Source organism: Neolamprologus multifasciatus, chromosome 23 (assembly GCF_963576455.1).
Source record: "Neolamprologus multifasciatus chromosome 23, fNeoMul1.2, whole genome shotgun sequence".
Classification (NCBI taxonomy): domain Eukaryota; kingdom Metazoa; phylum Chordata; class Actinopteri; order Cichliformes; family Cichlidae; genus Neolamprologus; species Neolamprologus multifasciatus.
In genome coordinates, this window is record NC_140460.1 from 25,557,912 (window position 1) to 25,702,090 (window position 144,179).

At 42.6% G+C, this 144,179-nt stretch overlaps 1 protein-coding gene and 2 long non-coding RNA genes across 6 annotated transcripts; 1 reads left to right on the forward strand and 2 right to left on the reverse strand.

Annotated features, from left to right (window-relative positions):
- Positions 1–5,838: 5,838 nt before the first annotated feature.
- zeb2b (zinc finger E-box binding homeobox 2b) lies at positions 5,839–102,420 on the reverse strand. Of its 4 annotated transcripts, none has more exons than XM_085150125.1 (9): positions 102,292–102,420; positions 30,947–31,201; positions 24,376–24,444; positions 21,038–21,226; positions 19,424–19,638; positions 15,547–15,655; positions 12,503–14,505; positions 9,675–9,777; positions 5,839–8,052 (listed from the first exon to the last, which is right to left on the reverse strand). In XM_085150125.1, the coding sequence occupies exons 1-9, from the start codon at positions 102,362–102,364 to the stop codon at positions 7,478–7,480; spliced, it is 3,591 nt and encodes a 1,196-aa protein (XP_085006251.1). In that variant the 5' UTR covers positions 102,365–102,420; the 3' UTR covers positions 5,839–7,477. The 4 variants fall into 4 exon arrangements, with proteins under 4 accessions (XP_085006251.1, XP_085006249.1, XP_085006252.1 ...); XM_085150123.1 differs by having other exon boundaries at positions 9,597–9,777; XM_085150126.1 differs by having other exon boundaries at positions 30,947–31,198; positions 102,292–102,419.
- A 1,010-nt stretch (positions 102,421–103,430) lies between these two features.
- On the forward strand, positions 103,431–106,086 carry LOC146491682 (uncharacterized). The gene is made up of 3 exons (XR_014872194.1): positions 103,431–103,542; positions 103,631–103,974; positions 104,201–106,086. It is a non-coding gene; the product is annotated as an uncharacterized LOC146491682 (long non-coding RNA).
- Positions 106,087–106,780: 694 nt separating this feature from the next.
- On the reverse strand, positions 106,781–109,410 carry LOC146491683 (uncharacterized). Its single transcript, XR_014872195.1, has 2 exons — positions 108,916–109,410; positions 106,781–107,926 (listed from the first exon to the last, which is right to left on the reverse strand). It is a non-coding gene; the product is annotated as an uncharacterized LOC146491683 (long non-coding RNA).
- Positions 109,411–144,179: the final 34,769 nt, after the last annotated feature.

The window sequence follows — 144,179 nt, forward strand, 5'->3', positions numbered from 1 at the left end:
CAAGAAAGGAAGTTGAACCTGTTTACACGGATGCTAAACCTCTCAGTATCCTTTGCTTCACTTATTGGATTGGCTGGTCTTGTACAGCCTCCTCTTCTCCTCATCAAATGCAACGCTAGCACTGAGTCATATACTCTGAATATTTCAGGGACTAATCTGTTCTCCAGTGGAGCCCAGACTGACTTCAAAATGGAAAAAATGCCCCTCAAATCCTCTGTTGCAACCAAACCTCAAACCTATTTTCATTCACTGGCCTCCGACGTGTTCTGTCATGCTCTATCAGTCATATTTTGTGCATTAAAGCGTGATCTTTTTTTCCCTTACGACTTCATTTCGCTGTTGATGTTTCATGCTCTGGCTCCCTTTTTCCATAATGTAACCCCTCGGCTTCTTAAAGCACATGTATGCGCCGGTTTTGTATCTGGTGTATAAATAGAGTTGATTGACAATCACCTACGGTATTTGACAAATGACCTTTGTGTCTCTCTGAGGATGAGAAATGCAGGTAAAGGAGTGAAGATGATGAATAATACAAGACGGATGAGCATTTTTTAAATGCAAAACGAGTCGATTTTACTACTAAGTGTATCTGTGGAGGCAGCAGAGTAGCCCGAGGCAAAATGTACACTTAGCTTTGGTCTATACAAGGCCCAGCACTGAATCATCAGAGCTCAGCTGTCCAAAATACACCACCAATCTGGCCGAGGCATATGGCTGCATGACACTCGTATGAATTACTACTACATGCTTGTGTTGTTGTTTTTCCTCCCTTTTAAATGTTCTATGAGCCGGGTAGTGCTCCCACCACGGTTTTACATGAGAACAGACCAAAATCGCTGCCCCGATGCCCGAGCAGAGCGGCCAGACAGGTCTGCTTTTTCAGCTTCTCAACACCAGAGAGGGAGAGAGACATCCGATCAGGCTCAAGGTTTTCACAGATCAGTCTGAAAGATGTGAAAATGAATATTTGTTGGTGATAAAACTGCATTTAAAGCAGCAGACTACAAATTTGACATGATAACAATCGGCCATCTTCAGTGACTTATTTTGGGATTTTTAGGCTCTCTTCATAGTGCGTAACTCTGAAGGTCTTTCAATGGTTTTCTCTGCTTTTTTACTCATTTTCAGTCCAGTCCTGACCATCCTCGTGTGGATGGTTTTGTTTGTGTTTTGTTTGTTAAGCTATTTTTCACTGACCTATAATTCAAGCATAAGAAAGGCTGATGAACCAGTGTTGTGTGTGTCTACACATGACTGAAATATTAGCAAAGAACCAAGCAGGTACAATAAGGAAGATCTGTAATCACTGGGCTGCCTGCTTTTCTAGCTCTTTACATCTCATGGTATCAAACTCACTGCTGTAGTCCAGTCATCTTCATTCCCACCTTCTACATCCATGCTTTTTACTCTCTGTGGTTGGCATCCACGGTCACACCCCTACTACTGCATAATTTTAAGCCCTGAAACAATTGAAATGGGTAAGTTATTAAAAAACTCAAAACCTGTGCAGTTTTCACAAATTTGGGCTTCAGGTATAGAGATTAAAACTGTTTTCATAACCCTATATAAATGTGTTTATTTCTGCTGTAAAGTTGGACCTTTTAACATGGGAGTCTATGTGGAGAGACTCACTGTAGGAGCCAGCCTCTAGTGGCTCCTAGAGGGACTGCAGCTACTGGAATTATTTTCCTCTCTTATTTTTGATTTATTTGTTTTATGTATTTTTTTCTGTGTGATGTGCAGCTTAAAAATTTAAAAGGAGCAAATTTCAATTTTCTGTCAAAACATATTTATAGAAAACACACACACACAAACATACAGAAACACACAGACAGAAAAAAATCAATTCAGGGCACCATCATGCAGCTTGATTGCAATTAAAAGCTGTCCTCCTCTGGGCCCACGGCTAATAGTATGAGACAGTATTGATCAGTAAATGTAAGAGTAGACTGGATCAACATCAGTGTCAGTCAATATTTAAGAGTGACAGCAGGAATTCATACAGAAGGAAGAAAAGCGCAGGAGCTGGATGGCAGACACACTTCAGAAATCAGCGGATTCTAATGTAAACAGAAGTGGAAAACTCATCTTCTGTCTTTTGCACCTTTTCCCTGTTTTATTTTCCTTTACACCGTCTAATAAGTTGAAATCCTGTCATTTCTTTCCTCTGTTTCCAATTCACTCTCTGCCTCCTTTACTTTAGGGTTGCAGGAATGTTTCATCACTCCCATCTCGACCTTTGACCTTCCCCATTAGTGGCTTGTGAAGTCAGAGAGTGGTGAACGCAGTCTTGTATGTAAGTCTAATAGATGTAAAATGCAGAAGTAGAGGAAGGTTGAAAATTTCTCCCTTAATGATAGTGATATACTCCAGAGGATTCCCTCCTCACCCGCTCATTTTTCCGCATGCGTAATTGTCCAGGCGGTTCACGGCACATTATCAAATTCATCAGCTAATCATTTAAGACCCCCTCTTTTATCTGCAAGAAGGTGATGATCCGATGGCGTGCCGATCGATAGGAAAATCGGGATATGCAAAGCGCGTTCTGATGTTTGGCATCGCTCAACCTTTGGCGCTTTTATCTCTGCCTTTTGATGTTGCTTTTAATCTGCATAATGCCGCGTGAGTGGATGATAGAAGTGAGCGTCTCCTCCACTGGAGAGGACTCCTCCGATGGAGTCCACCTGTCAGGGCAGAGGGAAGTTTCGAAAAAAGAGATTCAGGAAATGAGGAGCTGATTTTTGGTTAGGGGAGAAAAAAAAATGTCAGAAAACAGTGGAAAAATGCAGGTCACGGGTTCAACATGAAACCTTCAGATGTCTTCTTCAGTCTCGCCACAAGTCCAAACCCAAGAAATCTTTAATGTCATGATAGAAAACAAACAAATGCTTACATCTGGCATCCTTGAACCATAGTTGCAGTGTTTGTTTTTGTTATATTTAATTATAATGTTGAATAGATACTTGCAAATGCTTTAATTTGAAATTGGTAGCTTTATTTTGAAAGGAGAAATTGAGTCAATTACTGTTTACAGATCTTTGTAATGTGCCTAAAAAGGTAAAGCCATTTCTTATGTTAGACACGAAATAACCTAGTTGGAAAATGGTAGCTCCACACATTAGATTTGGCAGATTTTTAAATGTAATTTTTTTAACACGAGATATCATTCCTGACGCAGTCCCAAAGGGATTTCCATCTCTCTTCCTGGATCAAACTAGGATCTTTCACTTGTTAGGTGACAAGGAAGACTACCCTGCAAAGAACCCCCGGCTAAAGAACCACATTAAGACAGTTAAAATTTGTTGGCAGCTCTGATTTGGACACACGAACTTGTACTTTAATTGTTTAAGCAGATTGCAGGATTGCTCAAGTTTTGACAATCAAGAACGTATGACTAATAGAAGATTATGTAATTTCACAACTTTTATATACTCACACACGTTCAAGAAGCTTTAAAAGAGCTTCTGATTAACCCCGTCCATTGTCTCCATTAAAAATAAATGCTGTCTTGTGCATACAAATAAATATTAAAGGAATAAGTCAGGTAAAGACACACGTTTCATCAAAGAAAAAGTTTAGTAAGTTACCAAAACAGCTGATCACTGTATAATAATGAGTTTACACTCAGTCAAAATGAAGTAGTGCATTTGGACTATTTATAAGTACTATTTTCAGTAGCAGATTAATACATATGTTATTCTGTAGGCAGTGAATTTCATTATTAGTCTTTTTTTGGTCTTTCTGTTGAATTTTATGTTTATCAGTTTGATAGGGTTTAAACCACGGGTGTCAAAAATAAGGCCTGGGGGCCAGAATCGGCCCAGCAAAGGCTTTGGAAAATGGGATGAATTATAAGTTTTTACTCTATTTTCTAAGGTTTTACAACTTTTATCTTCTTATAAACACTTCCTTCATGTCCATTCACACTACACCAAAGTAAACAATTAATAGATAAACAATTAAAAGGCAGAAAGTTCCTTTTTTTTCACTAGCTGTTATAAAAATGTTCGATTTTTAGAGATGTTTCACTGTAAAACATTACAAAAAATCGAGGTCACAGGTCCAATGTGATACTTTTAAATCTGAATGACATTTGTTGTTTAATGCTGGTAGAACAAAGACAGCAGAGAATTTTAGTCAACAGCTCCTACCATTTGATATTTGAAATAATCCTCACAAAACCATAAAAATCGCAGGTCCCAGGATCTCAGAGTCCAATGTGAAGCCTTTAAATGTCTTGGTTATTCTTCCCAAGTGTCAACACCCCAAATCTCTTAGGTTTAGTGTCAATATTAAGATAGTTGAACCCAACCTAAAGATGATACTTTCTTCCTTAAATGTACTTTCAGCAACTCCGATCAGCTCAAGGTGCTTTAATGTTATGTTGTCATACTTCAAAATAAAAATCACAAAAACGTTTCTTTACATTTAAAAGCGTCTTCTCTTTTTATCTAGTGTTATTTCATTGATTTTGACAGTTTTGTGAAGCCTTTAAAGTAATCTGGGAATGCAGTTGCATTTTCTTTTTGTTAATATTGGTTTTTAATTGAAAATCACATATAGAATATATAGAACTAACCTTTATTCCAAAAATGTGGGGAAACAGCAAAAGATGCCTTTAAATCACACATCTATTCTAGCTGAAAGCTATCTGTATATAGTAAAGAATATAGTTAAAGGCTCAATAAACACCATATTTTAATACTGTAATACAAAAACTTCAAAATGTGTTTTTATTTAAACTATTCGTGCTTTTTCAATAATCAGTGTTGATACTGAATGATACACACAGCATTTTTATTACTGTCATCACTGTAGCTTCTCAGCTGCTTCACTATAACAGGAGGAAGAGGGGGATTTATTATGAACTATTAAATACTATCATACAATCTCATACTTCAAAATGAGTTTTAAATAAAACCTTTAAGGATTTTAAATCCTTTAAATGTGTCTTTGAGTTTTCTTGTAGTAGCTTTTAATCAGTTATTAAGCGGAGGTGGTGTATTTATTTAGAATTATCAGGGATAAGTTGGATCGGTGCATGCTAGATCCTTCAGTTAGTCGGATCAATTCAGTGACACAACAAGCAGTTTATCAAAAATGTCATGCGTCAAAATAAAAGCTTCAAATATGCTTTAAAAACCTTTAAATGTGTCTTCGCCTTGTGTTTTCTTGCCTTAAACCAGCCTTTAAATAAGTAGTAGTCGAAGGTTTGCTCTGGTGTACATTTGGTCGTCCAATCAGTGGGAGCAACTCAGTGAAACAAAGCAAATCATTTTCATTCTTAAACTTGCTGACAGCTACATAAGTATGTTATCTGCTTTCAGCAATTTGCTCAAGATGCTTTAATTAAAATGTTAAAATGTCATTTGTTTCAAAAGAAAAGCTTGATGATTTTAGTATTTTTTAAAGGTTTTAAAAAGCTTCACTTTGTGTTTTCTTGTCTAAATTAATAATTTGTTTTATATGTACAGCATTTTTTAACCTGCAAAAGAACACTTCCAGAACAGCTGGACACAGCACATTTCAGCAAATTCAGTAAAAACAGGATGAGACTATTTTCATTGGCAGATTGATTCACATCTAGTTTCCCAGTGACTGGAATCAAAGTTTTAGTCATTTAATGTGATTTATTAAGAAACTAATATAGAATATTTTTGGCTTTATTGTTTAAAACTTGATTGGTCGTGGCATTTATGTTGTTTTCTCATCTTAAAATAGTGTAAATCAGCAGGAGGGCTGGGCTCAGTTGACTTTAATCCATCTGAAAAGAAAGACTTCATCGTGACGACGCCAAGCACACCTCACCGTTTGTGAACAAACACGAAGCCCCGAGGGTTTGGTACTCTGTAATTTGGCTACTTTTATTCGAGCAGGGTCATTTTCAAGAGAAATTACAAATTAAGAATTCAATAATACTTTTACAAAGACATTTCAGGAAAGATTCTTCTTCAGTCATGATATCATACATAGTATTTAACAGTCCCTCTTCATTTTTTTTAGCTTAAAAAAAGAAACAAAGATGAAGAAAGTGGAATTTTTCAGTCGAAAATACAGTGTTTTCACAATTGTATAAAAGTTCCCAAATTTGGAATTTTCCAGTAGCTGGAAAATAAAGGAAAAAAAATAAAAATAAAATAAGATTAAACTTCGCATTTCACAATGTTTCAAAACACAATAAATGCTCTCTTTACGTAAAATTTGCCCCTATGATCGACACCATGTTCCTTTTTACTAAAATATATCTATATATTGAAGAACTATAGTACTGTACACAACAGTATGAAATAAATAAAATTAGGAAATATAAAATGGGCCACATAAATAATGTTTTCTTTTCAACCTACAAATAAATGAAATGCAATTTGTTGTTTTCAAAAAAAAGAGGAAAAAATGGTTTGGTGTAATACTGACAAAGAAAAGAGGTGAGAAAACATTGCACAACAAAATGTAAACTAAGGAACTGCTGCCTATAATACTGACACGGGTGCTTCAAAGAACAACGGTGAACCATTTCATCAATACTGAAGCTGGTGAAAAAAAGTAACCTTCCTTTTACACAATACGAGGGTGGCACTTGCAGAAAACACACAGGTTAAAAGGTTTGCATATAAGGCTTCTTTTTTCTTATCAAAAACACCTTACAAAGGCTTCGTCCTTCTTTTTTTTTTTTTGACCCTCCCCAAAAGACAACATCTGTCCGTAAAACTGTATTTTCCCTTAAAATGAAGGTCTCTTTTTAAAAAAAAATAATAAAGAAACGAACAAAAAAATAAACAGGGGGGGAAAAAGCTCCTTCACACAGTCTTTGAATTTTAATTCCTTCATTTGATTCAAGAGGCCTAAAACAGTGTGGCTGGAGATGAAAACTAAAGACGACACCGTAGGTAGGTTGGTGATAACAAAGGTAATACCGAAGGACTGTAGTAGTGCAGATACTACTGCTCTTTTTCCAACACTGTATAAATATATACATAGGCAATACTTTTTATTATTTTTGTTCATGATTATAGAAGCGGAGTGCAATTTGTACAAGTCACTAGTTGTGCTATAAATACTATGGAACACAGGGGTTTTTATTTGAGGAGGTTAGCACCACACATATTTTTAGGCCTTAGTACTGTACATTTTTTGAAATGTATTCATTTATTCATTGTTCGGTTTGCATAATTCAGCTTATTTCACAAACCCAAGCCTCCCCCTTTCCCCTTCAATGCCTCCTTCTTCCTCCTCCTCCTCCTCTTCCGGATTGATATTTGAGTCCACGTTGAGGAGTCCGTCAAGCTTCCCGGAAGCTTCAGGCACGTGCACGTACAGCTTAAAACACGGCGTTTTAAACCGAGCAGGTAAGAATACTTGAACCGAAAAGAGAGAAACTTAAAAACTTTTTTTCTTTTCTTTTCTTTTGTTTTTTTTTCATTAGTTTTTCTTTTTTTAAACTTCTAAAGATGGGAAGCTTCTGAAGTGTCGCCGCCGATTACACGCCATCCTCCATCGCGTCCTCGTGATCCGATTTGGTTTCCGTTTTGCCGTCCAGCGAGCTATCGTCCATCGAGTGCTCTCCGTTCTCCTCCTCGTCCCTCAACGTGTCCGGGTCCGTGTCCATGCTCTTGCTCTCCTCCTCCTCCTCCTCAAACTCGTCGTCCCTCCGTCCGATCTTTGCGTACGTTCCATCCACTTCCTTTCGCCCTGCATCTCTGATCCCTCCGTTCACCACGTCATGCCTCAGGATAGCCTCTCGCTCCGCCAGCTCTGGGTAACCCTGAGGAGTCATGCCCTGCAAGTACGCCCTGCTCATGAGCAGCTCGGTGGGCTCCAGGTGGCCCTTCTCGCGGGCCTCCCTCTCTGCGGCCTCCCGCTCCTCGGCCTCCCGCTTGCAGTAGGAGTAGCGGTGGTTCATGTGCTGCGAGTATGAGCCCGAGTGCGAGAACCTCTTCCCGCACTTGTCGCATTGGTAAGGTTTCTCCCCCGAGTGCAGTCTGGAGTGCTCGATGAGATGGTGTTTGTGTTTGAAGGCTTTCTTGCAGATCTGGCACTGGTGCGGCCTCTTGCCTGCGGAGACACAAAGCAGAGAAAAAACGAAAGGGACGTGAGAGGCGTCCTGCAGCCACAGCAAATCAAACACACACACACACACACACACAAGTCAGAATCAAAGCAAAGTATTGAGGAAAAACTCTGATGAACTGGATGGCATGGAGTAAAAATGACATCACCGAGCATTAAATCCAACTTACGACTTTGGGCTATTTGTTTATTCAAATTGGGAGCACGATGAGAAAAGCGTGCTCGCATTCAGGGGCCTACATTATGGAAATTCCCCTCCTGTGGTTGAAGCATGAAGAAACTCAACCGCAACTACTTATTTTAGGCCCTGCGTGCCACACTGATGAATGCAACATAAATAAACTACTGCAAAAGCAAACAAACAGAGAAGGCGACAAAGGGGTAAACAAACCCGAGATGGGGCTGTGGGGCGGGGAAGGCTCCGAGGGGTAACCCTGCTCATCTCCAATTGCAATTCGAGTTCATGGCGAGGCCTGGGCCTATATTAGGTTTTGAGCTGGAGCTCCTTCCCTACCAAATATGACGGCACAGCTCAGATGCCAAGGCTCAAAGTGAGAAACCTGAGCTGTCCGAGAGTGCAGGGTGAGATAGTTTTATGACACGGGGCCATAAACTCTCTGGCTAAATGGCACTTTTTCCCCACACTCCTTCACCTAAAAGATACCTGGATTCTTTTTAAGAAGCTACAAAGAAGCCTCTAATTTTGGCATTTCCCTAACTGCTGCTCACCACGTGTGGAAATATGGCTTCCTGCCTCGCACAAATCACATGACTCCCCCCTCTGACAGCTCCGAAACTGCACTCCAGGTCCAACATCTGGCACGATATTGTTAAAAACACACAGCGACGCATCAGGAGTGGAGATAACGCATCCCCGCGCCCCACCCCATTTTTTCTCTTTTAAATAAAGAGGAGCTCTGACGGTGGAGCCTCCCTCCCTTTTATGTCCAACCAGATAACACGAAGGCTGCGTAAAGCACAGAGCGCTTCTCTACAGATAGTGGATAAAATAAATGATGCAACTTGGTGAAAGAGGATCTCTGTATAATAACTATAATGAAAGACTTGTTATCGGTGCTCTGAAGCTTCTAAGCACTACTCCGCTGATGTGATCTATCGTCAATAATAGGGCCGATAAAGGCATTAGGGGGCCTTTTGCTGGCTTTACATATCTAGGTGAATTGATGTGTGTCTTTAAAGATAGCAAAGTGGTTCATACAGGAAGACATGATTGGGAAATAAATGGTACAATCCTGCCTATACCTGCAAAATTACAGAAAAAGAACACACAAAGCCTTTACTCATTCGCTGGATATCAACCCTGTCAATGAAGAAGCAAGTTAGGTGTGGGTTTACATATATACAACTTAAGGGTTAAACAGAGAAGGAAAGAAGGAGGGAAAAGGGGGATAACATAAAAAAATATTTATATATTAAAATATATTCATACTGATAGGATTTGGCAACACAAACATTTAAAACATAAAAAAAGCATGGGGTTTAAAATAAGGGTCTAGAACAGTATATACCTGTGTGTTCATATTTGTGTCTTAGAAGGGAACTGCTCTTCTGGAATGTTTTGTCGCACAAGTCACACGCGTACATACCACTTTCGGTCTTCTTAATCTTCTTCCGCGACAGACAGGAGTCGGGGTCTGTCATGTCGTCCAGCCCTGACATGTAATCTGGTGTACCGTCGAGCAGGTCCCCCTAAAAAGAAAAAAAATCACAAACAAAAAAAGGGAGAAAGGATAACACAATAATGAATTTAGTGTGATGATGAGATGTTGTATATTATTTTAAAAGTGAGAAAACAGTGAGGTGGTCACTGTGTGTGTGGCAAATAACATGACTCTAGCTTAAGCTAGCTTTATGTAAATGTTTCTAATATCTGTTGTTGACATTATTCCACATGTAATCCCTTTAAATTTTCACTTAAATTATGCGTTCATGTTCTTAATGGGACTCAAACAAAAATTAATTTATTTATAGTTATGTTTAACCAGAAGACACCCTTTTCTGAAGTGTAAATTGCTAAGCTAACTGTAAATTAAGAGTAAATATTGAAATGCTACATATTGCTCAAAGAGCATTCGTGTTAAAATCTCAAAAGTTGTGAAAAAAATTTTTTTTAGCAAACACAATAAATATTTTCTGAGCTGCTGGGAGTTTTTGACCCTTTTACAAGGGTATTTACCTTAAGCCGCTGTAGCAAGGAAGCTAATATTTGTTAACCCAGTATCTGGTTTTAATGAAAAGTGGAGTTTATTTTATCTATAAAGCTATAAAACCTATAAGCTCTTTATAAGCAGTGTATATTTTTTTAAATGTGAAAAAAAGTTTATTAGTTGTTTATTTTTTTAGAATATGTATGTTAGAAATGCTAAAGTTTCTTTTTCCTGCTAACTTTGTCTTGCTAGTAAAACAACCTTGTACTAGTAGTTACATTTTCAAGCTATATAATCTTTTAAGGTGACAGTTAATTATAACTAAATTAAGGAAAAATAAGATGCCTGTGTTCACGTGCCGGTTTATTAACTCCTAATACTAATTTGAGAGAAAGCTAATGTTTACAATTTTAGTTGCAATTTCTTGACATTGATAGTTATATTTAGGTTTGCTATGATATATCTTGAATAATTGTATGAAGTTTGACAAAAAGTTAGCAGTTAGGTGTCATGCTAATTGGTATATTAACAGCTGTTTGTTAGCTAATTAGTATGCTTTGAGAGTGTCATTTAGCAAAACTACAATCACTTTGTAGCTCAATCTACGTTGGTGGAAAAGCTCATACTTGATACTTATATTATTTTAAATTACATTGATTTACATTATTAGCTGAATTTTGTGAGTTTAGGTCATAACTGCTCCATATTACATTAATATAAAGTTACTGATAGCATGCTAATTTCTAAACTAACTGTTAATTTTAAAGGAAAGTCCAGGAGATCAACGCAAAAAAAGAACAAGTTATTTAGTGGTGAATATCCTCTTTTCTTTAAACAATAGCTGCTGAAAGATCATAAAAATATCCACCCAGACACCATTTGTCCACATAGGATCATTACACTGAAGCGTTCCTCGCAAACAATCACACAACGCTACATGTTCTCATGCATTTTTGATTACCAGCACATACCGGCGTTTATTTCTTATAAAACTTTCAGCTCTGCAGTAATATCACCCATCTATAACTGACAGTCTCCTCATTATGAAACACCGCCATAATGGTGTATTCAGTGTGGTCTAATTTTGTACACGAGCGTTAATTCTGCACATTCCTTTAAAATTCTCTTTTATGATGAAGATTAGTCTTAAATATGAATTGATGGAGAACAATATTACAACATTAGAGGAGGCACAGTGAGCCATTCTTGACATTGCAAACTCATATAATGATTAAAATCAGAAGGTGCACCTTAATGGCCAATATTGAGCCACCGAAGCTTTCTTTAATGAATATGTGTGTGATAATGTGGGGACAGCACTGCACTGTGTTTTAAGAAGGGACCACTATCACTCTGCAATCAATTTGAACTAAACGCCTGTAGCTGTATTTTTAAAATCTAATTTAATAACTTAGAATAGGAAACATTATTAATACTTTTTTTCATCAAAATGGTTCCCTCTATGTTAAACAGCCTTCAGCATTCACTGGTAATGAACATGGAGACTGTGCATTATTAATCCACATGTAGAAGCTCATTTTGGCTTTGGCTCTCTTTAAAATGCAGCAAAGTTGCAATGGGAAATTTCAGAGAAGTGCACAGCTCCGGGGCTCACCTTTGTCATTTTTACAAAGGCCTTTCACCCATATTTAATAACAAAATATGTGAGTTCAGGCCAGCTCTGGAGGAGGACTGGAGTCGAGAGCATTAATGTACTCCAGCGGGTAAAATTTACTGTGCAGAGTGGTAACAATTAGAGCTTTAACGAGATTAAACTTTAGGGCCAATATGGGTCCTGTCATATATTTGAACCTGATGCTCTTTGATATTTTGTGCCAGTGTTTTTTTGAGGGTAAAAATTAAAACACCACTAACATTCATAAATCTGCAAATGAAACTCTGGTAGAAGGGCTGGAGGCTCATTAAGACGGGATGAGATAATCCAGTTAAAATGAAGTCAAGGAAGTAGAAGCAATCCTCAAAGCTTTTTCTTTTTCATCACTGAATGATATTACTGCTAAAACAGCTGAACACAGGCCGCACAGGCCCTCCTTTCCTCCCACTAATGATGGCTCACTTTTTCCACCCCGGGGTTGTGTCACAGCTGTTTATCTCCATCGCCTATGCCAGTTCAGTCTACCTCAGGTGAGCGTTTCACTCTCCTAACTCCTGAGTGGTTTTTTAATTAGTACAGAAATGAGTTCAGATCATTTCAGAGAATCTGAGTGAGCCTGGGGCTTTCACAAAACCACAGGTGGCTTATTTACCTGGAAACCTGGTTTCCGCTGGTACTTTCTCCTCTGCTGCATCTCGGCAAGGGTAGCTGCCCCTGCTGCATAAGTGTAGGCCATGTGTGGTAGGAAGCCCATTTGATCCATGCCCGGATAGGGCCTAAGACCTGGTATGCTGGCCTGCATCGGGGGCATGAATGTGGCGGGTGGGAAAGCGCTCTGAGGTGGAAGCGACGTGTACAAGGGTTTGGCCGCAAACGGGTTAATGCCGAAGATGGGGCTAGTGCTTTTTTCTAAGTTTCCATTGTTGGTAGAGCCTGAGAAATCCTTTTTGAGATAGGCCAAGTTCAAAGGCTCTTCGAAGTGCTCTCGGGGAGAAGGGATGCTGTTATGGTCAATGGTAATACTGTTGACTTTAGGTCTGCTTTTGACAGTCAGTGCATGCTTGGGTTCCTTCATGAGTCTCGGCAGAGACAGGTCCAGCGGCTCAGCCTGCAGGTCTTCTGAAGTCAAGCTGTTTGGAGTGTAGGAGCTGCTGTGAGAGTTTTTGGAAGAAGTGGAGGACAGATTTAGCGGGGAGGGGGTGTTGCTGCGGGAGTGGTCCAACTTTTCACCTGTGGGTTTGGTTTGGCTGCCGCTGAACTGGTGGTTTTTCAAATGTCTGAGCGAGTTGTCACAGTTGTTCACGTTGTTATGGAGCTCTGCTATGGAGGGTGATGTGATGCGGTCAGTAGGTTTGATTAGAGACAGTGGCGACCTAGCTGCCAAAGAGTCTTTTGGTGGAGTGTGGTGGTTATTTGTTCCGACAACCATATCCGTGTTGTTCCTGTGCTCTAGTGGTGGGGTCCTGGTAGTGCCGTACTCGTACATCTTTCGCTGCTCAAACCACTCCTTGACAAATTCCTGAGGAAGGCCGACTGCTATGGAAATCTTGAGCAGCTCCTCCGAGTTGGGCTCCATGTTCATGGCAGAGTATGCCTTCAACACAGACATGTGGTCCCTGTAAGGGTTAAGAGGCCCAGTGAGTACCTTGTCAGACAACACGGAGGAGGGTAAGTGAGTGTTCTTCTCCATGAATATCCCTGGTTTATTGGGCATCAAATTCTCACTGGGCTGCAGCACAGCTTTGATCTCCTCGTTCATTTTACACAGGTAGCGTTCGTGCTGATGCAAAGGTATTGGCCCGGGGAAGGTTTCTTTGCAGTATTGGCAAGCGTAAGGTGTAAACATGTTGTTTTCCTGCACCTTCTCATCCACACCTCCTTCAAGCATGTGGTTGGGTTTCTCTCGTTTGATATTGCTAATCTGTCTCTTTGAGTCTGTAGTCAAGCTCTGGAGGCAGGCTTTGGCTTCGTTCACTTTTTCTAATGTGTAGTCGATGATGCTTTTGGTGGCGCCGTTGTGATTGACAAGTGGAAGACCGACTTGAGCCGTTGTCAGCGCTTGTTTCTGCTCCTCTATCTGGGATCCCAGCTCCTTCATGTGGGCTTTGAGCTTGGAGAGCTCTTCTGGCTTGCAGTCCATTTTCTGCCTGCACACAGTGTTGTCCACGATCTGGAGAACCTTCTGTACTTCGCTCAGGTTATTCCCCAGTGGACCCGGGTAGCTCAGGAGCTGCGCTTCAAGTCCGGCCATCCCAAGATGCTGCAAGGGGCTCTGGGCCGAGTTGTGGTGGATCCCAAGTGGGCTGTTTCCCCCCACTCCTCCATTCATGAAAGGCCCAGGAGCGGCAAATCCATGAGAAGCCATCATCAGCTTGTAGTCGAAGTCCAGCGGCTCCGTCTTGATGTTCAGGTGGTTGTTGTGCTCGGCGAGGCTGAGTGGCTTGCCGTTCTCAAGCTTTTGCCGCAGCTGGGTGATGGCAGTGTTAGTGGGGGAGGTGGAGGCAGAGGTGGGGGAGGAGCCTGTCTTCATGTTGCTGCGCATCCTGCCATTGACTGCAATCAAGCCAATACACTTTTTGCTGCTGATGTGGGAACTGTAGGAGCCCGAGTGAGAGAAGCGCTTCTTGCAGTTGGGGCACTCATAAGGTTTTTCACCTGAAACAAGAAATATAGATGGTTAGCCAAGACCAGTAAACAACCAATTGGCTCAAAGGGGGGGTCATGCAATTTTGCTTTTTCTCTCATATTATTTTACGGTCTATACTTTACAATATAAAACGCCTTGAGGTGGCTGTTGCTGTGAACCGGTGCTATATAAATAAAACAGAATTGAAATTAACTGAATTGTGCCAAGATGTGCAATATGCGCCAGAGCCGGTAATCTGCCAGTGTAGTGTCTGTGTTTTTTCTGCCAAACTGAATTGGTTTAGAGATCTTTGCTCTTTTTTTGTACTTACATGTTTTGAGTGAAAGTAAACCGTTCTTTAACATTTATTAGCTTTAACGTTTTCTGCTCAGCTCAGTGAGCACACAAAGACACTAAAGACAAAGGCATGGAAACCTCACTGACTACTTTTGTTTTGGACATTTTAAGCATGTTCAAACAAGTGTGATGGACATCAAATTATTTTTATTTGATTTTATTTGTAGGAAAAAAGGCTCTCATCCAATAAACTGTAGGAATTAATTGAAAAACAAATTCCTTAAGAGTGGTTGGGGCACTGTTAAGAAAATGTAAAAGTTATTTCATTCTTCATGTTTTGCTTTGAACCTAAAGTCAATGTAATCTGAAAAAAACTGCATTAAAAATAAATTTAATTATATAAAATAATAAATTAGAGTTGAGCAATAGGGCTTCCTAGGTAAGGATACTATTTGTTTCATGCTTGTATAACCAGAATAACAGCTCCACAGTACATGAAGTTTTGAAGTAAGTTTAATGTACACATTTGACCTCTGCAACAAAATACTCCTCTTTTAAGGCTGATAAAAAGGAAAGTTTGCGACAAGTAAACAAATAAATTCAATTCAATTTAAAAGCTTCACACACATAAGCAAATATTGCACACCCCGAGGACTTCAGTGTCCATTAACAGCCGACGAGTGTCCAAAATAAACCAAAAGGAATATCTGTGGATCCTTAAATCACCGTTATGAATATTCAAAGAGCAGGGCAGCGTTCTTCCTGCAACTCACCGCTATGAATCCGGAGGTGTTCCTTCAGATGGTGCTTGTATTTGAAGGCCTTGCCGCACTCGGTGCATTTGAACTTGCGGTTGCCGGCCGCTTGGTTGAGCAGTTGGTGCTGTGAGAGAGAAAAAAAAGAGCGAGAGAGAGAGAAAGAGATTTTAAAAAAAGAAAAATGTACAAACATGGAGGGGGTAAGAGTTCAGTTCACGCTACAAGCCAAATGGCTCCTGTCGCAAACGAAGCATCTTGGCTTTCTACTCCCACCTCCGTTGAGCAACTACAGGCAGCGGCGGCGATAACAGAGAGAATCACATACCTTTTAATTTCCTGGCTGCACAGCCAAAGGAGGCCTGCCTTTAGAATTTGGCAGCCGAGAAAATAGAATAAATGAAAAGAGTCTTTTTTTAGAGCGTTTCTCCTTCATTAGAGGTGCCGATGTGATCTACTTTTCATTAATTTGGGGTCTAATCAGTCCAAAATGTATTCAGAATCATCTGTGAGCTCTCCCTCGCCCAGCATACCTGTATTCACACCATCTGAATTGCACTTTTTTTTTCTTTCCTCCCCTCTGCAAATGTGTTGCAGTAATTAGGTCCCCCCCCCCAAAAAAAACCCCCTCAAATGTCTCTTTAATAATCTTGGGATAAAGAAGCCAGCACATGGGCCCGGCCTTGATTTTGCTGTTCAACAAAAAAAAAAGGTAAACATCAATTGCAATCCATCACATTTGCAATTCAAACAGAGCCTTCCTCTCTTTAAAAAAAGGGAAAGAAAAATCAAAATATAATAATACTCAGCAACAACAACACAGGGTGTGTAAACCTGGCTCGTCACTCACAAAACAATTAATTCCAAGTGGGAGGTAGGGATGTTAAATGGTTAGTAAATATGGATAAAAGAAAAAAAGAAAGAGAGACACATTTTCTCTGAGCTTGCTAGGGGGAAAAGCAGAGCGACTCCCTCCTCCCAGTTCAGCCTTGACAAATGCTGGGGTGTGTGCTGACTCTACCCACATTCCTGGGGAGACAGATGGTGGCGCGCAGGACACTGGGAGGACTGGGAGGAATTGTTCAAACAGCCCCAACCTTCAAAGATCAAGCAGGGAGAGTCGAGGCCCCGCCAAGCGCCGGAGAGGGACCCCACCGCTCGTATGTTGCTGAGTTGCATAAACAAACAGCAACAGCTGCTTCGCTACCTCCGCCCCCACCTCCATCGCCACCGCCACCACCTTCCTCTTACTTTCCCCTCCCTGAGGACCCCTGCCCGGTAAAGTTTAGTCTCGCCACCACTGCTAATAAGACACAATTGCTCCGCGCTCGTAATTGTGAATGGCACTGGCGAAAACGCTCCGTCTCTCCTTCATGGCTTGTTGTCTGTGTGAATGCCACCACTGCTGTTTGTGGGCGGGGGCCCGACTGGATTGGACTGGATGTTTGCATATGTATAACCTCTAATTAGTCATATTTCAGCTAATTGCTTAAGAGGAGGAGGAGTATTAACGCTTGTAAACATAGCAGACAGAACGGAGCAGCACATGTTTACCTATCAGAACATTACTCTTTATGTTAATCTGACTGCGGCTCGGCTTGTTGTTAATTGCCAAATGTACATCTAATATAAGCAAACAGTGGAGTTTGTCAGTGTCGATAATTAGAGGACAGGCTTAAAAAAACAAGAGCGCCACCTAGGGAAAGGAATCAAAATGAGTAAGACATCACCTCAATCTCATCTGGAGGATTAGCACTTAAACAATCCAGCTCATTTACAAATCAAGATAACCGGCTTTGTAGAAGGAGCCACGGTGCTTGAATAGGAGTCTTTGGCCATTGACTGGACTCCGGAGGAGAGCAGCAACAGCATTGTAATATGAGGATTGGGACAGCGGCTCAGTCGGCCGGCCCATCTGCTCACGTTTACACCCAGCTGGTAGATCAGGTGAAAGTGCTGGCTGCTGACATCTGATCAAATCAGCCACAGTCTGAGCCTGTCATCCTCGCTTCAGAGAGCACAACACAACACCCACGACCTGGGACTGAACACCGCAAAGCATCAGAGTACATGATATCATCTGTTATTGGCTGAATGGCTCAGTTCTTTTTTTATAACTCTACTTGCATTACAAGGTTTTTCTAGCAGAGGAAGTCCAAGAGAAAATTGGACACCAAGACGTGACAGATTATTTTTCTCCAAACGGGGCTGACCCATTTGAGCTGTAGTTTTTCTGTATGTAAAAGAAAAAGTCTAACATTTTATAATAGACATTGGTAATAAACGATAAATTGGTAGTTAACTGACCTTTGTATCTCACCAGGACCAATTCATTTTTGATTTTTCACTTAGTTTGGCAGGTAAGCACATTACATTCATTTTGGACGCCCTACATTAGTCTAGTTATTATTACAATCCGCCAAGTTATTACTGCTATTAGTAAAATGTTTAACTGAGTTTCTTACTGAGACCCATAAATAATCTGATTACTGGCATGTCTACAATAACCATTGCAACACAGATTTACAACAGTTTTTCTACTTTTAACAAACCACGAAATGACAATATTATTTGCTACTTAATAGTTTGTGTTTATAGATGGTTAAACATCATTTCCTGTCTTATTGTTTGGTTTTGTTTGTAGTCTAGGTTCACATTAGGCTGGAGAAGGCTGTTCAAATCAGGGTGAGCTAAGAAAAGGAGGAAAGTGATGGTAACATTTATTAATCATTAATAGCTTGTTATATAATCAGAATGTAACTATTACAGAATTGTATTATTTATGTAGTTAAAAATAATAAATTAACAAATTTTAACAAATTATTAGCCAATGATTTCAGGGTGTCTGAGTGAAAAAAATGTCTGTTCTTTTTTTTTTTTTTTTTTTTACAAAAGGCCAAACAGCTGCCTGCTGGAGGTCTCTTCCTGAGAAAAAGGGAGTTCCTTGTACCCACTTTCATCAAGTGATTGTTCATAGGTGGATCAATGGATTGCTGGCTTTAGTGTCATTAACTTATAATACAATACAGTTTGGCATGACTGTTGCATGGCGCTGTTTACATGTCTACATAAGTGGATTCTTTACATTTAGAGGTTAAGTCACAGTCTTTAATAAAGCAAAAATTCTTCAATTATAATTATCCTCCGAAGCAAAAACACCAACTTCATCTACTTTGAAATTTACTGCTCCGGTTTTAGCTTACTGAGAACTTATAATTATCCCCAAATGTGCAAAAACTCTGAAAGCGTGCAATTTTTTTTTGCCACAATCTATCTCAGCGCACATCTTCAACTAAAAGCTGACAAGCGAGTTAAACACCCGTAACTGCTGGATGCGTTTTCACCTCACAGAACTTTAAGGTGATTCATGCTAACTGCCAGCGGATTCACATTATATTTCAGACGTACAGGATATAAATCGTGGGAGAAAAAAATTAAAGTATACACAGATGTTTATGCAGTGCATGAAATTAGAAGTGGAGGGGGGTGGAGTTTGATGGAGTGCTACGACTGCGGGCTGCACCAGAAGAACATTAAAGGCCAGGAGTGAAGTGAAGTTAAGGAGCTGATAAAAATTTCCAAATTGGAAATTAACACAATCATTCGATCGTGAACACGAGACTGGAAAATCATATCAGGGAGGGCCATCAAAAAACCATTTAGGGCCTCAATTAAAGTTATTACCATTAAAGGATCTGCATCTTCAAAATGCCATGAAAAATTAATAATGATTGCCAATCAGAAAAAATGATCTCCCTTCTCTGAGGAATCGGGGCACATTAGAAATGAAATGAAACAGGGGACAGACAGAGGAGGAGAAGGAAGGAGGGGAAACAGGAAGAAGGGGATGGGATGAGGAAGAAGAAGGAGAAAAAAGAAAGAATATCCCCCTCACCTGATCCCTCGCAGGCTTGTGTGTCGCCATATGCCGCTCAAGCTGAGTGCGGTAAGCAAACGTGTAGTTGCACAGGGGGCAGGCGAAGTTCTCCTCGTTCTTCTCATGGCGGTACTTGATGTGCTCCTTTAGCGATGTCAAACGCTTGTAGCCCCGGTCGCAGTAGGGGCAGGTCAACAGTTGGGCGAAGGCATCTGGCGTTCCAGGTGGCAGGTCTGCACAGGAGACAGCGGGAGGAGGAGAAGGAGGGAGGAGGAAGGGGAAGGGAAAGCGGGCCAAAAGGTCAGCGAATCAATGGCAACTAACGGGCGGGCTGCCCAGAGTGGTATGGGAGTTATCTCTGCAATCTGCTCCACATGAGAGTCACAGTGTCAGGCTGGCATCCGCTGCACTACGACCTCCTCCCGACTCACACACAGCACTCCCACTCGTTCTCACTTTCCTCCACATAGTTACAAACACGTACACGGTACTGGACGCACACACTATTCCACAGATAGTCCGAATTTCTTTAAACAGCCCTCATTTTCTATCCCCCCCACACCTAACCACCACCGCTGGCACGTTCATCGTGTCTGCAGCGTGAATCACAATCCCGCTCAAATTCAAGCCCCCCTCTTCCAATTCTTTCCCTCCGGGGAGCTTCGGAGGTGTGCTATCTGATTTCAAGCCCCTGCCCAGCTGTTGCTTAAGACTGTAGGTAAACACCCAGGCATCCGGCGAATCTGTGGGACCAACAGCTGCCCGGTCGTGTCAGCGAGGAGACTTTTTCTCCCCCTTTCTTTTCTTTTTTTTTTTTTTTAACATTTGCCAGGACATTAGCTGAGCAAGCACCCTCAGTTACAGCAGCAGTTATGCTATAAGAGTAGGCACATTTAAAGCTGGATATCCTTTAAAATGGTCTGGAGTAATAGGAAAGGTTTTTAAATGCATCAGTTTAAAGAACGTTTTAAGACATTGTTCAAGTTTAAAGGTTATTGTGGGTGTCTTTCTGCAAAGAACATCCACCAAGCTGCTGGCAACACATCTAGAGTTAAGAGCAGGGTTTGGGTTAGGTTTTGTCTACTTTGACAACCTTGAACTGAAAAACTATGATGCCAAAACAAATGCATGAGGCTTAATTTGAAAGATATCATATTCTCCTTCCTGAAAATATGCCTGTTTAGCCCTGTGAGGTCTAACCCTAAACCTACTTATGTTTTAGAGAAAAAAAACTTTAATAGATTTGATGGTTGCCATCTAGAAGGATCCTTTTTGGTATCCCATGATTGTGAACATTTGGAAGAACAATTAAAAAATCATAATGACAAATTCTGATAGGTTAGGGTTCAGGTTGGGTCAGCGCCAATGACCACAATGACTTAGATTTTACTTTCTTTTAACACGTGGCTAAAAATAACCCTAATCCTGACTCTGAGAGGTTAAACCTACCTGCAACTCTTCCTTAACAAAGGGACCCATAGATAGGTTATCAAAATTAGGTCAAAATTAGCATCAATTCCCATTATTTTCTGAGTCATAGCTGTTCTGGGTTACATCTTGTCTTGTTTCCTTCCTCTCACCCTAATCTTTCGACCCAGATCCTTCCTACAAACCCTTGGACAGGACCCGTACCGTTCTCCTCCGGTCCAGTGGCTTCCGGTGTGCCCAGGCGGGACAGCTCCTCGGGGGCTTCCGGGTAGATGATGGCGGTGTCGCCCCGCTGCAGGTACTCGGCGATGCTCACCACGTGGCTGTCGCTGTCATCCAGCTTCCGCTTGGCAAAGAAGTCCTCCAACTCTGAAGTGCAATCGACGCTCTTGACTGAAGTGATGGAGAGGAAGAAAGAGAGATGGAGATTGTGAAGGAGGAGACTGAGGACAGGAGGGTGGGGGGGAGGCGAGAGGAATAAATTGGATTCCCTTTGTCCCCAGAGAAATGTCTTACAGGAGGATATTGGGAACATCTTGGTGGAAATGTGATGAGGATAGCCACCCTAAAACATTACGGCTGTGCTTTGGGGAGAATGCATCTAAATTACTGGGCTTGCTTGTCACGCCATGTCGGCTAAAACAAGAACTGTAACTTAATCCGAACAAAAGTCGGGAGATAAAGGTGCTACCATGAGCCTTGAAAAAAAACTTCACTGACCTAATTTACTCAAATAATTTAAAAAAAAAAGAGCCTCATATACACACATACAGACAAGCCTGGCTTAATCAGCAACAGAGCCACGTTTCTCAGTATCGACTTTCACATATAAGGTCAATCAAGAGGCTGTGGCTTTTGTTGATTCTGTGTTGAACAGATTACCAGGGCCAAACCACAAAAAGAGAAGAAAAAAAAGGGAAAGAAAGAGCGAGAGAGGAGAGAGAATGTGGGGGGTGGGGGCGGGGGGGGGGGCATGCTTTGCCATAGCTGAGCTGAATGAATCTTAAGCCAACCAAAGTGCTGAGGCCACACAATGCGTTTTCTCAAATTATTTCCCAGTCCCTTCTCTTCAGGGAAACTCTTAAGCTGCAGCGTGGAGATAGCTGCCTCCTAAACAACAAACCGGAGCAAAAAGAAAATCAGCAGCCTTCATTAGTCAAGGGGATGGCCGACTTTCAAAACATCACACGTACGCGCGCACAGACACGCACACATACTGTTTACAACCTGGAGAGATCCTGGAGGATGTTTGGCGACCAAAAATTAAAAAAAAAAAAAAATCCTCACAAAACAAAAACAACCAAGTGACGTCTCATCAGACTTCACCCCCGTTAATTAGGCTTTTAGACTGCGAGCCAAGGTGAGGTTTAAAGAGCGATTTGTTAGACCGTGATGACTTTGCAGGCCAATTTGCGAAAGGTCAAGGTAGTAGATATTTGGATGTCAAAAATGGCACCGAAATGTCATCGGTGCCAATGGATCGCTTTTGATAACCGTGATGGCATAATTCTCAGTCTTCTCATTAGATGATTCTTTGTGGCTTTGGAGGAAGTGCTAAGCTAATTGTGATGATTGACTGATGATTGACTGGGTGCGGCTCAGTGCAAGCAGTTCCTGGACTTAAAGCTGAAAAGCTTCAGGGTAATGAAACATGGTTTACTTTAACATTCATCTGATGCAAGCGACCAAGCTTCTATCATCAGGAATAATAAAATGAGGACATAGTCTGGATGAAAAAACATACATGCAAAGTGTTTCTTTAAGGAGAAAACGACCAGCTTTCTTTCCAACGGACGAGGAAATCACCTGGATCAAAGTGTGCTTTGGCATCGGGGGACGTGATCAAACTGTTCATGTCTTTAAATGAAATCACATGTGATCTAGTGGCGGGGAGCTTCCACAGCGGTGCCACAGTATTGTTTCCAAAAGTCCTTTAAATGGAAAACATTTGCTGGGCTTGAATTTTCAGAACATGAACAGAGGGAGAGGAGAAAAGAACGCGAAAAGGAAAACAGCAGCAGAAAGTAACGGTAATTAAAGCTGAAGGGAGGATTTTGATTCAGGGCTGCATGGCGTTCTGCGGGGTGAGTTCGGTTTACCATAACGGCGTCCGAGGCCAATTGTCAGGGTGGCCAGGATGATATCATGGAAGGGAGGGTATGTGGCGACAAATCAGCTTTGGTGGCTTAATGAAAAATGGCAGATCGTGTTCGACTCCACCAGAAGAAACACTTAGCTAACTGGGAAAGCTGAAAGTAGCATGTGTAATCAATGGTTATTAAAATCAAAATCACTTCAGCTGCCTATAAACATACATGGGATTGCCTCAGTGATCACTGAGTCAGCAGAGGAAGATTTCCTTTTAATTACAGCGCGCAGTTTGTGGATATGTTTGCTTTGTTCTGTTCAGGAACTCCTCCAGGGACTGCAAAAAGCTAAAAAGGCCTGTATTAACTTATTAACATTCACCAGGCCACCAACAACCCATTTAGGTTTGATTTTTCTTTTATCCACATGTTAATTAGGCAAATTTTCACAAATTGGAAACCCATAACTCTAGCTCTAGATCAGTTGGCAGTGACCTTGTAGATCTTAAGAGATTCGGGTTCTGTGGTTTAGTGGTTATAACTATTACAACCTTTTATGTTACAGCCAACTTTAGTCTAGTTTTAAACACAGTTTTGACTTGGAATTATTCATTTTGACCCCATCAGTCTTCAGCAGGTTATCAATAAACCGTTAAGGTTAGAATTACAAACTTGTGACCCTTCAAATTAATCAAATGTGTCACATACATTTTGGCATTACAGTTCTTCTTTTTTGAGATTATCCAACTGAGTATCCAAAACAGGCAGAAGTGCCATCAAAGGGCTGGACATTAGCTGAAATCTAACCCTACTAAAACAAGCCACATTCAACCTGATGGCACATCAAAGACTTTCTAACCTCTTAACATCCACCAGGTCACCAGCAACGCATCTAGCTAAGAAGGAGGGATTTGTTTAGTTTCAGTCACTTACTAAAATAGTCAATTTTTCATAAACTAGAAACTACAAACATATGCTTAGCCTAACCCTAGATCAGTAGTCGGTAGTTTGGGGTCTTTAAAACGTACAACTTTAGCTGAGTTTGAACCCAGTGTTGGGCGTGAAATGGTCATGTTGAACAGTTCACTTTCAGTTTGAGAAGCTCTTAACATCTACGAGGTCCTACAAGTTGCAGTTGAGCTGCTGGAAGTAAGTTTTTAACCTCTTAACATGACCTGCTAGATGTAAAGACAGTAAAAAACAGTAAGAGAAAGAAAACTAAAATATCCGCTCCTTGACGGTAGAGAACCCTTACCCTATATTTCGGAGTTAAAAACAAAGGACTTCCATTATTATGTTTATTTGTTCCAATAGGTTAGAGTACTAGTCATCAACGATAGGGCTGTCAGACCTTAAAGACTTGCAGACTGACAAAGAAACATGCACGTAAGGCACCAGACAAGAATGGCTTAATATGAAAGGTTTGACACACATACAGCAAATATCTGAACTCACCTGTACCGTTTCCAACTGTCTGCAAAGTGGTATCAGGCCCCAGGGTGTCAAAATCATCTTTTATTTCATCTGCACAAAAACAGAAGAAGAAGAAAAAGCAGAGAAGGGAGGGTGAGTACCTCGATGTACCATGCACGCTGACAAACGCTGACAATGAGGCCTTTAAGAAGAAGGTATGGCGAAACCAATAAAGGCACCGCTGTGCATCGCAGTGCACCGCGGCTTTATTCAGCATGCTTAATGAATGCTATCATCTGAGCCAGACAGAGACTTATTTACCTTTAACGTGACAACAAGCGGCGGGGGAGGCGAAGAAAGCTTCAATCGCCAAACAGAGCGATTAAATACAACACGGAACACATCCACCTGAGCAATCATAGAGCTCCAGCCAACACGCAGGCTGAGCTTATTACTCCCCGGCTGTGACGCCGCTGCAATCCGCTGCATGCAGGATCACGCTTGTTTTTTATCATATGTCATTTTGGTGGATGCTTTTATCCAAAGCAGCTTGGAGTATTGTGAGCGCGCACATTTTTGTGATTCACCACAAGCCCTGGCAGAGACTTAGTAGTGCCTTGCTGCGAAACTAAAAGGAATACAACCCTTAACCACAAATTAAGAGTTTTAGTTGCACAAACATTTCTCCCGGGCAGAAATAACCTCATTGGTTGGGGTAAACCTCAGGTGGGTGGAGTCAGAAAATAAATAAATTAATGTTTTCTGGTGAGGTATGAAGCCCGACAATACAGAAAAACATGTAAAACAGGCGGAAACTATTATTTCAAAGCCTCGCACACACGATACTGAAGGGGAAAGTGCATTTTTAACCAAAAAAAAAAGGACACATTTGATCTGCCCTATTTACCACTTTTCCAGGCCTTACAGGCCTTTGAATATTCCTTCTTCTGCAGCAACCTATCTGGATTGAAAGCCTTTCATATTACCCTTTTACTTGAAAGTTATCAAGCAATATTCCTCAGTCTCTGGCTAGATTTTAGGCTCTAAGAATCTGTGGCTTTCTTTTTTTGGCTCCACCTACTCAAGCCTGACCTCAGCTATTCAGATTATTCCTTCATCTGAAAGAAACCCTTCCTCAGAGAAATGTTGGTTTAAGCAGGACAAGTTCTTACTGCCAATCAGGATAATGGCTCCCGGTCTGTGCAGACGGGGAGATATTGCCCTGGCACAGGTGAGGCGACAGTAAATAAAGGGTGGATTGACAAGCTCATAAACAAACCCTCTTTTCCACCTCCACCTCACGGTCGACAGGAGGACACAGACTTGACAATCAGCTTAAGAAGTCCCTGGTCCCTCCTTCCTGCCTCGTCAGTAAAAATTAAATCAAGGTGCTTCCGAGAACATGAGGCCTTTGTCTTAAAATAAAAAAACAAGAACAAAAAACCTGCATTGTCTTCTTTTCACGCATCTGTTCTTGCTCTGCTGCTCCTGCAAGGAGGTTACAAGCATTGCATTGTGAGCATTTTTTATTTTTTTTTCCCAGATGACAGCAGGATCCGATGTATCGGACTATCCCTTGGCTATTAAACCAGGATGAGCGCCTACATAAGAGCAACCTGGCTGAGATAATACAGGAAAGGTGGTGGGTGTGTTGTTGATAATAATGTTATCCTGCTTACATTGCTTTGCACAAAAGCCAGAAGCAAAAAGAGTTTTTATTTGGAGTTGGAAACAATGGGCTTGATCGTTGTGGAATGCTTTCTAAGGCTCGCAATTCGGGTTTGCTTGAAATTAGAGATTTGGCTTCTGCGGTGAAATGATAAATACCCCTGTCAATGGCTTCAGAGAATAATGACAGACTCTTCTGCAGGGGTATGTCCTAGTTTAACTTTCCCCATGCTGTACATTTGATTGCACGTCTGCCAAACAGCATCAAAACCACAGTCGCACTATGGGAAAATAAATGGGTTTTAAAGAACATAAATTAAAGCTATGACAAAACAAAACAGATAAAAAAAAATACCTCCACCACAGATTAAAATATACCCACAAGTATCAGATATCAGAATGTAGAAAAGCCTCCCGTCCACCCCGTCTACCCTTTTGTGCTTAAAACTCCCTCACATTTCTGTGTCCTCGTAGGCACCGTGTTTGCGTTGGGTAATCAAAATTGACTGCATACTTTTAGTCTGACGCAAGGGGATGACCAGTGGGATTTACTGGCCCTTCACTCTCCCCTATTTACCTTGGAGAACTTTTGTTATCTGTGGTCTGAAGGGAGGGACGGCTGCTTCCAGTAGGAGGTAGACTAACACCACATACACCTCTCTGCTATGGCCTCTGGGACACTTAAATACATAGATCCATGCCAGTGCTGAGCTACTTTCAAATGGGACAAAGTGCCATTGCAGTGAGTGACAGTGGCTCATTGCTCTTTTTAACTTTTTCTGTTTACATATCGCACAACCCTCTCTCAGATAGACTCAAATTAGTTCCCTTGTTTTAAAACTGGTACTAAATAGAATAAAAAGGCATTACACTCAATGTAATGCCTTTTTATTCTATTTAGTGATATATTTATAACAATTTAATCATTATGTTAAGTTGTGCTTTTTTCCCCGACATGACAGGGATCAGTAATAACTGTTACTCCATGTTGTTGTCTAGATATTTTGTTTGTTAATCCACATTTTTAGCTTGCAATTCAAAGTGACTGCTAGCCATACTGTTAAATAAAGAATTTCCAACTTTATTTCCAACCAAAATTTGCAATTTTAGTTCACTGTTTTAAGTGTATATCCAAAGAAACTATGGGCCAAACTGGACTAAAACCATGAAAATATCTTTAAGTCTCTTAGCTATTTCAAACAGTTATCTATATTTCTAATACCCTGGCAGCTTTAAAAAATTAATTTCTCTATTCATAATTTTAAGTCCTTATTTCAATTGTTATTTATACTTTTACTAAAAAAAATCACTGTCTGTAAATTCTTAATTTTAGCTACCTATTTCAACTGTTGTCCATAATTTAAGCTAACTGTTAGCTATATTGTTAGCTATATCATTAGCAAAGCTAATAAGCTAGCCAGTTCAATTAGTTCAATTTAGTTTGTAAAATAAACTGTATTTTCTCCTTTTTCATATTAGCCGGGCTGGGCACAGAATATAGAAACACGCCCTTGGCAATGGATGGGAATTATGATTAGGAATCATTGGCTGGGAATTGCTGCCTTAAACCAATAAAAACGTCCAACATTAGTGTTATTAGCTTCTGTTTAGAGAAGAATTCTTAGAAAAGTGAGTTTATCCTTGAAAGGGAGCTTAAAAATGTTACATTATGAAAACAAAAACTGCAAGTAATGTCAGGAAAGCAAAAGAAGAGAGGCATCTGATTTCTGCTGGATCCACTTATACCACAAATATGTGCCTATTCTTGGTCATGGAAAGCGTCTTGGATGAAAGTGTCCGCTAAATGGTGGAAAAGTGTGTTTTGTTAGCAGTAAATCACTGAAGACCTGAGGCGGTAAGGTACACACCTCCTTGAAGAGTGATGTTGAGGTTTGAGAGCCGACTCTGGACTCAGGAGGAGTCCAGACTACCTTTGGCCCGACTGTAATTCCACCTATTTTCATAGCAGCTCAGATGCTGTTTATTTTGAAAACATTCCTGTTTTTATGGCCGGTCACCGCAGTCACAGGCGCTTTAAAGTTCTGCCTTTGTGCATTTAGCCTCATTTATCCTGAATCTGTCATGTTTGAGTCAAGCGCCTAATAGTTCTGAATCTCGGAAACAAAACAAAAGTGGCAGGATTAAAGGTTTTAGAAGGCTAATGCAAAATTGGATATTTTTAGACTTGTCAATGGCAGATACTCTGTTCCATCGCTTCGAAATTGAGCATTTAGCAGCCAAAGAACACAGTGTTTTCCTCTGAATTTTATTCTTGGCAGGATGGATAGGCATCTAAAACGCTATGGGAAAGTCCTGGACTGCAGTAGGTGTTTAAATGACAAATTAATAACTGCACAACTCGATAGATGTGCAAAGAAAACAAGAACCACTGTTTGATCGAAAACAGAAGGCCAAATTTGGCTAAAAAATAATTTTTTTCATTTTGTTTTGTTTGCAAACAACACAAACATGAAGCAAACAGCGCTGCTGTCAGAAATCCCACTGCCCCCCCACCGACGGCTGGGAGAAGGGGTTTAAAAAGGGCAACGGGGGGAAGACAGGTGATTTATTTGAAAACGCCTGTCAGTGATAATGATGTCATGCTTTCCAGCACATCGTGTCCAGCCTCACTGTGGGATTAAGGAATGTCAAGGACAATGCCAGACACAAGACTCTGATTGTGCGGTGGAAAAGGACGAGGCTCTGCGATAAACTTTTTCTTTCTTACATGCTGTAGTTGTGTCTGGGAGAGTCACCTCGGCTGTTTTTGCCCCGTACAGTTTCTATTTGGCTCGAATATTCCCAACCCTTCCCAGGACCTTCATTCAATCACGCTTCCAAGACCTGTGCAAAAACTCTCGATAGGGGAGTGACGACCAAATCAGTCCGAGTCCGAGGAGGGAGGGTGCTAACTTATCTCAGGCCTGAGTTATGTGCTGAGGTATCACTGTAGACACTTAGGCACCGCGGATGTTAAAAAAAAAAAAGAAAAGAAGAAAAAGGCAGGCTGGGAAACACAGCACCCGCAAGATTGGGAAAGAGACTCCCAAACGCTCTAATGAACTTGACTTGCTCTCCGAAATATGTCAGACGCTTTATCACACAAGAAGCATATTATCTGGGAATTGCAACATAGTTGAATTACAGACATTATGGCACCGCAGGTCTTTATCAAATAAACAATTACCGTGTGCAATGACAGCTTGTTTATCCTTTATCTTGATTTATTTACCAAACTGTCTTTTCTTTCTTCCACCTCTTAAGGAGGCAATATGAACGGTTATTTAGGAGAAGTGAAAGTTGATACCCGCTAAGTTCCCCCTCCCCCCCTTATCCCTAATAAATGTGCAATTTTCCCCCATATTAAAATTTAAGACTGCTGAATGTTCCCCCGTTTTTCGGCACTGTGCACAGCTAGTTCATTAGCAGAAATGAATAGCAAAGCCCAGCTCATTTAAATGGGCTGTCTTACATGACTTCTCGCCATACTCTGTTCCTGTCACATGCTTCCAAGAATCATTGACTCTTATTATACATGTAAATGGCTATCATAAAAATAAAAATTTCATTTAAGATTGTTAATGACTTTTTGCAGCAGTCTGGCTTCCTTTAATGATTATACCCTGCCCCCTAATTAAAAGTATTTATCTTTCAAGCATCTGTGACTGGGGCCCCTGCAGAAGGAGTTGCTCAAACAAAAGACAATAAGTCAGTCAAGTTGGGGTAGGTATCACCTGCCTGGGATTAGGCAGCTTGTTAGGGGCGAGACGAATTAAGCAGCATCAGTCACTGCTGGACGTTGCTGAAACACCATAAAAACACGCTAAGATTTCATTTCCTGCAGCTCACAGGCTTCTTCCCCACCCCACCTCCTCCTTATACATTACTGTAAATATTTTTTTGTTGTTTGGCTTTTCTCTAAGCGTGAACCAAATGGTCTCTGCCGCTCACAGAGAAACTGTTTATCATGTCTGTCTGCTGAGGGAGCGTCATCGGGGCTTCACCGTCAGACCTGGCTCAAGCATTGTTTGCAAAACGCTCCGTGGCGTTTGTTTAAGTCTGCTCGGGCACCAGATGGGTGGGGTTTACAGCATAAGATGATACCACAAGTGGCAGGATGAGCACACATTCACTATAGAGTATCCAAGAGTGAGCTTAGTGGTAGTTTTTCTGACTGACAGCTCACCTGAACCCCACACATCTGGTGAGAAAAGCCAAGAGTTCTTATGGTTCTAAATCTTCCCAACCCCAACCCTAACTCTAAACCTAAAAAAATCTAAAATCTAATTTTTGCTTTATTAAGTCTTGGCAATCAGGGTACAAAGAAAATAACCATCCTAATTGACCAAAATCAACCAAACTTAACATTTCTTCTTAAAAAAGCCCAAAACATAGGCCAAGGGTAGGGTAGGTGTTAGTGTTACCGCCTATAAGAACTTAAACCGCAAAGGGTTAAAAAAAAAAAACATGAATGTTTGCATGATTTAAAATATATTCTTCTATCATCTTCTGATATTTCTAATAGTGCAGGTCACGTTTCTCAAATAGTGGATATCCGAGTTTGGAATAAACACCCCCATATGTTTTCTTTGTCATTTCAGGCAACAGATTGCTGCCTGTTTAGGAACCTCAGTGGGCAGATCCACAACTGTTCTAGTCAACAAAACCTAGACTGAAAGCCAAGCAGAATTTAATTAGGAAATCATCAATTTGCCTTTTTGCCAGCTTTACAAGCTCAAGAAAAATCCAGCACAGAGTTACTTTGGGAAGTCACAGAGCTTATCCGCGATCACGACATCAAGCTGATGCCATTCTACACATCTGACAACTGCCAAGGCTCATTTGAAAGTGTCCCATTAAGGTTGCCTGTGCAAGCTACTTTGCAACCCAACTATTACCAAACTCCTACAGTTGACATGAGTGAATTTACTTGTTCTACACTCACCAGTACCGTCCACGGAGGCACTCAGCATGTCATTGTCGGGCCAAATGTGCTCCACGCCGCTGTCCCTCATCTCGTCGTCATCGTCGTCCTTGTTCAGCAGGCCGTGTCCCTCGATACGTGGCGAGACCTCAGGGTTGGTGAGGCTGGCCGGGCTGCCGGTTCCGTTGATCAGAGGGTCTTCCTCAGACACTGGCAGCTTGTCTTCCTCCTCCGTCTCTGATCCGGTCTCCACCACATTCTCGTAGTTGAGAGCTGTGACACAAAGGAAGAACAAATTTGGTCAGTACAGGAAAGCACGGTGGAGAAATAATGCAGTTCTCTACAACTTCTTGTGGATAGATGAATCTGACGAGGGATTTCAACCAGTTTTGGAAAACTGAGGTCTATCCGCAGATTAAAAGGATAACCCCACATCACTGCTCAATGCAAGGCGTAGGCCCCTTTTTCTTTTGGTGGGTTACACCCCAATTACAGCATCCACGGCTGGAATTTGTGACTAAACCACAGCGGTGGGCAGACAGCTGTCGAGGAGATACGAGCCAAAATAGCCACTAATTTTCAGCCGTGCTCACATGCCTTGGATGCCAACGAGCTGCACCTTTCAGGATGGCTCTGCTCCGGAGCATACCGCTCACATTTGAGATGCTCCACATAGCACGTACAATATTACAACTGTTGTTGCTATGCATACAAAAGGCTTAACCTATAGTGATTTAGATTATTCACTGCATGTAGCCCTCGGATGTCTTCACATTTGCATTGCCAGTGAACCATGAACATTAATATAAATGTTTCCTAACATATTAAAATATAAAAGCATGGCAGCGCCTTAAGGCACATACACACACACACGCATTCAAAACTCCAACAGCAGGGCTCGCCCAGTTCCACAACACCCAGGTCCCAGACATATGCCTGCATTTCTTAAAATAGACGGCCTGTAAATAAGGGCTGTGAACTCAATCAAAGGTGGCTCTCGTGCAAATTAGTCACCACCATCGGCTGGTTCTCAGCGAGTACGCGCCACGGCGTAAATCACTGCAGAAAAGGGACGTCAGAGGACTTATTGGAGCAGTGCAGATGGATGGCATCACATGGGGACACACCTCATTGGCAGCTTGTGCAAAAATGTTCTGTGGTGAGAGCCAATCATGGGAGGGCCCAGAGTCTGAGCCACCGAAGTGAAGAGGTGGAGGCTTTCGTTGAATTTATGTTTCCGAGTCATAAAATAAGCCTTAGCGAGCCCACAAGTCAGCAGAGCTTCGGTGAAAATCAATAGATTTATATCTTGTTTGTGGAAAATATGCAGAACTCCTCACATTGTGACCCTGCGAGGAATCAACAAGCTTAATTAAGGCGGTTTTATGCCAAAGTTATAGCTACAAGTGTCCCTGCCTCTTGAACTCTCTGAGAATCAGGAGTGCCAACCAGATGAAGTTCATGCACGGCATTTCTGAAAACGTTATACATATCAAAAGATAAGCCTCCCCACATCTCCTTCTGACACGTCTCTGTGCGATTGACTGGTCTGCACTTGCCTTCAGCGAACAACTGCACAACAGGTGCAAATTAAAATGAAAACAGGGCTTTCAAACGTGGGAGGGGAGGCAGTTGGGGGTGGTGGGCAGGGGTGGCAGGCAGGCAGAAAGTGGGGGAGGAGATGAGGAGGAGGACGAGGAGGAGGGTGGGAGTGCGGTGACCTGCCTCGAATACCAATCGACGGAGGAAACAAAACCTTTTCAAGAGGTGTGATCACAAGGGTTTAGGCAAGTTCAGACTCAGTAATGCTCCTTGGGGACGACAAAAAAGGCAACCGAGGCAGGAGACCCACGAGTGGAGAGAGACGTTAGGAGTTCCTGGGTGGTCCACATCCACCTTGGTACAATATATTGTGCTTTTATTTGAAAGGTTGGATTGAAAGAGAGCCGTCTCTACCTGTCAAACGTCTAGACGTCTGAATGAGATGAAAGTTTGCCAGACTTAGAAATCTCTTAACTTAAAAATTGTTGGAATTCACCTCTCTGCGCCCCTTCACCCCTGAAGTTTTGAACTTTCCTCAGCAATGTCCCATCAGCTCTGTATCCCCCTCCTCCCCAGCTTGCCGAGGAGGGGGCAGCAGCACAGGATTGGTAGAACAAAAGGCCAAGAGGCTTGGGAAGCTATCAACCCGTTGCTGTGAACCTGATCTCTGGATGCAGATTCAATGACGGCCGGGCAGGGGCCGGCTGAATGAAATTATCTAAGGCTGGACAGGTTTTAAAGGGCCTATTCTTCCCTAATAAAAGGAGCTAGGGAGCTTCTTTTTGTTTAGCAACACATCCACCACAGCAATGCACACCGTTCTGACTTCCCACATAAGGAATGAGGGAGCGGAGCAAACTTTTCAGGGCAGGACTGAGAACACCGGACCTCAAAGTAAAGCAAAAAAAAAAGCAAAAAAAGAAAGAGAGAGGAGCTTTCTTTTTATTTTTGACACCAGTTTATGTCTCCTGCTGCTTTTTCTTATCTCTCGTGACGTCTTGTCCTCAAGTTTCTGAACAAATTTAAACACGGGGGCGTTGAACTGTCTCCGTGGATGCAATCTTCCCCGAACGTCAGCTGTCTCCTCCGCATTCAACGTATACCTCCAAGAAGGCAAAATGACAGTGGGGTGCTCGTCAAGTCAAACGCGCAGTATTAACGTCAAGAAAGCTGCCATTGTTTAGGTGCCACTGCTGACAAGAGCCTCTCCCTCTCCGAGCATGAAGCATCTATTGGTATTGTGTCAAGCAACAAAGTAATTCTAACCTACTAATATTTCGCAGGCAGTTATTTCATCCCCCTCCCCGAACCTCACTCTTAATCAGTCTTTTGTGTTGCAGAGGAGAGCGAAAGACAAAGAAAAGATAGTGTTTACTTCTCCAGTGCCTCTCCTCTCCTCTCCCTTTCTTACCTTAAGTGTCATCCTTGACAAAAGCAATTACGAACGACGTTTCGCAAACTGTTGCCGCTACCTGTTTGCTTTCTTCTACTCCTCTTAAGGTAAATTAGGGGGGGGGGGGGTCTTCGACTTGCGTTTTTGTTGATAATTAAAGTGACATGTGTAGCAGCGCAATTCTTGTTTAATATCAGGTTTTAAGCTATCTGACATAACCCTTTCACAGTCCCAGCATTATTCTGTCACTCACAAAAAAAGTACAGAGTGAGGACTAATATTGATTAGTACGGCTGGAAGCATCAGCAATGACAGCCTGAGAAAAAAATCAAGAGTGCAGAGGGACAAAGTCTTATTAAAATCTCATCATTTCTTTGATAAAGTCAGGGAGGAAGAAAAAAAAAACAATGGCGCAGGCAATTCTTCAGCTGTGACAGTTGCACTCTGCAGACACAGAGAAGCCAGTGGAATTAATTTAGTCCAACTCTAACATGATTGTATTTACAAAGCTTCAGGTTTGACAGGGAACGAGTAGCTCCAGTGATCAAAACACGCTTTTAATGTTGGAATCACAATCGACTCCTGCACACAAAAAAGAAAGATAACAGTTGTCAGGCCACATGCTGCGTTCAAAGATGCCCAAAGTCACTTGGAGGAATAGGCAGCTACCAACTTGCGTCTTTGATGTTGACCGCATGCATCTGTTTGTCGGAAAACTTTTGCATATATGATAAGTCTGTACAAGCCGAGCGTGCTTGACGCGGAATAAAAAGTCAAAAAAGGAGCTTACGTTCAGATCCGTTGGGCCTTTGATACCAAAGTTTGCTTTTAAAACATCTGACGAAACCTGATTAAACTCTGTGAGGTCTAAGTAATCACTGGTTATGACCAAAACCCTAAATCTAGGCTATTAGAATATCTTTTTTTGTTGTTGCTATTTTTCTGGCAATCAGGATACCAAAACAAAAAGGATCATTCTAACTGATATGCATCAAAAAGTCTTTTTTTTCCTTGTCTCCTAAACTAAATGTTTAACATAGAAAAGTGGTTTGGGCTCCTTAAATAATAGAAATCAGGTTGTAGCGACACATTAACTCTTTGATGACTTAGACTTTGGGCTGGAAATTGACTTTTTTGGTAAAATGTGAACAACTTTTATTGTATGTCAGATGGACATTCTTTTAAATCATTAAATTATTTTCTAATTTAATAAAAGCAAAAAATGAGATATGATTGTCTACAAGGTTGCAAATAGGTTGAGAGCTGTAGTTTGGGTCATTAGTCCTTAAATCTAACTCTTAAAATCATGCAAACCCATATCTGTGCCTCATTTTAAGCATCAAAACTTGTTTCCGCTTCCTTAAATATCGGATATCTGATTATAGCATCAAGTTAAATGAAGCTGGGTTACAACAAATCAAGAACATTTCTCTTCAATGCCCAAGTACACTAGGTCACTCTATGCCATAAAATCCACCCTCCTATGCTCTAAAGCCCGAGTTCAGAGGTGTTCCACTTGCGTTCTGCCAAGAAAAACCACTTCACAATGCTAACAGGTATAATCACATTTATTTAACAATCCCAAAGTAGTCATCAGGTGCCCAGAGGAGGCTGCGCTAAAAGCCCTTCCTGCTGGAGTCTCCGAGCCAGAGAGGAAAAAGAGCTCTTACTGTTCGGCAGGCCAACGGTGGAGGTGATCGCTGCGGGGAGAATGACTAACACCCACGTTCGCGCTCTCACGCTAACCCCGGCTGACTTTTTAGTCAAGTGTCGAGGCTTAGCTCCAGGTGACACGCTCGGCCTCCTACGCCGATAATGAGCCAGGACATTCTCCCTATTGGACGATAACTGCTCGCGCTCGCTCCCTGTCTCATGAATGTGAGCCAAGCGGATCACCTGGATGGCTGGGAGGGAGATGGGGAAGCAGGGGCGCTCTGTTAGTCAGAGTGTGTCCGTGTTTGTGTGTGTGTGGGAGGGCATTAAGGTGGAAGCGAGGTCGCTGCCTTGTGGCTACGGCCAGCGGTAGTGGATTCTCGCGATGACCTTTTGTCTGCCATTGTTCCTGTCTGCAACAGTTTAAGCACTTCCTCGGGTAAGTCTTACTCTTGTCTGATGGAAAGCTCACACCTACAGCGAAGACGGTTAAATCTTATTTTATACATATCCTTAGACAGACTTTATGGCATTTTTTCTGAAATAAAACTCAAACTGGGCTAACAGCGCTCCTTAAAGAGGAACTATTTTATAGATTATTTCACCTTTGTGTTCAAAACAAGAATACACCCTCCTTCAGTCACTAAACCAGAGCCACCCCAACCCAAATCAGGCCAGACAAAAGGATAGCAGACATGTTTGGATATTTTGTGCTATCTTGTCTCAGTATAATGGTGTGATCGAGCACAAGGGGCAAATCAGGGCCAAGTCGGTGAAAGGACGGTGGCAGAGGGCAAACAAAAGCTCTGAAAGGAGACAGAGAGGGAGAGTGAGGGGTGAGGGCTGGAGAGAGGGGAGGGAGAGACGATGAATGGTGAAAACTCAGTGAAGTGTAAACGCAACCTGGGAGTGTTTGTGTGTGTGCGTCTGTCTGGGCACTGCATGTGTGCGTCTATAGAGAGGGGGAGGTGTGCTGCTGCAAAGTGAAGTAAGTGACGGATATAAGTTGCTGGGGACGACGTTTAAGAGCTAATTTTGAGTCAGATTTATGAGCAAATAGCAGTAAAAGAAGTCACTGTCGAAGCTTAGTAAGTTAAAGAAAGTCTAACTGTGGACATCCAGAGTGAGGCAAACAAAATAAACTCCAAACACTGTGACGTGATGAGAGTTTTGACGGAATTTAAATCAGTCTGCTTGCAAGAGAGTGAAAAGTAAGTAATACTGCACTGTTTTCATGCCAAGAAAAGCCTCCCAGCATGAGCGTTTTTTCAGGAAATTTGCTCCGACTAATGTGTCTGATAAGTCTTGTTGACCAGATGTCACTAAAGCATTGCAAAAAGGACCGATTGCGGGGTTCAAATGAGGCAATCGTAGCCCTTTTTTCTTTCGTGTTTGCAGTCATTTAACTTTAATGCGACAGCACTGTAGCACGATAGCGTAGGTTGCCCTGAAACTAAACGACGCCCATAACTCGATTGTGCATAATTAAGCTGAGATTACAGAAGGATTTTTACACGGAGACACATAAGGGGGTAAAGAGGCCACCAAATGGCAGATTTTCTTCCTCTGTTAGAGACTACCAAAGAAAAAACTCGCAGCATCGATATTTGTGGCGTCTTCCGACCCATTGGACTGCGTCGAATCGCTGCTGGGTTTTGTCCACGAGGAGCCCCTCGCAGCAGCCCTGACTCTAATTCAATTAAAGCGCCATTTATTTGCAGAGGAGGCCCGAGCAACAGGCTGGGGAGGGCGAGGGAGGCACAGAAAGCTTCAAGGTTTGCTCAACAGCTCAGAGGTCCCACCTTTGCCGGGTCCTGCATGGATTCACCATCTGTGCCCACCCCGCCCCTTCCTCCTCCTCCCCCTCCTCCCCCAGTTCACACATGTTCCTGCCTCCAACAAATGTTCGAAGAAGTAAACCTCCCGTCCTTCCCCCCACCGCCTGCCTCCTCTTCGTCACACAAGCCAAAGAAGAAGAATAAAAAAGACACACAAAAGCTTCCCCTGGCTGCCCTCAGGACTCCCAGGCCAGGAGAGTGGGAGGGAGGATTCAGAGAAGAAGAACAGAGGAGGGAAAGGTTGGGAGGCAAAGGGGAAGGATGAGGAGAAGGGGGAGGTGGTGATGGAATATATATATATCCATACATATATAAAATGTTTTCTCGGCACAGGTGAGCTTCCCCTTCGTCTCCTCACGTTACCCTGACACTCGTCAAGCAACGGGAAGAAGGGGGAAAAAACGGTTAAAATTAGAAAATTTAATTTATTTGATAATTTCCCAGAATAATTAGAGTTAATATGGGTTAATTAATATGCAAATCTCTCAGCAGATGTTCAGCAGCGAGGCTGCGCACGGCTGAGGAAAAACAGCCCCCTTCTACTTTCTCCTGCCTGGTTTTGGCTGTCAGTTATTGGGCCGTAATTACTGTAACTAACCAAACACACACACACACACACACACACACAGAAGGGGTGTGTGTGTGTTTGCTGGGTGAACTGCTTCCAGTTTTGGAGTCGTCACAGGCAAAGCAGGGCTTCTTACACACATAAAGGGAGACCATCGCTAATTTCCCCTCCACTATAAAGGCCCTTTTTAATGCTCGGAGCTGAATGAATGCAGCAAGTGCTTTAAACTATTTGAAATTTGCGGGGCTTTTTCTGTGCGTGCGCGTATTAATGTGAATTGTAAAGAAGAAGAAGAAGAAGAAGAAGAAGCATCAGTGCAGGCAGCGACAAGAGCACCTGCGGGTTAATATGAAGAAGGAAACACAGCTAATAAAACAGATGTGTGGAGTCGCTGCGAGCATAATAAAGAGACGGACATGTTTACACGCGTGTCTGCAGCTGAGCCGAAACACAATGATCGCACGTGGATTCAAACCAGAGTATGGACAAGTACCAGGGCCACGCTAGGGAAGGAGGACTTTCAGTGTTACTGCCGTAAGAAACAAAAAGGAAACAAATCAGAAGATGTGATGTTATTCCCACATTTGAACTTTTAGTCCATCATTATTTTACGTACTTTTTAAAAACATTTTGTGGATGAGTTGATCATGTCCTCTTCTTTTCATCTTTATTCTTCGAAGTTTCCATCGTTTTTTATTTACTCTACATTTCTGCTGTCTTCTCTCCATCATTTGTAGTCTTGTTATTAAAACTTTTATTTACTTTTTCACGTTTTCTCGACACGCTCATCACATCTTCTACTTTTCATCTTTGTTCTCAGCATTTCTCCTTTATGTTAAAAGTTTTAACTACATCTTCCAACATTTTGACTTTATTGTACAGTTTCAGTCTTGATATTTTAACTTATACTTCATTTTTTTTAAGATGTTAATTTTACCCTCTGCTCAACTTTTTGACTTTATTCTCAAACGTATTTTAAGTTTGTTCTTAAAAATTTAACTGTATTTTTTAACATTTTGATTTTAATCTACTTTCCAACTTTCTTCTCCTATCTTTCTTCTGAAGTTTTGATTTAATTTTCCTACATTTGTGATTTTATTCTTGATATTTCAACTAGAATCTTGAAAATTACGGTAATTTCTTTATTTAGGCTTAATTATACTATATAATGGTGTCATTTTCTTTCTGACTTTGTTCTTGATATTACACCCGTACTCACATTGTCGTCATTCTCTGTAACATCATTATATTTAAGCATTCAGAATTTATTCTCAAAATTTTAACTTTACTCCCAATATTAAGATTTTGAATCTTTATATGTTAAACTTTGTCAACAAGTCAGCTTTGCAAAATTGTTGGTTTTATTGGGAAACATTTTTGAATTTACTCTTAATAATTTAACTGTATTCTAAACATTAACTTCAATTCAAACTGATTTCTCTACATTTTGTTTCCACTTTACTTCTGATTTTATTTATTTCTCCTACTTTTCAACTTTATTCTTGACACCTCTCAACTTTAATCAAAAAATTATAGCTAGTTATAATTAATATTTCAATCTATTTCTTGAACTTTATTCTCATTAAAATGAAAAATAAAATAACTAAATTCCCCCTACACGTTTTTTAAAATTATTAACAGGAACTATGTCGTGCTTCCTAATATGGAAACACTTGCACTGAATATAATGCTGGATTTTTTCCTTTTTTTTGACACAAATATCTGCACACTTTTTACATAACTTAACAACTTGCTAATCAGAACTTGAAGAAAAGTGCCATCTATTCCTACATGTTAACAGTGTAAAAACATGCTGTTTCAATTTGAACATCTCTGAATTCTGTGCTGACTTTAATTGAGCTCCGACGGCTGACAGTAGAGTGGCTGGGTCTTTTTAAAAACAACTTATTGATCAGCTTACCAAAACAATAATCAGGAGATTGTTTGGTAATGAAAATAATCACCAGTTGCAGGTCCAGACTGAATACGTCTCCCTCTCTCTCTCTCTCCTCCTTGTTTGTATTCTTGTGGGAGGAGGAGAGAGTTACCTTTAATAGAAAGATTTAATTCATGAATTCTTCCCTGGGGAGGGAGGAAGAATATAAGAGCCTATCTCGGGGTGCTTGCCAGGGTTCTCCTGTGGTCAGCTCTCTCCAATAATAATGTGTTTCTGATAGCAGCTGTGTGTGTGTGTGTGTGTGTGTGTGTGTATGTGTGTGTGTGTGTGTGTGTATGCATGCCACAAGCTGAGACTGTTATCTAAATCGTTCCTCTTTCTCTCTCTATCTCTCTCTCTCCCCACTCCTCCTCCTCCTGCCCAGTCTCAAAGGGACACTGTGGCTCAATGCCATGAGTCCACGCCCCACAAAAAACACACACACACACACACACACGCACACACACACACACACCTTTGCACAGCCGCAACATGCATTTATAAAAATAGCGTTTTTAAATATAGACAAACATGATAGCACACACTCAGGTGGAGGAATCTGCTGACGGAGCCTTGGATCAAGTTGGAGGTGGGGGTAACAAATTGATAGAGGCAGCCTTCTGTTATCAGGTCTCCCTGTTTAAACCTGACTTCATCAAATGTGTGTGTGTGTGTGTGTGAGCCCCAGGAGAGCTGGTGTGGCCTTGCAGTACTTTGTGCACAGTGCCACCATGATAACACATCTGCTTTGGGTTCATCTGTTTATGAATCACTCTTATCTGCCCTGCAAGTGTGTGTGTGCGTGTGCTTGTGTATGTGTGTACATTTGCGTTCCTGTGTACCCAAGTGTGTGTTTCTTTGTAGGCTCGTGTTATTGTGAGCATTTACACGGGAGGAAAACAGCGAGACGAGGAGGAAGGTGGCGTTTTATCAAGTAGCAAACACACCTGAATCCGTTACAGGCCATATTTGCATTTTTATGATAATACAGGCCAAAAGGGCGGCAAAGGGTAGCATTCAGTACGGTATGAGGCATTAAAGTGGCATTTAAGGTGCTTTCTTTGATTTGCGAATTTAGCAGGAATACTCAACAGGTTTGAAGCTAGCTAACCTCCTTGATCAATAAGATTCCAGGAATCCCTTAAGAGTGAGAAAAAGTAAAATACGCAACTGCTTAAATATCAGTGGGATTGTTGCTTCTAGAATGTCAAAACAGACTGAAGGCAGTATTCTAGAATGTTGCTATGGTCACAGGCAAACAATTTAGACTGGTAATGGAACATTCCGCCCATTAAAGTGAAAGTTTTTTTTCCAAGAAATTGCTAAATAATTTGAAAAATGCGATAAATCTTAATCGCACATTACATACTCAAGTCAGTCATTTTAACGTTCGAAGAGTATTTCTATGACAAACTGGTGCTGCAATAGGGGGAATTTGGGGAATTTGGTCTCCATTATGTAAGTAGAGATACATTTTTAAGAATGAAAGGAAGAAATCTCCCAGTAATAAAACTTAAAATGAATACACTTTGAAAGAAAATAGCCATTTTTCTCTGGAAACAACTATTTACAGGTCAAAATGTAAGGAAACAGGAAACTTGCTTTGCAGCTTTTCTGAAGCTCTATGTTCATATACAAATAGGCTCATATCTCAAGCCTTCATAAAAATCTGTAAACCCTGAAACAGCGGTGTTAAAAACACTCCTCCATGGCTCTAATACGCAGTGACCTTCAGTGCAGGCAGAGACATTACAAACAACAGGAAACAGGGATGAAACAGCCTCCTCACAACACCCCGGGCTGCCACCACGTGACCCGTCGCCTCCTGTCAGGACAGGTGCTGTGACACCTTTCCTCACACCTAAGAGGAAACCCTTTCCCTAGCAGCACGGAAAGCCAAAAAAAAAAAAAAAACCCCAGCAATTCCTCATCTCTGACGGCTCCCACGTGCCTCAGTTTAATAAAAAAGAATCTATAAAAATAAATTACTCGCACTAAGTATATGCAAATTCAAATGTAAGCAATCATTGCAAAATTAATTTTGCCAGAACTGATTAAAAGCTTTAATAAATCTATATACAGTATTGCGCCAATCTGATATTGTAAATTTATTACGCTCCCTGTAAGATTAATTAGAAAGCGACGGTAACATATTGCACTGCCAGGCCAGATTACTGTACTTTTTTGTTAATAATAGTTAAGCAGAACCTGAGCTGTAATTACCGGCTAACGGGAGCTTTTTGATGCTGATTTCCTTCACCGTGAGGAAGGAGAATGGGGATGTGGTGAAAGGAAACAAAAATGAAAGCGTCTATTTCGGAGGAATTAATCACGAGGCTTGAAGTTCATCTTTTAATATTGCTAAAAATTCCAAAAGCTGGAAAGCTGGAGGACTTCATTTTGTGGAAGAAGTCGTTTAGTCTGCGAGTTGAGCAATTGTTGCAAAGGTTAGCGGTTGCAGACCTAGTTGGGCAACACTTTGGGGGTTTGAAAAAGAAAAAAAATGTTGCAAAAAAAAAAAAAAAGCAGTAAAACATCAGTCTGGTTCATTCTGCTTGCATAAAAGTGTCTGAAGTAATCTCTCCACCCCCTCCAACCCTTTGACAACCAGCCACCTCGCTGCTGCTAGAGACACATCACCGTGGTTACTCCTTTCACCTTTCTCCTCAGACGACAAAACTGTCGCCCTGGCCAGATAGCAGCAAGGGGAAAAAAAACACAACACACACACACACACTAACACAACAACCGGTTTGATCTGGCCAAGGTTGTTTTGCATTCTTGTCCACAGCGATGGGGCCATGGCCGCGTTTATCTCAGCAAAACAGCACCTGAGAGCAAAAGCGAGCACTTCTCAGTCCTCAAAAGCGGCAGTGGCGGCAGAAAGAGAGAGAAAACGCTCCTGTGAAATATTTCTTTGAGCAGAGTGGGACCTTGCGCAGCCATAAAACTCTGCCAATCAGCAGCTGTTTAAAGGTCGATCTATGTGTGTGTCTGTGTGTCTGTGTGTATGAGGGTGTGTGTGGAATGAACAGGGAGCTCAGATGGACTAAAGAGATCAGACAGGATGAACCGGGAGGGTGGGGGGTCCAGGTGAGGGGCCACCACGTTAAAGGGAGGAGGAGGTTTGAATCTGCTTCTTCTTCTGTGGTTGAAGCCAATCTGGGGGCCTGGGGCCTCATTCACATGGTAATGAGAGTGTAAAATCACATCTGTTACCCCCTCACACACACACACACACACACACACACACACACACACACACACACACACACACACACACACACACTGAAGCTCTTTGTCACCTGAATAGCATCCCCACCAGGTATCAAATAAGGACCAGGAAATGGGGAAGTGTGTGTGTACATGTGTGTGCGTGTGTGTCTGTGTGTAACGTTCCCAGCGGGCAAACTGGGCTCACCCCACACACACACACACACACACATAGAAGAGGTGGCCTGGACCCTTGCAGAGAGGGAAAGCCCTCTGGAGAAAGGCAACTCTCTCTGACACTGTTACCAACTTCCCAATTAGCTACTAGCCAGCCACAGGGAGGAGAGAAAAGAGGAGGTGGATGAGGAGGGGGGGCGTATTAGGGTTTGGGCTGACAGGGGGCACAGCTTATTGTCACAGCAACTACCTGAGCGTCCACAACCATCTCCTAGGGGCTCTTTTGTGAGGTGATTTCAGTTAAATCTCAGCAGCATTCGGTGCCAAATATCTGGCTTGGTAGCATTAGAGGTGCCTCTGTAACCCAAAGGTCACGTGATGATCCCCTACAGCTTGTCTGCTAGCACCTTATGATATAATAAGCTGCCCTTAAGCATGACAAAGACCTACAAAATCATAATTAGGAATGATAAAAGCTGGTTAAATGGGACCTATTGTGCTTTTTCTTATCTGGTTTCTCACACTGCTGAGATCATGCCAGGTTACCCGTCTTACTTCCAGGCTAAATAAACACATAAAAGTGCTCTAAATATGCTGTTTCTAACAGTTTTCTCTCCTCTTGGAACTTTATGACATCAGAGAAATCATATAACCCTAGTATGGTCATCTGACAGAAGCCCCATCCACCTGCTTCCGATCGGCAGCCAGTTAAAATAAAGTTGCCTTCTGGGGGGAGGAGCCATAAAGGCTTGTTTTGATTTGTAAATCATGCAAAGCATGCTAATAGCCCAGGAATAAAAAAACAAAACAAAACACACAAAGCTTGAACTTGAGGTGAAAAAAATGCTTATAAATATACATTTACAGCCTTCCTCAATTGATTTTAGCTCTTATTTTGATTTCCAGTTGAATGAGACGTTGCACACCTTCATATGCGCAGATCTGTGTGTGTGTGTTAGATGGTGCCAGCGGCAAGGTACGCCAGGTGTAAGACAGTAGCTAGATGACACAACTTAACCTCTCTCTCGATCTCGGTAAACGGCGCAAACAGGCAGCGCTGAAGTCGGAGGGCCCCAGAGCCCATGACTTACACATGACGTGGGTGGGTGTAAACAGGAGCAGATCGAGGCATTTCGTTTCCTTTCTTCCCTCTTGCCAGATGCTTTTTTTTCATGTTGTACCTGTCTTTCTTATCTAGCTGCAGGAGGGCGAAAGCTACACTTTTAATTACATGGTGGGAGTAGAGGGTGGAAGCAGGCGGTAGCAGTGGAGGGATGGAGGGAAGGAAAAGGAGGGAGGGGTGTTTGTGTGTGTGTGTGTGTGTGTGAATACCTTGGGCTCTTTTCAAAACACCTTAATAAGGGAGCTCAGACGTTAACGGCAAAGTTCAAAACAGCAACAGCCTCGATGTGCACAGGTGAAAGCCATTTATTTGATTAGCTTAGCAGTTAACAGCAAAATTAACACCTTTTCTGACTCCTCAAAGCAACACCAAACTATATTTTGTGGACACAGATGCGCAAAAAAACCCTGCAAGATAATTGGCTAAAAACCCAAGAAAGACAACATCTAAGAAAGTTATAATATTTCTAAATATTTTAGGTATTAGGCTGTACTTCTAACCCTACCATTAATCCCTAGATCAAAAAATACGAGCAATGAAGTAAAGACTTGTGCTTTCGCTTTACTCGATGCAGAGAAAAGTGCAACGGTTAATTCTTGTGGTGCATTTCTTACTGTAACCTACTGTAAAGTTTTCCTACTGTAAAGTTGTGTGGTCACTTCATTAGGTATACCTGTTCAGCTGCATTTTAAGGCAGAAATCGAATTATCCAATTATGTGCCAGCCACTCAGTGCGTTTAGGGCATGGTGACATGCTGAAGTTCAAGCTTAGCATCAGAATGGAGATGAAAGGTGGCTTTGAATCTGACGTGATGAGAATTTTTCTGCGTCCCCCATCTCTGGGGTTTACAGAAAACTGGCCAAAAAAGAGAAACTACCCATCGAGCAGTAGTATTCTCAAGGAGAAAATGTCTTGTTGAAGAAGTCAGAAGAGAATGGCCAGACTACTCGGTCAGCCAAGATATGCAGAAGAGCATCTCAACAGCAGCAGCAGACCACACTGTCAGCTAAGAACAAGAAATTGTGACTACAATTCATGAAGATGGACAACAGAAGATTAGAATTGGACTCTGATGAGTCTCAATTTCTGCTGCAACATTTAGATGGCAGGGTCAAAATTTCAGATAAGCATAATAATCGCATGGATCCATCCACAGTCACCAGATCTCAATCCAACAGAGCACCTTTGGGATGTTGTGAAACGGGAGATTCTCGTGTCAATATGCATCAAAATCTCAGAGGAATGTCTCCAGCACCTTGTTGAATCAGTGCCATGAAGAATTAAGACAGTTCTGAAGGCAAAAGATGGTCCAACTCGGTACTAGCAAGGTCAACCTAATAAAGTGGCTGGTGAATGTATGTGCTTCTTAAAGTCACCTCCAAACATGATATTTTCCATCATAGATGCAACATAATATCTCCAATCAAATTTCAGGTACTGGTAAGGCTTCTCGTGCAGAGAGAAGTACAAACAAAGGTCACAGTCTAGGCAAAAATGAGAATTTCCTATTATAGGCTATGATTGCATACACTCACTCTCATGTGTGTATCAATGTATATGTATATAGGGCTTACATAATTGAGCAGCTCCATTGGCATGATGTGAATGGCTGAAACGCGGGCACACACACACTCACTCGCACACTTGTGGTATACTGTAAGTAAAAAGGAAATTTTGATCTAAGGCTTTTCCCCCCACCTACCCTTGGGTTCTGCCTCCCCGTGTTTCTGTCAATCCTCTGCTTTTTTTTTTTTTTTTTTTTTTTTTGATCAGTGGCTTGAAAGAGGCGAGCATGTGTGAGTGCTCAGGTACCTGGGGTATGCAGAGGTGCTAATTAGCTCTGCAGGATAATTGATGTGTAGATTACACCGTTGAACAAATGCTCCGACTTGTTTGTTCTTCGCACTTCTCGGTTGCCGTGCGAGGAAAAAGCAGGAAAAAAAAGAAAGAAAGAAAGTTCCCCACCCCCCCCAACCACCCACCTACCCCACCACCATCTCCTTTTACCTCGGCCCTAATGAACAATTTACCTGGCTTGTAAAGGAGGTGGTTAAGCCTGCCAAGGCAGAGGGAAAACAAAGGAGGGGTTGCACCAGAGTTCATTTCCCACAGGTGGAACTACTGTCTCCTGTGCTTCCAGACCTGACTCTGGTCCCTGGTGTTAGTGGAAGAGGGGAATGTGTATATACGCTTTGCCAAACCCTGAAGGAGAGGATGGCGAGCATACATAATTCCAAAAGGGAAACAATTTTCAAAATGAAAGAGCATGCCATTAAGAGCGCCGGTAGGCCTCCATTGTTCTACCTCCTCCTCTTCCACCTTCTCTTCCTATAATGCTATTTCCTCCATCTTTTGTCTTTGGGATGCTATTATTAGCCAACTGTGCACGCGTACAACCCTCCTCCCCCCGCGTCCGTTCAATAGGGTTTGAATTTGCTCATTAACGGCTAAGAATCCGCAAACACATTCGCCGGAGCTTTTGCTACTGCTAATAAACTAATCATGCCCTCGCGTCTAATTGGGAAATGGAATGAGAGCTTCGCCTGAGGATTTTAGGAGCCCGCTCTCTTAACGGCGGGGAAGTGTGGAAGCGAAGCCCATTAGCAGGACAGATGTAGAGGCAAAAGGTGAGCGGGCTGAGACGGCGGCTCCTCGCCACACTCCCTGGACCGCCCGTAATCTGTCACCCGCACTGGTTTACAAGTTAAACACATTATAGCGCTCGCCGAGGCTCATTTCTAGGATGCATAGCCCCGGCTGCTTTTTCTTTTCTTTTTTTTTTCCCCCTCTCCCTCGTGAGATGCTTACAAACCTGCCAGGGCACTGTCACCAAGCATTTTTCTCAGCAGTCCTGATTATTCAGGCAGAAAAACAGAGACATCTTAGATCTGAGTCTTATTGTTTCCTGATATTTCCCCTCACAAACCAAGCCCGAGAAGGCCCCTCAATCAGCTCGCCGTAGTCTGATCTCCACAGCTCCCGGAAGTCATATCATTTTTATTTTTCCTGTGTAAGAGGCAAATGATTTCAAATGAGAGGAAATGTGTTCAAATGTTCCTGTTAAGTCTGTATTTACCAGTGAATTAAAGCCCACCTCGCCACCCCCCAAAAAGCACCACATACACAAACACACACATAGTTCAGCCATGAAAAATGAACTCAATACAACCTTCCTCAAGAAGATCATTTTATTCTCTTGTTATTGTGTCGCTGGCCTTAGGCACCTCCAGTTTGCTATGTCGGTGTGATAAGGAGGAAAAGAGATGAGCCTTCTTCTTTAGATCAACCCTGAACTCCCTGGGACAGATTACCGTGTCATCGAAAACCCGCGGCGGCATGTTTGGACTACACCGGATTGGGAGTCTTGCTGACTAACTGGCAGTTTCCATCGCCAACCTGATAACTCTCCTCCAACATCCCTCACCGCAGCTCAGCCAGCCAGCTAAACAGGCAGACACTTTCTTTTTTTTCCTTTTCTTTTTTTTTGTTTTTCCTCCCTGCCTTTTTCCTGTCGCCATCTCGGTATTTAATCTAACACCGGCAGGCGGCAAGAAGGGTTTACTTTTCCCCCCTCAAAGACAGCTTTGCGAGACAGAGAAGGCAAAAGTGGAAGGAGGAAGAGAGCCGAGCACTCAGAAGGGGAGGGACAGGGGAGTCTAGGCAAGGCACAGGAAACCTGGGCCAAGCGTCACTTTTAACAAAAGCCTTTCATCTTTCTCTCTGCTTTCCCCCCAAGACAGTGTGCTTCCAGCAGTGGGATCCTTTTAAGTACATACCTGATAAGGAAACTTTTTTCTTCCCTTTCGAGAGTGCATAAAGGAAAGTATCCCCCTCCCACACACATATACGCACACCCCAGTGCGGCTAAAAACCTCTCAGTGCTTTGAACGCCAGATACTGTCCCTTTTATCCCCGGCAAACGGGTTTCCTATGGCTATTAACTCATTCAAAACAGGTAATTACGGCGGGCAAACAGAGACGCCACGGATCAGAGCAAGCTGCTCAGGCCCACTCCACCTTTGCAATCAAACCAGGCAACATCTTGGCTAACAGGATGGAGGTAGTCAAGAATCCATTTGTGGATAACTGTACCTAATCCATTTTAGTCAGGAGTCGCTGTGGCAGGGCTGTGTGCACATTGGGGGAGGGCCCATGGGACGGATCTGATGGAGAGGTCATAAATCACGGAGAAGAAGTTGGAAAAGTTGAGCTCCCATGAAGGGAGCGAGATAGGAGAAAAGAGAGGGGTTTTGGGATTGGGAACGCCCCTCAGAGGAAAACAACTAAGGCTATCATCACCTTAGTTAAAATATCAGCAACCTCAGCCCAGTGAGGGTGGGGGCTGCCAAACAATGCCCTCTTCCCTGTGGTTGGAGAGGAGGATACATGCAGAACCTCCAGTGGGTGGTTGTTATTGCGGGACAATTCCCTCAAGTGCAGTTAACATAGCCTGAGCCAGTTGGTGGACATTTTTATCCAAAGCATTTTTGCTGCGTACAATTTTAGCATGGGCGACACCAGCCGGAGTTAGACTGGTAGTCTGACATTGTTGCTCCAGGAGGGCTGAACCTTTAACCCTGGAGAACCCAGTGCAGAATCACACACCAAACACTTGCAACATATTTTTCAAAAAATAATTTATATGGACATGAAGTAATTAAAAGGTCAAAACTGTAGGTAACAGATATTACAAGAAAGTAGTGGTTAAAAAGTAAAAAGGAACACTTAAATAGCAAGTTAAAATTCTTGCTTGCAGTAAAAGCCAACAGTATGAAAAAAGCTCAAACTTTCTGAGCTAACTGTATGGCTAGTAGTTATAACTGCCAGCTAAAAGCAGTTAAAATTGTTAGCTAAAACAGCTGGATTAGTGAAAACAATGGTCAAAAGTAAATAAAATAGCAAATAGCAATAGCAAGCTAATATTAGCGAACAAATTGCTGAATTGTTGTTAGCTAATAGAAAAAGAGAAAAATACAATACTTAGCTAAATGTGGATAACTGGTTGAAACAGATAAAAGAAAGATTTAAAAGTTCAAAATGACCGCTTATAATTACAACTACCAATTATTTTTTCTAGCAAGCAGTTCATATTGAATCCCAAATAATACGGATTTATATAATTTTTTTATAGACACCAGCTGAAGTCATTACCTTAAGTACCGATCAGTGGTTAAACTTTTTCCATTGCTATCAGTTTGTGTTTTTACCTCAAGAATAAAATAACAGTGTAAACTAAACTGTTAGCTAATTGTATGGATAAACAAGCAAAACACGACGAATAAGTGGTTAAAATGTGTCACTAAATAAAATGCTTAGTCAATAAAGTAGTAAAAGTAGTCTGTGAATGCGTTATTGAAACTATAAAGCGTTAGCTATGCTAAAGTGATAAATGGTAAATTGAATGTAATACTCAGAGCAAATGCTAAGCTGAAATTAATTCAGATCTAGTTTAAAGATGAGTTTAGATAAAGATATTTGAATTAAGTTGTTCTTCAGTCCATCTGCCAGGACTATGAGGATTTTTGGAAGGAAAATCTTGGACCCATAAAAGATGACAAAGAGCAAGTGGAAAAAAAGAACAGAGAAGAGTGAGAATCTTAACCCAATCTCAGGAGCCAAGTAGTCTTTTTTTACCTATCTCCTCATCTACACAGGAAGTAAATGGCGCCCCAAGGGAGCACTCACTCTTTCCTTCCTCGTCTCCTATTTTTTTTCTACACTGTTTGTTGTTTCAGGTAATGAAAACAGAGTGGCTGACAGAGACGTTTTCATGTTGTTTTCGTGACCTGTACAACGTGCCAGAGCCTCCCGCCACGCTTGTTCAACCCAGAGGTGAGGTTTGACAAGATCCTTAAACATTTTTCCCCTCTTCTCCTCACCCGTCCTCCACTCAAATTTTGAAGCAAGCTGTTGCGTAAGAAACTCTCTGTATCTATGGTAATGGGCAGCTAATTGATCCCATGGGGCTTCGCTGGCATGGGGAGAACTTATTTACTCTTGCGACACAGGAATATTTCAGCTCAGACATTTTTCTCCCTCCTCTCAAGCTCTTCCTCTAATGTGACTACAACTCTCAAATTCTCTTATCTGTGCAGGGCACGGCGAGGTGCAAAGGAGGACAATGTCTACACATTTTCCCATTTGAGAAACATGTGTTCATGGGGTGACAATCAGCCGCCCGTTGCACCACAGAGAGGAACCAATCAAGCTTTAACACCTTGACTCTTCTCACCGAATGTGGCCGCCGCTGCTGAGCCGCTACACCGCTTCAATGTCAGTGCAACAAATTGGCTTCCAACAGGAATCCAAGGTGCCAAAGAGCCATTAGACGGACAAAGGCTTGAAGTCTACCCGGCGATTAATGCGTCAGAAATCCTTACACTGCAATGAGCTCTCTTTATTAGGTCTCGCTATAAAGGAAAGAGAGGCAATGTCAGTTCACCTCAGCATTTACTATCATTTCAAATGATTTGAAGGTTTTCAAGAGCTTGAGCATTTACCTGATCCTTCCACTCAGGGTTACAGATATAAGTCTCTCGAAACCTAGTAATTCAGTGAGGTATTTTCTAGGAATCTAAGAGTCATTACTGGATGTACAATGATGATAAATACCAATTCACCTCAGTATTTATCATGATTTCAATGGATCTCAAGGCTGTCAAAAGCTCAAGCATTTTTCTGATCCTTCGAGTAGGGGTCACAGATATCAGCCTGCCTAAAACCTAGTAATTCGGGGACCTATTCCGCAACTCTAGGATGCTCAATGGTGATGAAAAGCACCGGTAAAACACCTGCACAACTGAGCAACAACAGGCACGATTGTTTGCGAAGCCCATCTCCAATTAAACAAAGTCATAATCTGCCCCTGACAGAGCAGATTAGGTTTTGTCCTGGAGGGACCCTCATAGAGGGAGGAAGGAGAAGGAGGCGGGGGTTAGCCATGGCCGGCAACTTCATTTCCTGTGAGTACACCCTTGTATCCTCCCGTGAAGTTACCTGACTCAGCGCAGTCTGTCCGGCGGGCAACTGACTGTCAGCTAACTTGCCTTCCTGCTTGTAGGAACCAAATCCTGTCCAAGATAACGGCTAATCATTTGTCACCCTGAGAAGCAATTCCCCCCAAATCACCCAGGAGGAGAGCGCCACTTTATTCCGTGGTGCTGTCAGGATGGCAAGAAATTACATTCAGCCAAGCTTTCCCTTAAGTCCCCCCCCAAATCTCTCCGGAGTCCCGTTTGGAATGACAGAACAACAGCTGAGAAGACTGGAAGACACTGTCTTTCCAACTCCGAAGACTCCACCTGGCAGGATATTCCTTAAAAACAACTGCACTTCCAGGCTTTACCCTAAACCTTGCAAAATATCTGGTGCAATCTTTGCCGTTCTTATGCAAACACATTGCCCCGAACACGTAATCACACAGGGGCTTTGGGAAACTATGGGAAAACACATGCTGGCAATATGCAGGCCTGTATCAAACCCACACACAACCACACACACACAGAAACACTTCAGCCTGTCCATGCAGCTGTTTCCTTTTGGGATTCTTGAGCTGTTACACTGTGACACTTGCTCTGCTTTCTCCCTCACATGAAACAGTGTCCAAGTTTCAAATTTTGCAAGATCGTCAAAATGTTCAAGAACGCAAACCTACACTAATCTGCAAACATGACTTCCAAGCTGTTTAGGAAAAAAGTCTAAACAATAACCTGCCAGATATCACCAGGATCACATATATCCGCCCGTCCCTTCTCTTTTACAGCAGGCAGCAGCTTCGTGTTTCCCACAGCTTTCCGGTGAACTTTAGCTTTCCATTTTGAAATTATTTTCTTGAGCAACGGGAGCTGTTTTATCATCAAGAAAAGTTGAACTTTGTGCGCCAAACTTATGTTGTGTTTGAAATGTTGCTACAGACAGAGTGTGGCCCACATTTGGCCTCGTGTGACGGCAGGGTGAGTCGTAGCTCCAAGTCCACCTTTAATGAGCCAGATGTGAGGTGTACCGTGACTTTTGGGCCACCTCTGGTCTGCACAATGCTTTCCATAACACATTGGCCTATGTCTGGCTTGTACTACATTTGTCAAGGTTGTAAATGCTCAAAATAGCACTGATTAGATCGAAATGTGTGTGAAAACTGAGCAAACTTGTGCCAACACAACCTGTGTCAAATCTGGCTGGTGATTTTTGGGCCCATGTCTGGCCCACACTGTGTTTGTCAGTGCCATAGCTGAGCCAAACGTAGCTCAGATTAGGTTGAAATGCATCACACAAAGCCACACAATACATATTTATCTAATAGATGCTTTTAACTGTCACATTCGCAGAAAATACATATCAAGTTCAGACAAATAACGTCGTAAATCGGAACTACAACACAGCTTTTCAGATAAACGCAGCTGGTGTCACTGCCACAAGAGCTCAGCGACAGAACAGCAAAGCGGTGGCAGTTCATAAGGTTTTTATATTTTGAGTTAGTCAACTGACTGGCTCTGGGACGGCTGCCCGTGCAGCATTGGTCATACTTAATTACATTATGCACGGCGTGGGGATATTCATAGCATACATGAGCAGCAAATTAAAAGGAAAAAAGAGACAATATTGCCAGTGTGGAAAAGGACCTCTGACACTGAGCGAATTTGGCGATTTATTTTAAAAAAAGACACCATCCCATTTGATTAGCAATGCTAAATTAACGTCAATTTAGAAAAGGGGAGAAGAAGTCCAACCTGAGAGGAGATCAGTGCGGCGGTGGCGTCTGGGAGACACCAGCTTGTTGATGGCATAATGCTAAGTCTGTGCGTTGCAGATAAGAGTGCCATACAGTAGGCCCTAGGCCCAATGCTGTGTGCGTACGGATGTCTCATGTGTGTGTGTTTGGGGGGGGATGTGTGTTTGTACACAGATATATATGAGTGCATGTGTGTTAGCGTGCAAGACAAATGAGAAAGGTGCTTGATGGCATGAAGCGACTTATCTCTCATTATGTGGAACAGTGGATGAATAAGGCAGTCGATAGAAAGGAGAAACAATTAGAGGAAGAAAAGTCCAGGGACAGAGTACAGATGGAGCAATTTAAGGTGTGCGTGTTTTATAATTTCTTCTTTAAAGAAGAAACGTGGATCGTTTTGAGTATTTTTTTTTTTTTTTAATTTTCAATTTGATGCTAGCATTTGGAAAAAGGGAAGAAGGGGAAACATCTGATCTTCCTCGGGTTCAACTGAATAATGTATGCATACTTTCATTTGACGGGCGTGATGAAGCAATTTTGGTCTTTACAACCTGCGAGAGAGGCGGTGGGCTTCGCTTCCTTGCACCTTTAAATAATTCAAGTGGCCAGGTGCAGACTCTCAGAATAAACTCCGCTGAGTAAAAGGGCTTGATTTCCACAGCACATTTAACATAGATGTAAGCAAAGGAGGTGGTGTTGCACAAACAAAAGCGTGGGTTGTCCTGAATTTATCACACCCATCTGAAATTTAAATTTTTGAAAGATGGATTTCAGGGATCAGAAGGTCACCAAACCAGCTCCCCAAATTGTAATAAATACATATAAACCTGACGTCTCCTCCTTCGGCTCTCCTGCCTTCACCTACATCTGACCATTCGCGTTCAGCCCTGCCATTGCACTGTCTCTGTAAGTCACCCTGGATGAGAGCGTCAGCTAAACGGCTCAAATGTAAATGTAAAATGACAGGCCCTGGAGATCTCCCTGCCCTGGATGTGTGTGTGTGTGTGTTTTCCATGGAGTTCAGGTTTGCCCTTGATAAAAGAGAGAAAGGAGGTGAAAAAAAGGGAAAATATATTTGTGCCAAAGAGGAGAAAAATGAATAGAGGGATTTGGCATCACAAAAGTGTGTCTGACAGGTTGAAGGGCTGGAACTGTGAGCGACTGGACACCTTGGTGGGTTTCCTGAAGTGGCGGCTCTCGAGCAGATATGAAAGAGGGAATATATGATATATATTGGGAACATAGCAGGATGTCCTTTCTGCTCTGGGAGAGTAAGTAACACTCCAACAGCTTGGATTCTCAGTATTTCAACGATATAATGTATTTATTGTGTCCCACCTTCTCGCTGACACTTAAAATTTCCCTCTGGGATAAACAGGCCCAGTATCCAGCAGAGGCCCCGCTGTTTTAACACACAAGCTCATACTGAGCTCTCTGTGAGAAAACTCAGGTACCAGTCCTTGCAGAACCTTCAAATTACTTTGAATCAATGCAGTAAAATAGAGCAAAATGCATAATATTGTGTTAGCGCTCCACTGGGAGCACAGAAAACGCAGAGAAGACGAGGATAAGGAGGCAAAGGTTTCCCGGGCCAGGCAGCACAGTCGGTTTCTCGGCTTTCGCTCTCAAACTCCAAACGCCCCACGCTGCTCGCGCCGCTCGTTGCCCTCAGTGGCCAAACAAAGAGGAGGATGTTTGTCAGAAAAGTAACGAAAATCAATAAAAGCAAGACCCCACCACCAACCACCTGGCCAAAGGCTCGCTGTGTTCATACACGTTGTTATGAGCCCTGCTCCTTTCCCTCCTAGGTTTTTTCTTCCTACGCTAGCTACAGCATGGAGGAGCTGAGAAGAGGAGACCACGGGGAGCCACACGGGAGGCCTGAGGAGCTGCTGGACTCCTCCCACAGTGTTGTTGGGCTGTCTGCACTGCTCTCGAGTCGGGGCAGAAGGCCACAGATCATTTGGATACTATTACCATCAGCACTACTACCTACAGTCAGATTCAAGGTATTTAAAGTGATGGTTGTAAAGTCAAAATCCTTGCTGTTTCCATCTCTGGTGCTAAGTGGTCTTTGTTGAGGTATTTTGAGCTGAGATCACTTGGCAGTCTAATAGTGTGGGTGGTACTGTGTGAACTACATTCTGCAAATGAAAGGTGGGTGAAGCAAACCAGAGTTTGGGAGGGTTTACTTAAATATCAAAACCAAATATCTTAAGCACTTCTATAAGAAAGTTTTTAAGGGCCCAGCAAGAAAAAAAAAAGTGTTTAGGTTGTACATGCAGCAAAAAAATATTCAGTAAAACAAATCGACCTGTCTGAGAAGTTACTGCGTTTGTCCCAAGTCCAAAGGATCTTTATTTGGAAAGTTTCTTTGCTTACATCAGGTCTTTTGTTCTTACTTTTGAGGTCAGACGTTGTTTAGCAACTATCAAGAAATCTTATCAGCTTTCCTTGGCTTGCCTCGATGGTAGTTTTCTCGAGATTATTCAGTGTTTTTTTTTTTAATTATTCGTTTTGGCTGTGGATTTCTAACCTATTAACATCCACCAGGTTGCCAGTGACCCAAAGTAAGGTTTAGGGTTATAAACCTTTGATTAAGTGGAATTGAGCAGTTTGGTAACATCTTTTAGCTTTTGAAACTAGGCTTGTTTAGCCTCTGACTCCAGTGCAAGCAAACCCTAAGTGGTTTGAGAACATCCTGTTGGGGCTAAGGGTAGGATTCAGATCTATTCCTCTGACATACTCACATGTGAACTGGAAGGCCTCGTTTTTTCTAGAAAGGCTCCAGTTGTAAGGTAACATCTTCTGGTTTCTGAAACTAGCCTTGTTTATAAAAGGTCTAAAAACCAACGCTAACCATTATTGGTTTGCTAGTTCAGGTTAGCATCCACAAGGGTTGTTGAGAAGTTAAGACCAGCTCCACCAGTCTGACCAAACTAACAAAGCACTAAAGCTACAGTTAAAAATGTGTTCAACAACCAGCAACTGCCAATATATCTATTGATGTCTATCTGAATCCAAAGCAGTTACTTTGAAAGCAGTTATTTACTGAACTGGAATCTCAGCGAGGTATCCATCCATCCATCTCATATCCCAACCTTAAGGCAGAAGTCTAAATTGCTAGATGAAGTGAGAGATAATACCAAAGAGTTGCTGATCAATAATCAATAGATTCGTCCTGTTGTCCAACCCTTATAGAGACATTAATGTCTTATTGCTTTGAAGTGACTTTAATATAAACAAGCCTTATATAAAGACTTTGAGGTTTTTCCACTTTCCCTTTTTGCTCTACTGTTCAACCTCTGGCTCTTTTACAGCTTTTAATTTCTTCACCGGCTTGTGCCAAACCCAGTTACTTCAGTTTCAGTCAGAAACCTTTCCTCGCTGGCTGTTTCAGAGTATTTCCCTCTGACATCATGCATGAGCTCCTCTGGATAACAGTTGAATGGCTAAAATCAAAATATGACTCAACACTCCCTCCCTCCTTCCCTCTCACTCTCTCTCTTCCACTCTGACACACTGTTCTGGCAACATATGGCAAAACAACATAAAACCCCTAATGCACTCCAACTGTGACTCGCCCTAAAATGCTGCTGCACCCTGTAAAGAGAGTACTTGTTTCCTCCCACACAATATGAGAGTGCGACTTAATCTAAATTACACCTAGAGGTGAGCACCATTTTACTTCCCCACCTGAGTGATTGGCGAACAACAACCAGCTGAACTCTTAAGAGTGGTGCTTTTCTCCACTCACCCGGCGAGAGGAGAGAGTATTGTGGTTGAGGTCAGCAGAAACGACCTCTTACGGTTCCTCATTCCTCCACTGCAATCTGTATTAGAGCGTCTTAAAGGAAGGATTTTAGTGACCAGGAGAATTTTCCTTCATTTTTTTTCCTTCCAAAGGTTTTGGCTGTGGATGCCAGCAATCCCCTGGATGCTGGGATGTTACAGCAGAGGCCTGCCCACGCCGAGACCGCATCACGGCCAGCTGCTATAAGGGTCACAGCTACTGCCCTCGGCCGTCGAGCTGAGCAATGTAGGTGGAGGTTACGCTGGAGAACTGAAACTTTTCTGGCAGTCTGATTGTTTGGTAGTTTGTTTTTAGCCATTATTTCCCCGGGAATTAAAAAAATAACTTTAAAAGAAAAGCTGGCTTATTATTACAGAGAAACTGCAATTTCAACTATTTGTGTATATCATGTCTTAGAAGTTACTCAATTTAACAGGTTTTTTGTATATGTTTAGTAACCAGTTCTCCCACTTACATTGTCAGCCAATAATTATTGTTATTAATTCACACTGTTAGCCAACAATTTCTACTGTTTATATCTATATTCATACTTATAAGTATGTTTCTGTCCATTAACGTCTCAATTTTGGCTAACAATTTCTGCCAACAATCCATTATGTTTATCTACAAGTTTAAATAGTTAGTCCGGTTAGTTAGTCCAGTTTTTTTTATTCCAAATTTTACTTTTACTTTAGTTTTTAGTTAATTCAACAGTTAATCTGTTATCAATACGTAATTTTAGCTAGCTATGTCATGTATTATGTTTATGTTTAGCCAGCCATTTGTAGCTAATAGCATCAACTGGTAGCAATACTGCTAGCTAAGAATCTTTTAATTCATTATTAGCTTAGTATTAGCTATCAGTTTCATCTATTGACAACAATTCTAGCTATTCAAACATTTATATTTGGTTTTTGACCATTACTTTCATATATTTCTTCTGCTCATCCATACTTTTAGGCTCACTGTTAACTTTGTTCAGGTTTACTGAACTACACCCCTGGAGTAGACTACTTATATCCCTGATTGGAAAACATTGCACTTACAACATTTAAATTGCTCTCACTCTCATTCAACTCCAACGTTTTCTGTCTCCCACTGAATAGAGGAAATAGCCCAGCTTTAAATCCTGGTTGCACTCCTCCACAACTCTTACCTGCCTCCCCCCTTTCACATAGAAAAGAGAGAGAGTGCGAGTGGGTTTTAAGGACAAGGACAGGCACCATGTTTTTGTATTTTAAATAAACATGACCCTTGTGGTTTCTCCCAAGGCGAGGCATTTAAAAAAAAAGAGAGAGAAAGAGAAGGGCTCTCAACAACAACAACAACAACAATGATACCTTCGCCTGGACAAAAAGAGACGAGGAGAGTTATCAGAGAGGGGAGGCAGAAGTGCCATTCAGAGCCACTCAGACCTGCACTCTCTAAAAATAGCACAACGTTAACCTCATTGCACTCAGGACAGGAGAAATAAAGACAAGGAATCCTATATTGCAAGAGTATTTTCATCATTCAAGAGTATAATCTAAGCATTTGAGCTGTTTATAAGACCACAGTGTGCCTGCAGATAGGGCGTATCAGGCAAAAATAACAATCATAGTTCAACAGGTAAAAGTTCAGACTCTCTGTCTCCTTAGATTAGCTAATCTTGTTTTCAGGGGCGCTCAAATTGTCTGTGCATGTACAGTAGCAACAACAGACATAGCAACGCAACAAATATATGTTTACCTGAAGAAACTTTGCTGAAAGTGCCCAGTTTTCCTGCATTTTGGTGGACATTGGTGCGTTATATCAAATGCAGGAGAGGTAATGTATAGGAGGGTGACGGCGAGAGTGAGGGTCTGCTTTCTGAAACCTCTGCTGAAATCTTCCAATAAGGGATTATGACACAGATCATAAATATACTCAACCTTATAAATATTTGAGCTTGGCTACTCCCCTTGCTTAATGTGCTGTACAGGCCCTAATTAAGCTAGTATCTGATAGATGCCACTGCATAATGATGTGCTGGTGTCTGGGGGTGGACTGGTAAAAGGCGGCGGCGGCGGCGGCGGCAATGGCGGCGGCAGCTGGGGAAACAAGTATGATCCGAACTGCTCGCTTTGTAACAATGATAGCAATGTTAATGATGGCACTGCTGCTTCAATTAAAACTACTTAGCTACTACAGCTGACCCCGACTGAGCCCATGAGAGTGGAGAGGTAAGCTAGTCCTCCGTCTCCCTCGTTCACGGGAAAAAATCCTCCTTTTATCATCAGGTCATTTGGAGTCTATTGTGGAGCCTAATTCTCTTAAACCAAGTGAGAATATTTTCAATAGAGATCGACTGGTTTCCAGAACAGTTTGGGATGAAGGGTCATTTGGCGCTGTTCTAGCGTTATTATACCTACTTTAGAGATAATCACAGGGATTAAAGTTGCACTAGTTTGCTAAAATCAAGTGCAGGTCAGGATCTGACAGCATGTTCAGGGCAAACATCTGCAGTAAAAATAAAGTTCTGGAAGTAATTTACTGTGAACACTGATTTTGTTTTGATAAAACCGATATTTTAGGGCTCAAACGCAGACTAAAGCAGCCGATTGGATGGAGGATTTCTATCTTACACTCAGTTGTTTTTGCTTGGCAGTAAGATCCAAAAGTTTGGTTTAACCCCTTGTTTTCTGACATTTTTAACTGAAAAGCCCTGGGCTCCCTGTATGGATTTAAATGCCATAAGTCTTTTAATGGTGTGAGTCCCAGCTGTTGCAGACTTAACTTTCCCAAATATGTTTTCCCAAGTTTAGTCAGTAACAGCTGCAAAGCTGTAACACCTTGGACTGGAAAAACTGATAATATCAATTTTAGCATTCAAAACAGGCAAAACTAGCCAATCTTTGCCTTTTTATCTTTTGGTTCGTTTCTAAATACCTACTTAGTACGCTACGAGAGACATGGGAGAATACAGTTGTTACACCAACTTAAAAGATAATAACACAGCATAAAGTGCTGGAGTTTAGCTACAATCAGTATCCCAAAAAATCCCTGTAATGCATTAACAGCATTAAAAAAAGTTAAATCGCCTTTATGAAAATACTAATCGTGTGTCAATAAAATTTTCTTTTCAAGTGTTAAAAATAGTCTAAATTTACTTAGAAGAGAGAATTTCCTTCTGTGTCGCATCATTCAAGCTTGACTTGAAGAAAACTTTTGAAATAAATGAAGCACTTTCAAAGTGGCTGACAAAACAAACGTAAAGAAGACTAACGCACAGCAAAAGCTGCTAATTAGTGATGGAAGAAAGCCGTAATGGGACAATAACACTGACTTATTACTGATAGCTAAAATCCAAAAGGGATTTTAGCTGGTGTTAGCAAGAAAATGTATAGTGCATTATTATTCTATTTTCAAGGCAGTTCTAGCCTTTCTGTAACTTTCAAGTCTACGTAGAGCTTCTCAGCCTCATCCTGTCTTCTTTCAAAATGTTTTCAAAGCTAATATTATTGTTTCGGAAACAGCTTGAGTATCTAGAAATAGGACAAAATGAGGCAAAATGGCAAAATAAGTTAAAAGTTAGATGTTAAATTTTTGTATTGTGTTAGAAAGAGGTGTACATGAAAAGGATTTTCACTTGATTTAAGAAAAAAGACATACACACACACACACAGCTCGTATCTGGATGAGATAGAGCAGGCATTGATTTACACGTCTCACTTTCACTCCCTCCTCTCTCCCCTTCACTGCAGCCGACTACCTTCTCCCACCATCCGTGCCTGTAAAGGGACGCCGTTACTCCCCCTGCACATATTTGTACATTTCCTGCTAAATCCTGCAGCAGTGAACGCGACTTGACTTTTTTTTTTCCTGCTGATGAGGTCAGTTTGCGCTTCACGTGCCGCACTTGCCACCGTGCAATCCAGGCCTCACAAAGAGGAAGTTTCCCACTCCTGACCAGTAAATTATTCTAATAAAAGAACGATAAAAGGTGGCCATTTTTAAAACTAGCAAGTGCGGCTTTTATTGCTCATGCTGAAAGCTCCGAACAATCCAAATAAAGAGAGGAAACCTGACCCAGTTTGGAGTCTTGAAGCGGTTTATAATAAGAAAATAGATGCAGAAAAGTTTTTTACGACGCTCCTCCGGGGAGCTGATTCTTCTGAGCTTCCCCTAATTTAAAAGCTCAACTTGTAACCTTCATTAAGACCCGAGACTGACTCGTCACCTCGAGTTCAAAATGTTAAAGCATTGTCTGGCCAACCCGTGCTGCCACGGACCATCGAGAGAGACGCACAGAGCGAGCGTGGAGTGGGGCAGGTTTGGTGGGAAAGAAGGGGGGCACCTGAAAACTTCATGACTCAATTATTCCCGGCATTTGATTCATGTGCTAACCAGATGATCAATGCAGATTAATTATGTAATAGTCGTTTTGGCGGAGTGCCACTTGCAGCAGAGGTAAAAAAGGAAAAAAAAAGAAAGAAAAGAAGCTGTAGACCCTTGGCTTGAATCAGGGTTTAAAAGCCACGTGGGCTGCAGGCTTGCTCAGGTACTTATTCAATTACTGTTCTGCAGAGCAGTGCTGGAAGTGTACACGCTCCCCTTCTCTCTCCGCTGCCCTGGCCTGCTTCTGACAGGCTCTTATTACTGAGCAAACACGCCTGCCAAGTAGCCATGAAGCAGATCCTAATGAGCACATTATTGTATTTACCTTAGATAAGGTGAGCCACCCGGGGTGATAACAGACAGATAATGCTGTGTTTGGATAGTGGACGTATACACGCAGTGGATCTTTTGGTATTTGGCGAGCAGGTTGAAGAGGAATGTGATACACCTGGATCAAAGGGGAGACAGGGAGTGGCTAAAGGGGGGTGAAGAGGGGGGCTACTATTTAACTGCCACCCCGCAGTGAGCGCTACCACAACAAATGGAGTTGTCATATCAGTTTAAGAGTTTAATATTTCAGGAATAATAATGTTGAAGTCATTGCAAATATAGCTGTAAAAATAGAAATCTTTGTTGTGTCAATAATACACACATAGAATTGTTGTTTTTGTATGATTTTCAAGATTATATTTAATTTAAAGTATAAAAAAATTGTAATAACTAGACTAGTTCCCCCCCAGTTTTGGTCTTTGCCAATTTTTCTGATCACACATTGGTGCATTTGTTAATTTAGATTAGTACTGGCATTATTTTTTTAGATTTGTCATAGAAATTGTTTAAATATCATTATATACTTGTGAAGTTAAAGCCTGATGAAATTAAAGTCCAGCTATGAATCAGTGGTTAATATAATAGATCTTAGAAAGCGCCGCCTCCCCAATCGCAGCATGGTTTTTTCCACTAGCTACTATTCCCTAACTCCTCCTAACTTAAATCAAAAGAAATGTGAGACACTGATCTGTACTTCTTCCTCTCAGCAGAGTCAAACATAATCAGTCTTGTAAACACACTGCATTCTGTTGGCTCCATTACCTCCCTGGTTGAATTTTGTGCTTCAGTGCGGGGCTGCCATATCTCCTAATGTGCATTTATGGAGGCAGGTGGTCTGCTGACAATTAAAATTATTATAGCTCACTGATTTTTCAATTTTCAAGTGGGCTAGTTTGGTATTTATCACTGATTACTGATAATTTTCTAATTTCACCCTCCCCCCACCCAGCTGGGTTGTGGTCCCCCCATTCAAAGAAATCCTAGAAATGCCCCTGAACAGTCAACAATCACAGAAAATCTGATTGAAATATTTTTTTTAAAAAGAACAAAATCCTTCAGAATCAGGGAAAGGGTCAGTAGGCTGTAAGTGGCCTGATGCTCTGACGCTGGAGGTGAAAGGTCACCGTTGAAGCCTTTTTTTTTTACTTCAGCTGGCCTGCTGCCTCCTTACCCCTGGAGAGCTCACATTTAAAGTACTGCAAAGAGCCCCTGTCAGATTTATCACCTATTGACCGCAGTTCACGGCAAAGTCATAAATCCTCGCTGCTGCCTCTACAGATGGAGCTCTGTCAGCTCCATAATACGAACGGGATCCAGGCAAAGAAGAAGAACAAAAAGCTACGAACTCGCTCTTGTGTGAAAAGGTATCCGCTGCTGTCAATCCCGTGCATTCGCAGCCTCCTGATTTGGAGTTTTTTGTCCCCCGGTGGCACCTATAGTGTGCCAGATGTGCGTTACCACCCCCCAACCCCCCAACCCCTTCTGCCGATCCTCCCTCCCCACTTCCACTCCAACTCCCGTCCTCCTGCATGTGACCTGAGACAGGCCCGGGGCTGAATTCTGGGTAATTTCTCGCTCACATCCTACACCGTCGATTGCGGCGCCTTTTTGAGGTGAGGGAAAGTGACAGCACCGACTCTCCAGGGCAGAGCTTCCCAGTTGAGTGGATCAGCGGTCTGAAAATCGCTTATGAATAGTCATTAGGGCCTTCATTACAAAGCCCCTCACTACCCACTTCTTCCTGTGCAACCAAATGCCTCTTGTCATCTTCACAAGGTGTATCATTTAATTGCCAATTGATTTTTCTCCCCCCCCCCCCCATCCCCCTCCTCCTCTCCGCATATGACAACATGTCACATAGCAAAATGCAGTCCTCGACCAGCCCAAGGCGGCCACATATTCTTGGCATCCCAAGCAGCCTGTGAATATTCTTCAAGAAAAAAAAAAATAGAGAAAAAAGAGAAACAGGGAGAGAGCTTAAGCGCCTCACACAATAATTAAACTCAATGCATGTGAAGACAGAAAGAGAAAAACGCTCTTTGTGCGGCGGATTGTTTCTTTGTGACCCATTTTCCGTTTCGGAGGCCACAAAGCTTTAGAGAGAGCGCACGTTCACCCCTCTTCTTTCTTTCTTTTTTTTGTTATTTAAACATACAGGGTGACTCGTCATGGTGGCATTTTCTCCTTCTTTAAAAAAATCTGTATATTTCCCACTGACATGCCTGTTTGCTGCTTCACAGTCGCTGTCAGTGCCATTAGCACGAGTGACACACCTATTTTGTCTCAAAGTAAATGTGGGACAATCGTCTCTGATCGCAAAAGAGTGAATCTACTGTAAAAAAAAAAAAGAAGAAAAAAAGAGGAAGAAAGAGGAGGAGGAAGGGGAAAAAAGCAACATTTCGGTGACAGCTCGACACACGTCCGCTCAAATCTCTCAGCGTTTTCTGTCAGCCTGCCGCGAAACCCCTCAGGTTTTTGCGCCCAGAAACTATGGAGCATTTGAAGTCAGAGGAAGGACGCAAATGGCCTCCTCCTCACTTTAACATGCTTCCTCGCTCATCAGATGCTGCTTGTTGTGTTTTCTTTTCTGTTTTTTCTTGTTTAAATACGTGTGTCTGTGCTGACGGATTGCTGCGGCCCACCGTTGTAATGACATCCAAATCGGCGGGGTTATCTGTCAGGTGCACTTCGCCTCGGGTTCGACTACGGGGAGGAGCGTGCATTGTGTCACGGAAAGACAGAGAAAAAAAAGCAGCATTACACGTCGCCTGTATTTACAGAGCAATTTCATCCCGCCTGCAATGCGTGGAGGATTGAGCTCGGAGCCTTGTCTAGCCTTCAAATGTGGCAAATCAGCACAGTCGCCCCCTTTGACACGAAATGCGGCACGATTATCGAGTTGGTGCAGCCTTAATAAGCTGAATAATGAGGGAATTTCAGAAATGCCCAAGCGCCATTATACCCCAACAATAAGAGCTAGGAGTGAGTAAACCAGTGCAGGGCAGAAGGTAGGCGTCGGGGATATAATGAGGCTACTGTGTAAGTAATGTAGTCTCTATTGTATACCCATGTAAATGCCCATTTCTTCACATGCACAGCAACGACGGCATTAAGCCAGTCAGAGATTTCTGGAAGAATGGCACACACAGTGGCGCTCTCTTTTCTACTTCACCCCTCTCTCTCTCTTTTTTCTTTTCTCTCTGCCTCGCTTCTTTCTCTCTCTCTCTCGTTTTATTTTTTTCCTGCTCGTCCCGGTGACAGCCAGTGACAGTGGCTGGCAGCCGCCCGGCTTCTTGAAGGCAAACATTACAGCGAAAGATGAGCTGCAGGTGTGCCAGACTTGTAAACATGCGCTAATTACACATTTTTCCAGTGGATGACAATGAGGTCACTGAAATAATTGCTGTTTTTTTATGTTGTTTTTTATAACCGCACAACGTAATGTAAGTAACAACGACAGGCGTACGAATCCTGCTCCGCTGCTGGGCTCCAGAAAAAGTGTAGTGCCTACAAATTAAGTGATTAAAAAACAAAAGAACAAAGAAAAACAAGAACCAGTGTTTTTACCTGTTGCAGGGATTTCTGGACAGATTTTATGACAGATAACTCGTTTGACTATCAAACTGAGCCCGTGAAGAATTATTTTAAGGTAACTCCTAATGTACGATGATGTTTTTAAGAAACGCAGTTCCTCAAATGGCCACTAGAGGCTCGCTCGGAAAGTAAGTCAATCCCCATAGACTACCATGTTAAAAAGCCTACCTTTATAACAGAAATAAACACATTTATCACCTGCCACGACAAACAGATTTGCTTTATAAAGCTAATTTACACCCTTGTGAGAGCTTTAAGGGTGGTGAATCGCCCCCATTTTAAGTACATTAGGGCTTAGAGTTAGGCACAGGCCATAGCTTCATGCTAGGCTCACCTCAGCCAATTCAAATTACTGAAGATGACCTCTCTGCCCTGCGATTTTGAAGCCTTCTGGAGCTCGTTTAGTGCAATTACCTGAGTTCAGTGAGCTTTAGTACTCATCAGGGGTGTGCATCTGTGGATACAGCTTGCCAACCAACCTATTGAAGCATTAGCCAATCAGTTAGCACCCTTGCCTCCAAATAAGTTCACGTTTGATCGTATTTTTTTTTAAAATACAAAATTAAAAACCACAGGATGGTCACAGCCATAAATCTAGAGCTCAGGCTTCAAAACCAGAGGGTGGGGTCTCAGGGGCTACATCCATCTTTTATATTCAGTCTGAGGGATTCTGCCCTTTGCCCTGTTTTGCTTTTTAACCCTGAACACAAAGCCCGATCACTATTTTACATCTGCTAAATGCATGAATGGGGTAAGTGGGCGAACAATTTCCGCACGATCATGATCGCCATTAATTATATTGGCGGTTCATTCAATACCGTTTGTCCTCATCTTTTGAAATATGAGTCGCCTGGACAGTAAATGATGTCAGGTACCTCACAAATCATGCCTGTGGCCGGCTAAGTTGCTTCAGCTGGGAGATGGCGGGGGAGGTCTGTTTGAAGAAAACAATCTCCCTCCTGCATTGTCAGACATGGTGGTGGGGGGGGGGGGGGGGGGGGAGATGGGGGTTACGCAGCGAATAGGCACATACATCAAAAGAACTGCCAAACAATTGTCTGTTTTTTATTAATAAGCTTCGAATATTGCTGCTGGACAAGGCCAGGAGAAGTGCCTGGCTTGCACTTTTTTTCTTTTCCCCCTCCTGCAACACAATACAGGTGCAGCTCAGTGGTGTGGATTTTCCTGCAGCATAAAGAGGCTTGTAAAACGTCCTAATCTGTCAGGCTGCGTTGTGGCTCGGCTCTATTGAGGAGGGAGATAGGCCTTCGCCAGGACGCCTGCTCCTTTTCAAGCCGAGGTCACAAAAAATCCAGGTGGATCGTGTTCGCGAGCCAAGTCCCCCCACATTTATTCCCCTAACACAGTTAAAGACATGAATACAGATCTCCCTGAGCCTGCAGGGCCTGGCAATCCTCCACAGTGGAGCTAGTGTGAACAAACTCCATCTCAGCGAGTCACTTCTGACTAAAATTGACTCCTAGGAGACTCGTTTTTTAAAAAAATAGTTTTCTAGAAATGACCTAGAGTGGATAATAAAGCAGGAGAATCAAGAAAAAAAAATCAAAAGCAGGGATTTTTTGGCTTGTTTTTTTTTAACTGATGTTTTCTCTCTTTTTAACTTATATATCAGTGGTTTATGTTTCTGTGAAGTTATTTTTGTTTATATTCAAATTATAAATGCTTAAATATATAATTTCTTTCTTTGAGTCTCAATAATATATTGATAAAAGATACTTCTGTTGCATACGCAGTAAAAACTCCATGGACAGTTCACCTCCAAAACCAAATTTACATATTTCTCCTGTGGTTTGGAAGCTGCAGAGATGTCCACCTACTATTGGATATGAAGGAACTAAATACTGCTCACCTTGTAGTGCTTAAATCTGCCAAAAAGAAACCCAAAAATTAAAACCCCAGCAGAAATCATGACCTAGTTACTCCACAAACCTTACTGTGAGCAGTTTCATGTAGGAACTGGTTTCTTTCTACCAAAGAAGCATTGGGGTTTGGGGTTTGTTTTTTTTTTTGAGTGAACTGTCCCTTTAAATGTCCACAATGTCCCTGCTAAAGCCTCTGTCTTAAACATTTTTCTCCAATACACATCAACTGAAACAAAAGACGCTGGTTTTAGTGAAATGTAAGCAAATACATACTTTTTTTGGTTGGCGGATGTAGACTGTGGGAAAAAAGTAGTTCCTGTATGAAGATGTATTGGTACTTTTTGATTCCTGAAGTCCTTCAGTAGACTACATCTATTATATTGAAGCCATCTCCCCAAAAGAGCTCCACAGACCAGCATGAATTGGATGAGTCAAGTCTTCCCAATCGACTGGTGGATATCATTTTCAGAAATATCCACCTGCTGCCTCACTAACCACCACCTTTTCAGCGAGACAAAAGCTGGAGTTTCTATCTGATCTGCTACACTTTGTTTAAGTATCTCTTTCCATTTGTTGGGGGGAGGCTAATCCTTTGCCATACTCTTTGCAAGCTGTTAATATTGATTGCCGCCGCGGACGAGAGTAGGGGGCGGCTCAATCTCAATAACAGCATTCCATTATATGGCAGACGACAGCCGTGCCGAGTGTGCATCTTCCATGCGGCCACGCATTTAGGGTATTATCAAATTGATAGTGACTCAAATTGATTTGGATAATGAAGGTCGCCGCACCTTGAAATATAATGGCCACTTATTGTAATTACCATCACAATTATCAAGGTCACTGCATCAAAAACAAAAGGGGGCTGACATTGTGACCGGAGCAATAGAGTCTGATGAGCCTTTATTATGAATCCTGATCATAGAGAAGGGGGGTGGGGGGTGGTGCTGTTATATGTGATGACGATAAATACAGATAAAGGCTCGAGTGTTTTATCTTTTGTATATAGGTCAATAATTTCCAAAAAAATTTAAAAAAGCTCAAAATCCTTGTTTCATTTAAGGTGAAAAGGCAAAAAAAACAGTTCACACACAGATTTCTACTCCTGATTTTGACTTCTACTGCCCTTCACCCTCCCTCTTCTCTTTTCTTTTTTCCTCCCTGACGCCCGTCAACGTGTCAGGGAAAACGGGGATGACATCCCAACACGAGTGAACTGTCACGCTCGACACTTTGGCTGGGGCGCTCGCGGGCGTGACTGAAAAAATCCACACAGAAAAAAAATAAAATAAAACCCCACATCAAAACAAAACCCACATCTCTCGGTTCAGATGTAAACCGACCTGCTTGATAGCGATAATACGGCCGTACAAGCATTCAGAGGAAGCAGCAGGGATGGCTGCCGACTATCTCCGAGAATCAAACAATGTTGGAGTGTGTTTCCTTTCACACAGTCGGGCATGCAATAAACCCTTGGCCTTTGTTTCGACTACGCTGAGCAGAAGGATGACCTCAGCTTTGAAACAATAAAGGGCCTGTAATGGTCTCTCATGAGGCCTGCTGCCTCAACTTTGTTTCTCCTGAAAGTGTGAGAAGGCAGGGAGAGAAAAAAAAGAAAGAAAAAGGGCCGGGTTATAAACTTTTCTTGCTCTTTAACCGACCGTGCCCATAGGTGCCACCTAGAAGATACATGATAGCGATAGCAAAGATTTTAAGTCTAGACCAGGGGTGTCAAAACCAGCCCACTGGATGGATATGGAAAATGTGAAAGTTTTAGACTTTTGACTGAATGCCTGGCATGCTACACCAAAGTAAAAGGTAAACCATTAAATGAGCAAAAAGTTCCTGATTTCTCACTATTTATCTTTTCAGTTCGGTCCACAGTAAAAAAAAAGAAAAGGACATACTCTGAATTACAAGTCATTTTTTCTGGTCTCCAAAGTACAAGGTTCTGGGTTAGGGTTGAAGTCATCATTTGAACTCAACTTAGACCTCAATGTGTTAAAATCTTTAATTCAACGCACCCGAGAAATCACACAAAGCCATGTAAATACCACAGCTTGGCATCCAAGACTGGCTTCTACTTTGTTGAATGGCAGATATCTAGTTGTAGCATTAAGTTAACCCTTTGAGGTCAAAGATATCATTGGTCATGCAACCGTAACCCCCAACCCTAGACAATCAGGGTTGTTCCCAGTCTCTCCGTTCAGGGAACAAAGAAAATAATTATTCTATCAAAACATCCTTAAAAACTAGAGACATATTTCCAAGAAAGTCACTTTTTGCATCTTCAAAATACAAGGTTAGGGCAGTATTAGGATTATCACCTATAATGCCTTAAACCTCAGATTCTCGAATTCTCAGGGTGTTTTTATCATCAGTTTTTTAAATTAATGATTTATTAAATGTCTGAATAAACTTTTTTTCCACCACGAGACTCATTTACATGTGCTTTTTTGTAGGTTATTAGGCAATATATCCCCTGGTCTGGCCTACTTAAGACCCACAAACTAAAATAAGTTTGACACCTCAGTTTTAAACAATCACAGAAAAGTGTTTCCCACCTTGCTGGGAGGTAACAGAGCTCAAAACAAACACGCTGAGGTTATTTTCTAACAGGTGACAAGAGAAAACGAGAGAAAGAGCAAATGAAAGTGTGTATGTGTGTGTTAATAGTCGCAGTAATAGTGGTGGAGGGTACTAAGGGGGCGGAGGCATGGCAAACTGCTAAGAGGATCAAATATCGAAGCACAACAAAAGCTGTGTCACAGGGGCGTTTGAGTCACAAGTCTCCCTTCGACAAACCCCTCCTTCGCCACCCACCTCTCCCCCCCGCCCGCCCGCCCGCCACCCCGTACCTCTAACCTCCTGTTACCACGACAGCGCTCTGCCACAAAGACAGCCCCCGATATGACAAAGAACAAAACGGCAGACAGATGTAGGTATTGTCATGCAGAATGTTCCCTCCCTCCGCCTTCTCCTCCATCCTCCACCTCCTCCTCCTTCTTCTCTCACAGAGAAAACCTGCTCTTCTTTGCCTCGAAAAAAGAAAAAGAAAAAAAGAGCAACCGCGTCGCTGCCCCAGAGTCGCTGCCCCAGAGTCGCTGCCGCTGGAACTTGGAAGCGGCCATGTCGGCCAGCGATCAGGCCAACTCTCTGGTCACGTCTCTGCAGCCCAGTGGTGGTGTGGAGTGACACAGAGGTGAAGCCAGATGTTTTTAAAAAACTGCAAAGGTGGTAGTTTGTGCTGATATTTTGGTGCATGTAATGTGGGCACTTACAGTGCCAAAAAAAAATCCAAAGATTCCTGCTTGTTTTATTCTTAGGGGAGAAAGCCACAGAGCTCAGGCCTCGCTATCACGGCGCACGAGAGCTCTGGAGTGGAGGTTTGCAGCAACTCCTTAAGGCCGGTGAGGCCAGCTGATGCATTGATCTAGTTTCAACATCAAACAGGTTTTATTTTTAGCTTGTTGGTAAACTGGGTGAGACTGAATGCTCTCATTTCGCTCTCAAATCACAGACGGATAAGAGCAGACTATATTTGGTTTGAACTTTCCGTCATGAGTAGAAAGTTTAGTTTAGAAGGGAAAAAAAAGACTCTTTAGGACTCTTCAGTGTCCTTCTATTCAGGTGTTGGGTAATTCTGACCCGTATGCTCTTGGTGAAGCCGGGGCATATTATTACAGCTGGGAGACCCAGAGGAGATGATAGCGTGGGGACGAGGTCCTGATTGATTCAGACCAGATGGGCGTCCCAACACGTTGCAAAAAGCCACGACCGAAAATAGCTCCTACGCCGACTTGCTGCATTCCACGGGAACACATTGTGCACTTCATGGCAGAAGATCTACAAGTTGCTCCCCGTAGGGACGGATGGGAGGGGGGGGGCAACCTTAAATCCAGCTTTTTAATATCCACACCGATTGCTTATCAGAGTTGGACAAGAAGTGAGACGCTTAGATCAACAGATATTACAGGAGGAGGTTTAAAATCAACAACCTTTCTTTCCACACCCACGTTGGGTGATTAATCACCTGAGCAGAGCCATGCCAGCTACAGTACATGACTAAACAAACAAGCCTCAAATCTGCGGTTTCCAAGCACTCTGGCATGATTCTACTTTTCAGAGGTAAATTAACACCTATAATCGTGCTCGTCGCTATTGTTCCAACCAATGAGCGTGCGCACCAAAATAACAAATTGCTTAACACTGTGGGAGTTGCAATGGCCAGAGAGGTACCTTAAATTAGCTGGGGATTTAGCCTAATTGGTGAAAGTCATCTGCTTCAACCTTCACCCTGCTAAATCCCCCCTCTGCTCTGCAGTCTAGACTGAATTCTTGACGGCACTAATGTCCCAGGCCGCCGCCGGCTGCAGCAGCAGCAGCAGAGGGACAAATGCAGAGAGGCAGGCCAATCTGACATGAAGCCCGTCTCCGGGGCTTTAATGCAGGGTGGCAGCAAAGGCCTCTTTTTTAAGGAAATCAATTAAGGTTTAAAAAGGTGATTCCTGGACGCAGTGTCTGGCTTTATTCCTGCGAGGGAATGAAGGGGAAAGGAGGAGGCTGGCAGGAGGAAAAGAATGGAAGGGTAGTCCCATGGGGGTAAAATAGAAACCACACACACACATAATCACACACCTCAATGGCACCATTGTCGTAAGCAAAGCACATAACTGTGAATTTGGCAGAGCCGTTTCGCCTGATCTGCAAGTTTACACGGTTGTTTTAGTGTTGATTGACTCTTGGACCCTAGGAACATGCTGAAAGTTTAACTTCTTTACATCTTTCATCCCTCAACAGAGTTTTCTTGACAGCTCGGATAGGCTTCAGCCTCCCTGTGACCTTAAGTTGGATAAGCAGCTAAGAAAATGTCTGTATGTGGGTGTTGGGATGGAGAGAGAGGTATCTAAATTAGCCTTCGGGCTACATCGTGGACAGGTCACCAATCCACGTTTGGCAGTCTAGACAAAAAAATAAAAAATCTCCTCTAGACAGAAGGCCTGGAGACATCAAGCGAGCTCTAGTGCAGACTGCCAAATGTGAAGAAAACATGGTGACTAAAAATATGACGACGACTTTCCTGTGCGATTTTAACTTGTGACACTTTTGAACACAAAGTGGCTCTAGCAGAGTCATGGGCCCAATTTGAATGCAGAGATCACTCAAGTAGAAAACTGAAAACAGCTGAGTTGATTTGGCTCGGGCTTTTGCTGATGCTAAAACGACTATTTTCCTAATGAACTTTGGGTCACCCTGTCACCCTCCATTTAAAACCACTAGCCTCTTTCCAAGTAGCCCTCTGTTTCTGTTTTCAATATAGCTCACATCTGATACCGCTATCACTCGCCACCGAAACTTTCAAACCTGTGGGAAAGGGTAGGAAGGGTTTTAGCCTCATTCTGCACCGTTTAGCAGTGAGCTTGTTGGATTTCACTCGGTTACACCATGTATCAAAGGGAAGGAGTCTTTACCAACACAAAGGTGCCTCTACACCTTAGCAGCGACTTTAATCTCCGCCCCGAGGCACCAGACAAACTATTCTTTCCTCAGCGAGGCACCTTGCATAAGATGTCGAAATCAGCTTACGACATGATCTTTTAAGAAAGCTTGCTCTTGTGTGCAGGTTTCAGACAAGGTGAGATGTGCACGGGTAGAGTAAATACCATTGTGGTCTCTGAAAGATATACATCCTCCTCAGCTCCCGATCACAAGCCTTCAGCGCTCAGCTACACATAAACAAATCCAGGGAGTCTGGCTTAATGCATAACTCTTATTTATGTCATTCAATTTAGCCCCGGTCGCTTGGCAATTCATTTTCATGATCAATTACAAAACCTTAAGGCATCTGTAATGCATTTGGCTTGACAGGGCGCGTTCACAGATGCTCGCTCAAACACACAGCTGTAAAATATTCAACCCCAGCGCCTATGAGAATAGGCTGAATTGGCTAATTTTCCTCTCGTTTCATTGAGTATTTGTTTATATTTATCCCCCGGGAGTCAACAGTTACCTACACCTTTGATGCTAATAGCAGGCTTTGTGTTGTGTTGAACTCGCACACTCGTGTGAGGTGTGTCTGCAGCTGACTGAGCTTGTATGAAACGAGATGAGAAACAAGCTGCAAAGTGGTAATTTGTACCGCAAAGATACAAAAAACAGAGTTGATTCTGGATATCTGACTTGAGCCAAAGAGCAAATAATGGCCAGTTTCAGCTCAGGGACAAAGAAGATATAAGAATCTCACAGTGGGTAAAATGGTTATTAACTACTTTACGTGCCTGATTATCAACATTACCGCCAATTAGGATGTATAAAAATGGCAAAAATAAAAAACTTGGACCCAACTATGACCTGTTGTTGTATATGTGCCACTCAAGATGATATAATTAAGCTCATATTGATGTCTTATCATATTCTGCATGGGCTCACCATTGTTTAGTCTCTTAAAAGGGAATTTCTAGGTTGGCCCTTTATCTGGCTAATTGAGTGGTCTGTCTATCTCAGAAATTTGGCTTTACCAAATCCCAACCTTTAACCTTTGGACGTAACTTTGACCTTTTCTGTTTGAAGTTGATATGTTACGGCCACACTGACATCTCTTTAGATTAAAGCATTGGGTGAATGGGGATCTCTGCCGGCTATCAGAAACAGGCCAAGCCCATCGCATGTTGGTCTTTCAGAGGTGATTTTTGCTTTTGGTTGTTTGATTTTTGCCTGCTGGAGAATTTTTCTTAATCCAGACCTTTGACCTGACTTTGACCACTTTGTTTCTCAAACACTGTGCGACTGGGCAACTCTATCGGTTATCAGCAATTTACCAAATCCATCACAGGTTGGTCCTTTAAAGAAGATTTGTGGCGTGACTTTCCATTTTATTTCTCATTGCTTAAGAGTTAGGCCTTACCTAATCCCGATCTTTCATCTTTGTGCCTAACTTTGACCTTTTCTTGTTTCATCTGGTACTCAAATTGAGAACCAAATGATGTAATGTGAGGAATGGCCAGTTGTTGGATTGACAGTAGCTTGTTTCGAAATATCTAGTCAGTGTCATCCACCTTTGAGCTGTTGATGATTTTTAGATTAATTGATAGTCTTAAAGCTTCTTGGACCATTATATAATTGACTATCAAATAAATTAACTGTTATTGAAAAGCTTCTAACACAGAGAGACTCATGTATCTAGGTTTTAGTGATGTTGGGCGCCCAGTGATGGGTAGGATGAAAAATCCAGAGGAAATATTAAACATTTTTAGCAGATAAATACCAGCGCTTGAATTATCTGCTGCCTGTAGTAAGAAAAAAAGTTCCTAGTATGAAAGGGCAAAAGCCTCAGCAGCTCAACAGCAGATGTAAAAAATAAACAAAACATTTGAAAACCACAAGGCTGTCCTGTTATTCTGCTGTTTCTCTCTTCTCTCCTCACACCGAGTTCCTCCTTCAAACAGGTTCGATTTTATGAATCACTGCTTGCTCCTCAAGGGAACACATTGTGCATTCCTAAAGCCACGGCTCCGGCCGTCTCTGCTCATATAACTGGGAAAATTCATTTCAATATTTATCTCCATGAATATTTTTCGTTTTCTTCATCCTTTTTTTTCTTTGTGAGGTGAAAAATAACGTGGAAATCACAAAACGGGTTTGGGGGATGCGCGCCTGGCTGCAGCGTGGAGGTGGGAAGCTTGGAGGAGATCATCAGAAAGGGAAATTGTGCACAGCGGGAAGAAAAATCATTGTGTTACCCCAGGTGAAAAATATTGTTGCTTTGCTTAAAAGTGCATGCAAGGCGAGCTACATTATTAGAATGTTTAAATATTAATTCTTCTGCTGGGTAGTAAAGATGATGGAGTCGCGGAGTCAACTACTTTGTTTTTCCTCCCCCCGCTTGTAGGCCACAGCTGCATTATTTTTTTTTCCCATCTAACCTCGCATTGTTCCCTGTTCCTGCAGAAAAATACACTTTCCTCTTTGCACCCAGGGTCACTCTGCAGATTCCTTTCACAGCTCAACATGTTAATTTTTGATGTTTAAGCAGAACGTTGTACCGCACATGATAATACTGAAAGGATCCGGAGGGTTTAACGTGTCATCTGAGCAACTTTGATCTGAAAATCAATACTTCTTGTCTTGACCGAAGGTGAGGTCACATTTCAAGTGCTACAACAACATGCACTTGATGTAAAAGACTCCTTTTGAGACGCAGTCACAAACGGCAGCTTACGTTGGCTAAAAAGTGCTTCTTCTTTTTTTGTCAAGGTGACTGTCATCTCACAGAGTGGACATGAAGTGGTTTCAGTCCAAAAACACTATGAATAAATTTCAAAAAGTAATTATCACCTGATGCTCATTTCCACAGCCTCACTTCTACAGATATCATTCGGTAAAATATTAATATTTCTTGTGCAAATGACTCCAGATTGCTGATAACTTCCACGCAGCAGCAGCTCGCTTCATTTCGAAATGAAACCCCTCAGACGTTAAGAAGTGCTTACAGGGTGTTACCGAGAAGAAAGGAGGGGAAAGTGTTTGCCCAACAAAGCCAGGTGTGATTTAGAAGGATCTCCACCGCCACTCAGGTAAAGTGGAGGGAAGCTAAGTTCCCTTGTTAGTCAGAAAGAGATTTCAAAGCTGACAGCTTAAAGGTGGGTATTAACTTGCTCACATCTGAAATACTTTGGGATCCTTCAGACTGAAATGGATAAAGATACAAAGAGCTGAGGGCAGGGGGGAGGTGGGGAGGGAGGAGAAGGGGGTGGAAGAGAGAAGGATGGAGAGGGAGGCAAAGGCAGACCTAGAAAAGGAGAGGCTGCATTCACACTGCAGCTGAGGGTTTAACTGATATTTTCTAACTTGTCTGGAAGGAGCACTAGACCATATAATGTGGGCTATGTGCTATGTCAGTGATTCCCAACCATACCTGTGGTGTATATTTACTATGCCTCCATGCTCGTTTAGTTAATTTTTTTATTGTGATTTCCTTTTGAGTTTAGCTTTTTAAATTGTTTTAGCTTCTAATAGTTTTAAATGTTTTGTTTTTAGTGTAGTTTTTATCAGTTTCTGTGTAAGCTTATATGACAGGGGCATAATTTGAGGTTTTAGTCGGCTAAAATATCCCCAAGCTAGCTAAAATTAGGAATATAAAGTTGGGAAAAAATAACATTTAACAACTTGCAGTTTAATTTTAGCTAAAACTAAAGCTAGCAGTTAACATAAACTGTTAACTAAAAGTACAAATAGCAGATACATTATTAGCTCAAAGTGTAACAAACATAATGTAAAATTATGCTCAAACTGTATAGCTAGCACTCTAAATTGTTAGCTAAAGTAAATCTTGTGGTTAAAAATGTAAATAAAGCATAAGAATGAATCCTGTTAGCAAAAAATGTAGTTAGCTAAAACAAAAACTAGTAGCTAAAAGTTTGGATTAAGGTTATTAGCTAAACACAATAAAAACAAAAACATTAAAAATAGTCTAGTAAAATTAAAAACTATATGATCTTGGAGTCAAATTATTAGTTAATGTCAAAATGTAACTGTTAAACTTTAAGCTGAAAGTATTGATTAACAGCTGAAATTATAAGCTAACAACACAAATAAAGAAAGACGCAGCAAGACAAAGAAAAACTGTTAATTACACTACTAAAAGAGGAATAATAATATGGCCCAGATCAACTTTAAAGTGAGTTCAAACACATTTGACATCATTAACACAGAGATTTGACTTAATTTGAAAGTGCTTAGGGGGTCCATAATGAAAAAGGTTGGAAGCCACTGCTACATATGGTACTAAATCAGACCCGGAGTACAGGTGGCTGCTTTTAGTTGCTTTTGTCACCTTCCAGTGGTAAGATAAAAGCTCGCTTGGAGGCAGATAAAGAAGTTCAGTGAAAAGTCTCTGTTACCTGCAGGTTAACACAGAGTTTAATTTTCCTCTCTTGAGCACATTTATGTTGGAAATGGGTTAAAACTGGGTTGGCAGGACTTGCTGAGATGGCTCTTTTTTCCAATATGTGAATGCAACCTGACACCATCAGAGCAGTGACACACGGAAAGGCAAAGGGAGGGACTGAGCATAGACAAAGCAGACCACAGATAGTGACATGAAAGCCTCCAGTGTATGAAAGTGAGAGTGCTGTCACTCTTGGGAACCCCTGCCAGCAGTCCTCACCCTTCCAGCTCTCTGAACCACCCCACCTGAGAGCGATTGCGATGCATGTTCTAGTCACTCATGCGGGAGAAGCAATACATAAGTTGGGTGTACAGCCACTTTAAAAGCTCATCAAGCACATACTCGGCTTGTAGGAAATACCTTATTCATGACGGAGCTGGCTGAGGCCTAGGTAATTACTTGAATCAAGGTGGCCTCGGAAATGTTTAAATCTACAAGGACTGGGAGAAGGCATGAATAATGCAAAATAATTTGCATCTAAATTTTTTAAGTGTGCTTTATTCGAAAAAACTAAAATGCGGGCTCCGATTAAACTTTGATGAGTGAAAGCTGAGCGCATGCAGGCGGGTTAGGGCGGACGGGCGTGCGTGCTTGTAGTAGAGAAAACCTCCTCATTTGTAGAAATTATTTAGAGGGAAAGGGACAGAGGTAGTGCCAATAAATAATAATTAAGAGAGAGGTATTACAGCGGCAGGGTGTCTAGAGGACGGGAAGAAGAGTATCCGCTGTTGTGCAGTCAAACAGGTTGCAGCCACACTCTTACATTTATGCTGAGCATCTTGTTTGGAGACTTTTCCCCTCCTCATACACACGTTTTTACAGCTTCGCTTGTGCTGAATATTTATGAGATTGTGTTGTGCACAGAGCAGTATTTCCCTCTTAGTTATAGCTCGGGAATCTATCGGGCCTAGATAGCCAGGTCTGTGTGCATTATGTGAAACAAAAGGGGTAATGCAGGTGCAGTTTACATAATGTAGCATGCGTGAGGAGATGAAATGCTTACCTGCTTTGGAGTGAAGAGGCACAGGTGGAAGGAGTTCATGGACCAGGAGCACAAAAAAGAGAAAGACAAAGAGGAAATTGATTAATAAATGACCACTTTAAAGCTTTCAGTCATCTTTTGAGCCCTGGAATTTGTCTCACAACCTCCTAGCAGCTTGTCAAAGGCTGCCCAACTGAACCAACATCAACTTTCAGTGAACAATATGATGTTCAGATTTTTTTAAAAGCCTGATAAATCACTGAATAATTGTCAGCTTCTGACTCTGGTGAAACACAAATATTTATTATTGGCACACAATATCATCCGTTCAAATCCAAAGTGTCCAAAAATCTGTCACCGTGATTCCAATTTTTTTTTAAAAAAGCACTGAAAGGATGCACACACACACCTCTCTCTTTGTTAAACAAACCATATATCTCTTCTTTTCTCTCCCTGTTTGGCCTGGACTGGGAGGTGATGGAGGAGTAGGGGGGAGGAGAAGGAGGAGGCGGCGGTGGGTATTTTTAAACGGAGGCTGGAAACAAAGGCCCCTCCTGAGGCCAGCCCCCTGCCCGGAGGATCACCTAGTCCCAGGCTACCCTGCTCCACTTTTCCCACGCTAACCTCCGGCCTCATTTGCATCCCCTGCTGCCCCTCGTAGCGATTATTTTCAGGTGAGCTGCTCTGTATAGGCGGGCCGGCTTAAGTACGTGTGTGAACGTCTACGTGCATGTGTGTATCTTTGCCATTTTATGTCCCTAGGTCTATCTGTATGTGTGCGCCCACCCCCTGATCCTGCTCTTAATTACGACTGACTGGCACCAGACACAATTGCCCCCTTGATTCAGTCAGCTTGCCCCCCAACCCCCCCGAAACAAGCAGCCCGCAGTGACCCGAATCATCTCCCAGCAGCTGGAGGAGGAAAACCTTGTCTGCACACGATTACGAGCCCAAACAGAGATAGCTGAGACAGACTTGCGCTGTCTTTCTGCTCAGCTAACACAGCTCGGACACTGCTTAGGCTGTCACTGCTATTAAAAAGGCTTTCTATAGGTTACAACAGCCCCCTGTGTGCTACTGTATCATCCCAGCAGAGGAGCAGCAGTGTTGTCCTATTCATTCATTAACGCAGCTGTCACACATGTTAACTAGATTCACCAGTCAACTGTTACATATTAACACTAAAGGCTACAGCACAGTAATATACTGCTCTAATGGTTACTACAACACACGCTTTAAGGTGGGAACAGAAGATTCTTACCACACGTAGTCTCTGCAGATTAGTAAACTTGATGATAAAACTTGCCACATCGTTTAGCCACACATCACCATACACAAGGCTCCAGCACGCTCCCTATAAAAGGATCCTGTCCAGTAACATGTGCACTTATCCTACACAATTTCAAATTCCCATATCAGATGTACTATTCAACATTAAACACACAATGACGTTATATTATAATACATGCAACAGACTTGCCAACAGTAACGGTGCGATACTGTTGTTTTCCATTGAGCAGACTGTGATCAACAATAATAGTGTCGTGCTGTAAACAAAAAAGTGGTTTACAGGGTCTGCACTGTAATCTACAACAGCAGATCCTCACTGTGAAACTTTTCTATAGGAAACCATTATTTTACAGTGCCCCTACTTCACTCTACTGTAACATGCTGTACAGATTTTAAGAGCTAAAATGTAATACTCTCATTTTTTTTTTAAATTTTACTGTCAGTATAGAGACAATAAGCTAACAACATAAATAGTAATACAATGTTTCTTTTACAGTCTTCAATGCAATCCACAACAAATGTTTCCTACTGTTAGAAATTTGAAGTAAAAACATTTTTCTTATATTATGGGGACATTTAAAAATATAGCAATAACAGGTGTTTTAAATGGTCTCCACTGTAATCTACAACGGTTAACAACCTTATATAAAATATAACAGTTGCTTTACACTGTGTGGACAACAACAGTTTCCCACTTAGGAAACATAACGGTAATAGCAAGACGCTGTTGTTTTACAGCACTTTAATCTAACAACAGCTTTATATTTAAGACATTTTACTGTAAAACACATTGTTTTACACTGTCTGTGTAATCTGTAACAAAAGTGTCCTACTTTAACAAATATAACAGTAAAATAGTGTTGTTTTACATTGTGTGGACTATAATCTACAAAAACTGATTCTTAATTTTCAAAAATGACAGTAAGAGTTTTTTTCTTACAATACTATAAGTTGCAACAAAAGCTAACTACAAAAACACGTCAACAACAAACATCCCCCACTTTAAAAATATACCAATAACAGTTATGTGCATTACTTTGTGTGATCTACAGCAACTTTGATGTAGTTCGAGGACACCATACAAGACTCTATATTAAATGAACTGTAAGAAATTATGGAAAAATGTCCCCATATTTCGTGTTGCTGTCCCAAATAGACCCAAACCCTTTCACCCCAGCTGTGTTAGTGCCTTGTTCTTCCCACTGAGCAACACATACAGTCAGCCCACTGATCCCAGCCACAGCAGCGCTTTATAGAGATAGCAAACAGACAAAAACAATGTTTGTCCTGCTACAGCCGGGAGCCGCACACATAACTACACCTTATTATTTCATATCATCATGAGCTCCGAACTCTCTCAGCTGTGGTTTGGGGAAAGGTAGCTACAAGGCAGCGTACAGGGATTTACACATACAGAGAAACAAACACACACATGCCTAATATAATTGTCAGCGTCTGTCCCTCCCCGTCTCAGAGTGAAGTCCCAGCGTTCACAGAGAAGGGTAATTATTGTGTATCCGAATGGGAGGATGCAACCATCTCTGGCTCTGATTAAAGGGGACAGGAGAGGAGTGTCGCCTCCCTTTTACAAGCCACCGTTTACGGGGAGGCGCACCTTTCACTGTCCAAACAATGTCTGTCAGCCACTATCAATAGCTGCCGTGGGAGGAAACAGTAGCCAAGGTGCCTGGACTGCAATACAGACTGAGAAATGGATATAAATTGGGTGAAAAGTGCATTACAAGGCTCTGGTAACCCCACAAATCCCCGCGTGGAGGCGGAGCGTAGCGGCGGAGCAGAAAATGTGTACAAATGTCCCTTTGCACTTGCAGCAGGTTTCTATTATAAATCACCGTGCCATACTTTGTAAATCTCGATTATGTTCCACCTGCAAGCGATGATCGAGCACATAAAACAAGAAGTAAATGAAAGGATTCTGGGTTTGTGTTTTTTGTTTAGTTTTTTTAGTCGGCCTGTATGTCACGCTACACTCCTCTTCCCTCTTCCTGCTTCACTCCCTTCACCTCATTTCGCATCCCCAGAGGTTACCATCTGTACCCGCTCCCCTCCTCTCCCTGCCTTTTGCTGCACATTTCAGCTTCATCTTTCATTCTGCGCCCCCCTTGTTTTAATATTTTTTCTATAATTGTCTTTTTATTTAAGGCGCTACCTTTTTGCAGGCTGAAAGTCTCAAAGAAGAGCGCAAACTTAATGTGCCGACTGCCTTTGAAGTTCAAGGAAAAGGAAGTTATACGCCACTTGAGATGTCATAGCTAATTGTCCATTGCATACAAGATCATAGAGCAAAGTGAAGAAGAAGGAGGAGAAGAAAAAAAGAGGGGGATAATGACAAAACAGAGAAAGGAAGAAAAGAAGTGAGGGGACATATGTGAAGGTGTCATTTAGTAAATAAATGAGCTAAAGGGGGAAAAGGAAGCTCGCCTTACACACAGCCTGAGCTGAGTTAACGCATCGCAGAAGATGATCGTCTCGACTCAATTTCTGAAAATTGCCACTGCTGCTACACCCCACTCACTCCCCACCCCACGAGAGAGAGAGAGAGAGACAGAGAAGAGGAAAAAGAAAAGAGGAAAAAAAAACTTATCAGCAGTTACTCCTCCTTCATTTTATTTCATTTATGAATTACAAGGAAAGATGCCATTATATATTATTAATTCTCTGCTGTTGCTTTGGCTCTGGCTGCTGCAGCGGTGAGCTGCGGATGTCGGCGGCAGTGTAATTACGTTCTAGCCGGGCAGCCATCCGTTTCCTTTCAAAAATTTACAGGATTCTTAATCACGTTGCTCATTTGGGTGCACGGTGGCGGGGATGGCGAAACACAAACAGGGGCACGTCTGTTTGCACGGGAACACCTGCTTAGCATTGATAGCAGATGTCAGTCAGTGAACTGAACAAAAAAAAAAAAAAGTGCAGGGAGGGGAGGGGGTGGAATTAAAAATGCAAGCATCACCAACTTCTTATTATTTACTTACTCCAAAAATGAACTCCTGGAATGGGAGAAGGAAAATCCTGGCAAACGCCAGGGAAGCTGGGCCTTGTAATTGTGCTGCTGCTGCTGCTGCTGCTGCTGCTGCTGCTGCTGCCGATGCCTCCTTAACTCCTCTTCCTCCTCTTCTCCTCTCCTCCTTCCTGTCAATCTCCTTCTCCCTTTCAAATCCAGCTAAGTAGTGAGCATCAAGAGGCATTTTTTAACCTTTTCCCTTTCCTTTCCCCCCACTTTTTCCTTCTCTCTCTGTCTCTCTCTCACATTCCCCTATTGAGCGCAGGAGTCTTATATTTCTATCCGTTTGCATCAGTCTTTGCTGCATTATTCATTTGCATTATAGCGCTGGATGGTAATTAAATCTTGCCTGGTATGCTGTTGTATTTAAATGAAATGTGAATATTTTAGCGGGGGAAATGCAGAATGCTTAATCTGCCCCCTCCCCAACCCACCCACCCACTCTCTATCCTTTTCTTTTTTGCCTTTTAAGAGCTCGACTATTGGCCGAGCTTTAAAACTGTTTATTGTTCTCGCAGATTTTTTTCCTGAGAATAATAGTGTTGAGTCAACAGCAGCATTGATGAGCATATTTCAGCTGATGCATTTGCCTGGGCAGGGTTATTTGATACCTCGGAGACCCACATGCTTGCATGCAGCTTCCTCTTCCACACGCATGTATGGAGGCATACAAAATCTGGCCCACAAAATGGGCACTGAGGACCTTCGACTCACAGAAAGAGAGACGGCGAGAGAGGGAGACCTTGATAATGTAGTAAAAGATCATGAGAGAGAGTTAAGGAATTAGGGAGGAAGAGACAGAAAGATAACAAGAGGGACGACCGACAGAAGTGAGGCGATAAGAAGACAGCGAGAGGGGGCGGGAGACTTGTGTCATACATTCGAAGGATGAGCAAAACCAATAATGAGTTTGGAACCTGTAAACTTTTAAAAACTTGCCTGCACATCAGTCTGGTATCATGAAATGACGTATGAGTAACACGTCATTACCTTGCTTTTTATCTTCCAAATGAAGAGACTTCATTTGGAAGGTAACAACATAACCCTACCCCTAAGTAGTTCATCACGAACCAAGTGGATATTAAAGGGGTTGGAACCTGCCTACACAATAGCTTTTCGTATTGTCATAAAAAAAGCCAGCCCTGTAACTTCAGCAGATTTATCCAGTCTCCAAAATACCCCAGAAATAACCCCAAAAACACTTGTTAGGTCAATCAAACCTCTAAATGTAACAGCTCTTAGTTGCTGGACAGTTTTAAGCTGTAAATAGACTTTTATTGATGATTTCAGAATCAAGGCCAATTGACGACAGCTGAATGAACCTAAGTGAGACTAGTTTACAGAACACCTTAAAGAAACCTTTGGCTCGAACACAGCAAAGCTCAAAACCCTTTATGTGCAACAAACAATAAAAATCACCAGTTTAATTACACCATCTCTAAAAGATCTCTTTATATGGAATCTGCACCCGGTTGACCTACCCAAATGGAAACTTGCAAGGCCAGATTTTAATCTGAGAGGTAACATAATCTAGTTTGTGAAACAAGGCTTGTTTAGCATGTTGTTAAAATGCAATCAAATCTAAATATTACCCCAAATTTGTTAGCTCTCAACCTGGCGGTAGATTAATCCATTTTTTTCTGCTATTTTGAGTCAAGCACAACCACTATTCAATGTATAGTTTTGCCAACAATAAATGTGTTAATAAAGGGGAAAATGGCTGTTTTCCTGTTTGTAAGGAGGGCTTCCCATGAATGACCTGAAAACATTAGGGTGGCTGCCTTCCTTTTGTAAATGTGTTCAGAATTGGTCGGCTTAGTCCAACTAACACAGTGAGGCTGACAAAGAAACAGTAAAACGCTGAGGGGAGAGGAGGGAGGCAATAAACCTTTGTCAAACATTTGCAGATAGTAAGGAAAAAAAGAAAACAACGGGAGGAATCGGAGAGCGAAAGAAGCAGCAGAAAATGAAAAAAAAAAGGGAAAGAAAGACAGAGATAAAGAGACCCCGCGAATGAGATGACAGAACAGAGAGAGAGAGGTTGAGAAGCAGAGGGATGAGCTGTGCCTTTAATGCCCATCTGGCCCGGAGATGTAATAAAATTGACATATTGATTCCTTTGAATTTACGAATGCCTGTTTCATAAACTCCATTTCCAAAGCCGAGGCCTCTTTAGAGCCCTGTCATTTTTCCCCCAAATGGATCAATTATGTGCCCACGTAATCCTGTTACCTGAGAAACCCACGCATACTTCTCCCATTTGCGGCGCTTCACCGGGCGCACAGACTCGCATTATGTGCACATAAACAAACTCTAGGTTTTCTTTTTTTGTGTGTGTGTGTGTGAGAGAGAGTGTCTTCACCTCCTTCCCCCCCCCTGCCACCTCTCCTCCTAATATTAGCGATTGTTTTCTCCCCCCTGGTGTCGTTGTGTGAGTCTCTCCCGGAGGGGTTTTAGGGAGGCTTTTCCTCTTGTTCCTCCTCTGGCTTGTTTTTGAAGTTGTAGAAAATCCCTTTCACCCCTTTTATAAACTGCAATTCTGCCACCACTACATCAACACTAACATCACATCCTATCCTCCGTTAAAAGCCATATCAAAGCATAAATTTCATTTTCAGCTGAAGGGAGGGAAAAAATGGCCGCTTCAGATCTTCTTTAAAACGTTAATCACAAAGGAAGACAGTTACAAGCTACAGGATGATTTTCTTTGATAAATACACCTTCTTCTTTCAACTGCGCCTCGAGCAATAAACAGAGAGTTTGCAGTACTACACACAGGAGGTTTACCCCATCGCCTGTAAGATAAATACTCTTTTGTGGCACTGAGTAGCTGGTTATGAAGGCGAGACACTAACTCAGCCAAGGATTGGGGATTTATTACTCGAGATGGTCACCTATAAGAGTAGCAGCAGCAAAAGTGAGCCTTGCAAACCATGTTTTAGCACATGAGAGGATGAAAAAGCAAAAGTGCACCAGGATAATGAGAATATTTAAGGATCTTTCCTCAAGAAATCAACCCCTTTAAACTAGCGCCATGAGCTAGGAACTTGTAGAATTTTTTTTTCTTTTTCCTTTATAGACACAAAACTTTCTATACATTCACGTGACATTGCTATAGTACATATATTCTGATAGCACAGGTTATCCTGAAACAAATGATGCATAAACTTGGAAGCTGTAAGATTATACAAGTATTTTTTCACAAAGAGGCTAGATGGATTGAAACCATGGAAAAGACCTCACAAAGTTAAAGAATATCCCTTAAATCAAAGATCCTTATTAAATAATACTCAATGAAAGTGGCTTTTTCAACAACTCACAAGTGTATCTACAGGGATTTCCTTATGTAGTCCATAAAACAAACTGGTTTCAGGGAACAAGAAGAAACACAAGTGGAATTTGGCCTCTTCTCATTGGTGCAGAAACATGTTGACAACAGTTTCTGACCCGTTCTGACACTACAGGGACGGCTCTCATGCCTAACCCCGGTGAAAACAGAGGAGTCAGTATGGCTACCGCCTGGCCGGTAATAGCATAATAGGCAACTACAAGTGGTCACGGGTCAAACCGGTGCAAGTGTAAATGTTGGAGCAATACAGTGGGCTGTCAGGTGGAACGAAAATGTATGAAGAGCGACAGCAACGTCGGAGCACGGGAGCGAGCGCTCACTGAGCCACTGGATATCTATTTTACTATCTTACATTGTTGTAAAACCAAGACGGAGACAGAGAGGGAGGGAGAAAGGAGGGAGGTAGTGGGAAAAAGAAAAAAAATCAGTCCTCGATCTTATTTTCCACACTCCGGCGAGCTACAAGCGGCTCAGTTACACTACACTTGCACTGAACAATCAGTCTGGCAAAGGTTCACAAAACGACGAAATACCTTGTCACTTACTGCCTGACCTGTTCAGCGAAGTGACTCAGAGAAGGGAAAAAAGGAAGACGAGGAAGAAGATGGACAAGGATGTAGAGGAAGGAGAGGTTGGGGGCGGGGGGGTCATAAAATAATCATGAAGGAGCTCTGCTATGGTTGATGTCCATGGAACAGTTTCAGCAAATTCCTTCACGTTCTTATTCCTGTTTTGGAATATACTTGTAAGACATGTACTCCAGTTTTTCCTCTTCTTTCTTCTTCTTTCACCATAAAGCTGCCTCAAAGGCTTAAAAATATCCAACCTAGGATAATTTTTTTGCCCAGTGCACCACATGGAAAAGGTCAAAACGGCTTCTAAATGAGTGGTGCCCAACTTTATTTCACGAGATGTAACGTCAGAGGCCTGTCAGATATTCAGAAAATAATTTGAAAATTTATCTGGACTACTTTTACGTAGCATCATTTAGCACTTATGTTTAGGAAAATCACTTACTGACTTCAAAGCCTAATCCATTTAACTGCTATATATTATATTTACCGACCAATTTTAGCTCTAATACATGATGTTTAGCTTTGATATGTTCCTTTAGCTACATTTCTACCTAACTAAAAAAACGCTAATCTATAGCTTTAGCTAACTTCAACTGTTAGCTAAATTTGTAACTAATAAATACCAACATTTCATTTTAGTTTGAGGTATTTCAACTTAGGAGCAATCTTGTTCATCCATATATTTTTAGCTGTTATCAGCTAAAGTTACCAAGTTAGTTTAAAGTAAAAGGTTTTGCTAACTATTCAGCTGCTATCATTTTAGCTAACAATTTTGTTTGTTCATTAACATTGTTAGCTAACAATAGCAATACTGATAGCTAGTTTGACCGATTTCAGTGTGTTAATCTGAAGTTTTAGCAATCCATTTCCACTTTTAGCCAGTAAATCCAATATTTTATATACCATTTTAACTAATAGTTTATAGAGTATCTGTAGTTTACAATTTTATTAGCTGATCTAAACTGTTACATAACAATTACAATGGCTTTTCCATATTTCTAGCAAAAGGTTTTCATTACTATTAACTAACAATTATAGCTTTAGCCATACTTGTACAGAGCTGTTTCAAGTATTATCATTATTTTTAACTTTAATCACATATGCATTTAGTCTGTTTCTATTGCAGGTCTGTTATATTACAGCTTAAACTTGTTCAGGACCAGTCAGTTCTTGTAATTAAAACCAATCTGTCTACATACTCCATGAGTCCATGAGGAATACTGGTGTCCATGCTTTGGAATCACTGTTCTGAATTATATACATAAATATTCCCCCACAAATTCATCCTGACATTTTCAGTATGTTTGAACAAATTACAACCACTGTGAGGCTTTAACACTAGACACCTCATGTTTTAGGATGAGAGAACTCCAGTGGATGCTGCAACAAGCATCTCTGGTGTCAAAAGCAGGGGGTAAGAGGGGTATAAAGTAGATGATTTGTCACATAGCAGCTGTGGAAAGTTAGGGGAGCTTTGAGGCTGAGTGAGAGAGGCGATTGTTAAAAAGTGAAGAGGAGGAAGAGGAGGAGGGGGGCTTAACGGGGCTGACAGGCGGCTGAGTTCTGCTCACTGGACTTAATCTAAAAGAAAAAGGCCCCAGTTATGATGAAAGGTCGACAGAGTATGTCTCAGCAAATTGGCTTTCCTAGTTTTTTTTTTCTTTAAACCTTGCGCTGGCTGATGCTTCAGCTCCACCGCTGTGGAAGCCTAATGATCTCCGGCCTGCTAGCTCACCCCCTTCCTCCCACCTGTCCAACCCCCTTTCTCGGTTCAAAAACGGCAATTTCTGTGAAAACTTTAGCTGCTGATGCCACTGAAGTTTTTTTTGCTCCAAAAACCACTGCTGGTGACAAATCAGAAAAGGTCAAGCATCAAAGAAGAATTTTTTTTTATTCAGGAGCAAGGCCTGTCTTTGTCAAAGAAGAGCCACTGACAGAAGCATGTAAACTTATGCAAACTCTGACACGTTTCAAGAGAGACAGATAAAGCAGATAAATGAGACAGATAGGTCAATGGGGCGACTTCAGAAAAGGGAGATGTGACCCGGTTGCGGCCAAGTTCAGAACACGCTGGAACAGCTTGGCTCGGTCTCGTTCCAGGCCTGACATTTCTCCAAGGCCAACTATAATGATGGACAATGACAGGTAATTACTAGTGTTGGGAGGGGTGGAGAGCGTACAACGAGAACTCGAGATCAGCGGTATCTGTGAAGTTTCTGGAAACTCTGAGTGGGACGAAGGACGCCGGCCAACAAAGCCCGAGCGGGGGAAAAAAACCCACAGCACCGCAGCTTCGATGTCGTGTTTTCCCTGACTTGGATTGAAAGATTTACAACCACCATTTGAGCGCTGCTACAACCAAAAAACTTCTAGGCAGATTTAGGATGCAACCTCTCCTTCCTACTTCCTCAACCCCCCTCTTATCTTACTGCTTGGAAACAATTCTTCTGACTCCCTTTTTTAACCTCTTGGAAAGAAAATATGTGTTTGCCTTTACTCCTAAAGCGGCGGTAACTAAGACAGAATACCAAGCGGCTTCGATGTTTTGCAAACAGCTTCACCTGCACGCTGGGAAACCAGTTATGTGGATGGAGGGGTTGGGGTGAGGTGCAGTGGGGTGGGGGAGTCCATGTTGCAATCTCAGCCTCTCCTTGGTGCTCCCCCTTTATAAATTACCTCATCAGTGACTGAAATTAACACCGATTCTTGCAGGCAATTTCTCAATTTCCAATGCTAATTAGCTTTCTCTCTTTACTTTTAAATTCTGTAGCACCTGTTTAGGGGGAAGACATCTTAGGCAGTGCAGGCGCATTTAATCACAATTTTAATTAACCATCCCTGTAGATGTGAAAGAGAAGCAATTATAATGCAGATGAATGATGATTTTTCCACATTAAATTGTTTTGTTTCTTCGTTATGTTGATTGCATAAATACGGAGCGACGTTCAGTTTTTATCTACTGTAATTTTGTAATTGTTTTGCGGGGAGGGAAGCAAGGGGGGAGGGGGGGGCAAAAAAAAGGCAAAAACCAGCAGTGAAAAAAAAAGGGGGTTTGGATAGACTCGTCTGTTGACAAATTGTTTCATTTAGTTAACCCGTTAATCGCCGCCGCAGTATGGGGAGGATTTGGCAGGAAGTGTCTTATTTACTTTCTTCCCCACCACCACCACTTCAGAACAACTGCCATCAACTTCCTTGCTTGTCAATCATCCCGAGGTTTTAAGGCTTTTCGAGGAGAGGGAGGAAGGGCGTGTGGATTAAACCATCTCGTTTGACCTTAACAAACTATCTAACCGAGTGAAAGTCACCGGCGCGTCTTAACTCTGCCTCCCCCCTTTAACTGCTCGGCATATAGTCGCAAATGAAAGCACAGATGGGGTGCGACCGAAATGGACTCATAATCTTTATGCGCTCGTGAAAATATCATTGGGTTCGATGACGGCGCTTTCGACTGCGTTTACGGCTCCTTGTTCTCGGAAACTTTGATTTTAATGTCCGAGTCACTTGAAGCGAAAATAAATAAATAAAGCAAACGCGCCACGTTGCAGAGGAAATCCTTAAAATGCTTGTGTAAGCTTGGAGGTGCGACTTTTTTACTCTGAGCCACAAAGGTCAAATTTAGGTGTTGCAGGTGTTTCTGGTGTGAGTTGCACAGTTTTGGAGTGATTAATTTGAGTAAAATGGCGCTAAAAGGACCTCATGGAGGACCTTTGCAAGGAAAAGGTCACTGGTTTGATTCCAGCAGGAGACACTAATCCTTTCAGGGTTGTGTCAGAAGCCGGATCAAAGAGGAGGAAGCAGCTGAAAGTAGCTTTTCATGACCAGGTTATTCAAAAAATCCACAAACATTGTGTGAGCAGTAGCTTTTAGCATGCAGGAACTATTTTCTGTCTGCTATCTACATCCGCCAGCCAAATTGAGAGGGAAGCCATTAATGAGTACGCCCTCTCATCAAAGGTAGATAAACACTTTTCCCTGTAGAGTGATGCAGGTGGCGGATGTAGACAGAAGACAGAGACCTGCTAGAGGAAAAATGGGATAAATTTATATATATATATATATATATATATATATATATATATTTGTATTTTTTAACTTGTAGATTTATTTATTTATGCACTCTATGCAAATTAAGCACCTTTCTTTAAAACTCCCAGCTTGCCAGGTTACATTTTTGGGAAATGATTTGCTATCAGGAGCGATCAGGATCTAGGATTTTTTTTGTACGCGCCCTTTAGGAAGCAGTTGTTTTCTCTCTTTAGCAGATTGCTGCTATAGCACAGGGAAAAAAAAAAACCTCCCAGAATCCTCTTGTGTTCTGCCCCCCTTCCACCCACCCTCCGCCACCCCCAGCAACACTCATTCTCTAATCCCACTGAGCACTGCTTTCAGTTTGCCCAAAGACCATGCAGGGTAACTCCAACGGACCAGACACACACACACACACACACACACTCGTTCCCTCTGTGTGACACACACACATACACTTGTTCCCTATCTCTCTCACAGTCACCGTCAGTCTCGCTGTTTGCAAAAAGCATTTGGTGTTATTTTAAAGATTTATGGGATTCGCAGGAAGTTTGAGATGTATATAAGGAGCATGCCACTGCTTCCGTACAACTACAGGCCCGAGGTTGACAGTTTGATTTGAATACAACTTCCTTTTATGATTTTCGATGAATACCCTGCGTGACACTCCTCTACGAGCAAACCCGCAGTTCTTTCTCTTTTTTGAGGGATCTATCTTAAAGGAAGAAGCTCCTCTTTGAATATTAGTGGCGATTGGCTGGAGGTAAACAGAGCATTAAATCTTGCAAAACTGTGGCAAGGCCAATATGGGGACGGGGGGGTAAGGGGGTGGGGGACGACAATGGCTTGGCCCCGGCATCTCCGAGGCCTTTGTTCTCGGCTTAACAAAACTCTGCCGTCACACCGTTTTACCTCAATGCTGCCCTGTCGCAACAGCCCATCAGCCCATCGGAGGCACATGCAAAGCCGAGGACAGGGAGGCAGGGAATGGGGATGAGAGAAAGGGCGAAAATATGAGGGGTAGGCTAGGGAGGCGGGGGGGGGAGATTAAGATAGAAGGTGGGAGAAAAGGAGAAAGTGGCAAGGAAGGAGCAAAGATGACGCAAGTAGATGAAGATAAAGAGGGAGAAGGTGTGATGGGGCGACGCAAGAGTGAAGAAGGAGTGTCAAAAACCCTCAGAGGCCATTAAAGGGGCAAGAAAAAAACAACAAAAAAAGAGAAAAAGAGCACTCACCTCTCTCGCTTAATAAGAATATATAGCAGCTGTGAGGAGGGAGGCGAGGAGGGGTTTGAGCTTCGTGTGACGTGGCTGCGACAGAACTGGAGCAAATGCGAAGAGTCGCTAAAAGTTTCATCACTAAATGTCCCACTGCGGGCCACAGCGAGGATCAGGAGGAGAGCAAAACATGCGCACCTGCGTGCCAGTGAGCATGCACAGATGGGTGGCGTATAAATACATGTGTCCAAAAATATGCAAATATGGATGCAAGTTTGTGGCCCTCTTTAAGAAGATGGCCACCACCCCTTTAAAAATATGCAAAATAAAAACTCCTCTGACTTCCTTTTTCTCCCAGCTGGTAATTAATATTCATACTTTACTTAAAATTTATGTTTTTCGCTACGTCGTGGCTCCGAGCCGGTGGGAAAACTGCTCGTGTCAGTGGTTCCAAGCAAGAAGAAATGTGGCAATCTGGCCCAGTAAATATCCAAACTGTTAGCTATATTCTCGCTAATAAGATTTGATTCCGAGCTGACTTATTAGCACTTAACCCCAAAGCTTGACCTCCCGATCACCATGTTGGATGTAGTTCAGGTCTCTCCTTGTGTGCCGCGATTTGCCTGCTTCTTTCCTCCCTCCCTTCCTTCGTTTTCTCCTCCACTGTCAGGTTCTGGCCTGCCAATTTCCACTTGAAGCTTGACTGGGCCTGATTTGATGTAAACTACCTTGGGGTGAGCTAGGGGAGAGAGAGGGCGGCAGTGGTAGCGGTGGCAGCAGCGGGGAGGACTGAAACTGATGAACAGTTATGTCAAGTCAATTTTGCACCGTTGGGAAAAGGTAACCTCTCCGTCGGGGAGGAGAGAAAGGTAACAGGAAAAAAGCAGAAAAGGGGGGCAAAAGAAAAAAAAGACAAGTGGAGTAAAGGCTGCAAGCTGTGGAGGGGGGGTAGGCAGGGTGGCAGAGGGGCGTGTAATCGCACCGGGGTGCACCCAACCCACCCTTCGCTACATCACCTCGCCTCCCTCTGCTTAGTGCCGCTAACTGAAACGCTAACTGTCAGCGCGAGTACTAATTGCAGATGTGCCAGTCTGCCATCATAATAAAATCAGAGGCAGGGCGGACATTAAGCATGGCTGGCTCATTTGTGAGACCGCTGAAAAGGTAGCATAAATGAATATTTCATTACCTTAATTACTAAGGAATACTCCTTTCCGCCAGTCGTGGAATGAGTGTTGCTGTAACTAATTATGAAAAGTAATAACATTAGGGATACTGTGATTGCCAGTTTATAAGGCGGCGTCTGCTTGCTGTTGAGGTATAAACCATGTTGGGTAACATACGGCGAGGAGCGGAAGGAAGGAAGGAAGGAAGCGAGGGCGAACCCGTACATCTGCAAAAAAAAAAAAAAAAAGCGGAAGCAAAAAAAAAGAAAGTGGGGTTTGTGGGGATGAATGGAGCACTGATTATTTACCCCAGGATGCTTGAGATTGCCAAGTGGAGGTTTTAACAGGTATGAAGGAGCTGGTGAGGTTGTGAAACTGGCTCGGTGCGTAAATGACAGCTTTCTGGCAGCGCAGGAAGCCCTTTAGTGTGCCGTTTTCTATAAATACAAACATGGAAATATGAAAGGACACATGCAATACCTGGACCGCCGAGTGCAATTTGACTAATCCTTTACCACGCAGCCCTCGAGTACCTGCACGGCTACAAAGGCCACAAGCTGCACATTTGCATCGCTTCATCATCCCACACGTCTTTGAAGTCGGCTCGATACCTCTGTCCGTTATTCACCTCTGCGGCCTGTGGGCACGCCTCCCCCCCATGCCCGACTGTAATGTATGACCACAGATAAGGTCGTGAGGGGGTGTGTGAGAAAAAAGGCAGAGTACAAGGTCTGCTTTGATGGCCATGCTAATTCCAATACCCCTAAGTAGTAAGAATAACAAAGTGGTGGAGAATTTATCTCAGGAATGCCGGAGCAAGACGGCCAGGCGATAAGGAAGTAGCTTCCCTTGGGTGGGGGAGAAGTAATTAGAGACGGCTGACTGATTAGATGACTGACTGGGATGGATGGAAGTAGAGGTAAGGGGAAATGGACTGGTTGGGCGACACAAAGGGGGGGGCGAGGAGCAAAAAGGAGAGTTAGACTCCCCCTGGTTGTTCATGTTTAGAGTTTAGGCACCGAACTAATGACTTGATAGTGCAACACAAGTCTAACCTGAAGGTTTTCCAACCAAAAATGAGAAGGAAAAACACAGAAGAGAAGAGGTGAACCCTTGACTTGATAGCGACCCCCTACGGAATTCATAAGAGTTTTGAAAACCCCAAAGAATAAACCCTCAGCGATGTACAAAAACATCCCCAGGCTATCAAGCCATAAAATGTTGACTCAACCAAAGACCAGGCTGTGTCTTAGACTGAGTCACAAGGCCAAGTATGAACTCGAGTCTTCATATCGGACCAGATCTAAGTTGTTTCCCGCAAGGTTTCTAGGTCAGGAAATACCCTTTCGTCCCAACAATCCAGCGTGAACAGCATGCCATAGCCAAAAGGTCTCATCGGATTTCTCAAGGCCTCAAGAGCAAGCAGCAGCTACAACCACACAAACCTGGGGTTTATCACCTCATCATGACTTCTAAAGGTCGATAATAATTCAGCCTTAGAGCTTTTTCCAATCCAAAACCAGAATCGTGTTCTGACTCCCGAAAACCAAAACTGCAACCACAAAAAGCTCAACCCTGTCAAACCTAAGCCTCCAGCTCCCAAAATCCTTAATTTACCGTCATGTATTTTACACTCAAACCCACGAACTCTTTGCCAGACCACCTTGCCGAAAAACCTTGACCTGCACTCTTGCCAGAAAAAGCTTTTCTCTGTTGCAGACCCCCCCCCATCCTGTTCTTCTTGCGTGTCAGAAAGGCTGAGGACAGGCCTGTCGGTGTGATTATCCCCCCTCTACCTGAGGAGGTGTTTGTTTGACATTCGTGTTTGACAGCAACGGGACACGAGGCGTTCAGGGGAGGGGGCTCCCTCTCCAGTCAGAACCCATTAACACGTGGATTCACCTCTCAGAGTCCACTGCCTGCACCACAGATGACATTTAAAAGGGGGGGGGGGTGCGCTCCCTGTCCGTGTTCCAGCTCTCCTTCGTGCCAAAAGGTTAAATGAATGTCTGAATAACAAGGAGGTCGGGGCAATTTCTGACCATCTCCCTCTTTGCGCTGCAACCTCTGGTTAAGAAGGTGCTTGATCAACAGCGAGATGAAAGTGAGTGAAATTTGTACAACCGCAAAATGACCTAATTTTGTCCTAATCTCACTTGGCAATCTGGTGCAATTAAATTGAGATAACACATCTGAATTTACTTCCACGCAAGACGGGATTGGAGCTGGGAGGGGGGGAGACCGGAGCACAAAGAGAAGTGGACAGCAAGTCCTCGTTAGAAGGAAAGAAAAAAGAGGAAAAGGTAACAAGAGGGGCGCACTTAGGTGGCAGAGAAGCGGGACACCTTCTGAATAATGAACTACGGTAAGAAAGCGAGCCCCCTGATCAAATAGCATGTTCTATTATCCAGAATTAAAGGTGGGATGGAAGCACGAAGGCGAACGTGGAAAAAGGGACCTAGATTTCCAGATGTCACCGTGCCTTAATCTGCCAATCTGTTATTGATTGTTCCACACGGCCGTGACCTTGCCAGAAGAGCTCTTCCACCCGACAATCAAACATACATCAAAGAGTGTGTGTGTGTGTTTCCTACTAAATGTGTGTGTGTGAGAGAGAGTGTGTGTACATGTGGCAGCGAGCAGGCGCTTGCAGATCAGCAGCGCCGACATCAGAGCAGAAAAACTGGAGGCTCCTTTCAACACTTGTTTGCACAAAGGTGTCATCTCTGAAGCAGCTGCCGCCAAATAAAAAAAAACGGGGAGAGAAGAAGAAGAAATGGGGAAAAAATTATTTTAATAGATTATTTCATGAAGCTGTGCCCTGCTTTACACTTGACAGCAGCAGCGATAAGTCACGCACGCGTGCTAGCACACGAGCTCAAAGCAGCTGTGAGGTGTTTGCTCTTTTGATTAAATCTATATTTGATTCTTTGTTGCTCTATTAAGACTCAATCTTGTTTGTTAAAAGCGCTTCATAATCGGAGCTGACGCCTCGCCTCCCCCCCATTATGATCGATATTTGTGGTGTGTGTGTGTGTGGGGGGGGGGGGGGGGGGGGGGGGGGGAGACTTTGAGCCGCAGTAGTCGTGATGAATGTGCAGAGAAACGGGACATTTTAGAAGAGTTGCCGTGCACGCAGACGGCGCTGTTAGAAAAAAAGAAGTCAGTGTTTTTTAAGTTGTCTCTCTCCTTTCTTTCTTTCTTTCTTTCTTTCTTTCTCTTCGTCTTCTTTTTTTCTGTTTTTTGCCTCCCCTCTCACCCCCCCCCCCCTTCCTGTTTAATTATGAAATCTGAACGTTAGTTTACACCTGCTCAGCAACCTGTCGCCTGTCGCGCCCAGACTCCCTCGCAAATGGGAAAAAAGTCGTGGAAAGAATGTCGAAAAGCATTTTTTAAAAAAAGAAAAAACAGAAAAATCACAGGCGTAGAAAATGCAACGACTGAATAAGTGCAAACAGCAGGAACGAGATGGAACGGATGGGCCAAATAAAGACTTTGCATTTTCACTTGAGAAAGACTCAAATGAGGCATGATATTTTTTTTTAAAGGGAACAAAATGAGAAAATGCATGTTTTTTCCCTCCCTCCTCCTACCATCTTTCCTACGCGATGCATAAAACATGCCTGGGCTTAGGGTAAAGAGTGTAAATGAAAAGTCCAAATGCATGCAATTATTTGCCGGACCAGTGAAGTTTCAATTTCTGTGTTTGCTCTTTTTTTTTTTATGTCCCCCCCAAAAAATGAGAGAGAAAAAACAAGAGGTGGAAGAAAACACGCATGGAGGCATGAAATAAAGTCAGGGAAGCAGGAGAAAGACATCTGAGAGCAACTTTTAGAGCGAGGAGGAGGGGGAGGGTGGAGGCGGAGTTGATAGGAGCTGTCAAATTCAGGGATGGTGGTGGTGGAATAAAAAATAATAATAAGGAAGGAGGGGACAAGCCGGCTGCCACAAACACCTTGAAGTCTGTCACCTTTGCTCCATCTTTACTGCTGCTGCCGCCGCCTTTACACCACCACGAACTGCCAGAGTCCGAGCAAACCGAGCTCGACCCTTACCGGCGGTTCAGGGAACAGATACAGTAAAAAGTTGTTGTTTTTTTAAAGAGTTGCTTTTCTTTGGTCTGACGTGTCATTGCAAGCGGGTTTAAAAGCATAAAGGCAAGTCAGAGAGGGGCAGAGTTGGCTCACTATTGGCTGATTCATGCCTCGGTGTTAGTCAGGCAACGGATCCCGGCCACCGCTCTCGCTCGCTTTCATCGTTCTTGGCAGTTGCTTCGTGTTTGTGTGAGTGTGCATCAGCCCAAATACATTCTGCATGAAATATATATATATATATATGTGAGTCGAATTTTTTCAAAATTATGGGAATTTTTCTTAACTAAACCCAGAAAACAAGAGAGGAGGAGGAGGCGGCAGGGATGGTCACAGCGCTCTCATGCAAAGCATTAACCCCTCCACCCCTGTTTTCTCCAAAGCACGGGTTAATATCGTGGCTGCCTGGTAAGGCATTATCCAGAACCTCTCTGAACAAAAGGCCCCTTTTGCAAACAGACTCGTATTCCTCTCTCTCTCTCTCACCCCCCCCCCCCCCCCCCCCCATCCACCACCACCAACAAGCCCCAGTGTCCAAAGGTGTTTGCTGAAGTAAATCTGCCTAAATCCTGCGCAGCTTGGGCCAGTAGGGAGGGAGGGAAGGTGTACCGATAATCCTTCTTCTTAACCGAAAAGAAAGAGGAAAGAAAAAAAATAAAGAGAGGAAAGTTGTGGGTGAGGAAGGGATGAAAGGAAAACTGAAATCCAGATCACATGATACCCCTACCTCTCCATCCATCCATCCATCCATCCATCCAACACTTTGCAGCTCTGGCAATCCGACGATAACAGATAAATAATTAAAGACTGCAGCTACTATTTTATTTATTTATTTGTATTTACGTGCAAAGTTGCCGAGAAGTTGATGCCAAACAGAGGAAGAAGAAGCAGAGGGAAAAAAAGCGCATCGTGCAGACACCTGCTCCCGACTCTTATCTCCTTCTTTGTGCACAATCCAATCGGTCGCAGCCAGGATCTTTTTCTTTTTTTTATACCTCTCTCTTCTTCTCCTCCTTCTTCTTAAGTGTGAGTGGCCACGAATAGTGTGGGCATCTCGTAACACTATCTGTCTGTCAGGAGGGGCCCGGGGACCCTTGCAATGGAGTAAGGGAGGCTATAAAAGGCTTGTAACCAGGGGACAACCAACAAACAACCACAAACACCCTAGTTATTTCTCTCCCACCTCTAGTTTCCCCCCCTTTCCTCTTCTCCCTTTTTTCTCTCCTCTCTCTCTCTCTCTCTCTCTCGCCCCCCTTTTCATCTCAGGCCCTTTTTTTTTCTTCCTGATGCTGAATGCAAATGTGCGAGCCCTGCTGCTGGCGGCGAAAGGGGCTGAATTGTGATTAAGAGGGAGAAGAAGGAGGAGAAGAAGAAGGAGAAGAAGAAGAAGGAGAAGAGGAGCTCCTTTTCTTTGTTCCCCCCCCACCCCTCTCTACTCTCCTCTCCCTCCCCTTCTCCTCCCCCCGGGGGGATGTTTACCAGGAGAGACGCGGCGGATCAGATATGAAAGGCATTCAGGTCAGCATTGATGTGAGCGAAAGTGAAATCGTACCTAAGGCATTCCAAAGACCCGCGGTGTCAGGGGGTCCGGGCTCGCCGTGCCTCTGTGAGTGTGTGTTCTCTGGCCGCCAGGCGGAAAAAATATCTTCACACAAGTAGGCAGGGCGATCGAGGAGGAAGGAGGAAGAAGAGGAGGAAGGAGGTTTTTTGGTTTTTTAAGAAAAGAAGTGTAAAAAAAAATGCCTTTTTTTCCCTGGGGTGTGTGTGTGTGGGGGGGGGGGGGGGGTAATAATAAAAATTAAAAGAAGGTGGAGGAGGGAATTGATGAAAGTTTGCTGTCCTGCATTTAGGATGAAGGTGAGATGATCATTAGCTTCTACCTCTCCTCCTTTTTTTAAAATATGTGTGCGTGCATGTGTGTGTGTGTGTGTGTGTGTGTGGGGGGGGGGGTGGTACAGCCACAAGCCATGCTATTTGCTTTTATCTGCCTTATCAAAGCATGAAAAAAAAGAGGAAGAAGTCGAAGAAAAACAAAAAGTGCATGTGCTGCAGCCGAGCAACATTCCTGATTTAATTCCTGGTGGAAAGCACACGCTAAGAGGAACAGACATCACACCGCATCTCCGAAATAAATCCCAATCACAGGAATTTTATAAGGAATAAAAAGTCCCTCCTTTTCTATTTTCCTTTGAATATATTTTTGTTTATGTTTTTGCTTTTCCTCTCTCCACAGCAATCTCATTCACAGATATATTTAGCTCCGTGCAGGAGGAATATCGGGCCTCTCGATGCCGAAGCAGTGACAGGCAGGAGGCTCGGAGGAGTCGTCCCTGCCTGATGTCATCATTTCACTTAAAGAAAATAACGCACAGCTGAACTCTTTCTCTCTGTCCTTTCTTTCTTTCTTCTCCTGCTCTGTCTGCTGGTGCACAACAATCGCCAGCCCGTATGGGAATGGCAGCAGTGAATGGCGTGCCGTGGACACCCCCAGCCCCCCCCGCTCGTTCGCCACTATTGACGGTATAAACATGTAAATGAAACACATTACCGCTGACAATCAATTGTCCGCGAGCGCCCCGTGAAACCTCCTCCTCCTCACCCCCAACCCCTTCCTTCTCTTTTTGCTTAGTCGCCCTGACCCCCCTAAATTGTTGACTGCAGATGCTCCAAACACAACTTTAAAAAAACAAGCAGAATAGAAGAAGAATAAAAAGATGGTTTCTTCCTCCATTTTACTCATAAATATGTGACAACATTCGCACAACTGAGGAGAAAGAGTCAGCAATAGATAGAGAGCAGGATTCGGACTGCTTCAGATTATGTAATAGGAGTATTTTGGAGGGCGAAGAATCACTGAAAAAGAAAAAAAGAAAAGGAAAAAAGAAAGCAGGACGGGAAGAGCACCTGCAACATCTGCAACATGTGTGTTTCCTCCTTCCTCCTCTGCTTGTGCAGGGAGTCCAAACTGCAAAAACAGAGCCGAGTTTTTCATGGTTTCTTTTTTGCTTTTGATGCTGGTTGGGTAATAAGAAAATAAGGACAGGTGTGTGTATGTCTGTGTGTGTGTGTGTGTGCTGTCACAGCTGGATGTGACAAGCAACACCTGGCGAAGGCCAAACTCTCAAACGCTTCACGCTGCTGAGATCGAGTTTCACAGCAGGAAGAAGAGACCCTCTCTCTCTCTTCTTCCTCTCTCTTCGGTGGTTCTAACAATCGTGTGAGAATAAAAAAAATGTCATTTCTGCGCTTTTTCATAAAAAATATTTTCCTCGGAAATCTGCAAGAGAGGTGGGGTTTTTTTTGGGAGAGGGATAAGTGGCGAACTGCGCTGTTAAATACCACATGACGTGAGAGCGAGCGCAGCAACTCCAACCCTGAAGGCCAACAGTCATCTGGAGGAGAATGTCAAAGAGGGGCTCCAAGAAAGCGCTCCACCGAGGAGGAGGAGGAGGAGGAAGGGGTGTGTGTGTGTTATTTCTATTTTTAAAAAAATAGTAAAAAAAAAAACATAACAAAACAGGTGGCACACAAATTAGAATTAGCACACCGCCGCCTCAGAGACACCAGCTCTAATTCAACGTATATCGCATTTGTGTACATTCATCTGATTTGCCAGTTAGTGCGCCTAACTCGACATCCGTCTGCTGGAATATTTAGCATTCCTTCTTCTTCTTCTTCATTTGTAAATCTGTGTTTTGTTTTTAAGTGTGGCATCCGGGCCGTAAACACGCCGCCATCCCCTCCGAGCGACCCGAGCCTGGGCAGGAAGAGGACACAGAGAGGAGAGAGTGGCCAGGCCTCAATAAGCCTCTGAATTCCCAGAGGAGGGGGGTTGGGGGGGGGGGGTGAGGGGTTGAGGAGTGAGGAGGAAGAAGGGAAGAGTGGGGTGGGGGGTGTCATCAGAGAGAGCTTGTTTGACTTTTTTTTTTTTTTAAATAAATGTACTTTCTTTTAAAATGAAGAAAGAAGAAGAAGAAGAAGAAGACGGGAATACGCTGCATGCTTTCCCTACAACGGATAAAAATAATCTCCCTGCAGCCGTGCCAGAGCTCCGTCAGGTTTAAGGGTGTGAAAATGATATTTGTGCTCCTATTATTATTATTATTATTTTTATTTCCTTTTTAACCAAAACAGGTGGCCAAGGCTAAAATGCACACACACACACCATCACATCTCTTCCGTCCTCGTTATTCCATCTTGCCGCAGATCCAGAACGTGAGAGATCTCCTGCACTGTTGGGAGGCTCTTTAAGCGTGGAACAAAATGCTTGTCTGCCATCGATTGCGCGGGATCAATAAGTGAAATCTGATCTAGATAAATAACCTGTGGGGGCACAGTTTTCTCTCTCTCTCTCTGTCTTTCCTTTCTTATAAAATTAAAAACTGCAAATAAAAACCTGCTGAATCACACACACTTCCACACACACACACTCTCTCTCTCTCTGAGCCTGTATGGAATAATCAGGAATAACGGGGGCCAGGAAATGTCACTGCAGATTTGCCTCTTGTGGGGAAAAGTGTGGTGCAGTCAAATGGAGGAAGAAAAGCAACAAATCTCCACCTCCAGCGCTCCCCAGTCCAGACCCAATTAATGTCCAGCATTTATCGGACATGTCACCCTATTTATACAAGCCCCTCGTGCTGCCTTCACTTACTGATAGGAAAATAAAGTTGTTGTTTTTTTTTTAATCGTTTAAAAAAAATTCAAAAAAGGAAAAAAGTGAACCAGAGAAGCCAAGTGCCACCTCCTGTGATATATGTCCCGGAAAAGCAGCGACAGTGAGGCGTTCAAAGACTTTGAAAAATACTAATGAAAAAGAAAGAATATAAAGGCCCATTAGCGTGGATTTATTATAGAAATAGAGGGGGAGAGAGTGTGTGTTTTTGTGTGTCGTGGTCACGGAGTGCCAGCGCGTGGATTAAAAACTCAAAGTCACAAGACTGGACTTTTTTTTCCTCCACAGCCAGTGACCGCTACACTCAGGCAGACACTCAGTCCTCCCCCATGGCGGATTTTTCTTGTCTTTTCTATTTTTTTCCCCAAAGAGAAAGCAACCGGCAACCGCCAAACTTTCCAACATCCACAAGTTTATTCTTACTATTTAACATTTTTGGACTTTTCTTTTCTTTTGTTTTTGGGGGGTTTTTTTTCAACACCAGCCTCCTGACAATCTTCACCCCCTCCACCCTCCCCCTCGCTTCACCACAATTAAAAGCCGCTATTATTTCAAATTATAAATAACAAAAAAAAAAGGGGGAAAAACAGAGAAACTGAATCCTAGGACGCATTTACGCACACTTTCTCTCTCGGGGTAACGCTCTCTTTACATCCACGCGTAAAAACTAAATAAACTAAATAGTCATAATAATTTATTTTTTTAAGCCCGAATGAACGCGGACTCTCTCTCTCTCACACACACACACACATCCCTGAACCGCAGCGAGAAGCCTTGAAAGCGGGCTTACATCCAAAGATACCACCACCTCTACACTGCACACACACAACCACCACCATCACTAACACCACAACAACAACAGCAGCAGCTTTGCGTCCCGTCATCTTTTCTCTTACCGTTTTTCCGTCTCGGGTTGGCTTGTTTTCGCCTCTTACACCTGGGGCCATCCGCCATGATCTCCTGCTTCATTGATAAGTGTGTGTGTGGGATCAGATGGCAGCTCGCATGGACTCGATTCCTTGATTTCAGCTTGAGATCTGAAAACACACACAGACACACACACCAGCACCAACAATGTGAGTTGGGGTGAAGGGAAGGAGGAGGTAGTGGTGGTGGTGGTGAAGTAGTAGAAGGAGGAGGAGGAGGGGTGTGAGAGTGATCCACATCCACTTGCGCCCCGGACGAGAAGCTGAAAATGCGTGTTGGATCGGAGGGACAGATCGTTTCAAAGAGAGAAGAGGAAAGAAAAAATGGGAGAAATAGGGGAAAGGAAGGAGAGGAGAGGAGCGGTGAGGTGGAGGGTGGGGGGAGATCCGTGTCCGTCTAATTTAGATTTTCAGCTGATCGGCTCAGAGATCAGGGCTGAGGACGAGAAGCGGAATTGTTCTTATTTTAAAATCAGTAAAGTTTCACAGCCCGCTCTCTACCTCCTCCTCTCCGATGTAAGCAAAATATTTAAAAAATCCACTTCTTTTAATTAAACTTCAAAACAATCATTTTCTAGTTTTTTGCGCTTTTTTTTTAGGGAGAACAAACTCACATTTCAGTCACTCTGTTCTTCTAAAAAACGGAGGGCTTTCCCTGGGATTTAAAAGTCACGCAACTCCCGATAAACACTTGAGCAAAAATTGCTCTTTCAGGTTTAATAAAGTGAAACTCCGCTAATAAATAACAGATGGACAGGGGGGGGGGATAATTGTTCAAATGTGCCAAAAGAAGAAGAAGAAGAAAGAGGAGAGAGGAAAAAAAAAGCTTTAAGGCACAAATGGCGCATAAACATAAAAGTAGAAGAAGCGATTAGAGCCAAATTGCGCGTTTCGCCTGCGAATCTATCAGCGCAAATCGCCGTTACTGGGAGAAGTGGTTATTGGAGTGGAGAGCTGAGTGAGCGAGCGAATGGGAGAAATGGTTCAAATAAGATCCAGAACGAGAGGAAATAAATAAATGAATAAAAAAAAACAAAGACACCCGTACGGAATCGCCTTTTTTTTCCTCCGGGTCTCCGGGCTGTGCGGCGACAGACGCCCGACAAAAAGCAGCTTCTCCCCGACTGTCACAACCCCGCAGGACGCCTCTACAGGACACCGCGGAGGGAGACGGCGAGTAGAGCGCAGGGAGGCGTGCGTCTGCGTGTGTGTGGGAAAAATGTAAAAAGCGGATGAATTTTTTTTCCTTTAAAGAAAATTAAATAAATATTTTTTTTAAACCCAAGCGCACCTTTCTCCACCTGCGCAGGTAAGTCGAAGTTTCGGAGCTCCCAAACTCTGGCGCGAGCGCGTGGAAGTTGTAATATCCGACACAATTTGTCCGCGAGACAGCGAGCTACAGCGCGAGAGCGACAGAGAGAGAGAGAAGGAGAGAGAGCGCGAGAGAAGAGGAATATAAAAGAAAAAAAAGAGTGGAATGATAGAAAAGTAAGGATGCACATACCTGCTCGGCTCTGTTTTTTCTCTTTTGGGTTTTTCTTTTTGTTGTTTTGTTCTTTTTTTTTTTGCTTTTTTTAAAAGGAGGGTCCAGAGGCTTCTTTTTGCGGGGAAGAGGAGCTGCGAGGACGGGCTGATAGCGGGAGCTTGGCGGCGGTGAGCGGGTCCTGTTCCACCGGTGATGATAAAGCCTTAGAAATAAAAGCCTTAGAAATAGTTGGGAGGAGGGAGGGACCGCTATTCCTGCTAGGGCAGGTTTACAACTGATGTCTTACACCCACTCCAGGAAACAAACCTGGGTAGGGACTGACGTGTTACGCCTCTTCTAATGACATTTTTTTTTCCCTTTCCACCTCCTTTTCTTTGCCGTGCAAACACACAGAGAGAGGAGAAGCCCCCTGAAACGCACGCCACCTATCTTCACGGGAGGGGATAATTGAGGAGAGCCAAACGTGAGCATCTTTCTGGGCTCAAGTTTTTTTTTTCCCCTCTCTCTCTCTCTCTCTCCACCCTCCCTCCCTCTCTCTCTTCTTCTTCGTCTTCTTTTTTTCCCCTTTTTTCTTCTTCTTATTTTTTTGGAGCGTGAAACCAACTATGTCGGGCTTCGACACGGAGTAAGAACCAGGCGACAGTGAGTGTGCTTCTTTTTTTAACCCCTGTCTTCTGAGTGTTTGTGTTGCAGAGAGAGAAGATAGGTGGAGGAGGTGAGGTGGTGGTGGTTGGGGGGAGGGGGGCAAAAGGAAAAAAACTCCTAAGAATGATTCATTTATATGTGTTCGCTCGTGGAAATGTGTGCCTGTTGTTAGGAGTAATGTGGTTTAAGTCGCAGAAACAGGAGAGGGATGCTGGAGCTGGTGGTGGTGGTGGTGGTGGGGGGGGGGGGGCAGTTACATGTGTTCTTTATTTAATTATTATTATTATTATTTTGCAATTGGCTGCAAAAGATTGACGGATGTTCGGTTTTTATTTACGCTGTAAAAATATGTAAATTTGGTGAAAATACAGCTTTTCCTCAATTTTATTAGTTTTTGGGTTCTGAAAAAAATGTTTTCGTTTTTTAGTGAAAAATGTTAGAAATGATAATTTTCTTGTTTTCGGCTCGTCTTAATTCTTTTATTTTTTTTTCCCTCGTATTTATTTTTTGATGCTTTTGGAACAAGTTTTGTTCTTTTTTTTTTGCGGTTCGTTTCTGGAGGTGTGTTTAAATCAATGCACCTGCGCGCAAACTCGGCGCATTATCCAACTTAAAAAACTGAAAATAAAACACGAAAAAAAAATAGTCCCATGTTTACCGGTTTGCAGGAGTCCTCGCCGTTTGTTCCCTCGATGTTTGCCGCGCAGCTTCGGCGCGTGTGTGAAGGGAGGGGGGGGAATCATTACATTTTTTCTGTTTGTTTGTTTTTATTAAAAAAAAAAAAGACCCCAACTGGAATGAAGTGAGTGTGATGTCACACCGCCACAGCCGCACGAGCCCGCGCAGGAATATCAGAGGAATATTCCGGGATGGTTCGAGTGATTTTTCCCTCTCTGTCTGTGTGTGTGTTTCTGGACGCCACTTAACAGGATGAATCCCGCATTTATTACAGAAGTCAACCATCTCTGCACCACTCACACAGAGAGAGAGAGAAAGAGAGAGCGAGAGAGAGGGAGGGAGAGAGGGAGGAAGCTCCACCTTTGCAGTGCTCTGATTGGTTATGTAAATAAAGCATTATTTTGCGTCCTGTCCTCCCTGCAGTTCGCCACTATATGGCTAATTAAATCATCAATCAAGGGGCTGAACTGGTTGATTCACCCCCACCTCACCTCAACCTCCCCATCACCTCCACCACCTCCACCCCTATGACCCCCCCCCCAACACTCCCACCAAAAAAACAAAACAAAAACATCAGATGTTGCAAATGAAACTTTTGCATAGAAACCCCTCCTCTGTGTTTTTGTTATTATTATTATTGTTATTGTTGTTGTTGTCTGCAAGGAGAGGAAGTGTCCTCTCTCTCTCATTATTTTTGTTTTTCTGTATTTTTTTAATCACTTCCATCGTTTCTTCTCGTCTCCTTCCTTAAACCCTGATGAGGATGATGTCGAAGGAGGAAGACAAGGAACCTGAGCATGACGAGGACCAGCGAAGCTGCTTCGCCCCCCGTTGCTGTTGCTGCTCAGGGTCCAGAGTGGTTCTGGTTCCGGGTGAATTGTTGTCACGTGTAATTTGCTACCACGGTGTAAACCAAGCAGTCACGCCATAATCCCCCCACCCCCTTTTTCCTCCTCTTTCACTCTCTCTCTTACACACACACACACACACACTTGAACCACAGCTCCAACTCTGCCCCCACTGAGTGGCACCTCTCCCACACCCCCACCTCTCCATCGTCCGTGGGGCCACCACATATTCACCGTGAAAACGGATTACAGTCGGTGTGTGACCTATAGGGGGACCTTGTGCTTAATGAATATATTGGTTTCAATGAAGGGAGGGGAGGGGAAAGGGGGGTACCCAAAACAACACATGCATGATTCATCATTTTGTGTGTGTGCGCATTACCTGCAGAATAAAAAGTGTGAGATAACTGTGCAGGTTTGAAGTGAAAATGATCAAAACGTGTGTTTTTTATGGCTTTATTTTTCTTTTCTGGAAATAAAAAACAGAACATTTCGCAGCACATTACCCGCTGTTGCTTTTTCTTTTGGCTTTCTTTCTTTTTTCTGTCGTTCCTCCTTCCTGAAGTTGAATTGTTGCCCCAGAAAAATCAATAAGTGGGAAATTCACTTGGGTTTTAATGGTTTTTAATGTCCGACGCCTAAATTGGAGCTCTGCAGTTCTGCAGCTGCCCGCCTCAGGCGTGACTGCTGATTACCGAGATTATAATCCTAATTTTCTCTCCCAGCCTCAGTGTGTGTGTGAGTGAGAGTGTGTGTGTGTGAGAGAGAGAGAGAGGAGGCCCACTTTTAGTTTTTTTCGACGGTGTAAACACACAAAGACAGCAGTGCAGAGGCTTCTGCAGGAACGTCTCGCAGTATTTGGAGGATCTGTCGGTCTAATTACGGCCTCTGTCTTTGTGACTGCTGAGCAGTCGGGTTACGCTCGCTGTCAGCTGCTGTTACAAAAAAAAAGAGAGAGAGAAAAAACGCTCCGTGTTAATAATAACAAACGTCACTCATAGGATGCAACTTTGAGATCACAGGCGGCAAACGGGGGAGGTCAGAGGTCAAAGCAGCTGACTTTTAGTGGGTTTTCTGCAGATCGTTTTTGCCCACAGCGACTGAGTCCTCAGAAGATTTCATGTAAACGACCACAAATCAAACCTACAAAAGGCGGCGTATTTACCGCTAATGGGGCAGGAGAAAAAATCAGCAATAAGAAGCCGAATCAGAGGCAGAGATGCGTGCTGTGCTTCAAGCAAAAAAATGCAAAATAAATAAAATAATAATAAGAAAAACTGCTTTGCTGGAATTAGAGAAGAATCTGTGATAGACGCTGTTCGGTGTTACTTTCACCCGATGCTGCGAACTTCTTGCTCTAGAAGAAGCGTGCAGGGAGTCCGTCTGTAACAAGCTGACCTGTTAGACACGTTCGTGCACTTGCGGCTTAACTTCTGTCCGTGCAGGTATCCTTTGAGAAGTGATCCTCTTACAGCTTACTTTTAAACCCCACCCTTATTCTCAAAAGCTTTTACAAACATGGAATCTTTTTCTCTTTTTCTTGCCTTGTGAAAATTTAATCTGCAATCTCTCTGAAAGAAAACAGAGACTATACACACACACACATGTGCTAATATTTACTTCTCCTCTGGCTTCCAATTGTTCAATCAATCAAGGTTTTTTTTTTAGGTTTGTAAAAATTTGCATGTGATTTGGTCCTTTGAAAATATTAATTTGCATACCTCTGTCAGTGTAAATGTGTTTGTACTTATATTAATTTCTACTCGGAGCTCACACACCCCACACACACGATGAGGGATCTGTCAGCAGCAGTCTGAGGTTCAGTATTTTTGCCCGGGGACGCTCCGACCTCTCGATTAGAAGACGGCTAGATCTTCGTCCTGGAAGCTTCCTGATTTCGTGTCGGGTGGTGTTCTCCGGTCTCTCAGTGTAACGGTGTGCACTCACCCTAAACGGACAAGGAGGAAGCAAAAAATAAAGTCTTAATGTGCCAAATATAATAAAAATATAATATTATAATCTGCACTAACTGAATAAAATACAAACCCTAACCCTCACAAAAAAGGTGATTTGTGGGGGGAGGGGGCTTTTGAAAATTATTCTTCTCAGTCTTTGCAATCAGGGAACTAAAACAAATTATTATTTATATTATTTTTACATTTACACCCCCTAAAAAAAAATCAGCTGCAATTTGTCTCAGACATGGTTGGGATTAGGGTCACACATTGAGGATTACAGGTGTGCTACAACCCACTCCATCCCCGCTTTTGCCTGCAAATTGCACCCATCACTCCGGTGTAAATCTCATCAATTAATCTGGAATAGTGTAAATAACTAAGAAAAACCCTCCAGGATCTACGTCGACCTGTTTCCAACATTAAATGACCAAACAACTCCCGTCTCCTGATTGGTGCGGTCGCTTGTGTTACAGCCGTGCCCGCTCTCCCCTCTCCGTGGCCGACATCACTGGCCATCTGACACCGCCGGTGTGTGTGTGTGGTTATTAACGAGGCCCACAATGTGCTAGGGATGTATTTGCAGGGATCAACGTGTCCGTGTGCGTCTCTGGTTTTTGCTGCTCGCTGAAATAAGGCAAGAAGGGAGCGAGAGAGAAGGATGCCATTGCAGAACACGCCTCGGGACTGTTGCATGTACATGCTGTGCATTCAACAACTCAGCCGCCAGGCGTCCCTGATTATTGGCCTAATTTAGATCTGTGAGCATCACGTGACGCAGCGGTGATGAATCTATGCCCAGTCCGGCAGCAGCAGCATCATCAGTAGCAGAAGCAGCTCGACCAAACCTGTTACAATATGAGGGGAATACTCATTGTGGTCGTTTGTGCGTGCTGTTCTCTTATGGTTTAAGTTCAAGGAGAAATAAAAGAGTGTTGCATGACAGTGATGCATTCGGGTGTGTCTGTTATCTAAAACTGACCTGTGCCGCTCAGATCTACACCGCGAGAGCTGTAGAATCAGCCTCGTGGAGGATGACGGCGAGGGGGTGATACGCCTCATTTTGGGTCGCCGAGAGGAGTTTCACTGCTGATGACACATCAAAGAGAGAGGAAAGGTTTTATGTGACTACAGATCAGGTTAAAGATGCCAGAGAGCAGACACATTCGGGCCAAAGCTGAGCTCGTTTTGGCACCGACACCTCAGTCGGGGAATTGCAAGTGTCACGACACACCCGACATCCATCCATTAAGGAGTAGAGCTGATGCCGAGAAAACGCTGTCAGTTGACGCCAATGCCCAGATTTGGGTGAAACTTTCAACGCTATCTGCAGTTACGCACAACTGACATGATGGAGGTCAAAGGTCAAGACGGAGGACGATCCCGATGCTGATGCATTTGGCTTGAAGCTGCTGAAACTGCTGTTTCGTGCCAACAGTTAATAGTTTAATTATTGGCAAAAACAAATCTGACACTTTTCCAAGCAAAACAATGACTCAGCGTTTCCCTCTCAGTTTGGTTCATGACATCAAAGCAGAAAATAGCCTTACAAAGAATTCTGTCCGACATGGGAAGCCGAAACTCCCCAGGGAGAAATGAGAGATTCAGATGAAATTCAAGGTAATCGCGAAGTAGCATTAGTACAAATGTCCCAGTAACATAACTACTGTTCAGTTCTGTACAGAAAATCCCCCACTCCTATAAAAAATACTATTTTGAATATGAGTGACAATACACATAACTAAAAAATCATAGACTGTATATAAAGAATGGCAACTGTAACGTTTCTCATTGGTTTACAGACTATTTAGTATTTTCTCTATCACCATATTGGTTTGCAAACACATCACACACATTTGCAACTTTTGACCTAAAACATTCTTTTTTTATTTTTTTTTTAACCATAATTTATAAAAATTATTATCATGTTGTAGTAAATAAGACTAGAAAGTAGCAAATTACCCTAAAAACTAATTAGGAAAGTAAGTAAGTGAGAAGTAAGCCTGCTTTTTTCAGGCTTCTCTACAACCAGAGGAGTCACCCTCCTGCTTTTTGCACATTTGTGCACTGGTTTCACTCTTCAAACGAAGAGGTGACCGCCACCTTTTTTATACCGGCTATGCAAAAAATCTGAATTTTAAAACGTGCCATAAAACAGTTGTCTAACTACACAGAATCATTGTACATTTGATAAACATGGTTTCCATCATAATCCTACCTAATCCGAAAGTGCTGTTAGGGTTGGCTTTGCTGTTCCTTGTTAATGATTGCGAGGCCATAGCTACACCTGGCTTTGCCACGAATTCTTCGCCAATAAGATGCAGGGTAAAATCATTTGAAGCACTGATCAATGATCGATAAATGATAGTACAGTGAGCCAGGCTGCTGATCAATCTAGAACTCGTGTAAACCAGAGGGTAGGGTTAGGACTAACCCTTACCCTACTTTCTAACCATGTGTGAGAATACGTGCTTTATGTATAATATGTGCAACTACATACCAGGGCCTCTTTGCAACCCCTGGGGTGGCTGTAGCTCAGGTGATTGTGCAGGTCATCCTCTAATTCAGCGGTCCCCAACCATTTTTGCGCCACGGACCAGTTTATGCCCGACAATATTTTCACGGACCGGCCTTTAAGGTGTCGCGGATAAATACAACAAAATAAAACTAGTACCGGTACCGAAAAAAAGAAAATTTATTCATAACACACGTGAAAAGACCCAGGAAAACCGAGTTAACGATAAAAATGATAACAAAATAATGCTGAAAACCGATAAAAACCCTGAAAACTATACATTTCACACCTGAGCCTCAACTCTCGCAGCCCGGTACCAAACGACTCACAGACCGGTACCGGTCCAAGGCCCGGGGGTTGGGGACCGCTGCTCTAATTGGATGTCAAATGTCAGCTGCATCCATCCACCAGTCCATTTACCATTTATCTCTGGCCACTAGGGAAAACTGTCCATTCCTCAACTAGTTGGCAAGCAGTTCCTGGGAGTCGAATCAGTTGCAAGGAGGATGTCGCACCAAAAACCTCATGTGACTGCTTTGATGACAACAGATTTTTTCTGTTGAACATTGTTTGCATAGAAAATACCGACTTCTTGGCAACTAGGCACTGAGTGGTTGTGAATCATGAAAAAGAGCGACTCAAAGAATATATGTGTGTGTGTTTGTGACAAATACATTTAAATTTGATCAGATTCAATCACAAACTGATAGCACGCTGACTCCATCGTATTTTACGACTGAGTTGATGTACCAGGGTTGCTCTGAGGACGTCAACTGACCACAAATCATTGCAGGACTTGTCAGGATCACAAGTTCATTGCACTCGGCCACCATAATTCTGGTCGTGCTGCTGCCTGTGTGATTGTAGCATTAAGCAGCATTTGTTCTTAAAAACTACCCTCCTTTATGAGCACGGAGACTTTAAGGGGCACTTGCAGAGTTTCAATCAACAACTGCTCAGTGTTCAGTTGTGATATAACCACAAAGTCTGACAGTAATATACACCAGCTCCACCTCGTGTGATGGGTGGTGCCGCTTTGCTCATGTGTCAAGGGCATATGACATCTCTTAGACATTAAGTAAGAGGGGATTTTTTTTTATTATCTTTGGGCGATCATCACAATGATTCAGATTTGCCCACAGGGTGGAAATCTAGGTGTCGAGTTAAACTGCTAGAAACTTCAAATCTGCTCGACTCCTGTTGGAGATATGGAGAAAGACAGAGGTTAGACAAAGTTATGAGGATGGACAGAGTTTGAACAACATGCCTGCAGTGGAGGGAGCTGGTGTAAATACAATTATAACCACTTCATGTAGAAAATCAAACAAAGCTGGTTTGACCAGAAAGTGGGTCTAAAAAAAAAGAGGAGGGACATTTTTGAAAATGCACTTCTACAATTCAAAACAGCTGTCAAGTGGCTGCAGCTCAGCCCCTCGAGTGTTAAAGCCTCAGCATACAGTTTGTGCTTTAGCCCCGAAAGCGAGCTTCGCCTCTTTTCAATTAAAATAACGGTTGTTGTTGGCGTTCAGAGGGTTTGAATGCACGACAGAAGTATCCCAGATCACATCTCCTTTTCTGGCTCCTCTCTGCACTCGTTTGTGGCTCTTCCAGCTCTGCAACATCAAACTGGAAATCTCTCGACGGGGTTTGGCTCTGTGATAGCCACCGCAAGAGCCCCGGCACCACAACAACTCCAGAGATTGACGGACAATTAAAGAGCGAGAGGCGAAGGCTGGAGCGTGTGATCTGCGAGGACTCTTCAAACATGCAAAATGAATTTAGTTTACATTGGCCGTGAGGAAGAAAAAGGGCGAGAGGAGGAAAAACTGCTCTTTTTCTGAGCATTTCTGATCTCTCTCAGTTGGACAAGAAAGCTCGCAGAGAGAACAAGATCGCTGCATAGCAGATTGGTGCAGAAACAAATGCTCACACTAAAAAAAGTATTGATTCTTCATGTTGTTCTTGTTAGCTGAAAAACCCGAGCAGAGTCTTCTACAAATGACCACGACTGAGCTACTTTAAAGACAAACACATCGTGTGCCCTTTTCTCCTGTGGACAGTCTTCAAAAAAGAGGGGAAAAAAGCAACCGTGTGGGAAAGAAAGCTGAATGAAAACTTTTATTTTAGCCAGACACACACTGACATCTTTTGTCATGTTCACGTGACACAAAGGTTAACCAGCAACAGCGTAAAATGTAAAGAAAGCCCAGCAGATCGGGACTATTTAATTTTTGTTAAACTGTAATTTAGGAAAGTCAAACATGAGCTTTTTAAATATGTCATATTCAGTGTACAAGTACATAACTGTATGAATGTATGTATTATTTTCTTGGACGTAACTGACATTTAGAGTAGATGTATAGTACTGTGCAAAAGTCTTGAGCCACCCCTCATTGTCATTTTTTTAAAGTGGTCTTGAGCAATAGTTCTCCAGGCTTCCTCGAGGTATTTCAAAGTTTTTCTTTGGACGTTGGCTTTTTTTTCACTCATTTTCTAATCAGTTCTTGTATTCACCATTTTCAGAGGAATTCTAGTTTATTAAGCCACTTAGCAGTGACCTATGAATTATTTGACATTTTGTTACTAGCAGCCTGTCTCAAAAAACAGATCTTTTTTCAGTTAAATCTATGAAAAATGTCAAAGATAACAGTCTGACAAATTTAAAATACAATTTTAAATTTGTCAAACTGTCATAACTTCATAACTTGTCATATAAAACTTCTCATGGTGTGCAGTGTGTCCTCGAAAAATTAAGGAAACTGGAAATGTGGAAGACAAAAGAAGAAAAAAACTACAGTAACTACTATCTACTAAAACTACTATTTACAGCAGGTGAACTGTATCGGAAAGTCATGACCTTAAGAAACAGGAACAAATCCAGCAAAGGCCTGACACAGGACCTAAGAGATCCATCTGAACCCTCAACTGATTCATCTGCTGTTCACTGAAGCCTCATCTGAAATGGTCTCTGTGGAAGGATGGCTGTCAAGAAGCCATTCTTGACAGGGAGAAAAGGCTGAGGTATTCCAAATTACAAGACTGCAGATTGCACTAAACTGAAAATTAGTGGAAGTAGGTCTGATGGAGTGATGAATCCAAATTTGACATTTTGGGTTCAAATCATCATCAGTATGTACAAAGATCAGCAGGAAGGAACAACAGTGTGTGGCTACAGCCATCTGTAAAACGCAATGGAGGCTCTGTCATGGTTTGAGGTACATTTCGGTCTGTGGTGTTGGCAATCTTGTCAAAATTAATTAATTATGAACACAGAAAGTACCATCAGGTTTGATTTGCCATGCAATACAATCTGGAAAGCATCTGATTGTCAACAGCATTATTTTTTATCATGTCAATGATCCCAAACACACTGCCAATGCAGTAAAATCATACCTGGATAGAAAAACACACAGTGGAACACTATCAGTCATGGATTGGCCTCCCCAGAGCCCGGACCTCAACATTATTGAAGCAGTGTTGGGTCATCTTGAACAGAGAACAGAACAAAAGGCAGAAACATCCAAAGAAGAGGTTTGAATGTCCTTCAAGAAGCCTGGAGAACTATTCCTGAAGACGACTTAAAGACATGACAAGAAAGCTGCCTAAGAGAGTTCAGACTGTGCTGAAGAATAAAGGTGGTCACAACAAATATTGAATTTCAAGCTTGTTAGAATTGTACAAACTCTGGATTTTGCCGTATATGCTGCATTTACACATATATTTGCACATGTCAATAAACCAGCCCATCTGTTTTCCATTTTCCTAGAAAAATATAAAGAAAGGAGGGGTGGCTTAAGATAATTGCACTGCACTAGAAAATAGATTGATTTCAATAGAGAACAGCTATGTTGAGGCAGATCAAAAAGGAGATACAGAAAATGGAGTGATAACTACATAGAAAGAATATAGAGAGATATGGAGAATATAAATACAGAGAATAGACACATAGAGATAATGATATAGAAAGCAGAGATGGAAAAATAAAGAATAGACAGAAAGATGCAGATCACAGAGAAAATAGAAATATGGAGATCTAAGGAATATAGATATAGAGAACAGAGATATAGAAAAATCAGTTATTTCTTGTAAAAACCAATATCAGAAACGCTCTGAGCATGTTTGAACGAGCACAAAGAGACAGTATTTAAAGCGTAGCGTCTGTCTGCTGCCACCAAAACAAATCCTGCACGTTTACTGCACTTCGCAAATAAAATGGTTTTGATTGGGATTCTGATAGATCCCTCAAGAAAACTTTTCACTCCGAGATGAAGGGGGAGAAAAAGAGAGACGACTTATCGCTCACCGAAATGAATAATTGACGGCGTCTCCGATGAATAATTAATCAAACATTTGAATAATTGTTGTAGCTCTAATCTCGACAGACATTTGCATATCGGTGTGCTCTTAATATCTGCCTCCGTATATGAGTTTACATCCTCTCAGGACGCACGGATAGAATTAAAAGATCTAACTTACATCTGCAGAAACCTTGTCCGGCTCCCGGCGAGTTCTCACTCAGAGAGAGAAGAAGCACTGCTCAGAGAGGAAAAGAGTTTCTAAACATATGGATAAAGGCGAAAAATAAGACCTGCAAGCCCACGTAATATTGCAACACCTAGGAATGCAAATACATGCAACTGCAGCTAAAAATTTTCCTTAGTATCGTTTCTTTTTCAAGAATAGGTAAAGTATATGTGGACTGATTAAAAAGGCTGAAATGATTAGCTGTATTAAAAGTTTGTTGGGTATGAAATGGATGAGTCTTGGCTGGAATAATATCAGCCTTTAAAGTTTTTCCCCTGTCTGCTTGTTAGCAAGATATCTTAAAAAGTAAACACATTTGGCTGAAATCAAACCAATCAATTTCGAACCAAACACTGGGTGGGTTTTGGGGGCAAACATTTTTAGCAATAAATAATAATAATGCTCTGTTTTATTATTTTCAATGGTCTATGGGGCATTTACTCACTTTTAGAGCAACATTCAGTTTTTATTCTCTTTAAAGTCTTACTTTTAGGTGCTATAACATTTTAGCTTCCATTAAATAGGCCAAGTTGACAGATTATAATTACATAGACACAAGTTCTATTTAACCAGTTTGCTCTGTCACTAACTGTTTGGAGGGCCGTTGTACTCTCTTCAGATTGGCAAAGTAGCTAACCATCCTCTCAACCAGGGTTGGATGTTAGCCACTTTTTAAGAACTGGTGTTGCCTCCAGGAATGGAAATTTGTGATTTAGCCAACTCACAGAAAAAGAAAAAGACTCAGAGGGAAAGAGACGCAGGCCCTCTATATTCCCCAAACGGTTGCTAGGGGAAACTTATTAAAATGAGGTAGATTGCACTGGACCAAAAACCTCCTGTGGATTGCTTTAGACATTGGCAGTCTGACACAGGCTACGTCCACACTAGCCCGAATAGATTTGAAAACGGCTTCTTCGTCTGAAAACGCTCTGCGTCCACACTAGCGTTTTCAGTCGTTTTTACAGAGTTGTGCGTCCACATTGAAACGGCCAAAAACGCTTACATCCCAGTACTGCGCATACGTGAAACGCAAGAAGATTCGACCTGCCTCATTGAAACTCTTTGAAACGTCGCGCCAAAAGGTCGAGGAAAAGCACAGAGTTTTTTTAAATGGACTAACAATGAGGTGGAGTTGTTGCTGCGAGTAACACAAAGGTACAAAGTTGCAAAAGTGAGTGAGAGTTAAAGGATTTGGAGAAAAGCTATCTGTAGCATGTACCGACTGATATTATTCTTTAATAGGGCTGTCAAAATTGAGAGCAAACAAAACAACTGCTGTATAATGCTCTCCGCTATCTGAGGCTACGTCCACACGTACACGGGTATTTTTGAAAACAGAGATTTTCCGTTTTCGTTTTAAAAAATAATCCCGTCCACACGTAAACGCAGAAATGAAGGAAAACGCTGCTAGGAACATGCTAAAGCAACAGGTGGCGATATATTCCTAACCGTGCAGAAATGTTGGCCAATCAGAAGTCTAGAAGCCTCGGTGGGAAAAAGTAAACAAAGCTGGGGCATAGAAGCAGAACCGAGTCTTATGTGTGGAGGGACAGAAACTGTGTTTGTATATGTAAGCATTTAAACACTGCAGAGAGTACAATTAACAGTAACAGTATTGTAGAAATTCATTTCACCGAAACAACAACATGGCGCACAGTGTGACGTCAAAAAAGGCGCAAACCTTTGATGCTGCGTTTTCTCCGTTTTTTCTTGTCCACACGTAAATGCAAAAACTGAGTTTTCGAAAATATCCACCCTGGAAGGCGTTTTTAAAAATCTCAGTTTTCAGTGACTGAAAACGCTGTTTACGTGTGGACGAAAGGTGCAAACGCATAGAAAAATCGTTGTTTTCAAAAATACCTGGGTACGTGTGGACGTAGCCTTAGTTTAATAGGTCACATGACTGCATCATATGACTAACATGCGTCATCGTTTTAGAAAGTCTGCGTTTTTGCTGTCCACAGTGCAACGCGAAAGTGCTTTCGAGAGCGTTTTCAAAACGCTGCGTTTTCCATCAGCGAAAACGCCATCTCAGTGTGGACGGAAACGCATTAGCGTGGACGTAGCCACAGTCACCTGTAGTTTGCATAGAAGACGCAGGGGATCACAAACTGCTCGCCGAAGTGGTGGTGAAACTGCAACATGTATGATGCAAACCAGAAATGGACACCATTTTACTAACACTGATAATCTCTTCATTATGGCACCTGTTGGTGGGTGGGATATATTAGAGAGCAAGTGAACATTTTGTCATCAAAGTTGATGTGTTAGAAGCCAGGAAAATGGGCAAGTGTAAGGAATTTAGTGAGTTTGACAAGGGCTAAACTATGAGACTGCATCAGAGCATCTCCGAAACTACTGCTCTTGTGGGTGTTCCCAGCCTGCAGTAGTCAATATCAATCAAAAGTGGTTCAAGGAAAGATCAGTGGTAAATAGGGATGGGTATCGTTTAGGTTTTATCCAATACCGGTGCAAAACTGGTACTTTTGAAACGGTGCCGGTACTTAAACGGTGCTCAAACCAGTGCTTAAAGAATGGAGAACACAAAATTGGTCCAAAAACCTCTCATGTTCAGTTGTTTTTTTGTAAAAAGATAACAATGTTAGCCTTTTCTGCAGCTATGGGGCATATATGGTATCACTCTTGGCTGGAAGCAATGCTTAAACAATGGAAAAAAAAACAAACTTTTGGACAAACTTTGTCCAAAAACCTCTCATGTTTAACTGTTTTCCACTTTTTCTTTGGTCATTTTAGCCTTTTTAGCCAGGGTGAAGGGAGTATCTGCCATCAAACAAGAAGACAGCCGCATGTAGCTATGATGATGTTTGCTAGTTCAACTTACATGCATTAATGTACTAACGTGGTTAGCCTACTCAACGTAAATTACACACGAACAACATTAAGCTCCTCACGCAGAGAAGAACGGCTGCTACTGCATCATCATCCTCATCATTTCTGCTACACTGGCAGGGCTACGGCTACACCCGCAGTAGATGCGCTTGATGTGAGGTCTCGCAGCAAGCTATCAAATACGGCGCATTTCTCGGCTTTTTTAAAAAAAACGCTATGTGTTGCCAGGTGTTTCATAGGATTTGAGGTGTTACCTCCTTTGCACAGTATCACAGTATCAGCTTAAAGCACTTGTTGCAGGCTGCTTAGTTTGCATATGTGGCGTGGGTGTGGTCTCTGGCCAGCTGCAGAGGAGGGGTGACACAGTGAGCTCCCGGGGCGGCGCAGGGGCGGGGTGAACAGGTGTGCTGGGATCTGACATTGATTGTGTGTCTTTATATGTTGGCAGTGACAGTCGGAGGGGGAGCAGACGTGACAGCAGAGAGAGAGCGGGAGTGTCGGTGTCAATGAAACCACAACATCAAATAAAAGTTCTGCTGTCAATATATTCGCTCCAGCATATGTTTATTGGGTCCAACACTACACTGGTGCCGAAACCCTGGCGCGATGTCTGGTCCCCAGCCGGCTCCTCCTGCTCCCCCGGCGGCGGCGCCGCCCACCCAGCCACCCGCCCGGCCGCCCGCCCAACCACTGCAGATCTTGGGCCAAATGATGATGGACATGGCGGCGATGGCGGCGATGGCGGCGATGGCGGCGATGGCGGCGATGGCGGCGATGGCGGCGATGGCGGCGATGGCGGCGATGGCGGCGATGGCGGCTCGTCAGGCGGTCACGCAGGACCAACAGTTGCCGTTGCTTTGCCTGCAGTCGGAGCAGCAGACCGCGGCTCTGAGGCAGCTGCTGGGGAATGCGGCCGCGCCGGCGCCCGCCCCTCCTCTGTCGGTGACGTTGCACCGGATGAGGGATGGGGAGGACCCGCTGGTTTTCATCGAGGCTTTCCAGGCCACGGCGGTGGCCGGAGGAGGAATGGGCCGCCCGGCTGCTGCCGCTTCTGTCGGGTGAGGCCCAGACGGCGGCGCTGAGCCTGCCCCCCGGCTCGCGGGGGGTGTTTGAGGATGTGTGCCGGGCGGTGCTGGATCGTTTGGGTCTCTCCCCGGAGGATTACCGCCGTCAATTCCGGGCCAGCAGGATGACGGGAGGGGAGCGGCCGTTTGCGTGGGCTCGACAGCTGGAGGATGCGGCAGCGAGGTGGCTGCGACCGGGCCCCTCGGCTGGGGAGGCCCGGATGCTGAATATGGTCGTGGGGGGCCTGCCCGATGCAATGGCTCGTTGGGTCCGCTACCACCGCCCGGCGGATTTGACGGCGGCGGTTACGCTGGCGGAGGACCATCTGGTGGCCAACCCGGCACCCAGCCGTGAGGAGCCGCGGCGGGGCGCCCGTATTCCGCCGCCGGTGGCGTCACAGCGGAGGGACGGCGGCCCTGTGGGAACAGAGCAGGCAGCGGGGTGGAGCCCCAGGAACCCGTTCCGGCCGCTGCTTCCCGCCGGAACCCCGGCGGCCGCCGAGGTTGCCCCGGAGCCACGGGGAGCCGCACAGACGCCGGGGCCGGACTGCTGGAAGTGTGGGCGGCCGGGGCACCTGCGCCGAGAATGTCCGCTCATGGAGGTGGGGCAGGTGTTCCGTGTTGCCGGCGCTCCAGCGCCCACCCCCGGTCCAGGAGGGACGTACCGCGTGCCGGTAAGGTGTCAAGGGGGTATTCGCCATGCTTTGATGGACACGGGCTGCACGCAGACCCTGGTCCACCAAAGTTTGGTTCGCCCCGGGGCATTATTGGAGGCTAACTGGGTAGAGGTTAAATGTGTGCACGGGGATATTCACAAGTACCCGGTAGTGTCACTGTTGCTGAAATTCAGGGGCAAAACGCATAGAGTGAAGGCGGCGGTTAGCCCGCGCCGGTCGCATCCCCTTATTTTGGGTACAAATTGGCCGGGGTTCCACAGCTTACTGGGGCAGTACGCGGGGATGCGATCGCGGTCTTTAAATTTATGTAACGTTTGCGCGGCGCTCAGCGGTGATGTGGGGTCGACCGACACTGACTCTGGGGGGGAGGAGGTGGCGGGGACTTCCACGGAAGCCCCACTGCCTCCCATTGTGCACCCCACGGAAGATTTTCCACTAGAGCAGTCTCGGGACGACACCCTATGCTCAGCCTATGACCAAGTGATGGATATTGATGGTCGCTTGGTGCGCCCTGACGCTGCGCGAACTTACCCTCATTTCCAATTGCGGAACGGCTTTATCGAGTGAGCCGCGACACTCACACTGATGAGATTCGCACACAGTTGTTGGTGCTGCAAAGCCGCCGGGAAACGGTTTTCCAGGCGGCTCATTCGAACCCCATGGCAGGGCATTTGGGTGGTGAGAAAACTCTGGAGCGCATAATGGCCCGATTCTATTGGCCGGGCATTTGGGCCGACGTGCGCCGCTAGTGTGCGTCGTGCCCAGAATGCCAGCTGGTTAACCAGCCGGCCGTGCCAAAGGTGCCGCTGCGCCCATTACCACTGATGGAGATCCCGTTTGAGCGTATTGGCATGGATCTCATCGGGCCATTTCACCGGAGTGCACGCGGCTATCGCTTTGTGCTGGTCCTGGTGGACTACGCAACGCGATACCCGGAAGCAGTGCCCCTGCGCACAATTTCAGCGAAGAGCGTGGCGCAGGCACTGTTTCAGGTCATCTCCCGAGTCGGTATTCCGAAAGAAATACTGACTGACCAGGGCACGTCGTTCATGTCGCGCACATTGCGGGAACTGTACGAATTACTGGGTATTAAATCTATTCGGACCAGCGTCTACCACCCTCAGACTGACGGGCTGGTGGAGAGGCTGAATAAGACGTTAAAATCAATGATTCGTAAGTTCATTCGCGAGGATGAACGCAATTGGGATCGCTGGTTAGACCCTCTGTTCTTTGCAGTGCGGGAGGTGCCCCAGGCCTCCACGGGATTTTCTCCCTTTGAGCTGTTGTACGGCAGAAAGCCACGGGGGGTGCTCGACCTGATTAAAGAAAACTGGGAGGAAGGTCCGAGGTCCCTGCGAAAAGTGAAATTCAGTACGTGCTGGACCTGCGAGCAAAGCTGCACACACTGGGGAGGCTCTCACGGGAGAATTTGCTCCAGGCCCAGCAGCGGCAGCAACGCCTGTACAACAGAGGGGCGAAACTTAGGGAATTTTCACCGGGAATTTTCAAATTCAAGGTGATCCATAGGCCGGGTGCGCAGATTATCGTGGCCGATTTCCTCTCCCGCTCGCGGGGAGGGGGGGGGGGGGGGGGGGAGTAGGTTCGGCTGGATGGGCCCCGGCCTCTGTCGGGCGGTGGGGATGTGTGGCGTGGGTGTGGTCTCTGGCCAGCTGCAGAGGAGGGGTGACACAGTGAGCTCCCGGGGCGGCGCAGGGGCGGGGTGAACAGGTGTGCTGGGATCTGACATTGATTGCGTGCCTTTATATGTTGGCAGTGACAGTTGGAGGGGGAGCGGACGTGACAGCAGAGCGAGAGCGGGAGTGTCAGTGTCAATGAAACCACAACATCAAATAAAAGTTCTGCTGTCAATATATTCGCTCCAGCATATGTTTATTGGGCCCAACACTACAGCATATTTTGCTGTGAAGTACAGCCAGACTTTTGACCACTTCGCCTTGGGCATTTTTAATCTGTAGCTCGGCTCTAAAAGAACGTACGTACCTGGATCCGCCTACTATCCTCGGAAACGTAAAATGATTGGCTAGAATCTAAAGTGTATCACAGCTCAGGAAAAAAAAGCACCGAAATAAAGCATTGAAATGTGCGCTGCTTTTTGGTCTGGTTACTACCGTTTATGTCAGAACCGGTGGCATCATGGCACCGGATACCGGTACCCGTCAGGGTTCCTATGCTGACCTCTGTCCACTGCCGAAAGCACCAACAATGGGCACATGAGCATCAAAACTGGACCATGGAGCAATGGAAGAATGTGGCCTGGTCTGATGTTACCTTATCACGTACGACCTACCTAATCATCACTGCAGACCATGTACACCATTTCATGGAAAATGTATTCCCTGATAGCCTCTTTCAGGAGGATAATGTTCTGCCACAAAGCAAACGTGGTTTAGAAATGGTTTGAGTAGCACAACACCAAGTTTGGGTGTTGACTTGGACTCCAAATACCTTGTGACAGATACCCAGGCGCACCTTCAGCGGTATAGTAGGGTCCATGTCTCGATGGGGCAGAGCTGTTTTAGGAGCAAAAGGTGGGCCGACACAATATTAGGCAGGTCGTCATAATATTATGCCTGATTGGTGTAAGTAAAACTTGGTGGTGAGGTGCAATTTTTCTTTGAAGGCAGTCAGTTTGCATTGTACCTTTTCTAGTTTCACGGTGAGTGAGTCTGGTGCGTTGGATGGTTGAATAGTTTTAACCCCAAAAGGTCTGGAGGGAAGGAAAATTACTTTATTTGGAAAACGTGTTTGATGTGTGTTAGTTAAAAGCCACATATTATGATAGCAAAGGGTTAGAGTTTAGGGTGTTGGTGTTATTGATGAAGTAAAGCGTAAAACAAGCACATTATACCACAGAGGTAATTCAGTAAAACAAACTGATTCCCAGAATATCACCTACAACTGTCCAAACTCACTATCAGTTAATTTATTGCCTAGGACCACATGACTACAACTATTTGAGTGTGTTTATGTGTGTCTTCCTAAAGGATCACTAACTTTAAACCAGACTGCAGTAAATGAATGTTTTGGGGGGGGGGTTTGCCATCAACTGTGGGTAACTTTGCAGAGAAGTCAGCTTTGAACACTTGGCCTCTTCGATAAGACTTCACAGAGTTCCCAGTTTGCTCATTTGGGCTTTCAGATGTTTGTATTATTTTTCAGAGCTGCCTCAGACAAACAGATCTGTTTCATCCTCTGCTAAAGTTTATGGCCCTGTAGGAACTCGTAGAAAGTCAGTTCACGCTCTGCTGGATGAACTGTATACCTCCACTGCTCATTTTAGACGCACTATCCTTCCAACATTGTCATCCATGGCGTTTGTTATCTTGACACTCAAAGGATTTTGGGGAATATAAGCTGGCGTAGGAAGCAAATTGCTGTTGTGTTCAACACTTCCTTCCACGTTTGGTCCTCGCCGAGTAAAACCATCACTCGCACCTCTCGCTTCTATTTCTCTTTGTATGTGTGCGTGTGTTGGCGTATGTGTTAGGAGGGGAGTCGATGATTCGTCTTTTGATCCTAGCGTGCTTGTTGTCAAAAGCTGCCTGGATTGAAGAGACTGTTGGCCACAATTGACTGTGACAATTAGGGCATGATCGTAGTCCCCAAGTGGAGCACTTAAAGGCTAATTTACATGTCACTTTGCCGAATTAAAAAAAGAAAAAAACATAGCGGGAGAAAAGATATTCTGCTTTTGCTCACCCTGCCTCCCACCTTCTTTTTGCAGTCTATCTACTCCATCTTTTTTTTTATTCCTGCATGCCTTGTAAACTGTAATTTGTACACTGCTTAGGGGAACCAGGCAGAAGAGAGGCAACCGGCATTTCCATTTGAAAAGAGGCAATCACCAGGCCACTGCTGAGCCTATTGTCCGGTGGTGGTGGTAGTGGCGGGGGGGTGACAGAGGGGGTAGCGGGGGGGGGACAATTTACAGGCAGTGAACTTAACCTTCTGGTGAGGTACATTTATACTCGTATGCATGCAGATCTTCTCGTGTTTGCTGATATGCTGGGCTGATACTGTTCTTTTATCAAGACCAGGATGTCCATCAGTCAGGATCCTCGTTGCTCCTCCTGCTGTGAGAGATCCTTAATTCAACTGTCCTCATGCTTTTCCATCTCCATTCCCATGGAGTCAAATGCTGTCGTTTTTCCAAGCCACTGGCAACTTTAAGATACCCTTGAGGTGTCCCTTGGCGTTGGTGACACTCAGGACTCCCTGGAAACAGTGGGACAGCTTGTAAAATTTGATGATTATTGCCAGGGTCACATTCTTGTTTTTTACCATGGTGTGAAGAGGCGAATTTTGAACCCAAATCAAAATCTTTTGCCAAATGCTTAACATTCTCATCTTCGTAATGACAATAACGTGGCAGTGTCTATGATATAAGATCTAAGTAGCAAGACTTAAATTATTGTGATTGTGTGGAATAAAATTGCAATCTCATTCTTTTTAAAATGGTTGTTTAAAAGATTGAGACAAAGTCTATGGACACCAGCTGAGGTTGCCATTTCAAAGCAACCCCCTTTTTTTCTAAGGGAAGGAAGAACCATGGGTAGGATCAAACCACCCACCTTCTAATTAGTAGACAATCTACACTACCATCTGAGCCACAGCCACCCCACTACTTATCCAGTTTTGTTAACTGGAGTATTATTTACCCAAGATTAAGAGACTGGAAGTAGCACAGATTTCTGTCAAATAAGGTAGTACAAATTTACCAAGCCAAAGACTAATTTTGAATTCTGCCTTTGATTGTAACCAGCAAGCTAAACGAAAAGAAAAGGAAAGTATACTAGATAAAGTATAAACCAGGCAATGGAAAATGAGCACAAACAAAAAGCTCCCAAACAGGAAGCAAATTGTTGTTTCCTTACTGGTTCCTACTGACTTACTCTACTCAACAAATCTTTGCAACTCTTTAAAAGAGCACTGTTATCTGTGGTTGTTCAACAATGCAACAGCGACCACTTTAAGGCAGCAACGCCAAAGGATCCATCATAACGCTAGAACACATTGCTATATCTGAACAATACTGGCTAGTCGCAATTTTTTGTTGCCAAAACAATTCAAGCCTTTATTTGTAACTAGTTGGAAAAACAACTCGGTAAATCAATCAAGACCCTACATTCAAGAGAAAATTCCAATTTCCATACAACAAATGTAGTTTACGCTTTGTAATAAAAGCAAGAGCTGGCATGAATGGCAAGGTGGGCTGCAAAGCAGCAGACGTGTCACAACTGCAGGCAGGCTGAAGCAGCTTCAACAGCACGTCCTATATGAGATATGCCATTTAGATATTTAAAAATTCACACTTGGATGATGTCAACTAAAAATAAATGAATAAATACACATTAAGGGAGCAAAGTCACCACTGTACTGAAAAGGGATGTGCTGGATTAATAACACAGAATTATCCTTTTTTTTATGTCGATTATCCTGTTTTGATCATTCCTGGAAGCCAATGAAATGTTGCTTTAACTGAAAATCACATCTGATTGATTGTCCACACCTACTGAATTATGAATTCAAAAACCTTTTTAATTTTAGCAACACATGCAGTCAGTTATGGCCTTATAAACCCCAGATCGGCTCAAACAAACACCCCTTTTCCCTCAGTTCTTCCTCATGGTTGAACTTTCTTTTCTTCTCCTCTGACAGGCTGTTTGTGACAGGTGCAGAGTGTGTGTCTGTCTGTGTGCGTGTGTGCATGAAAATGTGTGTGTGAAAGGACTCCCTCCCTTCATCCATGTCTCTCTCTCTCTCTCTCACACACACACACACACACATGCACAAACACACACTCCTGCTGTCCTTTCAAAGAGAACACAGAGGGGACAGAGAGTGTACAGAAACAGCAGGTTGATGGGATAATGCCCATCATCTGTTGCACCGTGTCATTTCTGTGCCGCCATAACCTGCTTTTGTAACGGCACTGCACACACACACACACACACACACACACACACACACACACACACACACATAAATGCACACGCACGCTTCACCTCTTCCGTGTCAATGTGTGTGTGATTTTCTACATGTGAACGAGTTAATCAGGAAGAAATCCAAGGTGGGAATCTTCTTCATCACTCCTGAGAAAATCTAACAATCTAGTTACAAAGTCAATAAGTGTATCCAAAGGTGTGTGTGTGTGTGTGTGTGTGTGTGTGTGTGGTGTTCAGGCATACGTCAGCCTGGCCTGGGATTGTCGTGGAGCTCAGCCCGCTCACAATAATCACCGGAATAAATTCCCTCCTCTGCTGTGAATGACCTAATCCAGATTTGATGGTCATTATATCAGACCTGCTTCATTATGCTGTAAACATACAGCACAGATAATCTTAATCTCTGTAATGCCACTGTAAACGAGAACAGCAGTGCTGCTGCATGAAACCCACCTCTGGTTTGTTTTTGTTCACTCATTTTGTGGATTTTATGTTATTCGAGACATTTGAATTCAGCGTTTTCTCCCTCCCTAAATCCCTGCAAACATCATTTCTGTAGATACTGATATGAGTATCAGGTTGAATGTAGGTTACTAATCCTGGCGATTGAGCCTTTAATTAATTGCACAGTTTTGTAATAAGGCTGGGAGGATTAGTGTGTGGACAGGTGGGCAGATTTAAACCTCACTGGGCTGGACACATGTTGAGACTGAAGGGAAGCCATCATCCCGAACAAAGAGGGATTTTTTTTTTCATTCCATGGATAAACTCCAAATGTCTGCGTACATGCAACAGAAACTGTTCAAAACAGCGCTCCGAATGTAAGCCTCAACAATCCATTTGCTGCTGCCAAGTACCATTTCACAGGGTTCCACACAGGACCTTTATGGTGTTTAAACACATGAAAGGCTCTCCATAAAGGAGCCCGGTCACATTGTTTTTCAATGGCTATTGTTTGAACTGCAGTCTTCATTCATGGCACCATGCTCAAAGGTGACACACTGAACTTACCACTGTCAAAAGTTTACAGTGGCAAAACAATAACTAAACATGAAGTTCTGAAGGGCGCTTTAAAGGTTTCTTCAGCTTCTGATAATGGTGCAGTTTTTAACCACTACTAATACTTCTAACACTTTCTATGAATTCTATGAAAAAGTTTAACAGGTTCATGTTCCTGCATAAGTATTTGCCTCTTTTTTCATAACTATCATTTTTTGCCCAGTCTTATATGATTTGTGTATCTTAACAGGAAGTGCTTTTTTTTATGCTTTCAGGGTCAGAAAGTCCAAATTTGGATGCTGGAGCAGCTGGTGGAAGAGGAAGTGATTTTGTTGCTGACAAAGGGTTTATTCAACAAAACCACTCGGTCAGGTTTGGGGACTAGAAGTGAAGTTATTAATTAGGTTTGGGTACCAAAGCCAAAACACTTGGTTATGTTTTTTCACCAAAGCTACTGTGTTAGGTTTACTCACCAACAGAAAACGAATATGTTTGGTTTAGGCACCAAAACCAAAGTGCGTTGTTAACTTTATTAACAGAAACCCATCACTTAGGTGTAGATGTTTGAGTAGAAAACATTGGTTAGGTTTAATATCTTGAATGAAACTAATACATTAGCTTTATACACCAAAACTACAGGTAAAGGTTCATCCACCAAACTAAACTACTTGGTTAGGTTTAGGTATGGAAGTTAGGTAAAAACACCACAACCATTTGCTTGCATTCAGATACTAAGTCTGCTCAATTAGACATCCCTACTGTTATCAGTCTTTAATAATCAGTAAGAGCAGAAAAGCACAATGGAAACAATGTGTTTTACATCACATTCCTCCAGTAGAAATACTTTAAAGGTCATGCTGAATGTAATGAAAAAAATAGACAATTTCTGTCCTTGTACAAGAATAGATTACATTTTTATGACTATTTAACACGTTTCTAACCCAAATCACCTTTGGTGTCTTAGGTACCACTCTTTTCCTCTGTTGGTTCAGCTGAAGGAGTCGATAAACAGGTAAAACTTGGACTACAAGAACACTAAAAACAAATATATTGCATTACACTAACATTATTTCTGATTTTAGTAGTAGTTTTACTAACAAAGCTTAACTCTTATTTATACTGTAGATGGAGAAAAAAAGCACAGACTGCTGTGCACAAACTCGGCAAAGTCCAGTCTACATGCACACACACTTAGATTACCTCCTAACTAGTTGCCGACCCCCACGCACACACCGCCTGGGTAACTGAACACGTCCCTGCATATTTACCTGTGTTTTATCTCCTTTCCATCCGGAACAGTGGAGATGTGAAGCAACCTGCTGAGCGCCTCCACGGGAGGAAAGGAAACAGAAATTACTGAGAGACAGACAGAGAGAGAAAGAGAGAAACATGACTGATTTATCCCACACATACAGAAATTAGAGAGGTGCAGTAAAGAAAGAGGAAGAGACAGCATTTATATGGTTAGAAAAAAATGAAATCAAATGAAAGCAACATTGTTAAATGTTTCCTGTGCTGTTTCTGAAACCTTCAAACTGCAGCACAGAAAATAGTGGATGAATTGCCGAATACATTATGGAACACTGGAAAATATATAAAAAATGTAGACTGGGCATCATTTTATAATAGCACAAAGGTGGCTTTAGATGTATTGAAATATCTGTCTAGTTTAGCCTCCCATGAATGTACCTGCTGACCTTTCTTTCACATAAGATGCCAGATACAATTTGTCATAAGAAATATGACTGAACCTCTGACTAAAAGGGTCAAACCTCAATATTTCTAACAAATTACTTTGTTTGTTAATATTTAAAGCTCAATATATCTGTTCATAGCTGGAGCCAAGACTTGTTCAGCCTAGCTTAGCATAAAATCTGGAAATAGGTGCAAAAAGCAAGCCCAGTTCTCTCTAAAGAGAAAATACCCCGAAGCTTTTCCAAGTATCATGTTGCAAGGGACAAACTATAGGTCAAAACAACTGAGCTTTTGTGCGAGTATCTCGTATACTAGTTGTTTTACTACTTATACAATAATTTTAGATATCCTGAACCAGTTCGTCTACCACAAAACCAAACTGGACCACACTACAAAGCATCAAGAGCCACATCTTAAGCATCTAAACTAGACCACTCGGATAGATTAGTCACCAAAACTGGTTCTCAAATCTAGCCAGGAAATACTAGGTTATCTTTATGAACCAAAGCTAAACTAGTTCACTTTAGGCACAAAAACAAAACTACTCAGTGAGGTTTAGACACTAAAACCAAACCAATCACTGAGGTTTATGCACCAAAACTGCTAGGTTATGTTTATGAACCAAAAGCCACACTAGTCGGTTAATTTTAGGCACAAAAACCAAACTACTCGATGAGGTTGAAGCACCAAAACTAAAACACTTAGTTAGGTTTAGACATTTAATCTGAACCAATGAATGAGGTTTAAGCAGTGTTGGGAAGGTTACTTTTAAAATGTATTCCATTACAGATTACAGAATACATGCCCCAAAATGTATTCTGTAACGTATTCCGTTACATTACACTCATTGAGTAACGTAACGGAATACGTTAATATTCTGAATACTTTGGATTACTTAATATATTATCATGCTGTTTACAACTACATGAATGTACTATTGCTGTGATATATTACTGTTACTGAAGGTCCGCGGCTCCGAACCGTAGTAAAGGGACCTCTGGCTAATACGGTGGGTTCTGTGTCGGGCTCGTAGCCGAAAACTAGCTTTATTTTGTTGTCTGGGTCAACTTTGCTAGCGAGAGACAGAGAGAGGCGTTGAAAGGCTGCTCCAATGGAACTTATTGTTTTTGGAGGAAAACACGAACACGGTGTACTGTCGAGTCTTAATAGCTTACTTACAACTGGGCTCGTCAGGCACTCTTCTTGGCTGCAGTGGTTATTATTATATTTACATGGTTCCAGCTCCCGTTTTTGTTCGATGACAGCTCGTACTTTTCCTTTTTCTCCCTCCCTCGCTCACAGACACATAACGGGTATGGCAGTCCATTCTCCCTGCAGCACGGACTACACTGCCCATGATGCTACATTCTTTAGAGCTATACCTGTAGCATTCTGCCTATTAGCTTAGCACAACAACAACAAAAAGGCGCTCTCTCACCCAGGAAACATGCAGAGAGAGAGAGAGTGTCACCCTGTAACCATAGCAACCGTAACGCTGCCACCTGGAACAACAGAACGTAGCTGTCAAACAAAACCCAAACAGGCCTGACCCGCCACAATATGAAACTGGGAAGTACCGCCGTGTAATCCATTTATTTCAACAAAGTAACTGTATTCTAAATACCACCTTTTTAAACGGTAACTGTAACGGAATACAGTTACTCATATTTTGTATTTTAAATACGTAACGGCGGTACATGTGTTCCGTTACTCCCCAACACTGGGTTTAAGCACCAATAACTCTGCTTCTTTGGGAGCTAGGTTTAGGGGCCAAAACTCAACTATTTGTTAGATTAAGGTACCAACTTTAATTAGTCAGTTCAGTTTATCATTCTAATGGATAAATTGTGTTTTATTTCAATACCAAACTAACTTTCACAGTAATGTTGAATGTCCCATATATAGTATCTTTCTTTCCTGCAATTTATTAACCATAAACTCAGGTTTAGGCACAATTTGATCAACTAAAAATCAACAACCTATTATATCATCAGCGCTACTACTTTCAGTACAGGGAGTAATAAAATATGGAAAAGTCATGTTACGTAAAAATGTTTCATGTATTTCTTAAAAGACTGAAATAATAGCTGTGAGTACATTTTAAAGATATTTGAGTAGGTACATAGGTGTACATTACAGCTACCAAAAGTAAAGGTAGTAAAAAAGAATATGCAGAATGGCTTTTTATTGCTGTATCTGTTGGCAAAGTTGGATGAATTTATTTTAAATATAATGCTGCTTTCTATAACAGATTTTAAAAAGACTAACTAATTCTCAACAATCGCGATATTCACTGTTATTCAGAAAATGTATCCTCAGGTAATAAATACAATTAACAATAGGCTTTAAATATGATTTCACTTCCATGCCAGTCATCACTTTCTAAGAAGAGGTGTTAATTTTGTTAAATAGTGGATGTCTCGTTTTGGAACGAAACTCTTCATTTATCTCCAAATGTCAATTAAATTCAAATATAATCAAATATATCTCAATGAATAAAACATTGTGGGTAGCACGTTGGATGAGCTTTCGCTGCTCACAGTGAACGCCATTTCTCTTTCTCTCTCATTAGAACCAGCCATGAGCGTTATAGCAACTCCCTCTCTCTCGCTCTCGTCGCTTCCCCGCACACACACATTTCCACCAGGCTGTGTGCTAGCTGTTAGTGGCCCCAAACAGTTTCACAGTACATTTAGAGTTTGATCTTCTGCTAGTGATACGATGGCGCAGCATGGCCGAGCTGCCTGCTGCACAGGGTATAGGCAAACCATAGAAACAGGCAGAGGACCACTTAAACCCGTATAGAAACTCACCTCTGTGCCGGCTGCAGAGGATAATAAGGACTTGCTGTTTGAAATCAGGTTTTCACCAAGCGAAGACTTCATTTTCCCTGAGGAGGAAACCCAGGTAGAAAAAACACCTGTGTTATAGACAACATATTTAACTGGACTTGAGCAGACAGAAAAGCTTTTGAGAAAACTACACATAACAGAAAAGCTGTGGAAATATACAGGCAAAAGGAATACATTCAAACTGATTAAAAAATAGGGATGGGTACCGGTATCTGGTGCCATTATGGCATCAGTAACGCAGCGTGCTTACGGGAAAGTAACAGTAATCAAAGGACATTTTTTGCAATAGTAATCCCTTCACTTGTTACTGGGAAAAAAGTAATCGGATTACAGTAATGTGTTACTTGTAACGCATTACTGCCCATCTCTGGACAGGAGCGTGTAACCTAAGAAGCTCATTGAGGTAGCTCGGTGCCAATTTTTTTTAAAAATTGATTTATTTAGGACAGTGCATGTTAATGAAGATAAATGTAATACAAAATTTACATGAATGTAAACATACCAGATTATAGCCGAGGGCTAATTTCCATCTGTTGTCCTTAAGCATAAAAAATAGACATAATAATTCATAAACATTCATCATTCATTCATAATAAAAACTCCATCGCCAAACTTACACATACACACCATTCTGTTCCCAAATAAAACATTAAAACTATACAACTCATACATGATCACACACTTGATTTGTCCATAACCAGTTTTTAACCTTTGCCTTAAACAAATTGAATGTAGAGCATTCTCTAATGGGTTGAGGAAGACTGTTCCACAGATGGCCACCCTTGACAGAGAGGACGTTCTGCCCAAATGCTGTCCGTCTGTGGGGTATAAACAAGTCTCCTCAGATTGTAGCTCGAGTGGTCCTGTCTGAGCTTTCTTTATGCCTAATGAACTGCTTTAGTGGTGGTGGAGCAAGGGAGTGTAAGACTTTATATATTAAACACACTCTTTTAAGTTTCACTAAGTTATTGAAGTTCAGTAATTTATGTTTTTTTAACACATGACAGTGGTGGTGGGAAGTCGGTTTTTTGTCATTTGACTAAAACCACACAAGTATTAAATATACGTTATATTCACATTCAAATTTCTGCTTTTTATCAGAGGGAAATGGGGCTGGAGGTTCAAACAAAAGAGGTCCATGAACTGAGAGAAGCTCCCAGCTTAACCTTTGCACTTTTGGTTTTACCCCAGCATAACTATAGCCAGAAACAGTTAAAGTGTTGGAATATGGGCACCATTAGGGGATTATGGGATAAAGGCATAAACTGGTTCTGACACTGCATGTCCATGTACGGTACTTAAATTATAACATATAACAACATTTGGTGTAAATCTAGCAATCAGCAACCTGAACTTTTGATACAAGGCTGAATTAATCCATGTTTTCATGTTGTTTACACCAAATTTCGGCCCTACCATCTCAATGTTGCAGCAGAAATCAAGACTCATTAGACCAGACAATATTTTTTCAATCTTCTCTTATTCACTTCAGGTGAGCCTGTATGAATTTACTTCTGGCGTCACCAAGAGATTTACTCCTATTTTTTAGAAGTGCCACTAACTCACACTAGCCCACCTGGCACCAACAACCATGCCACATTCAGTCATTTAAAGTCAGTTTGTTAACTATCCTTTCTTTCCCACTCTGATGCTCACTTTGAACTCCGTGCTCACCCATGTCCCCATGCCTAAACACAGCCATGTGATTGGCTGATATTTACACTAAGAAACTGTTGAACTTTATAAAGGATAAAGATGTGAGTGTACATCTATGGTTTGTGGTACAATTTTGAATGTTGCATTTTCTTTCAATGGAGTAAGATATGATCTTTTACTTTGCTTTATTTTTTAGGGCAAGTACAGGTTGGTTATCTTAGAGTTGGAAAAGAAATCTGGGTTTAAGACTTATTAATGGCTGAATTGTTTAGCCTTTATATAAAGCAATGCCTCACTGCCAAACTACTTTTCTGAGTCCATTATCATTATCTATTAAGTTTTAATAGCTGCCTGTGTGCACTGTAGGGGCAGTTCATAAAAGTCTGGCAAATACTCGGACAGTGCAATCAAGCACCCCAAAAGCTCAAACCTTAACACAAGGCCTCCTGCAAAACAGACATCAGGGGTTTTGGTGCACTAGTCAAGTTTTGTTGCCTATTTTGGGGGGTAAAAGAATTGTGGTGTGTGCAGAAGAGGGAGGAGCATTTGCGGATTGGTAGGGCTGTTGAGGTCTGTCTTTACAGAATTGTCTATCAATAGGTGCAGCCAGTGTCAGTAGTCCTTCTCATCAAACCGGGGCCTGACAAAGAGGCGGTGGCGCATGGGAAAGGGGCAGCAAGGTGAAACTAATGCCATGGATGTTTGATTCATCAGGGCCTCATTGTTGGCGGCCACGGCTGATTGTGAAGGTTCAGTCAAGCAAAAGGGGTGCGGAGTAATCAGTCGGATTTATGGTGCCGAGGGCCTCGGAGAGAGGCAAAAAAAAAAAAAAAAAAAGCCAGATAGAAGCTGTTTCCAGAGCAGGTCTGAAATACACATACCTCATACGCAGAAAAACTGTTTAAGGGCCGAGTTTATTTTGCTTCCTACTGTACCTGAACTAATCACAGTGCCCCCCCCCCCCCCCCAAAGAAAAAATTACTAAAATGGGAAGTTTTTAATACGTACATAAATTAATTACACCTAAAACCATTTGTGAACATTTGAACCTAAAGGTAGGTCAGAATAGAAGATAAAATACAAAAGTATTGAGGGTAAAGATTTATAAATTCCTTAGAAATTTAAATGGATTATTTCAATACTTTCATATTTTAAGAGTCATGGTATGAGTACATGTCACTTTAATGATGTAATTATGCACCAGTGTTCTCCATTAATGTAGAGTTGAGAAGCACAAGCAAAATGCTCCTTTTTCAGTGCTTACGCCAATGCCAGGGCGTCAATTCAACCACCAAAGGATGCTGTAGTAAAGAAAAAAATTGACCCATTAATAGTTGTAAAATATGCATGAGTTTCAATTCAAATGCACGGCATTCTTTTCAGAAAATCTGCTAAATAAAATACAAACTAATGTGCTTTTGCATCCATTCCTGTTATAATCCAGCATATTAGGACAAGTTATTGTGCTACTCTGAGTCATGTACCTTTAAAGCATTGCAAAGGAAGAGCTTGTGCAATTAAAAGAGCAACAGCCCAACCTAAAATAGTGGCAAGCACAGGACAGGAATTATGGTCTTTATATTTGTTTCATGCATTAAATTTCTGCATTTTTCAGGCATGTGATTCTTGCATGTGGTGATTTATTTTCCATATTATATTTCTGTTCCTCTTCAGAGAATTTCATTTTTATTCACCAACCTTTCCGCATAAGCTATATTTAATATGTAGCCGATCAGTGTCTATATGTCTGCATACATTCTATCTCCTCCTTAACCGGTAAGTCAATCTGTATGAAACTTTGCCCAATAAACACACGTGCAGCCATTATTAACATCTTTATGTTTTAAGAAAGATGATAAAACACAGTTCTTTTGAGTTTCGAACTCATCATCATCCTGTGAACGTAATATTTCCACGTTCCCATTTGTTCAATCTGTAATGATTATCATAAGCCCGTACGTAACATTACAGTCACCAAAGTTTGTTTCACTCATCACTAAATATGAATGGATGATGAATTTGAAAAGGCAATACAAGCATAGTAACATCTTTATTACACAAAAGCAACATTGGCATGTACATGTTAAGTAATTCGATTCATTTAGAGATTACATATCTAACAATTAAATTTACAGTTACTGTTACTTTTTGGAGAGACATTGAGTGAGATGAGCGAAACACTTAAATTTCACACGTGTCTGATTAATCCATCAACACAATGCATTATTACTGCCATGGGTGCAATATTCATTGTTTGACACAGAGGTAAATAAAGCACAATGTAACACAACTGTAGGACACTGGCGCCACCGGGCCCTCTGACCACCACCAGTAGGCAACGGGTGAAGTGTCTTGCCCAAGGACACAACGACCGAGACTGTCCGGTTCTCTTTAGAAAATATCATGGCTTTACATGCCTTTATTTGCAACAACTCAACACACAAACTGTAAAACGAATAGAAGATACAACTAGATATTCAAAACTACCACTAAGCTCTCCACATTTGTATCCTCGACTCTCAGTTTTCCCTTACTTCCCTCTTCCCCCTTTACTTCTCCTGTTTCCTATACGGTCTTCCCCTCCACTCTTCTCCATCTTTCATTTTTTTTGATCCACCTTCTCCCTCCCCATCTCTCCTCCCTCCCTTCATCCCTCTATCCACCTTTCTGATTGGTCGTCACAGAGGGAAGACAGATGTAGGGCGAACAGCAGCTAAGCCGTTGTACTCTTAAGCCTAATGTGGAAGTTTTATATGCAAAGAGGTGAAGCAGGGAGGTGGGGAGGGAGGAGGATGGAGTTTGAACTGATTAGGATAATTCCTGCTTTTAATACAGCTGTCCCTCCAGCTTAAGGTAAACCAAATGTTGCCATCGGAGATTAGTGTACCTTGCCTGGTTATTAGCAACCCCCCCCTCCTTCCTCCTCACCCCCTCGCACACATACACAAGCACGTCAGAAATGTTTCTAAAGCCGCTCTCGCTGGCATTAATTTGAGAAAGAGAGAGGCGGGAAGGACAAGAGGAGGAGGGGGGAAGAAAAAGTGCTGCAACTTGATCTTCTTCTGCACCTGTTGGGAAATAGTGTGTGTGTCTGTGCGTGTCGGTTTTGTGCACAGGAATTTTACGGGTAATCGCAGTTAGTGATGACATTTTGGCTCATTCTTCGTTCAGGATAAAACTTCAGGGCTGAAGCGAGCAATTTAGATATTCATGGATATAGTATTTCAGCCACAGTTGTAGATATACATAGATACCTGTGCTAAAATATGCTGTACAGCAGAAATAAACAAAAATAAGTAAGTAAGCTGGTACAAAAACTGGTTTGTTCTCTATAGCTAATTTAGGCCCAGTCACACAGGCCTAGAGGATGTTAACAAAACTTTTGGTCACCAGGGAAAAATATTCATGTTCCAACCTGGTCAGTCACATATCCCACCCTCTCTACTTTTTAGGTTAGACTTAAAACTTTCCTTTTTGGTGAGGCGATATCCCTATGATGAGCGGGGTTTCCCATGATGCACTGAGCGTTCACTCACATTTTTTCACTCTCTGTGTGTTTAGACCTCTGTTCAATGCTCACTTTAATTCATTTAATTACATGTAATTGTAACTGTAACACACGTACAATGTGAAATGCTAAATTTAATGAGATCTGGTTAAATGAAATTTACTTGACTGGTATACATTGAGTTTGCACCGAATGTTTGTACCTTAATTACGATTATTTACTGATTGATGTTCAAACAACCACTGATTTTCTACATTTCATTTACAATTCACTTAAAAGTTATTGCTTCATGCCTCATGGGGTGTATAGGAAGAACGTGGCTGTGGTCAAATATGATGTAAGGAAGGTAATATTGAGCAAAACTCATGAATAAAAAATGTTATTGCTTAAGCCTCCAATATTCCTACACAGGAAGAATATTTAAAAAAAAATCCACAATGGCGAACCAACAACCATACACAATCTAAAAATGAGGCATGAAAGGCAAACACAGTATCATCATGCACTGTACATAATGTGTGTGTGTGTGTGTGTGTGTACCTGTGCATCTGTTCTGGTCCGTCAGTCAACAGGTTCTCCAGTCCAATCCAGCCAGTTGGTTTAATACCTCCACACCCTGAGGAGAACAAAACACACTTTCTCACACTTGGCATCTCATGTCAAATATTGTGTCAGCCACTCCCGAGGCACGACCGTTAACATTAGTAAGTGAATACAGCAGACTTGGCTCATGAGTTTTATTTGAAATCCCTTTTAATACTGAAGCTGCGGAGTTCAGCTGTGGAGAATTAAAACAGCTTCAGTCCAGGACTACAGCGGAGCAGAAACATCCTAATGCTTTAAATGGGGAATCCTGGAGCTGGGTTTAGAAAGGATAAGCACAAATAAATTAGGCCTATGCTTTTTCCAACACATCAACTTGTATGTTTAAAGCAAGAATGTCTACCGAGTATGTATTGTCACAATTTCAGGCTCTGAAACGTTTACTCAATTTAATATTAATTGAACTTTTTGTTAATAGTTGTCAATATTATTTGTTTCCTGTCTGGTTTACTACACAATGCAGCATCACAGCAGTTTATGAGTGTTTCACCAACACAGCAGTTCATTAACTAGTCATAAACTGCCATTTATTGTGTTCCTGATTCATTTACTGAACACAAACTTTGATCTGTGTGTTCTCATGAACACAGGAGTCATGTCTGTGCACACTAAAGTAATATTTTACACTTTTTTTAAAATGCAAAAAGACCTCACTTCCAACAGATTTGGAGGTTGAATAGGTCAGCTGTGGATCCAAGTTCAAGTCATACACGTCACAGATTTTCTTAAATGCGAAAGTTATTCATTTAAAATATGCCACTACTTGGCTAGCAAAAATGCTAGCCAACTACTTGGCTAGCATTGGCTAGCAAAAATGCTAGCCAACTACTTGGCTAGCATTGGCTAGCAAAAATGCTAGCCAACTACTTGGCTAGCATTGGCTAGCAAAAATGCTAGCCAACTACTTGGCTAGCATTTGTCTTATTTCTTGCACACTCAAGGTGATGGTTTCAGATTTCAAAAGATAACTTTATATGTTCAAATAATCCCTGATAGCCAAAAGCCCATGTATCAGATTGCTTTTTTGATTGTTTTTTTTTCTTGCCTCTGCATGCATGTCAGAGACAGCAGGGATTCCAAACATAGCCATGGATCAAGTCAAGGAGGGGTTAAAACTGGTTGTTTAAGAGAGTGGATGAATTGAGGGGCTGCACCAAAGCTTAGTACTTTAGAAGAGTCCAAGATTAAAATATGTGTGTGGAAGTGAGCATTCTTTGATTAAGGAAGGAATACAATTTTATGTCACCTATTATCATCACCAAGAACTTCAAGAAAAAATTATTGTCACGTTTAATTTTTTTTCACCATCTAATTAAGCTGGTCAAAAATATTTTAAATAAGCCCTTCACTTACAGAAGTTGATGGAATAACACTTTCCAATCACACTAGGTGGGCACGAGTAACCTCTTTAAGTGCTGATAAGTAAGTATTCTAAATACTGTGTGACCTAGTTCTCACACATGTACTGTAGCTGTCACAGAATCAACCCCAATTTCTGAAAGCAAGCTCCTTTTGACAAAAAGGGAGGGGAAATCCTTTGCCTGGAGCGTTTGAAGTGAACATGTGAAGATTTCCTCCCAAACGAGATATCCACTGACAAGTGAAGCGACATCAAAAAGTGCTCAATTAAAACAAATGATGGCAATTTTCCATGGACAGTAGGTGTGTCTTAGCTTTCTGGTTGACAAAGTGGTTTATAGGCTTTGAGCTGGGATATTACCTGATCTCTTTAACTCTTGGTGGAATAGATATTAGGCAGGTTAATGCTGAAAAAATCTCATTATTAAAGCTCCCAATTAGAGCCTCAAATGGGAAGGACTCCACCGTCAGCTGTCAGGGCCTGAACCTCTGCAGTTATGGATGGAAAAGAAGCTTTTCTACTCTTTGGTCCAGGTAGTGTTGGTAATGTGCAATTCAGAAGCCCAAGATAACTGGATCCTCATTAGTCCATCAGTCTGTCATATTTACTAGAGATTATTAACATGATTTCTCTCAGTTTTGTTAATTTGAAAAATAATCCCTCCTTTAATTAATGGATTCAGGTCTAGATCAGCTTAAAAAGTTAATTGCTACTAACAAACAAGCAAACCAACAAAAAAACTTCCTTGACAGAAACAACAACTTTTCTGGGACTAACTCTGATTTAATTAAGTCTAATTTATGCCAGGTCCAAATTACAAGAATAACATATACTTAGTGTTTAGTATTTTTTGTATTTTTGGACAGTTTTGACTGGACTGGTTGTGGTTATTAGACTTGTGCTACCAGAGTGGAGTTGGTCCATTGTCATGTTAGTTCTCCATGGACAACAGAGTCTTACTTTCATGGAAAACAATTTAGGTGTATGGTCACAAAAAACAAGCAGATATGTGCACATCCTCACGGATCCTCACTGTCATCATCTGATGACAAGATTGACATCACTCAGACCCGACTGGACCATAGCGGACACACTGACGTAGACACCATAATCCCACTTTCAGTGATCTTTGTCATTCTGCCTTTCAGACCCTCATTAATGTGACCCACCTCATCCTGGTCATGTGACAAGCCGCCACCACCAGCACCTACACTCCAAGGATCTTCTCTTACTTCTTACCATTGTTGGCACTCTACTCTACCATGTAGCTTAATTTGAGCTGTTAATAAATTATTTTTAATAATTTCAATCATTTCTTCTCGTTGCTTAGGTTTAGTCCCAGGCCTGGCCAGCTGTGAAATCTACACAAAACGGCCCAATGGACCTTCTTCTTCCGCCTGCTCTCTTTAGGAGTTACTACTATGGATCATGTGGCTCCATAAAAAAAACAAAAAAAAACATTCTTATATTGCTGACAAAAGCAAAATCCAGGAACGGAAATTTATTTTAAAGTGCAGCAGTAAAGTTATCAAACAAGTTCCATTTTGACTTTGACTTCGCACCTGCTACACAAACTATCCAGCCTTTCATCTGTTTTCTTGTACTTATGTAATTCAGCGTTGCAGAGGGACTGGAGCCTATCCAGCTGTCATAGAAGAAGGGGTAGTGTACACCCTGGACAGGTCGCCAGTCTATCACACAGCTAAAACAGAGAGATAACCATTCAAACTCATATTAACATATACAGATAATTTACAATCACCAGTTAACCTAACCCCACTAACTGCATGTCTTTGGACAGAGGGAGGAAGCCAGCCAGATGGTGGATTTAAACCCAGGACCTTCCTGCTGTGATACTACAGTGTTAACCACCGTGCTACTCGGGAACACCCTGACTAATCTTCAGCTAATCTTTAACATGAAATACAGTTACAGGACTTAATAAAGGCACTGAAATTGCCTAAGGTAGAGCTCAAATGTCAGACATTTATGTAGCCTGCGTCAAGACCGATATTGATGGCTTCTCTTGGTAGCAAACAGAAAACAACGCTGTCACATTTAGTCAGACTTCACTTGTTAAATAAAGGTAAAATAAACATGTGCTCACACACATGCAGGAGCAGCAATGCTTCACTGATTCACATACTGAATCAGAAAGAAGTGAATACTCATTCAGGGGATGCCGTCAGAGGTGATAACACTGTTCATTTCTGCCTCCCTGACATGTACGACGACGGTTCACTGGCTAATTCTGAGCAATAATACACCACACACACTCACACACTAAGATTTATACTACATGAAGGTCAGGGGGCAGAAGACGAGAGAAATCATTACAGACACTGACCCACACAAACGGTTGATTACCGCCATAAAAGCTCCGTGTGGATCAATGCGGAAAAATCTCCATTATCAGGGCCGGATAGCTAGACAACAGACTAGACGATACGTTAAGCAACAAAAGTTTACCAGAAATAAGATGATAAAATACCGGAACATAAAAGCAAAAGGGAATTGGAAATGGTCCCATATGTCCTCTGAATGAGACTTTTAAAGGACAACTCAAGTTCAGGAGATGCCGTCAGAGGTGATAACACTGTTCATTTCTGCCTCCCTGAAAATATCCATTTTTCAAGTTTATCACAAGTTAAAGTTGTGTTTGTGGTACTGACCACAAAACTGACATTGGTGAGGTGAGCGCTGGCTATACCACTGCAACCACCAAAACCTAAAAGCACCTGCAAAGTTGTTGATAATTCCCATTATACCACTCAAATTAATCATTAGCTTATGAAAGTACAGCACATTTGTTTAAATGGGGCCTAATTAGCTCTTTTCCAGTAGCTTTGCATGATTCACAAGAAGCCATTTTCTGATTCCTCTGACTGGCTGTCCCTCACAAGCAGGAGGTGGGAGGGACTCCACCTACCTGAGGTGATCATATAAAGGGCATTTCCTCTCTTTGACCTGATCCAAGAGAGCCTTTGGCTCGCAGGAATTACTTGTACATAATCTCATAGTGATATCAACATGCACCACTGGAAGAGATGGAAAACTCATTTTAAATGGGCTTTATCTTTATAGTGGTTGCCTCATGTAGCTTGTCTCTGTAACTCTGTCTTCCACTGGACAGGAAGTCAGTTGCACAACCTTGATAGTAAGACTAGTTACTAATTAGTGCATTTATATCTCCAGGTACTAGTAGCAAAACCACAGGTAGAAGGTGTAAAGACATCAGTAACACAAGAATATCTTGGATTTTTATTTACAGGGACAGAATTTTACCTGAGCCAAATTGTGCACTTGAGAGCATTTAAACATTTGATTTCATTGTCCAATTCTTGACAGAACCTACCTATTTATTAGCCTGGCACACGCAAATTTTTAAAAACTGAAGGCAATCTGGTTGAAGCTAGAGGTTTGTCTGCTTTAACTATTTTAAGAACAGTAAGCAATAATAACTGGTAACACATCCACTGGCGCCACAAGGCAGTGAACATGCCTGGACAAACTGGGAGGGTTGCGTCACTAAGGGTATCTAATGTAAAATCTTTGCCTAATCAAGCATGCAGATCATCAAGAATGAGATGTAGTGAGTGTAGAGAGTTGGTAGAAAATGGCCTGAAGAGGTGGAGTATGTTCTGCAGAGAAGAGGAATGAATGTCAGCAGAAACAAAAACAGGTGGATGTGTGACAGAAGGCTAGAAGTATGAGTGAAAGGGAGGGTTTACCAGATGGTAGTGAGGCCTGTTATGATGTACAGTTTGGAGATGATGGCTCTGACAAACAGACAGGAGGCCAAACTGAAGATGTTATGATTTTCACTGTGAGTGATGGACAGGATCAGAAGTGAGTACATCAGAGGGACAGCTCAGGTCAAGCAGATTGGAGACAAAGTTTAGAGAGGCAAGAATGAGGTAGTTTGGACATGTGCAGAGGAGGGATAGTAGCTATACTGGACAAAGAAGGTGAAGATGGAGCTGCTGGGCAGAAAGTGAGGCGTGGGAGGGTGAGATGGAGGTAGATGATCTGCTGAAGAAGCAATAATAACTGATAATTAATTGCCAGCCAAAGTGTTTTGAGGAGGAACTCATGAAATAGTTAAAGTCTTATCCATTTTTGGCCTTATTTTAGGCAAATGCTAGAAAACTTTACATTTTCATCACAGATTTCAGATCTGATTTTAAGACCTTTGAAATTAAAGTTAACCATCTGTCCACAATCACTGAGATACTGTAGGGGCTTCAGAATAACTAGGCATTGCCAAGAAGGCTGTTGAGTGTCAAGACTTGGATTCAGTTCAGGCAAACAAATGCCTGTTTGCCTGAACTGAAGGTGTTAGGGGAGAGAAAAAAAAAAGAAAAATAGCAGGCCCTGTGGCCTGGGATAAAGTTCTCCTGTCCGCTCTACTCATTGCTCTTTGTTTCATTGCGTCCTTGTTTACATCCTAATAAGTAAATCGGACTTGACTCGAACACAGTTCCAGTGGAGCTGAGAGGGAGCAGAGGCGCGATGGCTACAGGCGGGTCAGCGGGTTAATCACACTTGACTCGGAGCTCATTGCGATTGTCTGGACCACTTTAGACGTCGAGCGCAGACCTTTCAGCAGAAATCCCATTAACCTGGCAGAAAGACCATTTAAACACGGTGACTGGAGAACCGATTAGGTTCAATTTGAGATTCTCGCTAAGCAATGTGTGGCGCTCAGCCAGAGCGAGCGCTCGGATACAGTGAAAGTCAGTGTGTGTTAACTTCCCTGAGGCCTGCAAGGTAACTCAACGGGAAGACTGTGAACACACCGAAAAAGACGAAGGCAGCGCTTCTACCTTCCACTTCATAAAAGATTACTTCCTCTAGTTTATTACTACATGCAGCTTATCTGATGCTCCTTAAAAGCAGCATTTGTTTTGGAAATAGCTATATTATTTAGTGCCAATTTAATGCCTGACGTCCAACTTTACGACACAAATTAAGATTTTATTGTTCGGAGAATTATAACAAATACACATCTAGATTAAATTAATCAGTTTATTTGAAGTTTTGAGAGACCTCAGACATGAAAGAAAAAAGATCAGGAGGAAAAATAGGAAAGAATGCACAGCAGAGGAAGAAGAGAAAAAAGCAAAGTGGAAGAAGAGACGACATCTTGCGCTACTGAATAATTCACACCGTCCCCTCTTGCTAAAAGATGTGTGTCTACGAGCATCATCTAAAGCTCAAAGTTTGCACCACTGCACTGCTGCTCATTGTATTACAGCTACAGAGATGAAGGTAAGCAAAGGAGACCTCATGCGTTTCCTCTCGCCACAATAACCACACATCACATTGCATCGATTTGACATGGAATAATGCAAGCATGCATGGGAACAAAGGTAAGCCTGTATGTTAATAACACTGGAACCTTTTTCACTCTTACTGTAGAAAACAAGCTGCAGATGACACAGTCCTAAATGCTGGGGAGATCACACTGAATCTGAGCTGACTTGGGGTTTAAGGGAAGCAAAGGTATTAGCAGGGCATAAAAACGGCATATCATTATGATGTTATGAAGTACATTATGAAGCATAAAAAAGACAGTACAACTCACCCATGGTAATGCACAAGTGGTAGCAAACTTCATGTGATAGCACACTTTTTTTTGCAAGTCACTTAAAGCTTCGACAGGTGATGGGGCCCTGCTTCATTTTACATTGATGCTGAATGTCTAATTTAGATAACTTCCTTTGGCCCACTTCTTCAGAAGACTGCAGGGTTATGGGGTTTTGAGGGTAATAAAAGATGAAACCATCAGATTTCTGACGGTTTCATCTTTTGTAACCGTCAGATTTCGGTTATAAAAGACGTGCCGTGCTCTTATAAAACATCCCTACTTTAGAGGTTGAGCAAATTTAGAAGCTTGCTAGCACTTCCAGTTTGCAATAAATCAATTAAGTTGATGGTGGAATATCTAGGAGGAAGAAAAGAATAGCTAGGTGCT

Excerpts from the sequence above, each read along its gene's own strand:
- zeb2b (XM_085150123.1), bottom strand. The coding sequence starts at position 102,364 with ATGAAGCAGGAGATCATGGCGGATGGCCCCAGGTGTAAGAGGCGAAAA. Across the intron at positions 24,445-30,946 it reads TGCCTCCGTGGACGGTACTG|ATGAAATAAAAGATGATTTT; the intron begins GTGAGTGTAGAA and ends GTTTTTGTGCAG. Across the intron at positions 9,778-12,502 it reads AGCGGAAACCAGGTTTCCAG|GGGGACCTGCTCGACGGTAC; the intron begins GTAAATAAGCCA and ends TTTTCTTTTTAG.